The following is a 144,179-nucleotide window of genomic DNA, read 5'->3' on the forward strand; positions in this document are numbered from 1 at the left end:
CGCAGAACTATCCAACATACTTTCTAGTGACTTTATTTGTCCCTCTTGCGGGTGCGAGGTTTAGAATAGGCCCGAGGTATTCATGCCTGTCGTAAGAGGCGATTATAAGGAGTCTCACACGTTTCGGACTTAATATGAAGGTCCACTAAACTGTTTGACATCCATACTTCCAAATTTTTCCGACGAGCGTGGCGATTGGGAAGGACGCCTTACATGGTGCATCGTGTCCATCGTGCATTGAGATCCTTAGACCTCTTTCTCGTCGTGGCATTGCAGTCCAGTTCATTCTCCACCTCTTGGGTGAGGACACCTTCCTGGGTGCGTTTTCTTCCATCGACTATGCAGTATCGTTTTCTGCGAAGACGATGACCATGGACTTCTTTGCACCTAATATCCAGCGTGGTAGCCAGTCCGTTGTGGTGGGGCCTATAAAGGCGCATTTGCATGCAGAGCGTGAGTTTCCTCGGAAACGCGAAATATTAATTAAATAAATAATCAGTGACAAATAAATAAAGCCTATGGCACACAACTGCAGCGCTGTGTCGCTGATAAAACAAAAGCACAATTACGTTACTCTTATGTTTGATTAAGAAAGGCAGAGCTCTGGTTGAAGTGGTGCGAGAAGCACGTATTTTATTTTATTGTCTGGCACACCGCCATATTTCATGTTATAGAAGAATACTGCGAGTTGCAACCACACTAGGCACTCGATTCTGTAAAGAATTATATTTATAAAAGTAAGTAGGATTATGAACTGTAGGCTTATTCATTGAATATATCTGATTTAACTAATTGTGTAACTTTTTTATGTTAAGTAGACAATCACCTCTGTACGACGCATTGGCATGGCTGGCAAATTATTGTAATATTGAGATTTAGATTATGAGTCCGCACCTACCGCAGCAGTCTTTGGAAACGATTTAATTACGAAGTCCGATTATTCAGTTTTATTTCACGGTCAACTACGAGTAACATTGCCTTTACGAAAAAGCCATTGTCAAGCGTCTGATTCCGAATAATTAAACGTCCACGTTCCAGATAAGCAAATACAATTGCAATCACAATCACCATCATACAGATAGAATAATTAACATATTTAAAATAACATTTTTATTTATTTATTTTATTTATTTTATATTGGCGACTGCGTGTCGGACTTGTTATTTTGTCATTTGTTACATTGTTCTCTTTGTTTCATGTAAAAAATCAACTTTCTGGACCTGGACGTCAATGTATGAGAGATAACAAAATCTGAAGATATTTTCCACTTCTGAAATTTTGCGGGAAGACGCAATGAAACTTCCAGCAAAATAAGGTAAGACGCAGCATCTTTGCATTAGCAGGCTTGACCAGACGTATAATTCAGTGTATTAGCTTTTCAGTAAATTCTGTAGTGTTTCTTTTCTGCATAACAGTTTCAGTGATAAATTTCATTCTCAGTACTTTTCCCTAAACAATAACGTATGCAACAATACCAATACACGAGTGTACAATATGGCCGACTTCTGTACGATATCATGTAACATGGCCAGCAGCCATTACCAATAATCTCAAATTCAGTTTATATTTTTAAATTAACAGACAGCCATTGTTGCTACGAGCGATTCATGCTCAACTACATTTTATTTTAAAATCAGTGTCAAAAATTTTCTTGAAACATATATCACGTGTGGCATGGTAATAACTAGAAAACAATACGCAAAAATGGAACAGCAAGGACGTACTATTCAGACGCAATCCGACTCGGACGTGAGACAAGTGTTAGAAAATGACTTTACGACAGCAACCGGTAGTGACGATTCATCAAACATTGACGCAAGTGTTGACGAAAATTTTGACGATAGGCCGTCCACTACAAAAATTTCAAAATCTCAATCAGAGCCCATGTTAATGCATGACGTCACGTTTAATGACGCGGCGGGGGCAGAGACCTTGCAAACGGTAAACATTGCCGACATGTTACAAATGCTAATGAAACAAAACGCCGAAAACATGGCAACCTTAAAGGCACAATTAGAGACACAAAATGAACAGTTAAAAACACAAAATGACGCAATCAAATCTGATCTCATAGCAATCAAGATAGGTAATGACACTTTATGTAAGCGTGTGGAACTTATAGACGCCACACTGACCAAACAGATGACCGAACTCAGTACTAAATTTTCCCAGCTCAATACGAGACAAGAAAAGACTACAACTGACGTAGCACTTTTACAGACACAAGTAAAAAACCTTAATGTCACGTGTGAAGTTCTTACTGAACAAATTCAAACATATCCTTCAGTACATGACAATCTTGAAAAACGTATTACTGACGTACAGAATAAATTTGACAATGTTGAACAACACCTGACTGACATCTTACAATCAGATGCCACAGCTCATTTTCAAAATATTAATAAAGAATTTCATGATTGGGTTGAGAACAAAGACAAACATTTTGATAGATGCTTACGTGAAAATTTACCAACAATTGTGCACGACTCCGTAGCGCAATACATTACCAATAACAAACAGCTGATCAGTGACGCAGTACAATCCGTCACTGCACCCATGAGACAATTCACCGATCAACTACAGTCTGAATGTAACGAAAATATCAGTCAAAATGTACAGTTCAGAAACCAATATACATTCGAGTATGATACACACATTCCGCACACGACAAATACACAAGAACAAAACACACCACGACTACAACACATACCACGATGTGGAAACACAAACACAAGCTATTATCATGGTAAACAACAGCAACATTATCGTAATTACTCGCCAGCTGAACATACCAGTAATTACAGTGGAATAAATCCATATCACAATGCGAAGGAAGATGAAAGCTTAATGAAACACAGGCAATTTCAGATTTTTATCCCAGAAAAACGAACCATTCATCCGGTGATTTTTCTTAAATCTTTTAGTAACGCATTTCCACGCACTTGGAGTGACCGGAAAAAGATTTCATATATTGTCGGTTACATCCAAGGCGATGCAGCTGTCTGAGCATACAGTCAAGCTGACGTATGTACCACGTACAGTGAGTTTGAGCGTGCCTTTCTGAACAAATTCTGGTCGCAATCCGTCCAGGAGCGACTCAGAAGACAAATTTTAGAACCTGAAACTTTTAACAGTAAAAATGGTAACTTACGCAGATATTTTGAAAAATACTTGAACATGGGACATTTTTTAGACGAACCAGTCGCAACGCGTGATATACTCCGAGCGTTGAAGGCCAAATTGCCTTTCAACATTAAAGAAAAACTCCTACATATCCCGGATGACGATTCAGATTATTTTTTAACAGCTTTAGATTCGGTTGACATGTTACTTGATGATCAGCGCTTCGCGCGGCAAAACAGCAGCCACAATGTTTACACTAGTGGTATGCAAAACATGCAGGCTTGCCAACACAATTCTGGCGCGCCCACAGTTGGATACGCGGTACAACAAAAACAGCAAACTCACATGCCGTCTCAGTACGGAAATCAAAATCAACACGCGTATTCCAATACAAACACTAGTTACAACAGTAATAACATTTCATGCGGCAATCCATACAAAAGGCACCGCGGTAATAACTACAACGGTAACAACGGATACAAAGGTAATAACAAAAACACAAACAGAAATAGAAATAATAATAACTACGAGCCAAGACAGCATCAAGGTTGGACTCGTAACGATCAGTACTTTCATTCAAACTCTGCTTTACCACAGCAGCCACCAGGTCAAAATTGGAGCATACCTTACGACCGACAGGTAAGTTATAATGCGCAACAGCAACAACAACCGCAAAAGTTTGGAGATCATAATAGGCAATATCCGAATGTGAATATAATAGAAATGACACCTGATGCACAACCTCAATCTGTGTCAGTACCTAGTACAAATGATAATCCAACAAACTAGAAACAGTCACTACTTTGCCCCAGGTCGTGGCTGAAGAATTCTTGGGGGGCGACTTCAATGTTAATCAGTTATTTGACACCACACTTGAACAACAGAATAATGATATGCCGAGTAATTCTAAACAAAAAACTACCTGTTTTATTTATAAGATACAACCACAATAACAATATATCAGATAAACTTTTACAAGACAGTACACAATGTCGTTTAAACACAAATGAAATTGTTTTAGCATCTACTACTGGTGTAGTAGGTGGGATTCCAACTACTATTATCCTAGATACAGGTGCAGCTGTGAGCGTTTTGTCTTTTAATTTCTATAAAAAGATGTGTGAATTGGAACCTGTGCCTGAGTTTCCTGCCCAAAACTGTAAAATAACTACTGCACTAGGTAATAAGTCATGTAGGGTTACGAAGCAAGTTTTTGTAAACGTTAAAATAGGTAATGGAACCGTACAATGGCCATTCCTGGTTGTATAAAACCTTGTGACAAATTGCATATTAGGAATAGATATTATGAGCGAGAAGGACTGCATTATAGACTTCTCCAAAGGTAAATGTATTTTAAATGATAAAGGCAGTGTAATTATTATTGATTTGGACAGGAGAACTCTAAAGCATGACAAACACTGTACAGGGTACAAAGTTCAGTTAGTACTTGACAATGACATTCAAGACATGTAAACACACTCATCTGACGCAGAGCTAATGGACTTGAAAACATTGCTTGATCATAAGATACGTGAAGCTACAGCTCTCAGTGTACATGAACGTATAAAACTACAGGAAGTGTTATCCAAATATTTACAAGTTTTTACCAAACGATTAGGTGTTATCAACACGTATGTGTACAAGATTGAAGTTAAGCCTCACAAGATCTTCTACCATAAGACATGTAACGTACCGTTATCTCAACGACCTGCTGTGTGGCAAGAATTAAAACAAATGTTAGACTGGAAGGTCATTGAACCATCCACCTCACCTTATTGTAGTCCTCTACTTGTTGTCAAAAAATCAAATGGAAGCATTAGGTTAGTGTTAGACGCACGAGCTATTAATGAAATAATTTTACCGGTTCACACAAAACCTGAAAATTTAGAAGAGCAATTACAGAAATTTCTAGATGCAAAATATTTTTCCACAATAGATCTCGCTAATTCGTTTTGGCAGGTGGGTATCACTCCTGATTCTCGGAAATATACTGCATTTATGTTCGGGGGGCGAACCTATCAGTTTTGTGTTCTACCCTTCGGACTGAATGTCAGCTCTGGGGTATTCATTACAGCCCTGGATACCGTGCTTGGCGACGATTTAGTTGAGACAGTCACACACTATGTAGATTATATACTGATAGCTACACAATCTTGGAATGAACACGTTGACACTCTTCAAAGAATTTTAGAAAAATTTGCACAAACTGGAGTCACAGCCAACCTAAGAAAATCAAAATTTGGTTGCAGTGAGATAAAGTATTTAGGACATATCATTAATTCACAGGGCATACGTCCGGATCCCAGTAAATTAGATGCTATCAGAAACTTTCCTAGCCCTCGAACTGAAAAGCAGTTAAAATCATTCCTTGGGCTATGTTCATTTTTGAGACGTTTTTTGCCACAACCACTTTTGAACAGTAAACATCTGCTAAATCTACTCAGAAAGAATCAAGTTTGGATCTGGTCGGAACAGTGCCAGAATGACTTTAATACAATTAAACATGCTTTAGTGAATGCTAACATATTGAGCCATCCAGATTTCAATTTAGATTTTTGTATGACTTGTGACGCTTCACGTACTGGCTTGGGCTGTTGCTTATTTCAAGTTGTAAAGAATAAAGAGGAGGAACAGATAAGAATTATTGGGTTTGCGAGTCGCACTCTAACTGAATGTGAGCGTACATACTCCACTACTGAGTTAGAAACACTTTCCATAGTATGGGCATTCAAGAAACTCAATTATTATTTATTTGGAAAACATACAGTAATTTACACCGATCACCAGGCCCTATCAATTTTTGTTAACTTGTAAACTTGTACATCCTAGACTATCACGATGGGCAGTTACACTTCAGAACTACTCTTTTGAAATTAAGTACATAAGAGGTAAGGACAACACCATTGCAGACACTTTGTCTAGACTTCCACAAGGTATGAATGATACCAACAGTGACTTAGAAAATATAAATGACTACAGGATTCTCTTAATGCAAGACAAGCAGTATCACCAATATTATATTGATATGTGCAGAAACATGGCTGAATTACAAAAATCTGATCCTCACTGGTATAAGATAATAACATAACTGGTAGAAAAACACAATCATCCTTTGACTAAGTATTGCAAGATACACAATGATGTGTTATTTTACCGCCGACATCCAAATGCTACTAACTGGTGTGTATGCATTCCCAAAGAGTCTGAACGTAATCTAATTTGGCACACACACTTAGTTTGGGGTCATTATGGGACGAAAAAGTGTTTGGCAAAGCTCAGTACATACTGTTATTTTAGCAATATGAGAAGAAAAATTTACAGGGAACTAAAAACATGTGTCATCTGTCAAAAATCAAAACCTCAGAATTTATCCACAAAAACAGATTTACGTTCTATTTTACCTAGTAAAACTCTGGAAATTCTGTGTACTGACATCAGTGGACCGCATCCAGCAAGCTCTGGAGGCGTCAAATATATCTTAGCTTTTTACGATATATTTTCTAAACATGTAAAACTTTATGCTTTAAAATCCGCCACTGCAAATGCTATAATACGAAGATTCTCAAGTGATTACCTGACGCACGTGGGAAAACCTAAAGCAATTCTATCAGATAATGCAGCATACTACTCTGGGTACAAATGGAGAAATTTCTTGAAGGACAATAACATTAAAAGTATATTTATTTCGAGGTTTAGTCCACAATGTAACGCGACTGAGAGACTTTTCCGAGAATTAAATCGATTCATGAGGACCTATATTTCATCAAAACATACTAATTGGGTGTCCTACCTAAGTCTATTCGAAGACGTACACAATAACTTAAATATTTACGATACGAATTACACACCTAACGAGATCATGTTCAATTGCAAACAGAACGATCAGTGGATAGAACCATTACCTAAGTTGTCAGACAAGGAAATCACACCTGAACAGAAAACAAAAGAAGTATTGACTACATTGACACATCACGCACAAATACGAAACAAACATCACAGAAACATAATAAAAAGAAAACAAAAATTCGAGGTAGGAATGCTTGTACTACTTCGTACTCATCATAAATCTGTAGCACTCAAACGACGCAACGCTAAGTGGCGTCTGCTATATGAAGGACCTTATATAATTGTTAACATACCGCATCCTGGTGCGTATCTGTTACAACATCCTAGAACTAACAAAATTATTGGGCTATACGCACACCGAGATCTTAGAGCATTTCATGCTGAATAATGTCAAAGTCATACCCATCAAAATATTGCTAAGCAACTCGAAAAACTCTGTTGTTACAACACAGATAATAAGTAGTATAGAAATTTTCATTTCAGCGGTTCCAGTGACGCAGTTGAAGACAGAAGAACTCTTCTTTCAGCGCGCGCCTCCACCTGAAAGACGGAATATTAAAGTAAAATTTATGATTACGTAGCAGTGGATGACATATTAATTTTCACGGAACATTTGTTACCGAAGGTACCACTGACTTGGTGTGACACCTGACGAACTGACAGACGTCATCTGTGAAGCGATCTTTTACTTTGAGAAATAGATTAGACGCACATCTCTCAACACGAAAAGCATCTATCAGTAGTCAAGGCCACACAGACACTCTACACACACGCACAAAACGCGAGGAATCGAACATTTTCTCTCTCTTACTATTTTGAATATTTATTGAGTAGTGAAAACGCCTGGTCTTGCCTACTGATGTAATGAATGTTGTGTCTAACCTATCTTAATTTCAGATGACATCACAAAAAACATCGATAATATCCCAGCGAAACCGCTAAAGAGGATGTAAATATCTGCAATTCATGTGATCAAATGTGACACAATGTAATAACCTATAGCGATGTAATGATGATGTAAACATGTTTATGTGCAACTATATTATGTTTATGCTAAGAAAATATGTGACGTGTGTATGTATAATTACTTATTTTTTTAACTGATGTATAGTGCAACTGTTACTATGTAAAAATTTGAACAAAACGAGTGCCAAAAAGACATTGCATAGTGAACCACTGTTCACGGACATTAACGAACATTACTAACTCTGCAACTACGCGGAAACCTATGTGAAAGAAACTGTTAATGCCATTCATTATGCAGCGTATCTATGTGAACGCGATGAACGATTTCCTTGATTAATAACTACGAACATTTAGGTGAGCTATATTCAGCAAAAAACTGAAAATGTGAAGTGCATAATTCGTGCATCGTCTAGTGATATTACTACAGTACCCTACTTCAAGATGTTAACTGGATTAAATGGACACAAAGTGCCTGTCCAGAAAACAACACGACGGGTGGAAGAATTTTGGTTGGAACTTCAGGGAATGAAATGTTCTCGAAATGTGACGGACACTCTTACCTGGACTGTCCAAGGATCGACGCCAGCTATGTGCCTCCGAGGTTCTGCAACCAAGCTTCCACGGAATGTAAAAAACGAACTGCACGTGGACCAATTACTCGACGGGTCACGTCTGATCTGTAATAAGCAATGCTTTTAGTCACAACGAACTGCATCACTATGACTATAATGGAAATGAGAAATGGACACGCTTATGTATTAATCACGTTGTTATACAACGATGTTACTGTGATAAAAAAACTTTACCACGACGATACTAACCTGTAAAAAATTATTGTGCAGCGGATGAATATGAACTGTAATAAAGACACGATGTGTATAGGTCAACGCACCTGAAAAATACGGACATTTTTCTTTGAAGTATTTCAAAACAATACTATGTAACTAAGAACATTCAACAATCTAAGTTGTATTGTGTTATAACAAATATTGTAAATTTAAAACTCAGTTACCTGTCATAGAATGTAGTCTTCATATGTAATCTTGGTTGAATATTTTCTTTGTGCAACGACTGAAAAACGTGCGCACACGAACAATATGATCTGCAATACTGTGCCGCGTGATCTAACTGTACGATATAACGGCAGTGCCGCAGTTACACAGACGCTTCTGCGCATGCGCGCACTCTATCTGCCAACATTAGAACTTTTACGGCGCACCCGCGTCATTCAAATTTTGTATATAATGTGTATAATGTGTAATGTAAGTCATGTAAATAGTTGCAGATAACTTAGATTTTCTTGTGCCTTTAGGTGAATTGCTCGCCTGCAGGTGTGTCCTTTCGCCTCGCAATTCAGGGGGCAATATAAAGGCACATTTGCATGCCGAGCGTGAGTTTCCTCGGAAACGCGAAATATTAATTAAATAAATAATCAGTGACAAATAAATAAAGCCTATGGCACACAACTGCAGCGCTGTGTCGCTGATAAAACAAAAGCACAATTACGTTACTCTTATGTTTGATTAAGAAAGGCAGAGCTCTGGTTGAAGTGGTGCGAGAAGCACGTATTTTATTTTATTGTCTGGCACACCGCCATATTTCATGTTATAGAAGAATACTGTGAGTTGCAACCACACTAGGCACTCGATTCTGTAAAGAATTATATTTATAAAAGTAAGTAGGATTATGAACTGTAGGCTTATTCATTGAATATATCTGATTTAACTAACTGTGTAACTTTTTTATGTTTAGTAGACAATCACCTCTGTACGACGTATTGGCATGGCTGGCAAATTATTGTAATATTGAGATTTAGATTATGAGTCCGCACCTACCGCAGCAGTCTTTGGAAACGATTTAATTACGAAGTCCGATTATTCAGTTTTATTTCACGGTCAACTACGAGTAACATTGCCTTTACGAAAAAGCCATTGTCAAGCGTCTGATACCGAATAATTAAACGTCCACGTTCCAGATAAGCAAATACAATTGCAATCACAATCACCATCATACAGATAGAATAATCAATATCTAAATAACAATATATTTTTATTTATTTATTTTATTTATTTTATAGGCCGCCATGTACCATGTTGATTGTAGCCCCCTGACAATACAGGCATCGCTCTGCTGATGCCTGCGCCGTTAACTCACCACGTATGCCGAGGAGTAGATGCCCATCACCCTGGGGCATCGGGTCTCCCGGCAATGGCCATCCTGCAGGTGTCCCTTCCAGAGGCTTAGTGGCATCCGTGCGGAGGACCTCTGGTTGGAGTGGGTGTTATCAGGGCGGATGACATGCGATGAAGCGTAGTACGTCATCTCTAGCTGGTGGACCTCCACCAGCGGTCTCTAAGCGATCGAGGGCTAACCTCAACGCAACATAATATGACTCCAAATCGTTCCTCTCCCCGACCACACCATGGGAGGAACGCATGGATAGGAGCGAAGCTTAATCACCACTGTACCTTGTCTGTAGGGGAGTTTAAGCCTCAGATTTCTGTGGAGCATTTAGAGGATAAGTTTGGGGAGGTGGAGGGCTTGTCCAAAATGCGCTCTGGATCAGTCGTAATAAAAACAGCATCCTTGCCTAGTCACAGGCATTAGTCGCCTGTGACTAACTAGGGGATGTTTCTTTTTCCATCACGTCCCATAAGAGCTTGAATATAGTCCAGGGTGTTATATTCTATAGGGACCTACTTTTACAGTCTGATGACGAGCTGCGCGCCAATTTAGAGCGGCGAGGTGTTCACTTCGTCAGGCGCGTCAATCGGGGTACGAGGGATAATCAGGCTGCTTCTGGTGCCTTTATCTTGGCCTTCGAAGGCGACACATTACCTGAGAAGATCAAGGTGTTGGTCTACCACTATGATGTCAATCCATATATGAATCCCCGGATGCGGTGCTTTAAGTGCTGGAAAATCAATCAGATGCCTTCCCACTGTACTTCCAACTCCACATGTTGAGACTGTTGATGTCCTTCGTATCATAATACCCCATGTGCTCCGCCTCCCATCTGTGTTAACTGCAGATATCAGCATTCCCCTTGCTCGGCGGAATGTAGGATTCTACAGAAAGACGGGAAGATAATGGAATACAAGACCCTGAACCACCTGACCTACGCTGAGGCTAAGCGAAAATACGAGAGGCTCTATCCTGTGTGTATGACATCTACCTACGCCACCACTACGACAACGGTTCTACCATCTCCCGTTTCGCTGCTTACAGTTGGCTCTCAGAGCTGTCAGACTCCACCTGCTCCTTTGATGGTGGGGGGCACTTCCCTCCCTGGTGGTCGGCAGATGTCGCTGAGGCCATTAAAGAGCGACGGCGAGCTCTACAGCTACATAAGCAGCACCCTTCCCTAGAGCTCCTCATAGCCTTTAAACGGCTCCCTGATCATGTTCGCCATCTTTTAAAAGGACGGAAACAGGAGTGCTGGGAGGGGTATGTCTCGACCATTGCGTGCCATACGTCAACTTCCATAGTGTGGACCAAGATTAGACGTCGTTTCGGTACCCAGACCCCAACGGGTGTCAATGGCGTGATGTCTACCGATGCAAAAGCGATTGCCGAGCACTTTTTTGAGCACTGTGCTCGCGCCTCTGCATCAGAGAATTATCCCCCAGCCTTTCGCGTCCTTAAACGGCGGATAGGAGGGAGGAATCTCTCGTTCAGTACAAGCCACAGTGAACTCTATAACGCCCTATTTACAGAGAGGGAGCTCCTAAGCGCCCTTTCATATTGCCCCAACACAGCTCCTGGGCCGAAGGACATATTGGACAACACTCTTGCCAGGTGGCTGCGTTGTTTTCACTGCAGAGCTGGCGGCCTTATCCCGTGCTCTTGAGCACATCCGCTCATGCCCTGGCGAGTCTTTTCTACATCTACATCTACATTGATACTCCGCAAGCCACCCAACGGTGTGTGGCGGAGGGCACTTTACGTGCCACTGTCATTACCTCCCTTTCCTGTTCCAGTCGCGTATGGTTCGCGGGAAGAACGACTGTCTGAAAGCCTCCGTGCGCGCTCTAATCTCTCTAATTTTACATTCGTGATCTCCTCGGGAGGTATAAGTAGGGGGAAGCAATATATTCGATACCTCATCCAGAAACGCACCCTCTCGAAACCTGGCGAGCAAGCTACACCGCGATGCAGAGCGCCTCTCTTCCAGAGTCTGCCACTTGAGTTTATTAAACATCTCCGTAACGCTATCACGGTTACCAAATAACCCTGTGACGAAACGCGCCGCTCTTCTTTGGATCTTCTCTATCTCCTCCGTCAGACCGATCTGGTACGGATCCCACACTGATGAGCAATACTCAAGTATAGGTCGAACGAGTGTTTTGTAAGCCACCTCCTTTGTTGATGGACTACATTTTTTAAGCACTCTCCCAATGAATCTCAACCTGGTACCCGCCTTACCAACAATTAATTTTATATGATCATTCCACTTCAAATCGTTCCGCACGCATACTCCCAGATATTTTACAGAAGTAACTGCTACCAGTGTTTGTTCCGCTATCATATAATCATACAATAAAGGATCCTTCTTTCTATGTATTCGCAATACATTACATTTGGCTATGTTAAGGGTCAGTTCCCACTCCCTGCACCAAGTGCCTATCCGCTGCAGATCTTCCTGCATTTCGCTACAATTTTCTAATGCTGCAACTTCTCTGTATACTACAGCATCATCCGCGAAAAGCCGCATGGAACTTCCGACACTATCTACTAAGTCATTTATATATATTGTGAAAAGCAATGGTCCCATAACACTCCCCTGTGGCACGCCAGAGGTTACTTTAACGTCTGTAGACGTCTCTCCATTGATAACAACATGCTGTGTTCTGTTTGCTAAAAACTCTTCAATCCAGCCACACAGCTGGTCTGATATTCCGTAGGCTCTTACTTTGTTTATCAGGCGACAGTGCGGAACTGTATCGAACGCCTTCCGGAAGTCAAGAAAAATAGCATCTACCTGGGAGCCTGTATCTAATATTTTCTGGGTCTCATGAACAAATAAGGCGAGTTGGGTCTCACACGATCGCTGTTTCCGGAATCCATGTTGATTCCTACGTAGTAGATTCTGGGTTTCCAGAAATGACATGATACTGACTCACTGAGCAGCCTAAAAGCTATAGACCAGAGCTACCCTCGCCATCGTCTGGTAGCGTCCATCTAGGAGTCCATATATGCCCTGTAACTGTCCCTTCGTATATGTGGTGTTTGTGTGAACCCCAGGATACATCGGAATCCCAGGCAACGAACTTGCCGACAGGCTGGCCAAACAGGCGACGCGTTATAGCGATTCTGGAGATGGACATGTCTGAAGCTGACCTGCGTTCTGTCTTACTCCGCAGGGTTTTCCGGCTTTGGGAGATGCAATGGGATAACAGTACGCATAACAAGCAGCGTGTCATTAAGGAGACTACGAATGTGTGGAAGTCTTCCATGAGGTCCTCTCGCCGGGAATCAGTTGTCGTCTGCCGGCTCCACATTGGCCATACGTCGCTAACGCATGGTTACCTACTCCATCGCGAGGACCCACCTCTGTGTCGCTTTGGCTCCCAAATGACTGTCGTCCACTGTTCGGCGGTCTTTTAACTTTCCCAGCACCCTGCCCTTGGTGTTGGGCGATGATCCCTCAGAAGCAGCTTTACTTTTACGTTTTATCTGTGAGAGTGGGATTTATACTTCTATGTAGCTTTTAGCGCATGTCCTTTGTCACTGTGGGCCCTCCACCCTAGTGCTTTCACGGTGGAGGTTTTAATGTGTTGTATAGTGGCTGGCTTTTCCTTTTTATCTCATGGCCAGCCAGCCATGGTAACCTGCTTTCTTGTTTTAATCTCGTCTACCTGTTTCTTGCTTGCCTGTGGTTTTCTTGTCCCCTTTTGTCCATTTAAGTGTAAGTTTCCCTTCTGTTGTCTTGTGGTTATTCTTTCTTTCCGTTCTGCCTTGTGTATCTTGTTTTTTTCTGTTACCCTTGTGGTATTCTTTTACTCGGAACAAGGGACCGATGACCTCGCAGTTTGTGCCCTTCCGCCCTCTTTGAAACCAACCAACCAACCAACTTTATATATGCGAACCCATTAATACCATTACTTAATGTATCCGCAAATATTAGAGTAACATAACACAGTCCCCAAATTTACAGATAATTTCGTAATATTACTGCGTTTTTCATGACTGAGTTAGTTACTATTTTCGATTTATCCTTATTTAATGAAAACTATAAGCTATTACATATGTAGAAATTTGGCCTTTTTGCATTTTTTTACGTTCCTGCAACAAGAACTTCCCTATAGATATTTGAGCCGCCACAGATCATCCAGATATGTTCTTCAATCAAAATGTTTTGACGTAATACTTGAGCACTGGAAAACTGGTATGTTGTAGAGCAGTAAGTCCGCAACAGCCAAGATACGTTCCCTATCGTGAACTCGGCGGTTATCGAGATTACTAACTTTTGTTTTCCCTCTCAGTATAATACAAATGGACGGACTTTGCGCTGAACTGACAGACAACGTGGGTTATATTGCGTATATGGTAGCACAATTCCTAAACTCCTACTTCGTGATCAACAATTACGACGTGAAGTTTCTCATAATTCCCGTTTCTGCTACTTATCATTACTTCAGTCTTTCTTCGGTTTATTCTCAATCCATGTCCTGTACACATTATACTGTTTAATCTTTTCAAGAAAGATTCTGTAATTGTTCTCGACCTTCACTGAGGGTAGTAATGGCATCAGCAATTCTTATCATTAACACTCGTGCACATTGAATTTTAATCCTACTGTTGAATCTTTCTTTTATTTCCGTCACTGCTTCATCGATATATATATATATATATATATATATATATATATATATATATATATATATATATATATAGGCTGAACAGTATGGACAAAAGACCGCATCCCTGTGTTTCACCCTTTCCAGTCCCGGCACTTCGTTCTTGGTCTTTAAAAATCTTATTTTCTCTTGTTGGGCCTTGTACATACTGCTCATTATCAGGCTCTCCCTACATCGTATTCCCAGTTTCCTCATAATTTCGAACAAAGAGCACTATTTTTAATTATCGCACGCTTTTTCAGATCGACAAATCCTAAATCTTGATTATTCTTCAGGCGTGCTTCTAATATCAAGCGCCGAGTCAGGACTGCCTTTCTTGCCGCCTCTACCTTGCTTGTAGGCAAACTGATAATCAACTAACCGATATTCTGTTTTCTTTCTCATTCTTCTGTATATTGCTCTCGTCAGCAGATTGGATGTTTGAAATGTGCTGTAGGTAACGCCCTTATCTACTCGTGCTGTCATTAGAACAGTGTGCATGAAATTTATCCAAAAGTCTCATGACAGATTCAACACAACAACCTGAATAGTTGTTTGGTTGATATTTTTCCAGTGATTTTAGGAATCGCGATGGAATGTTACCTGTTACCTCTTCCTTATTATATCTCATGTCTTTCAAAGCACTTTTAAATTCCAAATTGATCTCTTATATCATCTATATGAACCCCTATCGCTTTGTCAACGATCAGTTAATTTCGCCCCCTCGTATAGGACTTCAGTTCTCCATTTCCTACCATTCGCTCTCCCCTCTGAGGTCAACAGTGGGATTAACATTAGACTCTTAATGGCTGGTTCAAATGGCTCTGAGCACTATGCGACTTAACTTCTGAGGTCATCAGTCGCCTAGAACTTAGAACTAATTAAACCTAACTAACCTAAGGACATCACACACCTCCTTGCCCGAGACAGGATTCGAACCTGCAACCGTAGCGGCCGCTCGGCTCCAGACTGTAGCGCCTAGAACCGCATTCCCAGTACGGCCGGCGACTCTTAATGTTTCCACACTTGATTTACACTTGTCCGAAGACAGTTTTGAATTTTTTATGTGTTCAATCAGTACGTACAACGAATAATGAGCCGGCCGAAGTGGCCGTGCGGTTAAAGGCGCTGCAGTCTGGAACCGCAAGACCGCTACGGTCGCAGGTTCGAATCCTGCCTCGGGCATGGATGTTTGTGATGTCCTTAGGTTAGTTAGGTTTAACTAGTTCTAAGTTCTAGGGAACTAATGACCTCAGCAGTTGAGTCCCATAGTGCTCAGAGCCATTTGAACGAATAATGATTTTTCAATTTCTTTACTTTTCTCCCGCAAATATTTTGGCTTTGGCACCCCCTGAACCTTCTGTTTACTTCATTGTTAAGTTGTTTATATTTGTTTATTCTTGTCTTCCCCTGAACATCTGTGTGACTAGATTTAGTCCCTTTACTCTCCAAGCCAACCAACCAACGAACCCTTAACATTTTTGTATCTGCTTCTTTCGTCGATCAGTGGACATATTTCTTTTATTACCGGGAGTTTTGGCAGTTACCTCCATTCTACCTATGTTTGTGTGTCCAGCAAATGTGATAGCTCTTATGAGAGATGTCGTCTTGAACTGCACAGCTTATAGTGGTATTTCTTATCACAGCACCCATATTTCTCCTCGACCTTCAAACGTGCTTCATCATTTCTCAGTACCTCAGCATTTCACTGCCTTCCACACTGCTTCTTCCTGACGATTCACTTAAACTTCATTTTATTTTTGACCATCGCTATATTCCACAATAATAGTGACAAATATCTGGTTCTCCCCACGCATAGATTTTAGACAGGAAAAAAAGATTTAACACCTGTTCCCAAGTGCCAACTTGCAGTGGCAGATTTGGGATGTGTTTTTCGTAGTGTTTGTTCAAAAAAAAAAAAAATGATTCAAATGGCTCTGAACACTATAGGACTTAACTTCTGAGGTCATCAGTCCCCTAGAACGTAGAACTACTTAAACCTAACTAACCTAAGGACATCACACACATCCGTACCCGAGGCAGGATTCGAAACTGCGACCGTAGCGGTCGCGCGGTCCCAGACTGTAGTGCCTAGAACCGCTCGGCCACCCCGGCCGGCGTAGTGGTTGTGTGTGCGTCTTGAAAATTCGATCTTTCGAGTCACATCGTTATTTAAATGGTTTGGGGCCGTTATACCAATCGATGGCTGTTAAAGCATTGTGGTAAAAATCATGGGATGATGTTATTTTACGAGTGACTCTCGCAGTATTTAATGTTTATTCACACAAGCTATGCCTACCAATTACTACTTCACCGATTTATTGTGTGTTCTATGATGACTATTCCTTTTTCGGTTCTGAAAGTCTAAATGCATTTCAAAATTGATCATTAGGTGATGATTTTACTAATTATACGGCATTGCTTCGGTATACCAGGGTCTAAAGATACTATCTGCTACTGCAGTACGTACCGGTATAAGCCTTGCGATATGGGACATACGAGTTGCATGTGATTATACACGTGATCGTCATAAGATACTGTTTCTGAGGAACTTACGCCATTTCCCACCCTCGCCCCCTCCATATCCATCCTTGATTTCCCCTCCTTGATTCTCTCCCCTGCTCCTCATCCCCCGCTACCGCTTAACCACTCACACCTTCAGTACACAGAAGAGGAAAAATTTCATTGTGCGCTTTTGCTGTTAAGCCGCACTCCGACAGAATCAACGCTTGAAGTTGTAACAGAGTGGATTCTTTTATCTCCAACTTGTAATATGAGAACCCGAAGTTATAGGCGAGTCAGCTATCAATAGACGTTCGCAGTGACGTGTAAGGAACTTCTGGGAAGTTACTGGGGGGGGGGGGGGGGATGAGACGTGGCTGGCGTGTCCGGTGGGTGGGTGTTCGCTGGCCGGAAGGCAGTAGAATTTGGGGGAGGGGGAGAGGGGAGGGATGGGCGGCGGCGGCGGCTTCGACGACAGGGGGAGATATCGATAGTCGATGTCGAACTTCACAAAACACTTGTTTGCCACTTTGCAGCTGCCATCTTCTTGGGAGCTCCCCACCTCCAGGCGTCCTCCACGCAGCTCACGAACTTGAAGCGGAAGAGGGATTAAAAGTCGAGATGGTGGGAGCGACAAAACAACGTTCCTACACCGTCCCCGCTGGGCTGCTAGTAAGATGGGGACGGACCCCCACCGATAAATTAGTTTCTCTACCGTGGACTCCTCATGATCGTCCTTTATTTCATACATAAAAGCCTTTTAACTACTTTGGTACAGTCCATCTTTACGTCCACCTTCATCTTCAAATCCTATACTAATGTTCTCTTTCTAAAATAGCCTATCTGTCGTTTAATAGTAGCTATGAACACTGTCTATTAACCATTCTTATGAAATTTTCTTTCACACGGGATTGGAGATCCCATTTCGCTTCAATCCTGCTGTGAACATATGACTGACTTACTCCATAGTATGTCAGAAGGAAAATTAAACAGCAGATGAATGAAATCTGGCTCCTTATCTCCTCGAGTAATCGGTGTATTGGAATATGAAACGAAACTTAGTCGTCCAAGAAGAACATTTACTGTAGTCAGGAGATTGGAATATGCAGAAATCCGGCATTTGATCGCAGGAGAAGACAGTGAAAAAGGAATGAAACACCAGATCAGGCTCTGCAAACCGTGCGATAGTCGCCCAACCGCCATATCTTCGTCAGACAACCATCATCAGATGCGGTGTCGAGGGTCATGGGAACAGCAGACACACTCCCGAAGTTTGTCGGCGTTTCGATCTCGGAACAGCTACGTGTCAATCACAAATCTCCTCAGTTAGCGTCACCAGGCTGGGTGCACTCTAGTCTAGTCCTCCCACCTAGGAAATATCCATGATAGTACAGGGAATCGAATTCGCGTTCCCCGCATGAGGGTCTGACGCCTTGAACACCCGGCTGTTGAAGTGGACGAGAAGACAGTGATCACGTTTTGTTAATTTGTGTACAAAAAATCTAGATCGTCTTTAACGCAACTGCAATGGAAAGTTTCGGCAGAATTAGGCTATTTCAGATTTTCAACTAAAGAACTTGACTGTTAAAACCAATCACCTTAACTGACGCCATTGGTAGTACAGTCAAAGGTTTTAACGGATAATCTAAAGATAGAGCGATTTTGACGAAACTGCTCATAGCTTTTACATAGAACATGATCTAGATTATTGTGTACGTTAAGAATTGCAGTATATATGTAGCACTTAACTCAGGAAACAAACCGCTGCTGTCGGGATTTAACGAGTAGTAACTCTGAAGATGCATGTAAATAAATCGTCGTTATTATTATTCAGATTTGTTTCAATCAGGAACAGCGCGTTCAACGACCGCATTAATGAGATACATGATAGGAGGAAGGGAAGCATCGACCGTACATTTTTAATGTGTTTATTGCAGATCGATTTCAGCTACTGTGCAGCTACGTGAATGCAAGAGCTTAGTGAGAATCAGATATGTAAACATAAATGAATCCCATATCGCAATTTACATGCTTGTATGAGTTTACAGACTGTTAGATCGAAATCATGACGACTTATCGTAAATATAATAGCACATGATTCTATTTGACATTACAGATAACAAACATTAGTTGAACTAAGGTCGCTGCTTGCTTTTCCATGTGGTTGTCCTCGTCATGTAACGTAAGTAGTAACTGTAGCCCTCTTCATTAATGTCATTGTATTCAACATTTTTTATGTTATTAAAAAGGTAAAATGTATGAAAATATATAAAATAACAATGGTCTCTCTAACTGCTAAAATAGATCCCATAATTAGCTTAAATCTAGAGGAAAAATCAACTTATAGGCAAAGCAAATTAAAATACGAGGGCAGTTCAATAATTAATGCAACACTTTTTTTTTTCTGAAACAGGGGTTGTTTTATTCAGCATTGAAATACACCAGGTTATTCCCCAATCTTTTAGCTACACAACACTATTTTTCAACGTAATCTCCATTCAATGCTACGGCCTTACGCAACCTTGAAATGAGGGCCTGTATGCCTGCACGAAACCATTCCACTGGTCGATGTCGGAGCCAACGTCGTACTGCATCAATAACTTCTTCATCATCCGCGTCGTGCCTCCCACGATTGCGTCCTTCATTGGGCCAAACATATGGAAATCCGACGGTGCGAGATCGGGGCTGTAGGGTGCATGAGGAAGAACAGTCCACTGAAGTTTTGTGAGCTCCTCTCGGGTGCGAAGACTTGTGTGAGGTCTTGCGTTGTCATGAAGAAGGAGAAGTTCGTTCAGATTTTTGTGCCTACGAACAGTCTGAAGTCGTTTCTTCAATTTCTGAAGAGTAGCACAATACACTTCAGAGTTGAACGTTTGACCATGGGGAAGGACATCGAACAGAATAACCCCTTCAGCGTCCCAGAAGACTGTAACCATGACTTTACCGGCTGAGGGTATGGCTTTAAACTTTTTCTTGGTAGGGGAGTGGGTGTGGCGCCACTCCATTGATTGCCGTTTTGTTTCAGGTTCGAAGTGATGAACCCATGTTTCACCGCCTGTAACAATCTTTGACAAGAAATTGTCACCCTCAGCCACATGACGAGCAAGCAGTTCTGCACAGATGGTTCTCCTTTGCTCTTTATGGTGTTCGGTTAGACAACGAGGGACCCAGCGGGAACAAACCTTTGAATATCCCAACTGGTGAACAATTGTGACAGCACTGCCAACAGAGATGTCAAGTTGAGCACTGAGTTGTTTGATGGTGATCCGTCGATCATCTCGAACGAGTGTGTTCGCACGCTCCGCCACTGCAGGAGTCACAGCTGTGCACGGCCGGCAGACAGTCTTGCTTGACCTTGCGGCGATGATGACACACGCTTTGCCCAACGACTCACCGTGCTTTTGTCCACTGCCAGAACACCGTAGACATTCTGCAAGTGCCTATGAATATCTGAGATTCCCTGGTTTTCCGCCAAAAGAAACTCGATCACTGCCCGTTGTTTGCAACGCACATCCGTTACAGACGCCATTTTAACAGCTCCGTACAGCGCTGCCACCTGTCGGAAGTCAATGAAACTATACGAGACGAAGCGGGAATGTTTGAAAATATTCCACAAGAAATTTCCGGTTTTTTCAACCAAAATTGGCCGAGAAAAAAAAGTGTTGCATTACTTATTGAACTGCATGGTACTAATAAGATTTCCCATATTGAAAATAAAAAAAAAAAAAAATTCTAATGTTAAAAACCCCATTATACATTATGCATTTACATCGCAAGTTGAGTGCATAAATACCGCGTCCAAATTGGCTTACATTATAAAAGTTACTTATAAGGCTACGAGTACGAGTATAAACCAGAGCTACTACCTCAAGGAAAATGCAATGGACAGGATGGATTATGAAACCTTATCTCTAGTTTTTGGTTTTTACAGAAACTTATGTATTCTGGTCTGATGATAACATTAATGCAGACACATGAACTGTCAATGAGAAAACGGCTTGTTCTTACTTAACGAGCCATCACCTATCACTACACAGAGCCGCATTTACGACGCATTGTGTGTCCCTCTGTGGACATTTGAAAGCCTTATTTTTTTTATTTGTGAGATAGCTTTCGAAAGTCTTAGAAAACTGCGTTCTTCTCATTACCATCTGCCCATTGAGAAAGGTGTCATGGGGAGACAACAAAATATTTCCGTCTCTTCAAGGAAATCCAGAAATCTGCCCTTATCGCCTCTGAGCAGCAGCTTCAGTTGTAGGGACTGATGATGAGGACCACGCCCAGTGTCAGAAAGACGGGCAGCAAAATTAGGTTTTTCGACTCTATACCTCCTCTCTAATGGCCCGTGCTCACGAAACCCTACGTGAAGCCTTCTTCTAGGTGGTCGTATATAACAGGCATTGCAAATGAGACATTGTGATCGGTATGCTCCAGATTCATGGAAGAAATTAGTTTTATATGTATCATTTGCCAACCAGTACCAAGTTTACTTTGTTTTTTAAAAAAGAGATCTATTTTTTGCTAACAGATGCTCTGTTAGTGTTAATGGCACCAAAATATGGCAAAGTAATCAACTTATTGTAGCTATCATTAACATTATTAGTCACAAAATTTGTCATTTTCTGTTCTTTTGTTCTGCAGTGCTAGATTTCGTATTTTATCGCTAGTTGCACACTTCCCAAGCGTCTGTGACTGCGTGATATAATGCCTGATAATTTGTGGATATCGAAGTAAGGTGACTTTTTGTAGTTTGTACGTAAATACAGGGTGTATCAAGAACGTTCATCAGATTTTAAAAAATCGTAACTATTATGTTATCTGAACCACGTGAGTGAACAACATAGTATTTTACATGGTTCACGCTAGGTAGGAGCAGTGTGCGCCCACTTCAGTTCTAGTAAAAATGGTGTGGCGCGGTGCCACTCAGTAATAAATGTTCAGCGTGATTTCCGTACTACGTATGGTGTGGATCCTCCTACAGCACAGAGTGTTAGACGATGGCATGAACAATTCTGAGAAACAGGTTGTTTATGTAAAGGCTAATCGCCGGGCCGTCCTTGAGTGTCTGACACAGACGTGGAACGTATCCATCATAGTTTCACAAGGAGTCCGCAGAAATCCGATCACCGTGATGCTCGACTGCTCAACATACCCCCGATGTCCATCTGGCGTGCATTGCGTCGACGTTTACATATGAAAAAATACAAAATTCAGCTACTGCAAGCTCTTCGTGAAGGTGACAAATAACAACTTGTGGAGTTCTTTGCGAGATGGAGGATGACAGTTTTCTTCCACTCTTAGTGTTCAGTGACGAGGCAACATTCCATTTAAACGGAATGGCGAACCGTCACATTGGGAGAATAAGGGGAACGGAACAATACGAAGTTGTACAATATGAGAGGGACTCCCCAAAATTTAATGTGCTTTGTGCAGTTTCACGGGTAAGGTGTATTGTCCAATTTTCTTTGCCGGGAACACTGTTGCAGGAAGCACATATCTCAACATGCTTGAGAACTTCCTTTTCCCACAGTAGGAGACTGATTCGAACGACTTCGTTTACCAGCGGGATGTGGCATCGTCAGAATGGCACCTGGAAGTGCGGGAATTTGTAAATCAAACGATTACTGAACGATGGATCGGTCGCACTGGGCCAAATGATTCAACCTTACATTAGTATTTTCCTCAGTCATTGCAACCAAAAAGATAAAGTTAATTACGTTAAATATTTTGATACTTAAAACTCCATTATAAAAACCTATAAGGTGCTTCCCGTTGAGATAGAATGATGACATTCGGCAAGAAGCACAATTTAACGAGGCAATGGAAGGAAAAATCATTTAGAAAATTGTAAATTTAAATTATTTACTTTTTCAGTTATTGTCCGACTTCCGGCTCAAAATTAAGACATACTCTATAGCCTTGGAATTCTCGGGACCGATATCATGCCAGTATCAATGTCGATAAAACACAAAAATCATCGAGATACACGATTCCTGGGATGATGAACGCCTTTAAAAAAAATAATTAAAAAAACCTTAAACTCCTCCCAAACAGGCCATGAAGGCCCAACGGTATAGACCGGCCGCCGTGTCATCCTCAGCTCACACGCATCACTGGATGCGTATACGGAGGGGAATGTGGTCAGCACACCGCTCTCCCTGCCGTATGTCAGTGTCCGAGACCGGAGCCGCTACTTCTCAATCAAGTAGCTCCTCAGTTTGCCCCACAAGGGCGTGACTGCTACTCGTACCGGGCCGATATTTTTTCTTTTTTTGCTGAATCCTGGCCCTGCTCGCAAGGTTTGATGTTAATAGTTAAGTGGATTTGAAGGTAACCTTTATTACTGGCGAAGACGGTATTCCAAATAAAAAATAGCAACTAACGCAAACCAAGTTTTTCTAGATTCTAATAACAGAGCTTTTCTAGAAAATCAATGCCTTCAATTATGAGATTCCCTTTCTTCTCCTGTTACCATCTTCAACATTCATATGCTTGCATACGTCACTCTGGCCATTAACATTTTTTTTATTACTGTTGTGATTTTTTAATATGACATTGCACTCTGTCAAAATGTCCTCAGAGTGCCCTTGGTTATTTCTGTTTGACAGGGGTATACATTCATCAAATATTATCGTTATTTCTCACTGGCAGATTACTTCAAACAATGCTTCTCCTTCTCCACTATACCGATCCGAATTCTTCTCGTCGTCATCGACAAACTTTAATTTCTCCTCCCTTCTGCCGTATGATGTGGACTGGAGATTAGGAGGTGGTCCATATGGTTCAATCTAGTGCTTTATTCCGCGTGTGCTTTATTCCGCGTATAGCTCCATTCGTCAATCGATCCGCTCTGTTTTTACGTGCTTCCTCTGCGACTTTGAAAAATGTCTTACATTTGTCTCCTCCTTCATCCTAAATCAACACAACACACTTTCTTAAATATTTTTAAGTAGGCGATAATGTGCATAGAAAAGTTATTTTGCCTTCTGATCAGGCGGCAGTTGGCATCGTGTCATCATTTGCCGTAGTATGCGATATCCAGAGAAGAATATCGGCGAATTGGGAGGATACGGAGCTCAGTGCATGATGACGACCCGTCTTGTGCATACTTCAAAGTGTTGGCGAGTATTGGAACTCTAGGCGCCAGGTATTAATTCCAAAGCATTAAATGTACGCTTTCATGTCTACGTAAAATGTTTTGCGCTACTGTTTTGTGTATTGAAGGTTATCTATACGACCTTTTATAACTTGCGATAGGGGGAGATGCTGTTAGCGACATCCGTTTGCCGGTATCGTTGTAATGTGATACAGTGGTCTCAACCATCGTTTCTGTAACTCCTACTGTTACTGATTTTCATCTTATTTCTTCACCTTTTGTCTTCAGAAAACTTTCATTTTCCCCTCGCTTCAGTAATTATTTTAATTTAATATATGTACTGGAAGTAACATCTCCTCCCCATCACAAAACCTTTTATTATTTCGAGCTTTTAAAGTCATGTAGAGTTAGTCTATTTATCTGTGTCCACAGGCGCTGCTGAACGCTCACCTTACGAGATTGTGACGGATGATGTGTGTCCCATCCATGGCACCTGCTACAACCAACATTATTTGATTGGTGGAAATATAAGATCACGCAGTTAGTGAATGAAAAAAAATTAAATAATGTTATTTGGACCTATGATAGGATTCATATAGTCAGACAGAGCCAGAAAATGTGTATTGAAAATATGGGTTTCAGTCAACTTACAGTTGGTACACTACATTACCACATGTGTAAACATGTACAGCATAGTGTGTCCCGCCACTTACCGTTACCCCGTACAGCTATCCAAGCATATGCATATGAATAAGCTGGTATAACAGGGCTTACACCAGGAAGACAAAAAGCATGGCACGCCTCCTAATATCATACCGGAACTCCTTTCGCTCTGTCCGCAGCTCGTAGTCGTGCGGTAGCGTTCTCGCTTCCCGCGCCCGGCTTCCCGGGTTCGATTCCCGGCGGGGTCGGGGATTTTCTCAGCCTCGCGATGACTGGGTGTTGTGTGATGTTCTTAGGTTAGTTAGGTTTAAGTAGTTCTAAGTTCTAGGGGACTGATGACCATAGATGATAAGTCCCATAGTGCTCAGAGCCATTTGAACCATCCTTTCGCTCTGCGTGTGCAGCAACTCGACGTGGTATGAACTCAACAGGTCGTTGGAAGTCAACTGCAGAAATATTGAACCACAATTGCGAAAGTGTTGCCGGTGCAGGATTTTATGGATGAACTGACCTCTCGATTATGTTCCATAAATGTTCGATGGACTCTGTCTGGCGATCTTGATGGCCAAAGTATTCGCTCTAACTGGTACGTGGTACTTACTGGAATTAAGGAAAACGTGGAAGGTAAGACCCACCAATACAATTTTCTTTTCACACAACCTGTTTATTTAACAATATGTAAACTGTGTTTTACAGATAATCGAAGCATTTAATGGTTCAAATGGCTCTGAGCACTATGGGACTCAACATCTGTGGTCATCAGTCCCCTAGAACTTAGAACTACTTAACCCTAACTAACCTAAGGACATCACACACATCCATGCCCGAGGCAGGATTCGAACCTGCGACCGTAGCAGTCGCGCGGTTCCGGACTGAGCGCCTAGAACCGCTAGACCACCGCGGCCGGCGAAGCATTTAATCATACAATTTTCTTTAACACAATGAACTAAATTGAAAAATCCTTTTGACATTAAACCTTAACTTGAATAAGCTTTTAATGTTTGCAAAAGAAATGTGAAGTGCTGTCGGGCAAAACAGCAAACAATATAACAATGATTACAAGACGGCTGGACCTGCAGCCCGCCCGTTATCGGGTGAGACAGTGGTGTTTACCATCGCGCTGGACACAGTCTGTCTTATTAAATGCCGTTCTGCAACACATGAAACTAAATAAGCACCATTGATCACAAGAGTGATGCAACTACCCAAAACAAATGACTTAACTTTTAATTTGAAATCTGTATAACGAAACGTTCGGGGTTAAGATGCGCACTTGCGCCTAAAGGTTAAACAGATTAGCACAAAATATGACAATGATAAGGCTTACTTCAAAGTAACCAACCTTTTAATTTCAATCGGCACCAAAGGTGCGACTGGATCCCAACCCGTCCCTTCGGACAATTTCATTTTGACTAAAGCCCTGGTGACAGCTGACTGTTAATATTTTCAAAATTAAATTGATTGTCTGTTATTAAGACTGCTCTGAAGGAGCGTCATAAAACATTAGTTGTGAACACTTATTAGAAGAGAGCTCACTCGGTGGAACCACAAAATCCACCAAAAAGGAAAGCCAATATAATAGCATGACAAATTTTCAAACAGCAACTAGTGTCTTAGCACAATGCTACTGCCTATATTTACGACTAAAGAGCCGACCGAGAAAACTTTGAGAGTCGTGTGCAGACCAGAAAATAATAAGTAGGACATGTAGACAATGAAACAAATCACCATTAGGATTACAGATTGTTACTTCCCTTTATCAGCAAGCAGTTCCGTGAATACACGGTGCGTCGCTGCGGATGTATTGTATTGTATTGTATGTTAACCGGGGGCCTGCTCCGTCCCGACCGCAGCCGCAGTGGTCCACGACGGCTACCGCAGTCCACTTCACCCCTCCGCCGCCGCACACCGAACCCAGGGTTATTGTGCGGTTAAGCCTCCGGTGGACAGCCCCCCCCCCCCCCCCCCCCCCCCAGGGAGCGTGTCACACCAGACGAGTGTAACTCCTATGTTTGCGTGGTAGAGTAATGGTGGTGTACGTGTATGTGGAGAACTTGTTTGCGCAGCAATCAAAAAATGGCTCAAATGGCTCTGAGCACTATGGGACTTAATATATGAGGTCATCAGTCCCGTCCCCTAGAACTACTGAAACCTAACTAACCTAAGGACATCACACACATCCATGCACGAGGCAGGATTCGAACCTGCGACCGTAGCGGTCGCGCAGTTCCAGACTGAAGCGCCTAGAACAGCTCGACCACAACGGCCGGCGCGCAACAGTCACCGACATAGAGTAGCTGAGGCGGAATAAGGGGAAACAGCCTGCATTCGCGGTGGCAGATGGAAAACCGCCTAAAAACCACCCACAGATCGGCCGGCTCAGCGGACCTCGACACAAGTCCACCGGGCGGATTAGTGCTGGGGACCAGGCGCTCCTTCCCGCCCGGAAAGCCGTGCGTTAGACAGCACGGCCAACCGGGCGGGCGTCGCAACGGTTACAGAGTGGTGTCGGTGAAAGCCAGGTAGATGAGCGCAGCCAGGCGACGTGCGGTCGTCCGACGCGAATGCTGCCAACCAACCGACTGGATGTCAGCCTGCTGCTTGTAGTCGACACTGACCCCGGTTGAGTAGTCCGGTATCTGCGGTCTGCGCAAGCCCTCCTTGCACAGCTCGTGGCTTCGGCCGCTCGGACCTCGTGACCACCTCTTGTAGCGACGCTACCGAAAACTCCCAGACTTCGTGTCTCCCCCTCGGGCCAGCGAACCTCGTATATATATATACATGGATGCATCCCACAGATACCAACTCTTCAATGGGGCCGAAGAGAGGTAGTCGATACTACACCTGAGGCTGTGGTGCCATATAGAAAAGTCTACTAACTCAACCGCTCACTAACTGTCCAGAATGTTTTTCGAACCAACCGCCAACAATCGTGGCCCGGTTACATGGCGCATTTTCATTGAGACGTGAAATCCATGAATGGTTGCAAATTGTCTCCAAGTTGCCGAACATAAACATTTCCAGTCAATGGTCAGTTCAGCTGAACCAGAGAAGCCGGTCCATTCCATGTGAACATAGTCCACATCATTACAGAGTCACAAACAGCTTCCACAGTGCCTTGTTAACAACTTGGATCCGTGCCTTTGTGGAGTTGGCGCCATACTCGAAACCTACCATCGGCTTTTACCAACTGAAATCTGGACTCATCTGACCACCCCACGCTTTTACATTCATCTAGGGCCCAAACGACATGACATGGTCACGAGCCCAGGAGAGAGGCTGCAGGCGGCGTCGTGCTGTTCCCCTGCCATAGCCCACTAACGCCGTATATTGCCACACTCTTTTAATGAGTAACCGATACGTTCATCACAAGTTCTTCTTTGATTTCTGCTGCTGCTGCATGTTAGCACTGACAACGCCGCTGCTCTCGGTCGTTAATTGAAGGCCGTCGGTCACAGCGTTGTCCGTGGTGAGAAGTGATGCCAAAAATTTTGTACTCCCGGCACACTCTTGCCGCTGTGGATCTCGTAATATTTAATTTCCTAACGATCTGCGATGTGGGATGTGCCATGCTTCTAGTTCCAACTACTATTCCGCGTTCAAAATCGGTTAACTTCAGTCATGCGACCATAACCATGTCGGATATCTTTGAACGTGCGTACCGCTATCATATGACTTTTTTCCCCTCAGTGTATGTCCTCACCATAAAAGCTGCATCCAACCGTAGTGTAAAGATAAACAGCTTTACTCCGAATAAACGTTATAACTTGTGTAAGTGAATAACTGTAAAGTAAGAACACAGCACCAAAATTGAGGCCTTCCCTTCCATAGGGGACATCAAGCTAATAGCGTCTGAGACAGCCCTAGCCATCGTATTGGCAAAGAAGAAAGTACGGGTTTGACACTAAATCATGAAGCCACTCATTGGCGAAGAGATCCCGCAGGGATGTTCCAAATACCCCCAGACAGTTTATATGGTATTAAGACCGGTTGATTCAGGGGGCTAGTCGAAGAGGGATAGCGTAGCTGAGTGTTCTTCGGACAAGGAACGTATGTGTGAAGCCCTTTGAACGCAGCTACTGTCATCTAGGAAAGTACAGAAGACGTACGGTCAGCTAGGGTGTTGAAATAAACGCCCTGGTTGATGCTCACGATACAGTGAGTTAGTCCTTGTCACGAAAGACGTCACGGAACCACGTGCGGCCTGAACCATACACTCCATACGCCGCGGGCTGAACGGCTCATTGGATGTGCATTCCCTGAGAGGACCAATTCCGTTTCGGTGTTACACCTGACTGTCATGGCATTTTTTACGACTACTGTTGTTGGCCGCGTTAAATGGCCGCGTTAAATGGTACATTAATCGTTGTAAAAAATTGCTTTGAGCACTATGGGACTTAACTACTGAGGTCATCAGTCCCCTAGAAGGCGCCAATCCTGAGAAAGATTTGTGAACGATCAGCTGGGAACAGACCCTTGGGGAGTTCTTTACAAAATCGTCCGAGAAAAAATTAGATCGCCCCTGATGCTGTCTACGCTACGTGCTGGGGATGGTGACACGACCAAGAATTGGGAAGAAACAGCAAGATTGCTGTTGGACACATTACTGCCAGGTGACATCGAGGACCAGGACTCGCACGAGCAGCGGGAAATACGCCAGGCGCTCTCGATTCCGTCTCTTAACAATACAAACGTGTGCCCTTTCTCAGCAGAGGAGGTAGAAGCAACCATCTACACCTTTGCAAGGAAGAAGGCGCCTGGTCCTGACGGGATCCCTGTGGAGATCTTACAGGGACTCGTACACTTGGTCGCCCCGGCACTAAGTCGTATTTACAACATCTGTTTACAAAGGGGCTATTATCCACTAAAGTGGAAAACTGCAGAAGTTGTAATTATCAGGAAAGGCCCTGATAAAGATCCAACAGTGCCGAAATCCTATCGGCCTATCTGTCTGCTGGATGTAATGGGCAAAGCATTTGAGAAGTTGCTGGCTGACCGTCTCCAGAGTCATCGAACTCTGCATGGTATGAGTGATAGGCAGTTCGGATTCCGAAAGGGTCGCTCCACCCAGGATGCGATCAATGAGGTTTGCCGAATTGTTCACTCTGCGACATCAAAGTATGTCCTTGGCATAATGATAGACATCTCAGGGGCCTTCGACAACCTGTGGTGGCCGGCACTCTTCTCTCGCCTAAGAGAGATTGGGTGTCCGCAGCTGCTATATGGCTGTCTGGAGGCCTACTGTGATGGAAGGACTGCTAAGATAACGGCTCCTGGAGCCGTCGTATCTAAAAGAGTATCCCGTGGTTGTCCCCAGGGATCGGTGTGTGGTCCCATTTTCTGGGATATTAACATGGAACCTTTGTTGAACGTCCTGCAGCGAGAGACTGCAGTTCTGGGAGTCGTTGCTTATGCGGATGATCTCGCAATTCTAGTAGAAGGTGACACTCGCAATGTGATCGAAGACCGATCACGACTGGCTATTGAACTGTTAACCAACTGGTGTAAGAAGACTAAAATGTCTGTTGCACCACAAAAATCCCTATATATGCTCTTGAAAGGCAAGTTAAATAGGGACCCAACAGTCAGAATTAATGGCCAAGCAGTGTCACGACAGAGATATGCCCGTTACCTTGGGGTATATTTAGATGAGAATTGGAGTTTCATTCAGCATATTGAGCAAATAACGACAAAGTCCTTAGCTCTGTTCAATAAGATAATATCAATTGGACAAAGAAGGTTCCATCTGCCGTCAAAGGCAATAAATATTTATCATAACAGCACATTGGCACCAATAGTAGGGCACGCATCCAGTGTGTGGGCCCACAGGTTAGCTCTGGTGCGGCCTGCCGCTGCTGTCAGGCGAATACAGAGGAACGTTCTGTTGAGATGCATTGGAGCATTCAACACAAGTCCAACAGATGCACTGTTGGTAATTATGGATCTATGTCCATTAGACCTAATAATAAGGCAGCACGCAGCCTTCTATTGGCTGCGCAAACAGAACATCGACAGGGTACAAAACATAATGGGCATTCCTCTGGTAAGCGTCAAAGCCATCCGCAAGAAAGTGCTTGACATTTGACAGGACGAATGGGATGGGTCCAGTACGGGCCGAAGAGTCCATGGGTTTATACCTACAGTGAGGGGAAGACTAAATAACAAGATAATGAAGCCCTCGTAGGGCTTAGTTCACTTCCTCACAGGACACGGTCCCTATCCCACGTACCTGCATAAAATAGGGAAAAGGCCAACACCGGAGTGTGACTGTGGTGCCCACGAAGGAACGCCAGAACACATAGTGTTCGAGTGCCCAATATATGAACAGGTTGTCTCAGGGGAGAGGCAGCTTCTGCGGACAAGAAATATTAATGAAATACTGACAGAAAGCGAATTGTTCAGCAATTTCGCAAAATTGGTTAACAAAATCTCAAGGGAGGCCCAGCGAGCCTACCTTGGGAGAGAGTAAATGCGCTTAAGATCTAATGCGCAATTGTAAATATGTATATACTACGTTTGTTTAAGTCTTGACTTAGAGTAGCTAGTAGTTGTAGTTAGATCAGCATGGTGGTGGGGGGAATAAAAGAGTAGGATAAATGGAGTGGTTTCTCTAGAAGTAGCGGCCCGCCTCCACGTGGCTAGGGACGGGCAACTCTCTGGCAGCGTTCCAGAGAGGCTAAGAGGCCGATGATTGGCATATAGCAAAGCTACTTAATAACTTGATAGTATGCATGCATTAATAATCCACTCCTGTAGTGCTAATAGCAGAGATAGTTGGTCATAATACGCCCACTCAAAAGTGTTAGAAAGTGGGTTATGCATGTTCCATAAATTTGGGAAGAATTTGGGAAGTCCCTAGAACCTAGAACTACTTAAACCTAACTAACCTAAGGACATCACACACATCCATGCCCGAGGCAGGATTTGAATCTGCGACCGTAGCGGTCACGCGGTTCCAAACTGACGCGCTCAGAACCGCACGGCCACACCGGCCGGCATTAATCGTTGTAATTGCGATGGACAGTCCGTGATGGTACGTCAACCAGGTGGACATCTTCATTTATGGTGTTGTTCTCATCACGGGCGTGTACGGACGTGTCTCGCGCGCGCTCCCGCAACTACTGTCTAATGTCGGCTCTATCGGGAACAATCACGCCAGTGAACGAAAAAGACAGTGATTAGTGATGGATAATAGTGAAGTGAAGCAGTCCTACAAAATTTTCTGTTCTTTCGACTAGAGAAATAGTGCATTTAGTGACTTCGCGGGCACATTTACAGCATGTCGGACCTCATCAAAGGTATTTCACTACAACTAACATCCACAAACACTACTAATACGATTAGAAACGCTTGTCATTACTAACATTACTAACCGCAGTGCTGTGAAAGTGTTATAAATAATATGAAAGGAAAGTTACCGTGTGACTAATCATCAAAGTAACATATGGTAGGATTTTTCTCCGTAATTAGACTGTAAATATTTACCAAACTCACGATAACATGTTAGAACGGTGGAAGGTAGCTTCCAAAAGTGTCTCGAATCAAAAACTCTGATATTAACGGAATTAGACTAAAAAGGAAGACTAACATATGGTCGCAAATCTCGAAGAAAAGACTAGCTTAATCTGAAGAAGACCAGTGTGAACAATACCCATACAGTGAAGGGAAACGGCATAATTCTGAATTATAGACATATTATAGGTAAAAGTCATACACTGTCGAAAGTGAGGAAAATTGATTACGAGAAACGTAAAACGAAACGCCGAGTGACGGAACGCAAAGTCCCGAGAGTAGGTCACAGTGCGCCAGCTGACACGCACTACGCGTGAGTTTCGCAAGTAGGCCAAATTGCACTGGCCGCAGCGAACCGGCGTTGCTAAGAGCGACTCGTGTTTTCGCACCCAACCGCGGGAGTCAGCAGCTTACGCGAGCTCACAGTCCCCACCTGGTCCCGCGAACCATGTCGCCGGCTTACGTGCGGAGCTGACCGCGGCGCTCAGTGTCGATCGGACATCGCCGGCGAAGCCACCCAGCCTACAGTCGGCCTCGTTCTGTGGCGTATCGCTTTTGGGACTTACGTGTCGCAATGTGGTGCTGTACACGCAACAATCACCAAATAAAGGTCAATCTTTAAGAACTATAACACAGATCCGCAATCCTGGATCGAGCACGCCAACTAAGTGGTGCTAACACCACACCCAAGTCCACGAAAGGGACGCTTAATAGAGCGCAGAGCAGCACCAGTAGCAAAGTATCGCCTATAGGCATGGCGTCTGGTGCCCACGAATATGCCGTCATGTCACCAAGCCAGAAGAACGCAGCAATTGACGAGTTATTAAATGACATTGGGGTGGAGTTAAAGGCCAAACATGTATCGAGTAGCGTACTGAATACAGTAAGGAATAAAATATTCCCTTTGGCATTCCACCTCACGTCAGCAGAAGCAAAGGTCGAGCTGCTGCAAGAGCAGAACAAAGATCTACTGCGCGAACTTCAACACTCAGCTGACCCAGTAAAGGACCTTAGAATTGAGTCTCTCACAGAACAGGTCAACAAACTCGAGGAAGACAATACAAAACTCGCTGAAAGAAATCAAGACCACAGAGACCAAATTAGCGCACTGACAGGAAAGGTTACTGAACAGGCACAGCAACAAGCCGAGACACTATCATACGCTGCGGCACTCTCCACCGTACCCAAAGAACATAAATGCATTGAGGTGGCAAAAGCCAAGCAGGCAACCACTCTCTTCATAAAGTCTACCAACAACGAAGACACGAAGACAATAAAACAAACGTTGACAAAAAACATCAACCCAACACGAGATAACCTACACATTGAGTCAATAAGAAACAAGAAGACAGCTGTGAATGTTGAAGCAGCAACACAGGAGGACTGTAGGAAAATAGTAGAAAAGACGAAAGGTATTGAGAATATCGCGTGTGAGGGGCCCAGAAAGCGGCAACCTTTGGTGGTAGTCTATCGAGTAACAGACACTACCTCGGATAGAGAATTTCTTGAGTGTCTATACGACCAAAATCTCAGTGACCGTTTCACAAAAGACGAATTCGACAAAGACGTGAAAATCAGATTCCGCACAGGGTCCAAATGAAAGGGATACAACCATCTAGTGTTGGAAGTCACACCCAGAATTTATTGGTACCTCACCAAAAAAGGAATGGTGTACATAGACTTCCAATCCCTATTTGTCAAAGACTTTACGTCAGTGAGCCAGTGTTACAAGTGATGTGACCTTGGCCATACAACCAAAGCCTGCGCAGGCACAGGTACGACCTGTTCAAGGTGTGGTAAAAAGGGCCACAAACGCGCGGACTGTCGAGCATCAGAGCCCATCGATTGCATTCCCTGCAGGAACAGAAACCGAATTTGCAATAAGAGCAGGGGTGGCGTCTGGCAGACCTACAAACAGCTGCTTGATAGACTAATTGGCAGTATTGACCATGGCAGGGCTTCACAACATACGTGCTCGCGGAGCAAGCTGTGAGCAGCAAGGCGCGAGCACGGAGCAGTGAGCACGCTACCCCCACTACCGGACCAGAGCAGAGAGTGGGGAAAGTCACGTCGGGCACACAACAGCTGCCGCCAGTCAATGTAAATCCGCGGCCACTTGCAGGGATCTCACTCACGAATTATTACTGCGACAAATGAAACAAATAAAGGAGAATGTACACGTGCCACATAATTTTATTATGCCTCTACATTCGCATTAATTTGTGAACTGTTACACAATAGAAGGTGTCACTGAAGTGTGGGATTCTCGGTTATCTTGTACTTTTTGCCCTTTACAATTGCGTCTATGTTCGGAGTAATTGTTCTTGTGCATTTTAGGCGCAGCGTGCAGTTTAAATTTCGATCAGACAATGTGTTTCTCAGGTGCGTCTTGTACATTTCATTGCAGAGAACAGTTGTTCACAAACATACGTGGAACCGAACATTGATATTATTGTAGCCGCCCATTTGTGCAAACGAGGAAATCTATCCTGAGGGAAGTGTCTGTAGAATTCCAAAATGTTTTTCTTGTTCTGAAATTTGTCTCTGTATTCTCTGTCACACTGCAGGTCAATAATTTCTTGCTGCAGCTCAGGACGAATCTCTTAAATATTCGCTGAATATGGAGAGAACAGATCAAAATCACTGTCTAGTGCTGTCAGATCTTGAAAGCGCTGATCAACTGAACTATCTGAATAACGTTCACAGTCTTTGTGAACATCTTGCATGGATGATAATTTAGGAAAATGAGCTAGGTTTCCTGTTTCCAGCTGACTCACCCAAAGTGTCAATTTCATTTTAAAAGCTCGTATTCGATCTATGAAATGAGTAATTAGCAGATTTTTAACTTGTAGTAAAATGTTCAAAGCATCCAGATGGCTAGTTAAATCTGCTAAGAACGGGAGATCACATTCAAACGTGCGCGCGCATTTCCCCTCCCTCCCCACTCCGCGACCTTGCACCTGCTCGCAAGCACGTGCCTGAGCAGACTCGAGTACTCGCGCTCAAAATCGGCCAGTTGTTAAGCCCTGGACTATGGCAACTGAACACCCCCCTGAGTCAACCAACATGCTCCATAAATCAACCCCTGAGAAAACAAGATCATACAAGTCACCATCCACCAGGCACCGAAACCATCTACGTGCAATACTCTAGCTTAAGAGGCCAAAACTATTACCTGACGACTATCCCAACAATTGTCACATTCCAGGCTTGATACACAATACAAACCTGGAGGACAGCCATCGTGGAATCACTGAATACATAGACGACCTAACACTCACAGGACAAATGTCACCAGAAGCCGCCAAACTAATCAAAAGACAAATAATGTACTGGATGACATTCCGGACGACCCTTATGAACAAGATAGAGGAACTCGAAGACGAACTACTGAGAATAGACGTGATAACCCCAATCCTGATACCGACAGACCAGAAAACCACACCACACATGACCAACGAAAGCAACTGCACAAAACAGCGTTGCTAACGACTCAAGATCACCCATCCACTCCAGCACAACGATGCACATACGACACTACAAAATGCGATGGACGCATCAAACCAATCAAATTCATACAAGGTGAGACCCTGAACCCAACGGTGCTAAACACAACCGTAACGCAAGCCAGCACAACTGGAGCCCAAACGGAAAACACGGACAAATCAGACACCCCAGACTGTAATCAGATCAAACGCAAAATAACTCTCTCTGACTCACTGACAGAGGAAGAAGACGACGTCTATTCCTGCCCTTACGCCAGAGATTGTAGTGTTCATAACAATGATATTCAAAACCGTAGTACCGACCTTTAACAGGCCACAGCGCTGGCAGACACCACGAATGCCACACAAAAAGCCGCAGGAACCACCGCAACAAAAATCTGCGGAGGGTCTGGCAATAGAGGCGGCAATGCGCATAACGTACCAAAAGCTGTTATGTCTGGCACAGGTAGCGTAGACGAGCAGTCAAGTGGGAACCAAATCACGTCAAATCAATGCAGAATGGAGGCACAACCAACCAACACATCCGATACACATCAAGACTGCACAAACACACACACAAAAACGAATCATCACAGCCTTTAGGAAACTAAAACCGCATAGAAAACCCAAACAGCCTGAGAGAGTCAAGAAAGTGAAAGTGTGGACGACCAGTCGCGGCAATCGCAGGCTGCCTTAAAACCTAGTGATAGAAAAGTGCATAGCCCTGATGGTACCAACACCTTCTCAGCCCCCCAACCAACAACCTCAATGCCGACGCCCAAGGGAACCCCCACAACAACCAACGAGGACGCCAATCCAGCGCCCCCCGCAGAGGTGCACAGCAACGCCACTACACCATCACACGTCACGGCTACAGAGACGCCAACACACGCCATCGACACCGCTAGTTTTAGTTACGACAAGCTAGATATAATTGTAAAATTAAGTGGACTAGAAAAAAGAGACATCTTAGAGACGGCACAGCGGATGCTCAACCGCACCCTACACCCGTACGGCTATTCTGTTTGCTGCCGTACATCGGAGCAAACCGATAGACTGAATCTCAAAACGGAGAATATTCCAACAGATCCGGTCAGCCCAATAGACCTGCTCATGCAGGTGAGCGCCCGCAGAGAGGAACCATTCGATATGGACAAGCTTTACAAGGATCTCGTAAGGGCTCATGGGAGAACATACTTCGATTACAGTCAAACTGGCAGCAAGTGCTACGCCACCGTTAAACACCCAAACTGCTAATAGCACAGCTTCATGCTATGCGGAGTATACTTGTAAATTCGGAACTCCCACGGGCCTACGTGAACTAAAAGGTGACATTCTGTGCATACAGGAGCCCTACACTAGGCAAGGGCATATTCCCAACTTTCCTCCAAGTGCGGTGACAGTTGCGGAGGGGACAGGCTGCATGGCATCTGTCATAATTTTAAACAAAGGAATACATCCAGTCAAAATTACAGAACTCTGTTCCGAGCACCTAGTTACAGTTGAAGTCACACACAAGGGGGATACTTGGATCATCGCGCCGCTGTACGCCCAATTCTGTCATTGCATCAGACCATACGCAGACCTCATTAGAGATGTTGCGCAATGCGCTGGCAACAAGAAACTTCTCGTCTGTACAGACATAAATCCCAGATCAACCCTGTGACATTCAGACAGAACTGATGACAGAGGTAGAATAATAAATGACATCATCCAAGAAAACAGACTACACGTACTCAACAAGGAAGGACATCACCCGACTCACATCGGACACAACGGTCATTCATCAAACATAGACATCACCCTCGTTAATAATGCCGCCATCAACCACGTACGAGACTGGACCGTACATGACCAGATCACTGCTAGCGACCACAACATCATCACACTGACCTTAAGTGGTACACCAAACGTCAACACAGAAACACAACCAAAAAGACTATTATTTGACAAAACAGACTGGGACAGGGTCCGACTAAAAAAACATGAGCACATACAGCAAGACATCACCGGCAGTGTTGATTACAGAGCACACATGCTGACAGATATCATCACACACACACAGAACACCTGCATACCCACAGAAAGAATGACAAAACGCCAAAACATTCCCTGGACTGTGCAATTAACACGACTCAGACAAGACTCAAAACGTAAACGTAAGCTTTACCAACGATAAATTTCGGATAGAGAAAGACAATTACGACTACACCACTACCGGCTTGCCAAGGACAAATATAAACTTGAGCTGAATAAGACCAGGAAAGACCATTGGAATAGCCATGTAGCAGCAGAAACACAACTAAACATTTGGGGGGAACCATACAAAATTGTGATAGAGAAAATTAAGAGCCCACTGGTTCTGGGGACGCTGCGACAGGAGGATGGTGAGATGACTAAGGGCTGGAGACGTACAGCGGCGTTCCTGCTGAGCAAACTCCTGCCTGACGACATCGCAATCACAGACACACCACAACATGCAGCACTGAGACGCGAAGTAGACACAGTATACACCACACCAACCGTCACCTGTCCTTTTGCGCAGGAAGAAGTGGCGTCAGCGATCTCAGAACTCAAAAACAAAAAGACGGCTGGACCGGATGGTATCCACTCTGAGGTACTGAAACAAATTCCACTGCAGATCACCCCGTTTCTCACAACGTTGTTAAACGATGCATTAAGGCTGGGAGGTGTGCCTGCAGTGTGGAATACCTCGAAGGCCATTATCATCAAAAAGGCACCAGACAAAGACCCATCAGACCCCAAGTCATACAGACCAACTTGCCTTATCAATACACTCGGTAAAGTACAAGAAAAACTACTCTGCAAAAGACTACAAGCACACCGAACACTACGGGGACTGACACCACACCAATACGGTTTCAGGGAAGTGAAGTCTATAGACGACGCCAGTAACAGAGCACTCCAAATAGTACACGACACACCCTCCAAATACACACTTGCAATTATGATAGACATCTCAGGTGCCTTCGACAACCTCTGGTGGCCGGCCGTGTTCAAGAGGCTCAGACGCCTGCAGATACCGGAGTCTCTGTATAATAGTTTCATGGACTATTGCAGAGACAGAACGGTCGTTTGGCAAATGGACAACCAGGAAGTGATTATTCGAATTACAAAAGGCTGTCCACAAGGGTCGATCTGCGGCCCAATCTTCTGGGACCCGCTCCTACAGTTCCTAGAGGAGCACATCTTGACAGATGGAGTTGTCGCTTATGCTGATGATCTAATCGTCGTAGTTTCAGCAAACAACCGTGCCCAGCTAGAAGAAAGAGGCAATGAAACACTTCAAACAATAACCTGATGGCGCACAGATAATAAATTAAAGATAGCAGGAAACAAAACAACTTATACATTGCTAAAGGGAATCCCGCGCAGGAACCCAATAGTCAAAATCGGGGACACAAACATAAAAAAACTAGCAGTCACACGCTGTCTAGGAGTATACATTGATGAACGATTGAACTTCCATGAACACATGCGAATATGCACACACAAAGCAGAAAAGATACTTCACAAACTGGCTAGGCTAAATTCGGAACAATTCAGATTACCCCTGTCAGTCACACGAATATACCATTGTACTCTCTTCGAGTCAGTACTATGCGCTTTGCTGCCAGTACGTTGGCCCACAGATTAAATCTCTCAACCAACAGAGCCATTGTACGTCGAGGGCCAAAGAAGTGTTCTACTTCTAATAACAGGGGCGTAGCAGCAATGTACTGGCTTAGGATGGGGAGAATAGACCAGGTTCGGCAGATCACTGGTGTACCGATTGAGACAACACGCCAACTCTGAGCATAGCGAGTGGATACCTGGCAGAGCGAGTGGGCCAACAGCGATAAGGGCCACCGTGTATACAACTTCTTCCCTGACATCCGGGATAGACTAAAATTAAAACATATCGATCCCAGCCGCGGTATGGTACATTTCATCACAGGACATGGCCCTTATCCCACGCACCTGTACCGCGTGAGACTGCAGCAGACTAATAGATGAACATGCGGGGAAGACGGTTTCCCTGAACATACTGTCTTCTTCTGCTGACAACGCACGAACACAAGGCACATAGTACACATAAATATTCTGAACACACAGAACGAACTACATGCCATAATACTCGACCCGGGAAGGTGGACTGAACTCAGCATACTAACTGACGAAATCTCGAAGATCCAACAAATAGAATACTTGCGCAACAGACCCTGCCGAAGGCAAGTCGGTCCAAACAGACATCATGATGCCTAGAGGGACACAGATATGATTAGCACCACGAGTGATGAAGAAAAAACAGAAACAGACCAGGACACCAACACAGATATTGAAGCGTCCAGCGCGGATGATCCATAGTGTCAACCAAGTCCACTTCAAAGAACAGTCTGGAACAACCGACAAGAGGTGCACAGGTCACACACAATCCTAAAAACAAATTGCACCTTATATGTAAATAGTTAACAGTACCTCCACGTCTAATAAGAGCTTAAAGCTAGGTATCTCTTCAAGGGACCTACGCCTTCCGTTAAGAGGCAGCGCACAGTATGGATGGAAGGATCTTAATTGTGGTCCTTCTCTTTTGAGCCCAACCCGATGGATACCTATGGTAGATCGGGGAAAACCACCGATCAGGCTGTGTTGCTGGCGCAGCCGTAAGGTGCTAACTGCCACACCACGTACCATTTGAAGTCTCATTGGCTCAGCATGAATTGTTTGTACAACCAACCTACACAGCCTATACCTCTAATAACTTCTGATCTGAAGCTTAAAGTTAGGCACCTCTTCAAGGGACCTACGCCTCCTGGTATGAGGCGGTGCACGGCCTGGATGGAAGGATCTTAATTGTGGTTCCTCTCTTTTGAGCCCAACCCGACGGATACCTATGGTAGATCTGGGAAAACCACCGTTCAGGTCGTGTTGTCTGCGGGGCCGGGAGGTGCTTGCGCCTGATGTACTCTACTAGGAGCCTTGTAGGCTCAACACAAACCGTTAGCGTCATTACCTTTATTACTATTACCACAAGAACACCTTCATTAGCAACTTTGAGCCAAGTACAAAATCAGTTACCTCTCTATTGTCTATCGTAAATAGTTTAGCACGCTGGACATGGAGGTCTTAGTCTTAGTTTCTAACTTTAACGTACCCTAATCTCTTCTAGTTAAGTTAGTTTTCAGGATGGTAGATGTTAAAGGCATGGTGAGCGATGGCCAGCGTCTTGTGGGTCATTCCAAGACCCGGGCCGCCGCCCACAACCAGGTGCCGGGCAGTATTATACCTATCTCTTCTCTATTCAGTTCTCTTCCTTCTCTTCCTAATTCCGTTTTGTTTATTAATATCTCACTTGATTTTGTATTAGTTATAAGATTTTCTAATGCTGCACAAGAAAAAAAGATATCAAATGGATGTAAACAAATAGAGCCCGCCTCCTCGTGGCGGGACACGGGCAACGGTGTGAGTGGGGACGGGAACCGGTGTGGTGTTACTTTCAGTCACTCCGGACCCCGGACCCAGTCACAGCGGCTAAGTGGCAACATCCGACCCACCATAAGAAATTAGACGGTCGGTCACAAAAATAAGCAGCTAGTGAAAAGAAAGTGAAAGTCCGTGGCCACACCCGAAAATTACTGACCATGTCTGCCATTCACACGTCTCTTCACGACAGCTTACATTACTGCAATGATTCCATACAACCGACTGGCCCATACACACTTTTTCACTGTGGTAACGTACTTGTGCGGTGAAAGGTCTCATTCCCGACTGGTAGCAGATCTAAACCAACTACAGGCTTCCACACCGACCTGTGTGCTTTTCTAAAGGAGTTGTAAATTTCCTGTCAGTTTAAGAAATGATATTACTTATGAAATTGAATCCTTATATGCCCTGTTCTGAAAATTATGCCCTCTTATATACAATGTTTTTATCGATTGTATTGTTAACGCCAGAATTTTGTGTCACCACAGTATAAGACAATGCTCGAGATTTCAAGAAATGGCTGTTGAGCCTATATGAGAGAACTGAGAAAATACTTACTATTATATTGTGACTTATTATTACTTTGTGAATCAACAATATGTTTTATTATTTTTATAACCAGTTTGCTACAAAGAGTAATCATATAACAGAAGATAACACCACTAAAAGGATGTATCGGCTCTCTATTGTCTGTGAAATGTTCCTTCTTCTGTTCTTCTTCCCTATGATGTATGAAGAGGATGAGATCGAAGATAAACCGAGGTCTGTTCCTTTAAATACTGTAAAAGGTCGTCATAAGTGATCAAAAGAGAGATATAACTTACAACTGACTTAATGGAATTTCAGTGTACGGACTTTTATTTGTAACTAGATAACCAACTATGAATGATTTAAGTTTTGTATCCGCAGCAATTCAGACTGTGCTTTGTCTGCCGCCATTACTTGAGCGTATGGAGCGCCAATTGCAAACTGTAGAAATAATCAGACACTAATTCTTTCGATCGTTATTACAAAATTTGAACTCTGAGGAATTTATTATTTATTATTTTTATTTATTATTTTTCTATCTTAACAGTGAAATTAAAATTAAATACAACAATCTTAGACTTTTAGTAAATGAAATAATTTTGTGGTTGGTGCATAAGATCAATTTTTCTCAGTATAATTTATCAGTGACCTTAAAGAAAAATATTTACAATGCCGGTGTTGTTATGAGTTGTTGTGGTGTGGTATATTAATTATTTGGTGCATACATATTAATGTCAAATAAAGAATTAAGGGAACTCTTTGTAGTCGGGCTCAGCAGCACATAAATAAGAATGTCACAGTTAATTTATTTCTTTCAAATAATAATTTATTCTTGCTGCTACATTTTCATACATTTTGCAATAGTACGTACACACAACCACAGCAACATTAAATAGAATTACAAATACCTGTTACAAAATGAATCTAGATACGCAGTCTGAATGGCAAGATGATGTAGAAAATTACTTTGTCAGGAGCTACCACATATAGTGGGTAAGTGAAAATTGAATCTGAGTGTACGTGAGCAACCTTATCATTCATCTACTCAAGCGCAAAGCACTTAAACGACGTATTTTGTCGTCAGTTGTAGCGCAATGACTCTGTGAGTCCCGAAATGATACAATGCCACTCAAATAAAGTGCAACGCACATGTAATAAAAGATCTAGATCAAGATCTACCTCTCAGTTGCAAATCACTTAAAGTAAGGGTATGTACTGTTCGAGGAGACTGATATTACCTTTGATATGAATTACAATAAGAAACAACAGTAAATGTTACCAACTATTGAAGGCACATTGTTTGTTTCACATAGAACCAACATAAACGGACTACAGGGTGCTAGTTACATTAATTATTTCAAATAGAACATTGAGTGGGAAGGAAAACAGAGTAACAAGAACATTTCAATAAAAACTCATATAACTATGTTGAAAAAGGTAGGAAAATGTAGTAGTAGAAATATCTTCTAGTGCAGAACAAGCATGCGTGCCACACAGAGTTCCTGTACGTGAGTAACGCAACCAAATAACTTTCAATATCCAAAATGAGATTTTCACTCTGCAGCGGAGTATGCGCTGATATGAAACTTCCTGGCAGATTAAAACTGTGTGCCCGACCGAGACTCGAACTCGGGACCTTTGCCTTTCGCGGGCAAGTGCTCTACCATCTGAGCTACCGAAGCTCGACTCACACCCGGCCCTCACAGCTTTACTTCTGCCAGTATCTCGTCTCCTACCTTCCAAACTTTACAGAAGCTCTCCTGGGCGTGAGTCGTGCTTCGGTAGCTCAGATGGTAGAGCACTTGCCCGCGAAAGGCGAAGGTCCCGAGTTCGAGTCTCGGTCGGGCACACAGTTTTAATCTGCCAGGAAGTTTCATATCAGCGCACACTCCGCTGCAGAGTGAAAATCTCGTTCTGGAAACATCCCCCAGGCTGTGGCTAAGCCATGTCTCCGCAGTATCCTTTCTTTCAGGAGTGCTAGTTCTGCAAGGTTCGCAGGAGAGCTTCTGTAAAGTTTGGAAGGTAGGAGACGAGATACTGGCAGAAGTAAAGCTGTGAGGGCCGGGCGTGAGTCGTTCTTCGGTAGCTCAGATGGTAGTGCGGCTCTCGCAGCCGAGCGAAGCAGACGTGTTTTGGTGTGTGCTCTCCGCTGACAGAGAGGGCCCGCGCGCCTTGTTTACTTCCTTCGGCCGACACTAACGTGACGCCGTAGCGCTACAAGACCATGGCAAACCAATACAGAAGATCAACATTGAAATTCACATTTCGGAACGACTTTACCCGACCAAAGGCGCTCGAAGTCGAACGCTTTTTAAAAGAGGAAGCCAAGATCCCGGCTGCCGACATTGTCGGAATTCACTTCTCGATCGTCAGTAGCACGGTCTATGTAAAGCTCATAAACGAAACTACATGCGACAAGGTGCTTCGTGAGATGAAACAAGAACTCCGCTTCTGCCACACAGATGGCAATGTTGGCAACGTCGAGGTCGGCCATGCCGCAATGGGACTGCGGACTATACGCATATTCGAACTTCCATTTGAACTCCAGGCGGCAGAAGTTGTAGCGACGCTCCGCCCCTACCGCACGGTACACGAACACGTGGCTGAAAAATGGACCCAGTTTAAGACGTATCCAGTACTCAATGGAGTACGCCAAGTGCGCATAGATCTCCTACGACACGTGCCATCCTATCTACAGATAGGAGGATGCCGGGCCATAGTTATTTTTGACGGCCAGCCGAAGACGTGTTCCGGATGCGGCAAGGAAGGTCACCTTCGTTCCGAGTGCCTCCAGCGTCGGATCACGCAACTCCCACCGAAGGACGTTGCACCACCAGCGACGAAGACTATTCTACGCGTGACTTACGCGGCGGCGCTCACGACGTTCTCCACACAACAGACACAGCCGACCGTTTCAGCGGTACAGGAATCACTTTCCACGGACAAAAACCTAGATGATCCGCCGACCTGGCCAGTGGTGGAAAATAATACTACGACTCTGGAGCTACCGAACGCGACAGACATTGACGACAGCAAGATTACAGTTGATTCCCTTATTGTACCGACCGAAGCGTTTGTTCCGGCGGAGCGTGAGTCAGTGCCGTCTTCCGACAATGAAGGCCATGTACGGAAACAGCGATCACCGGAACGCCGAAAGCGCCGTCGTCGGACCGTGTCGGAACACAGCGGTTCGCATTCGGCCGGGGAAGAACATCTGACCACTCAAGAAGCCAGCCGCGAAGCTGAGGCTGTTTCCACTGACTCCAACTTTGCAGAACAGACAGAAAAACATGCAGCTTTTGACCATCAGCCCATTGACAGAAACAGTGAGCAGCGGGAAGGCACCAGTGCAGGCAGCGAAGTCGCCTGGTCCCTTACTATCAAACATTCCGAGGCTATGGAACATGAACAGACATCAGCGCCCGCTTTGTGGGCCGAGGACGTCGAGACACAAGATCCCGATCTGCGGCCAGCTGAGGCGCCGCCGGATCATGCAGCATAAGCAGCACAAGAAGGACCGCGTTCGGCGGGGGGTGACATCACTTCCGATGTTCGCTTCTCTCCAACTTCAACATGGATAACCTCGCCCAAACAACGCGTTGCCAGGCTTACCGCCTGGCGACAATGAATATCAACATGGTCAGTTCTCCTGTCAAGATCCAACTTTTGAAAGAAACCATACGAGCCATGGGAGTTGACTTTGCATTCCTACAAGAAGTGAAATCGACTGCACTCCCGCACTTTTAAGGTTACGCCACACATGTGACGCCCAGTAGCCCTGCAGACACCGGAGTGGCAATATTAGTGCGTGAAGCTATTGAAGTTACCGACGTCACGTTTCTTCCCTCCGCGCGAGGAATAGCATTAACGGCACTCAACACCCGATTCATTAATGTTTACGCGCCGTCGGGTACCACAAGACGTCACGACCGCGCCAGATTCTACTCCACAGATGTCGCTCCCCTTTTCCTTGGACGATACGACCACAGCGTCTTCGCCGGCGATTTTAATTGTGTACTTCACCCCAAGGACCAAATCCCACATTACATGCCTTGTCCGGAACTGGGTGCAATGATCCAAGAACCTCACTTGTGCGACACGTGGGAAAAAGTCCACGGTAACCGCTCTGACCACACTCATCTTACCAGTCATTCGGCCAGCCGACTTGACCGCATATATGTGTCACAAGATCTCACACAAGGTGTGGTGGACGCCGAACTATGGCCTCAAGCCTATTCCGATCACAGTGCCTATACCTGCACTATACACCTCCCCCCCCCCCCCCCCCCAACAAGTCTGGCGCAGCAATGGCTTTTGGAAGCTCAACATAACTCATCGCCAGGACCTGGATTGCCGTCGGCAAGTTGCAGCAACGTGAACTGACTGTGAACGCCGCCACCCACGATACACCTCGGCCCTGGAGTGGTGGCTCCTCTGTGCCAAACCAGCCATCCGTAGGACACTTATGCAATATGGCAAGGACGTGACTGCGTGGCATCGACAGACCCTCGATTTTTACTACGCGGCACTCAGGGACCTCAACGCCTTACCCCCTTCCCCGGAGAGACAACATGACCAAAGCAGAATCAAGGCTCACATACTATCGTTGACGAAGCGCCGACTAGAAGGTGCAGTAGTCCGCTCGCGACGTCACGACCGAACGGTTGCAGAGGAACCCACTATGCACCACGTTGTGGCGGATAAGCGCCGACAACGCCAACATTTAATCACACAACTCAGGACACACGACGGTCGCTTATGTACGACCCAAGCAACCATAGTAAAGGCGGTGGAGGATCATTTTCGTCATCTTTACAAGGAAAGAACCGTCGATGACGAGGCCACTACTGAAGTGTTGCAGCAGGTAACACGTACTATCGACGAGGCTACCGTGACTGCACTAACAGAGGAAATCTCACTCGAAGAAGTCGAAGACGCCGTGGACAAAGGTGCGGCTAATAAGTCTCCTGGACCTGATGGATTGCCCATCGAATTCTACCGGACTTTTCGTGACCGTATGATGCCTCGCTGGGTTATAATGTTCCGCAAACTTATGTGTCCAGACTGTGTTGTGCCGCCAGCGTTTGTAGAAGGTCTTCTCATACCGGTACACAAGCCAGGTGGAGGGCTATCGCTTAACGACTATCGGCCGCTTACAATGCTGAACGCCGATTACAAGATTTTCACCAGGATTATGGCGAGCCGTATTAAGACGACTTTGCCGATGATCCTCGCTCCAGAACAGACGTCGCATGGGGGAGAAGCCAACATACACATGGCCACCGGTGACTGCAGGGACTTAATAGCGATCGCTTCTGCGTGCCGTCTGAGAGCGGCGATCGTCTCCGTCGATTTCAACCGCGCCTTTGATAGAGTGCACCACAACTTCCTCCTACGAGTGATGGACTGTATGGGATTCCCCCTGGGCCTCATCGACACCCTACGGCGTCTTTGGACCGCAGCCAGCACACACGTCCAGGTCAATGGAAGGACGGTAGGACCAGTACCCATTAAGAGGTCTCTACGACAGGATTGTCCCCTTTCTACCGACCTTTATGCAATCGCACTCGAGCCACTCCTAGGGGGCCTTAACCACCGCCTATCTGGCATCACGCTGCGGGACCGTCACCTTCCGCTATAGGACATACGCTGACGACCTGCTACTGCTGGTTCGTTCCAATGACGAAAGCGTACTAACCTGGATTGAGCGATACGGACAGGCCGCAGGCAGTCTTCTGAACATCAACAAGTCGGCGGCGTTGGATATTGGGCGTGGTCGCGGACTGGAAGCCCTCGCTCCCCTCCCACCAGTTTCTGATCTGCGATATTTGGGAATCACGTTCAAAAAAGATGTACGTAAGACATATGCAGCAAACTACCGACGGTTATTACAGATTATACGCGCAATGGTGCGACAGAACCTGCTCCGGGACTTGAATCAGCTACAACGTGTTAAATACCTGAACCTCTACGTGGCATCAAAACTCAACCACGTGGCACAGGTCCTCCCACTACCGCTGCAGATAGGTCGCCGCCTTCAGGCGGCCTTCAGTTACTACGTTTCCGCAGGTCATATCTTTAAAGTACGATACGACACTCTTACCCTCCCAGTGTACAGAGGGGGGCTGGGATTGGTCAACGTCAGGGTGAGAGCAGCTGCCCTTTACATGGGCACCATGAGGAATTGATAGAAAAGTCAATATACCTCTCTCACGGGTCGTTTACTACAGGTTCTGATGCCAGTCTCTAACGTCCCGCCGGTGTCGGTTGCGCACGTCGCACCACAGCTCTCCCATGTATCGACCTTCATTCTTGATTACAACTATGTCAGCTCGAACCTCTCCGCCACACGTCCACCAAAGGCGAAAGATTTTTATACCAACCTTCTGCAGGCTGTTCCCCATAACGTGGTGGAAAACAAGTACCCTACCGTTCACTGGTCAAGAGTGTGGAAAACGATACACCACAACATTCTGTCATCCACGGTGCGTTCGAAGTGGTATCAGATCGCCAACAAAAAATATGCCACACGACAGCGACTTCACACTGTTGGACTGGCAGACTCCCCTTATTGGCCAGATTGTCACCTTTTGGATACCGATGAACACCGTTTTACTTGCGCATCATCGTCCGGAGTTTGTCGACAAACACAGAAGATATTGGCTTGTTACTTCCGGGTCACACCTGATATGACTGATCCTGAGACCCTACTCTGTCCCGATAAACTTACTTTCCGGCTGCAAAATATCATGCGCTTACATGGTTCAAAGGACTTACCGTCGCCTACATCTTTAGCGACGAAGAGAAAGAGCAGCTTCATTTCTGGTGGTTCCTGCAAAATGCTCACAATGCCCTCGAACGCACACCGAAATACCGTACGCTCTTCGCAAATTATTTACGCAGCGTTTTCGTTAACCCCCCACTCAGCTGGGGAGTGCCAAGCTGCGGTTAATGCTCTGTGCCGCATCACACTAACGGCTGAACGTTCTGCCTTGTCAGCCATGAGCGAAGGAAGAGACAAGCTGCTGCAAGGATGCTGTTTTCCTTGAGGCACTAGCGAAGCAGAATGCCTCCGTTGCAGATGCCTTTGGAGATATCAGATAACGATGGCGACGCTCCAAGTGGAACCAGTTACATTATTGAAGAACCTTTTAGTTGGAATTACATCAGTGATTTATATTTTTATCTTTTGATTACTCTTTTATGCCACATCTGTTGTTGTAACGCTTACTTCTAACACTTAGTTACTAGAATTCTCATTAGTACACGTTCCCTGAATGTAATCATGTAAAAAAAGAAAGTGCCAAACGATAGCCCTAACCTTGATTTCCCATATTTTCCCTGGTATATAGGCAGCTCTCTGGGGTGGGTTTACTCAGGAGCCAACGCCTGAAGTGGATCAGATTTTTTGTTATAAGATGAAAAGTGGCGGTGGCACTTAGGTGTTTTTTTTAGTTCCACTTTCCTAAGGGGCTTTTAAGGGAAAAAATAAAATAAAAAAAAATAATAAAAAAGGGTACTGATAAAAAAGGGGCAGCGTCTAAAAAAAAAGAAAAAACGATGGTAGAACACTTGCCCACGAAAGGCAAATGTCCCGAGTTCGAGTCTCGGTCGGGCACACAGTTTTAATCTGCCAGGAGGTTTCATATCAGCGCACACTCCGCTGCAGAGTGAAAATCTCATTCTGGAAACATCCCCCAGGCTGTGTTTAAGCCATGTCTCCGCCGTATCCTTTCCTTCAGGAGTGCTAGTTCTGCAAGGTTCGCAGGAGAGCTTCTGTAAAGTTTGGAAGGTAGGAGACGAGATACTGGCAGAAGTAAAGCTGTGAGGGCCGGGCTTGAGTCGTGCTTCGGTAGCTCAGATGGTAGAGCACTTGCCAGCGAAAGGCAAAGGTCCCGAGTTCGAGTCTCGGTCGGGCACACAGTGTTAATCTGCCAGGAAGTTTCAACTTTCAATATAATTCCTAGGACATTTAAAGTAATTCACCAATAGAGAGAGCGACTAGACTGACTGTACGACGGTCTACGCGAATCAATAGCAAGCAGATTCTGTACCGAGTCATGAAATGATCTCGCTTCACAAAGACACGAGAAACCGATGTCGACATGAAGGATAGATGTCCATCTCATGAAAGTTACAGGAAATGTGCGATAACGACATAAACATGAACCATTTGTTCTCTGTGAGACTTTAACTAAATGACGAAGTAAGTATGCATTCCCTGCACGCAGTTTAGCAATATTTCACATCGTCGACCAGTGACGAGTAACCTACGGCAATCTACCACTAAAACGTCCTTTGTGTAAACGGCCGACCATAAGAATGCTTTCATTGAATCTCAAGCACCAGCCTACAGCGGCAGAGAACAACCTCATTGGCCCGCTCACCTGGAAACCAAAAACCTACTTCTCCTGTATTTCAGTGACTAACTAAAGCTGCTGAAACTGCGATCGATAGTAGGTTCTTTGCGGCGAGACTGTAAGGGCTGGTACGTTGAGTAATTGAAATATACACTTTTGGAAATGGATAAAAGAACACATTGACACCGGTGTGTCAGACCCACCATACTTGCGCCGGACACTGCGAGAGGGCTGTACAAGCAATGATCACACGCACGGCACAGCGGACACACCAGGAACCGCGGTGTTGGCCGTCGAATGGCGCTAGCTGCGCAGCATTTGTGCACCGCCGCCGTCAGTGTCAGCCAGTTTGCCGTGGCATACGGAGCTCCATCGCAGTCTTTAACACTGGTAGCATGCCGCGACAGCGTGGACGTGAACCGTATGTGCAGTTGACGGACTTTGAGCAAGGGCGTATAGTGGGCATGCGGGAGGCCGGGTGGACGTACCGCCGAATTGCTCAACACGTGGGGCGTGAGGTCTCCACAGTACATCGATGTTGTCGCCAGTGGTCGGCGGAAGGTGCACGTGCCCGTCGACCTGGGACCGGACCGCAGCGACGCACGGATGCACGCCAAGACCGTAGGATCCTACGCAGTGCCGTAGGGGACCGCACCGCCACTTCCCAGCAAATTAGGAACACTGTTGCTCCTGGGGTATCGGCGAGGACCATTCGCAACCGTCTCCATGAAGCTGGGCTACGGTCCCGCACACCGTTAGGCCGTCTTCCACTCACGCCCCAACATCGTGCAGCCCGCCTCCAGTGGTGTCGCGACAGGCGTGAATGGAGGGACGAATGGAGACGTGTCGTCTTCAGCGATGAGAGTCGCTTCTGCCTTGGTGCCAATGATGGTCTTATGCGTGTTTGGCGCCGTGCAGGTGAGCGCCACAATCAGGACTGCATACGACCGAGGCACACAGGGCCAACACCCGGCATCATGGTGTGGGGAGCGATCTCCTACACTGGCCGTACACCACTGGTGATCGTCGAGGGGACACTGAATAGTGCACGGTACATCCAAATCGTCATCGAACCCATCGTTCTACCATTCCTAGACCGGCAAGGGAACTTGCTGTTCCAACAGGACAATGCACGTCCGCATGTATCCCGTGCCACCCAACGTGCTCTAGAAGGTGTAAGTCAACTTCCCTGGCCAGCAAGATCTCCGGATCTGTCCCCCATTGAGCATGTTTGGGACTGGATGAAGCGTCGTCTCACGCGGTCTGCACGTCCAGCACGAACGCTGGTCCAACTGAGGCGCCAGGTGGAAATGGCATGGCAAGCCGTTCCACAGGACTACATCCAGCATCTTTACGATCGTCTCCATGGGAGAATAGCAGCCTGCATTGCTGCGAAAGGTGGATATACACTGTACTAGTGCCGACATTGTGCATGCTCTGTTGCCTGTGTCTATGTGCCTGTGGTTCTGTCAGTGTGATCATGTGATGTATCTGACCCCAGGAATGTGTCAATAAAGTTTCCTGGGACAATGAATTCACGGTGTTCTTATTTCAATTTCCAGGAGTGTAGAAATAGTAAATTGAAATTTGAAAATTGAAGAGTTACAAACAACTTTCATGGTGATTGTTAATTTGTTCGCGAGCACATGGTAGGATGTAAACGAGTTTAGGCGCTGATTGAGAGCATTCATCCAAGAGCCGCTCTGTGCTATGGTACCGATATCCGGCAGTCAGTCTGAAGATATCGAACGTGTCAACCATCACTACAGCCATCCTTTCCAAACCGTATCCACAAGTAGTGCAGACTCGCCTAACACCTTTGACTGTCTACCAATCAGTAGCGGGAAGAGGGTTTTAATTTATTTGGACGTATAGAAAACAAGATAAGATTACTTTTATTGGAGGTGGACCACGTGTCTGGCCGAGACAATTCTTGACTACGAAGGCGGAAATTGTATGCGGAGTACCGTAAGAGTAATGAAAGCCATCATCGATTTCATCATAGTGACCAGTGGAAGAAGATAAATACTTCAGCTTCGTAATTTTCGTTATCGACTAACTTATTATTCCACTTTAGGATTCTAATCCTATTCTTCATTGTTATTTGAAATGTTCATACAGTAACATTATAAAATACGCCTACTTCATCTCTCCAATAGTGAATTAACAACTATATTATTCACTATGTGATCAAAAGTATCCGGACACCGTTTTTATATTATGTGAATTGTGCTGCCACCTACTGCCAGGTACTCCATATCAGTGACCTCAGTGGTCATTAGACATCGTGAGAAAGCAGAATGGGGCGCTCCGCGGAACTCACAGACTTCAAACGAGGTCAGGTGACTGGGTGTCACTTACGTCATACATCTGTAAGCGAGATTTAAACACTCCTAAAGTTCAATAGGTTCACTGTTTCCGATGTGATAGTGAAGTGGAAACGTGAAGGGACACGTACAGCACCAAAGCATACAGACAGACCTCGTCTGTTGACTGTCACAGACCACCGACAGTTGAAGAGGTAGTAATGTGTAATGGGCCAAAATCTATCCAGACCATCACACAGGAATTCCAAACTGAATTAGGACCCACTGCCATTTCTATGACAGTTAGGCGGGAGGTGAGAAAATTTCATGGCCGAGTAGGTGCTCATAAGCTACACATCACGCAGGTAAATGCCACCGTCGCCTCGCTTGCTGTAAGGAGCATAAGCATTGGGCGATTGAACAGTGGAAAAGCGTTGTGTGGAGTGACGAATCACGGTACACAATTTGGCGATCCGGTGGCAGGTATGGTGAATGCACTTTGAACGTTATCTGCCAGCGTGTGTAGTGCCAACAGTAAAATTCGGAGGCGATGGTGTTATGGTGTGGTCGTGTTTTTCATAGAGGGGGCTTGCACCCCTTGTTGTTTAGGCTGGCGCTATGACAACACATGTTTCAAGCAACTTCTTCCTTCCCACTGTTAAAGAGCAATTCGGTGATGGCGATTGCATCTTTCAGCACTATCGAGCACATATTCATAATGCACGGCGGAGTGGTTAACGACAATAAGATCCCTGTAATGGACTGACCTGCACAGAGTCCTGACCTGAATCCTATAGAACCGCTTTAATATGTTTTGGAACGCCGAGTTCGTGCCAGGCCTCACCGACCGACATCGATACGTCTCATCAATGCAGCACTCCGCGAAGAATGGGCTGGCATTCCCCAAGAAACCTCCGAGCACCAGATTGAACGTATGCCTGCGAGAGTGGGAGCTGTCAAGGCGAAGGGTGGGGCAACATCATATTGAATTCCAGCATTAGCGATGGAGGCCCCCACGAACTTGTAAGTAATTTTAAGCCAGGTGTCCGGATGCTTTTGATCACATAGTGTAGCTATTAGCTAGTCCTTCAGATTATACAAAGACTACATGATTCATTTGTTTAGTAGTGGTCACCAGTACTACATTTAGCAATAGTCAGTACTCACTGAACTGACAAGTCGTATTCATAAAAGTTTTTATTCAGCATAACATGTTTTTGCTGAATATGATAGCTGTATGAGGAAACTCACAGCAAAGAGTGTATCTCTTTAGTTGTGTGTTTCTATTTAAACTGCTCAACATCATGTCCATGATCGAAGTTGCTCTAGTTCAGTGATTCCCAAAATTTCTTCAGATCTGAACGGAGAACAAACAGGCGTATTTTTAATGATGAAGTATACTTAATATATAATTTCCGTTATGACAAACAAAACACGTTCCTTTGCAGTTATTTTCTTAATCCAAGAAGTGAGACAATGAAACGGTTAGTAGTGCTATCACCAACAGTTGCTTCTTCTTTGGTTGGATGAAAAAATAACGCACCTCGTGTTACGATCTACATTCTTTGATTTTCTCCCGTTTGTTTTCATTGCTATCAGACTTGATGGTCCAGTTGCATACCTTCAAGAAGTCGTGAACTGAAATATAATAAACAAAAATTTAAAAAACTGTAGACACACAAAACTAAGTTCACCAGATTCGCAGAAAAGTGGTGCACACCCGACTTCCCTCGTTTAGGTTAACTGACAACTGTGGTGACAAGAAGAATGTGCCGAAAGGCATTTAAAACAAAAATAAATTGGCCACCTTATTAAAAGAGACCGATAAGTATTACTGGATAAACACTAGGAACGAAGGAGATATTTTTGCCTCACCCATCGTCCGGCGTCCTAAGGTCATACAAAACGGTGGCGCAGGATTTCGTTCAGGTGCATGAATTTTGCTCGTGAAATTTGCAGTGGCACGTCTACAGATTTACTGTCCCACTACGATGCTCACAACTGTCCCCGTAAGGCAAGCAAAACTTCTAGGTCAGTAACGTATTTGTACTTACTCCATGTAACGCGGCGTTCTTCGAAGCACTGCCTTTTATTCCCTCCATCAGTTTAGTGCCCACACATGGTGTGTTTCTCCTTCATCTCTAGAGCACGGTGTACACGGTCACTAAAGCGAAAAAACTCTTTGTGTGGCACACATCGTTATTTCAAATGTTACATAGGAACAGTTCAGTCTGATTTACCAGATTACTACGTCGAAAAGATTAGCCACTAGACGGGAAGGTTGGAAAAAACGCTGTTTCCATCAACGGTTGTATTTCGCTCTCATTAACATTTTTAGCTCCTGAAACCATTTTATTCATTTTTTTTTCTTTTTAAATACCAGTACCTCTCGCGTGAAAGCACCGATGCTGTTGCGAAACAGATATTCTAAGCGGTACCCTGAGGTACTTCTAAGAATGTAGTGTAATGCAGCAGTCACTTACAACGTTCAAAGTAACATTTCGTGTCGTGTGCTTGCTCAAGGACTGTGCGGCTGATCCCGGCGGAGGTTCGAATCCTCCCTCGGGCATGGGTGTTTGTGTTTGTCCTTGGTATAATTTAGATTAAGTAGTGTGTAGCTTAGGGACTGATGAGCTTAGCAGTTAAGTCCCATAAGATTTCACACACATTTGATCATTTTTTCGTGTGCTTGCTGCATGATTTTAGGAGATTTGTGTATACAAATTTTTCTTACATAATTTACTTGACGTTTTTGCTTAGGGCTTACATTTTAGAAATGGTTAACAGTGAAAGTAATTATATCTAAAATTACAGTTAAGTAAATTTGAGTTTTCACCACAGCGTTTAGAATTGTTTCCGACAGGAGGCCACTGGGCTGGATCTAATTTCATAATTTATACTGTAACTGGATATAATTTTAGTAAATTTGGGACCTCTTTCTTGCTTGTTTTTTACAACTATAATTAGTTTTTGGCGTTATAAGTTCATGGAAGTTTCCAGTCATCACACATGATCTAAATATCTTTTACGATAAGGAATTCCGAGTGACTTGGTTCAGAGAAATGTGAGGAAGGGTCTTATCCTGGGGATGCTCCTGTGAATGTTCTCCATCAGGCAAGTATATCAACTCTATTGCCAGGTCCTGACCTACTCCCTGATATGCAGTTCCTGACGATTTTGATGACGAGGGCGAAGATGAGACTGCCGTGATAACCCAATAATAAGTTTGGCTTAATTCCAACAAATTAGTAGCTATTCGAAATTTCTCTTAAGAGCTCGAACCAAATACTGATGTAAGCTGAGAACCTCCTCTGGAAGTGTTTCAGAGCTTGTTTCTCAGGAAATGATGGGAGGTTGATAACGCTGTGCTTCAGTGGTTCTGAAGTGAAACATCCTCCATTAAACAATCGATGGTTTAATTTCTAACAATTTCTTGTTGTATTTGTTGTTTATGATAACAATAAAAGTTAATTTTGAGAATACTTTAAAAATTTTATGTTTTCTTACTGTTGGCTATCAAAGGGTTACAGGTGATTGGGAAATAAAATCGTCCACTACGCTGCCGTTGAATGCAGACTATGTTCTACGACGGCGATCTGACACAGAACGGGCTAGCTCACGTGCTGACCGCTCTTACGTGTTCCGACTGCCACGTCGGTCTCTGCTGTGTTGTTCAAACACAAAAGTAATCTAAGATAAACGCTACGTCTCGCGCGCGCACAGCCACGTGATGAGACTACGGCATCGTGTTTCGGCGGACGGATCAAACAATGAACTTAAACTGAGATGTGCACAGCAAGTGTAACTGTTTTAATCTGATTGAGACTGCAGTTGTTCTCCGTAGTTCAACAACGTCTAGTAACAGCACATGTTGAGTGGAGAAACACCCAAGAGAGTCCAAAGTGTCGGTGGAATTCATTCAGATGCTATAGCATAACGATTATCCTTAATTAAACTGTCCTCCGAAAACATCTGACGCTTCAGTAAAAAATGCTAACAGTATTTATGGTGTCAGTTTAGTGGGACTTTGATGCCTACGTATTCCATGGAAACAACCTCGAACTGTGGAATGAACAAGTTGGCTGGCGATGGATGGAGATATTTAGGTCACTGCTTGTGCACATGGTATGTGTGTACGACAATTTCTTTACCAAATGAAGAAATGAATGTCCTTCCTAAACATAAATCATATATCCATAGCAAAAATAAAATTTAGGGGTTGATCATACGGTATCCTTAAAAGAAATTTCTCGAATGGCTACGCCATTATGGAAATTCCCGTTGTTGAAATGAACTGTATTTTAAACTACTCAAAAAACTTTTTAAATTTAGTGTCTTAACACATTCACAAAATCGCCATAATCTTACTCGTGCACTGGCATACCTCATGCTGAATTGACACTCTAACGCCGTCTCGATAGGTTTAAAACTTTGAAAACATCAACGATTCACGATAACAGAACTACCTTCATCGTTATCTTCGTAATCGCTTGAAAACGCTACCCCATTACACTACTTTACAAGTCTAATGATGTCACTGTCACCGTTCACCGAACAATAAAAACATTCATTCCCACTAGGATATTCATGCCTTCTTGGAAAATTTCAATAAACATCGTGAAAAACCTGCGAAAGGATTTCATATTCGTTCATCTCCTTCCGTTTTCTGAGCCGACAATCTCTAAAAGCATCTTAAACTTCAAGAACAAAATCGTAACTATCTGAAATATCAAAATAAAATCAAATATGCTACCTCCACTGCTTACGTAAGAAGAACTGAAATGTGTGACAGGTGTTGAAAATAAAGTGAAAACAATCATTCAACCCGTTATCCTGGATGCTTTTCATTGGACTTCGAGAACTTTGTGGGCTTTTTATCACTGCCTGACACCTACGTGGAACGCTCTGTAGAAGTCTGCGGAGTTTACCGTGTGGTATCCATTCCATTCTTCAATGAGACCTCATGTTACGTCTTGTCTGTGATGGAACAGTAGGACAACGAACACGTCTGTCAAGTATGTCCCACATATGCACGATGGGGCTTAGGTCGGAACTCACTGTCAGCTACTCCATTAAATCAATGTCTAGGCTTCGCAAGTCATCCCTGTTACCGCTCGCTGTACGGGCCCAAGAATTATTACAACATATTAAGGATCACCACTGTATGCAGCACACACTACATGTTGCTACAGGATTTGTTCAATGCAATGCCTGGCGATAAGGCGACCACGGATAACGTCAAGATAAAAATGGCTGTTGACACTGAACACTCACCATAACACCAAACAGCCGTAGAAATCTCGCAATTACGTGCAAAACATGTGGCAGGTACCCTCAACATGGGTAGTTGCACGCGAATGCGACTAATACCATGCGTCAGGGAATGTCTGGACCCACCTCTGAATAACACGTTTTCCAGTGAGGTAGTTACCAGCTGACATAGGAACGGCAGAACTGAAGGCGAACTGCAAGATATTGTCGTGTCAAGCGGAATGCTCGACAGGACATCTGGGTAATAATGTCCTTTGTCATAATCCGTTAATTAAATTCTGATCGGACGCAGAGGCACCGGTGGCGTTTTTGATATCGCCTTGCAGTGTTCCGGCGCAATGCGAACGACGCCGCAACATAGAAACGGCCCAGCGAAGTTGAAACATATCGGCGACCTTTTCCAACCCGCCTTGTGTACTGACCTGTTTGATCGCGCGCGTTCACAGTCTATGGACGGCACATGAAAGGCATTGGCATTTGCAACGACAGGACCGAATGGCCATCTGTTTTGGATCAAATGGGCCGCCAATTACAACTTGTACTGCATCAAGACGTCGCACTGCTCGTGCCTAGTTAAATAAAGCCTCCATAAATGACAACTGCTGTGTGGATACCTGTCCAGGAAACACTGGAACAGCGGTACTCACTTCCTTCCGAGGATTCACCTTCCACTGTAATGCACCACACAGCCGATAGATGGCGAGTCATCTTAATTCTTGCTTACATTGAAAACCATGCAATAAGACCATAGATACAGACTGTATGGAAACAGATTGAACATACCGGAAGTTCCAAAACCTTGCGATTCCCCACCGAGTTCTATGCTTATATGGATCAGTTTCCGCCTATTAATGACAGTGGTTGGCGATTGGACACGTTATTATAATGGGTGAACACTCGCTTCCAGTAAGACCTTAATGCTGATTTCACTAATCACTCTGAGCACTGCAGAGCTAAGCTCTTACCACACAGTCCTTAATTTTGAACAATGGGAACCGATATAGTAACTTGACGAACAAACAAGAGGGAGGAGAGTACACAACATAAGTCATAACCACGTTGAAATAGCGACATACACTGCATATGGAGAATATGCACCACAGGAAAATATACTTTCATCAATACAGAATAGACCTATTCCAAACTTGAGACACATTTATGTAAACTAAGAATGAAATGTTGAGTGAAATGATCCTGTTGAGCACTGAAGATACGAGGCGTGTTTTTTAAGTAAGTACCGTTTTGAAATTAAAAAAATACGTGCTAAGATATCTCAATAATTTTATTTTTACATGAAATATTGTACCATAATCAACGCACTGATGCCATTACAGTTTGATTTTTCCTTGTTTACGTTGTGTACTGAGTGTTTAAGATGTCTCCGATAATCGTGAGTCCCGCCGACTGTGAAGTAGGGGCTGTTATAAGATTTCTTAGTGTTAAAAGGCTAAAAGCGATCGATATTCATCGTGAGATCCGTGCAGTTTACGGAGAAAACACTATGAATGATGGAATGGGAAGAAAGTGGGTGAAAGTATTTAAAGATGGCCGTACAAATGTGCATGGTGAACAACGGAGCGGGCGTCCTGCGGTCGTTAATGAAAGTTTGGTGCTAGAAGTGGATAACAAGGTGAGAGAAAACAGACGCTTTACGGTTTCCTCCTTGCGGGATGACTTTCCTAATATTTCTCGTAGCGTTTTGTATGGCTGTGTGACCGAGTACTTGAATTACCGAAAACTGTGCGCACTTTGGGTACCGAAAATGTTGATGGATGTGCACAAAACCAAATGTTTAGACAGTATATTGACTTTCCTTGAGCGGTACCACAACGACGGTGATGATTTCTTAAGACAAATCGTTACGGGCGATGAAACAAGAGTGGCCTACGTCAAACGAGAGTCAAAGCAACAATCCATAGAAGTTGAGCGAGGGCATCGTTTTGCTGCAAGACAATGCCCGTCTGCATGTGGCGAATCAGACCAAAGATCTCATCACATCTCTTCGATAGGAAACTCTAGATCATCCTCCGTACAGCACCGATCTTGCGCTCAGTGGCTACCATCTGTTCCTGCACTTGAAGAAACACCGGGGCGGTCGGCGTCTTCAAGTCGATGACGAAGTCAAAATAGTGGTGATCCAGTGGTTAACAAGTCAGGCAGCAGACTTCTATGGGGAGGGTATTTAAAAACTGGTATTATGACTGGTGCCTCAATATTGACGGAAATTATGTAGAAAAGTAGATTAAGGTACAGGCTTTCATGTATAAATAAAATTATTGAGATATCTTAGCACGTCTTTTTTTAATTTCAAAACGGTACTTACTTAAAAAACACGCCTATTGTGGTGGTGTTATTTGTAAAAAAAATGGCTCTGAGCACTATGGGACTCAACTGCTGAGGTCATTAGTCCCCTAGAACTTAGAACTAGTTAAACCTAACTAACCTAAGGACATCACAAACATACATGTCCGAGGCAGGATTCGAACCTGCGACCGTAGCGGTCTTGCGGTTCCAGACTGCAGCGCCTTTAACCGCACGGCCACTTCGGCCGGCCCGTTATTTGTAATTTTTGTAACTAATAAACATCTTTCTTTACACAGAACTGACTGCTGACTGAAAATGAGTTTTTACACTGATATTTCCTGATAATTTTCAACGTGAAGAATTTATGAACTGATAGTACTTCAATGTAACTTAACAAAAACACTTTACTGCCCTTTTGTGGAAACATAAATTTAATTTGTCACACGAATCAGTAAAATTGTGGCATCCGAACACCATAAAAATAATCTTTTTTTTTTTTTGTAGTAATGAAAATGTGCACAATACCATTTGTCCTATTCTCCTGCAACTGCTTTTATTATGCTTGTCAGTGTAATAAAATAGCTGTTACTTTATGCAGAATTTGATGCTTTGCTTACTATGGCAATAATAATTTTAAGAACTTTATATATAGGCCTACGTATAAGCAGCTGATTATCTGAAAATGTATATTAACTATCACAGTATGTGAGAAGGACACACTTAATATCTACTGAAATAACGACACTGTGATAAAGCTTGTTACTTTTAAACACTTAACTTGTATTGTTTAACTTTTACAAGAGGACGACGAATCATGGCTTTCAAAATATGTCCGTCAATATGAGATATAGAATATACTGAATTTCGCCATTCAAAGAAATACTTCAGTCCTTGTGGTGTTGAGCAACGTATTGCAGCCTCTGACGAGATTTTGCTACCGATGGATGGTTTAGCAGCTTTTAAACGGTGGCTTCCAAGTCATAATTCCCATCGTAATCCTTGGCCAGTACAGTGGGTAGGGCTGCAGCGTAATGTCTGCTTTCTTCACAGCAAACAACGATTTTCCACTGACCCTCGTAATAATATTGCCACTTTTGCTTGGTTGAGAGATAGCTGCTTAAGACAGTAGAATCATGTGTAGCAATAATTTCCTGTCCATCCGAGGCCGTTTGACAATGATTGTGCTCCCTTTAATCACCACACAATACAGTACGTGGGCATCGCACAACACGCTACTTCACAACCCTTCCGACTCACAAAAGGTACTGTTCTGGAACTTCCTTTCGTAGCGTGTCTCCCGCCTTACCCTTCCATGGCGAAGTCCGTTTATATTTTAACTTATGCCTAAATGCATGACTCGTTACAGCTTTAATAACTATGGGTCATAATTTCTTTAAAACTAAGAACTACTTAAAAAAATACGGGGATTAATACAAAAAATTGTTTACAGAAAAACATTTAAGACACAGTTACAGATTATTGGTTGTGTAGTTCACAGGTTGGTGCAAGCACCTTACAGCGACGAGCTGCTTTACTTTACCCTGCTGCTGTTATATGGCATATGTACCCTCCGTGATCTATCATCTCACTGCTTGCTTTAGATAGGTTTCTACGGCTGCCCTGCTACTGATCGTTATTTGAACTTATGACAGAGAATAACGAAATAACTGCTATGAAATGAAATGGAGCAGTTCCTACACTGTGTGGGAAACAGCGTGTGGGAAACATGGGCTATCTCTAGATCCGTCCATTACAGACATTGCGCAAAACACAGGTAAACTCAGTGTCCATCTGAAATGTCTTCACTCGGAGGAAGGCTACGGCAAACCACATCCACTAGGAACTTGCCTCCAACAGAAATGTGGGTTTCCAGCAACAATACCAGCGCATACACTGACGAAGGAAAAATTATGTTCACTGTCCACCACGACGCTGAATGCTATTTGGTAGCATACCTTACGGGTATACCTTACGGTTTGCATAATTTCCATCGATTGTCCGTTGTTCTCTTTTGCCTTATGATAATATAGGACTTCAAAGGACCCAATATACAGCACAGAAACCTGTCCGTCGTGGAGAGATCGCCATGTACGCGTTTGGAGGTAGCGCCCTGACAACACAGCGATCACACGGCTGATGCCTGGGCTGCAAATACCCCATGTAGGTCCAGGAGTAGATGCATGTCTTCTTGAGGCATCAGGGCTACCAGCAATGACCATTGTGCCAGGTGGCCTTTGCTGTGTCTGGGTGGCGCTTGTGCGGAGAGCCCCAGATCAGAGTGGGTAGCATGAGGGTGGATGACCTGCAATGAAGGGAACCAAGTCATCTTTTGCTGGATACCAAATAGACCCAGCAGTCTCTAAGAAAGGGAAGGTTAACTACAATACTGACAGGTATGACCCTAAATTTTTCCCCTCCCTACCAACACCATGGGAGGAACGTAGGGCTGCAGTATGAAGAGAGCCATATTACCTTTTTATTTAGTGTGCAGCAGAACTGATGGGAACTACTTTCTGGATACGAAGCCTCTGTTCTTTGTTGAGCAATTGGGGAAGTGACGGCACTGTCCAAAATGCGCAATGGGTCGGTTATGATTCAGACAACATCCCCAATGCAGTCCCCCACGTTACTCGCCTGTGACAAGCTGGGTGATATTCCTGTTTCGATCACTCCCCATATAAGTTTCAACACGATCCAGAGAACTATTTTTCATCAAGTCCTCCTTTTGCAGTCCGAGAACGAGAGACTTCCCAATATGGAACAACAGGGTGTTCATTTCATGTGGCCCGTCTGCAGGGGGCTTAAAGACCATACAGTTGCCACCGGAGCCTTAATCTTGGCCTCTGAGGGTTATTCTTTACCTGAAAAGGTCAAGATGATGGTATACCAATGTGTCATTAAACCACACGTCCCTTGTCCTATGTGGTGCTTTATGTGCTGGAAACTTGGGCACATGTACTCCTGGTGAAATTCCAGTGCCACATGTGGAGGCTGCAGACGTTAGCTGCATCCTAATACTACATGTGCACCTCCTCCCGCCTGTGTCAACTGTGGAGAGCATCACTGCCCCTGGTTATTGGACAACACAGTACTTCAAAAGAAGAGGAAAATTATGAAGTACAAGACCATAGACAGGATGTCTTACCCTGAGGCTAAACTGTAATACGAATGGTGGAACCCAGCTTGAACGCTATCTTCTTATGCTGCCGCTATAATGCCATTGCCCTCTAAGCTGCCGCAACATCCCTCTTCTCAGCTTTATCCAGTAGGCCTCCTGGGCTGCCTGCTTTCATTTCCTGTCTTGCTGGCTGGGGGCACATCTTCTTCTGTTGATCCGAAAGCTCCTAATTTGGGAGCATCTCCCTCTCCTCAAATGCTGGTGACATAGTTCTTATCCCCCAAGTCAGAGAAGCAACAGCCTCCGCCAGCTCCTCTCATTTCCAAGAGATCTCTTGCGATTCTATATTCCACGGACTCCCCTCCCGGTCAAGTGGACACCAGCCAGTTGCTGAAGGAGCCACTAAATTCTGGTCGAAGGGCTTCTCGGTCTTCCTCTGTCCCTGAAAAGACTTCCACGAAGACTTCCCAGCAGTAGCCTATGGAGTGGTGATAGTGCAAATAATCAAAGAAGTAGGAAACAGGAAGGTCTGGTAGTGACTGAGCCATCACTTCTCCACAGTTTGCGCCTGAGGGCGAGGTGGAGATTCTAGCGTCCCCTGAGGACCTAGATCTCACCATCGCCTCGGATGCAATGAAACTGGATACGAACACTGAACCAGTGGCGGTAGGTGATACTGAGGCATAATTTTCCTCCTTGGTCCCTTCATGCCTTCCTAGAAGGCAGAAAGCGTAGTCCTCCAGTGAAACTGTAGCGGTTTTTTCTCTCATCTGGCTGAGTTACGTCAACTCATAATTGCTACATCTGCTTTATGCATTGCACTTCAGGAAACCTGGTTTCCTGCAAAGTGCATCAAATGGTTCAAATGGCTATGAGCACTATGGGACTTAACCTCTATGGTCATCAGTCCCCTAGAACTTAGAACTACTTAAACCTAACTAACCTAAGGACAGCACACAACACCCAGTCATCACGAGGCAGAGAAAATCCCTGACCCCGCCAGGAATCGAACCCGGGAACCCGGGCGTAGGCAAAGTGGATCCCCGCCATTCGTGTCTATTGGGAATACTACAAAAATCGTATGTGACAGACTGTCTGGTGGAGTTTGTATCTATGTCCTTATCTCAGTCTACAAAGAACCTGTGCTCCTTCAAACACCTTTCGAAGCTGTGGCTCTCAGGGTGAGGACAAGGCAGGAAATTACCATCTGCAACATCTACTTCCCTCCAGATGCTGAAGTACAGCTCCTTATATTGGCTGCTCTAATTTCCCAACTCCCCCCAGCTTTTCTACTTCTGGGTGATTTTAACGGCCATAACCCGATGTGGCATTGGACCAAGATTCCTGGACATAGTAAAGATGTTGAGGACTCAACTCCACCTTTGCATCCTAAACACAGGTACCCCACAAATTTCAGTGTGGCACATGGCAAATACTTGGCAACTGATCTCTCGGTTTGCAGTCCTGGCCTTCTCCCCTCAATGCACTGGTGAGATATCAGTGACTTGTGTGGTAGTGATCACTTTCCACTCTTCTTGTCCCTCCCCCTGCTTCATTCATCTGGACGCTTTTAAAATGGGGTTTCACAAAGGCAGACCACGACGCTGTCACGTCCACTGCCACCACTGAATCTCCATTGCATGTAAACATCGGTGAGGTTATCTACACCATCACAAATACCATTGCTGCCGTATCTAAATCGGCAATCTCTTGTTCCTCATGTCCCCCTCCTCCCCCCCCCCCCCCCCCCAAACGGAAGTATGTGCCTTGGTGGTTGCCGGAAATTACTGCAGCCAGTGGAGACTGTAGGTGGGTCCTTCAATGTCGTAACTGCTGCCTCACTATGGAGAGCCTCATTGCCCACAGACGGCTCCATGCCCAGGTCCGCCTACTCATCAAATGACGGTATGAGCAGTGTTGAGAATGCTACGACTCCTCCTCTAGAACACTAACTTCTCCTTCCTAGGTTTGGACGAAGCTCCAGTGTCCTTACAGCTATCAGACCCCTCCCAGTTTATGTGGAATTTCTACACCTGGAGCTGTATCTTCCGATCAAGATGTAACTGCAGAGTGTCTTGGTGAGCATTATGCACTCACCTCTGCGTCTGAGAATTACTGCCCTGCCTATCGTTTCCTCAAACAGCAGGTGGAACGACAACACCTATCTTTTGCTGCACACCACACTGAGATATATAATGCTCCATTCAGTGAACAGGAGTTTCTCAGTGCCCTTGCCGACTGTCCTGACACATCCCATGGTCCAGACCTCATCCATTCCCAAGTGCTTAAACATCTGTCAGCGGATTACCAGCGCCACCTTCTTGTCGTCTTCAAGTGCATCCCGTCGCAATGGCGTAAGCCTTCTAAGAACCCGCTATATGTGAAAAGATATCGTCCTATCACCCTCACCAACGTTCTATGCTAGCTGCTCAAATGTATGGGGAACAAAATTTTTTGATGGTTCCTTGAGTCACGAGGCCTTTTAGCTCTGTTCCAGGGTAGTTTTCGCCAAGGGCTCTCCACCATCGACAACTTGGTCCACGTGGAGTCTGCTATTCGACCGGCATTTTCCTAGTGACAGCACATTATTGCTGTCTTTTTTGACCTGAAGAAGGCCTGTGATACCACTTTGCAACACTACATCTGAACTACTCTGCAAGAATGGTATCTCTGGGGCACATTCTCAATATTTTTACGGAACTTCTTGTCACTCCCCACTTTCAGAGTGCGCCTCAGTGCTTCCCACAGCTCATCCCATATACAAGAGAATGGGGTGCCACAGGGCTCTGTTCTGAGTGTCACACTTTTTTCAATTTCCGTCAATGGTCTCGCAATAGCAGTAGGGTCCTGAGTATCTCCCCTCCTACATGCTGACAACTTTTGTAATTCCTTCTCCTCCTCTTCTATTGGTGTGGGTGAGTACTTGCTGCAGGGTGCCATACAGAAGGCACGTCCATGGGCCCTCTCTCATAGCTTTCAGTTTTAAGCCGCTAAGACTTGCATCATGCCCTTATGTCGTCGTCGTTCTGCCTAAAGTCCCATATTGACTATGGGAGCATGGTGTATGATTCAACATCGCCCTCCACACTCTGTCTAATGGATTCAGCAGAGACAGAGGGTGATGCTGAACCATACGCCAGGCTCCCACAGTCAATATAGGTCTCTATGAGGGCTTTGTAAAGCTGCAGCAGTGTAGGACGATGAGCACACCAGTCGGTGTGACTCAGGCATCTAATAATATTAAGATGAGGCCACCACTTGTCCTTAAGCTGATGAAGATGGAGAAGCCAAGATACCTGGGCTTTGAAGACCAGTCCCAAAATCTGGTAAATCTCCACGTTGGCCATCGAGGTAAAGTTCAGAATAGGGTGGACAGTACGACGACGACAGAAGCGCATGATGCAAGCCTTGGCCGAACTCCATAGTGATGGACAAGACCCTATGCACCAACGAGGAGCTCAGCTAACGACAGGAGCTTTCACGAATGAGCCCAGTTAACAACCTCCTCGTGGAAAGAGACATTCCGTCATTGCAGCTCTGATGGTAGCCGCTGCTCGCAAATTATAGTGCCCACATTCATAATTGCCTCGGCAATCAAATTACCATCTCCGATAACCTAACATGGCGAGCCATCTCCCATAACGACGGCCCATAACGGGGAATTGCCTTGCCGTTCATGTCTGGTAACTTCTTATGGGACACAACGTCATCCCTCTACCACATCTCCTGCAGGTCCATGTACGTACACCTCCATCGTCCATACCTCGACCAAAGGTTTGTCTGGACTTATCGCAAGGCACAAAAAGCTCAGTTTCATATGAGGCTGTCTACTGACAATTCTTCTCTCTAATTGGCGAGTTCCAGGGCTCAGAAATAGTCTATACAAATAGATCAATGGTTGACGGTCTTATTGGTTTCTCTTACGCTCACGCTGGACATACTGAGCAACGGTTCTTGCCGGGTGGCTGAATTTTTTTGACTGCAGAGATGGTAGAAATCTGTCGCGTTCTTGATCATTACCGCTCCTGCGCTGGTGAGTTCTTAGTCAACTATGGCAAATCCATAACAGCCTACAGGTTCTCGACCAGTGCTTCTCTCTACAACCTTTGGTAATTGCTATCCACGAGACTGTTTATGCCCTCAGCAACATTGGACGTTAAGTGACCTCTATTTGGACCTCAGGACAAGTCAGCATACGGCAATGAATTTTATGACAGCCTGGCCGAAAAGGCTAGTGGTAAATCAGCCCTGGAGGTTGGCTTGCCGGAGACTGATCTCCGATCGGTCTTCCGCAATAAAGTTTTCGCGATTTGGGATACTGAATGGCACACCCTCAGTACACCAAATAAACTCCATGTTATCAAGGAGACAACGAATGTGTGGCGGCCGTCGATGAGAACCACTCGCAGAGACTCTGTTGTCCTTTGCTGGTTCCACGTAAGCCATACTAGGCTGACAGATGGTCACCTCCTCCGTCGAGAGGACCCGCCTCAGTGTCGTTGTGGCTCCCATATGACTGTCGTCCTCATTTTGTTGGAGTGCCCAATTTTAGGCGCTGTGTGGCGAATGTTTAACATTTCCAGCATCCTACCTACAACGTTGGTGACAATGCCTCAACGTCTCATTTAGTTTTACGTTTCATTTGTAAGGGGTTTCTTTATGACACAATCTAAGGGTGGGGGTCTGGCTTTCTCACCCAGGCTTCCACCCTCCCTCTTCGTCAGTCTTTCTTTGTATTTTGATTGCCTTGGTGAACATCTTTTCCGTGTATATGTTCATCTCGTCTTGTCTTTTACCCTTGAGATTTCAGTGTGTTGCAGATTGCCTGGCTCATCTTGTTTTCTATTCTTGTGAGCAACCAGCTCAGGCCATCTGCTATATGATTTTAATACCGTCCTCTATTTTTCCTTTTAATATGCGTTTCCTCCTTTTGGTTCGCTTCTTTCGTTTTCTCTTTTGGTGTGGTTCCCTATTAGATTTACGCCCTTCTAATTTCCCCAACTGCTCTTGGGAATTGTTTGTATGAGGAAAAGGGGACTGATGACCCCTGTAGTTTGGTCCCTTTATACCCCAGACCAACCAACCAACAACCTGAGTCCATGCCACACTGAATCGCTACTGACCTGCGTTCTAAAGGTGGAACAACGTGCTGCTAAGTATGTGGTCTTCATTTTTTGGTATATCAGTTCATTTGAATGTAGAGGACTGGCGTAGCCAGTGTCTTAATTACTACTGCAATATGTAACGTAAAATACATTTGATAATAGAGTATATGCAAGTTACTGAGAAACTACAACTATTTTGGCACTTTTTTGTGAATGAATAAGGCCTACGCCAAACATCAATTACTCCAGAACACTACAGCATAAGTTTTTATAGAACGAAGGTCAATATTCATTATGATTTTTGTTTATTAATCTTTCTCTGAAATTAGCAGTTCAGTTGGATGATGTGTCTTGCGTGAAAGATAAGAGCAAGCGAAAATTTTGACCTTTTGCATGTTAGGAGCAAAAATGAACCCACGAAATATCCGAACGAAAATATTAAATTTTTTACTTAACATTCCAACGACAGAAAAGTGAACATTACATCTTTGACCTCACACTTTAAGGAGAAAAGGACGCACTTGGAAGATATCTGCCCTAACAATCGGTTCTTCAAGAAGTTTTGGGCCATAACTCTGGTAGTAAGCAGTTATCTTCTGAACGTTCGGTGTTTAAACATGAGCATGTACTGATTGTTAGTCACTCGCTCAGCCTCGTTCGAGGCGCCTAATGTCTGACCGCTAAGTTTTGGATAGTGGAGTGACAAGAGCCCTCCTACTAATGGGATGATGAAAGCGAGGTTTGCACAGTCATTCTCATTTTTGACCCAGTATGGTGGTGCCGAAATAAAACATTCAGGATTCTCTGAATGAGGAGCACACCTTAAATCTTAAAACTTGCACGACTTAGTTACTAAAATTCCTCAAAACGTGTACGTCGCGATCGGCGTGGCACACTAAAGCACCCCAAGTTTTACAGAAGACAAGAAACAAATATTAAAATTTTTACCGTTACAAGCAATGAGTCCATACTAAATTTAGTTTGTCCTTCAGAAAGTATAGTGTCGTGTAGGAAATTGTGTGAGTGAAAGGTGGCTGGACAGTGTTCAATTTAAACACTCCAAGATGACACAATTCAGATAGTTAGTGCTCTGTTGGCCATAATAAAAAATTTGGTCTAACACAACAGGACACACGATAAAATAATCTTTGAATTTCACCTACTTTCCAATGAAGACGGCTACGTTCAGCAGGCCGCCCTCTCAGAAGTCACTAGTTCTGCTTTCTTCCAGTTGGGCATCTTTCAACTCCTCCGCTGTGCAGACGCTCCGCTATGATAGCGTCAGAGGCCGCCATGCCATGCACACACGGAGCTGCAGGACAGCCGCGCTGGGACATAAACAGCCAGTGTGCCCTGCATCGACCAGAGCTGAACAAGACTTATCTGTCACTGTCCCCTGGCTCCAAGTAGATGTTGCCTGTTCGCATCCCCATGCACCAGATCACACCTCATTGTGACAGCACGCCGTTCCAAGCCTCATTGTGACACTTTGAGTGGCTATTTTTCTGTTGCTGGTATACTTTGTTGTAGTGGAAGGCAACAGCAGTGCTGGTTCCAACAACCAATCACATGGGAGTATTACTGCGCCATGAATCGTTAATTCCTGGCAAAATATTAAACTATTCTCACAGGTACGTTATACAGGCCGTCCCACTCGAAAGAGGCCCCGCAAACATGTGTGGTAGTTCCGCTGAAATTGCACCGTGTAATTTGCGACGTTTGGTTTGGCAATACTGCACTCTGCAACATCGTTTGACGCAACGGAGTATTTCCACCCGCCGTTGCGCCTGAAACTCTGTGTTCAATGTTTAGTGACAACGTACAGTTCTTTTGAACCAAGAGCGCTTGTTTCTTGTGATACAATATTTAATTAAAGTTTCCATTAAGACGTGAGAGCGAATGTTTGTTGAACGGTTGGTGACAGCGTATATCACCTAAATGTTGCATACAAAAGCTAGGGAACAAGATGGAGAGCAGTGGAACGGTGTAAGATCTTCACGCGAGGGACAGCTGCCGCTATCGGAATGAAAAGTGACTGAGGTGAAACAGCGATTGTCTGCAAAGTCTGCTCAACGTTTACTCCAGAATTTTTGATCGTCGCGGAACACATGTCACGGAGCTGCTGAGAAGGCTGTTATGTATCCATGCAGGTTTATATTTGTTCAGGAACTAAATAGCGGTGACAAACGTGTTACATTTTTCTATTGGTTTCAGCATTTTATTGCTCAGTGGCCATGACTTTGCAGTACATATAGCTCAATGATGAGGCGTGGTTCCCCCTCTCTGGCTACGTAAACTATGAGAAAAAATGACTGTGATGTAAGGAAAATCCATATGCACTGGTGTCGCAGCACCTGCAGTCACAAAAAATTGGTGTGTTCTCTTCAGTATCACAGCATCGCATTGTCGGAGCAATTTTTTTCGAGTCTACTGTGACAAGTGCAGTTTCGGGAGTTTGTGAACCACTTGGACGATGAAGAACTTATTCTTGAATGGTATTAACAGGATGGCGGCACGTGTCATACGTCTCGAGTCACCATGGCTGACGTCAAACCATTTTTCCCCAGTACAGTGATTTCGAAAGGACTGTGGCACCAAAGGTCAACTGATTTAACACCGCCTGCCCTTTCTTCTGGGATAGCTTAAAAGGCAAGATTTACAGGAACAAATCACACGACGATTTACGAGAGAACATCACCTGTGAAATCAAGGCAGTGATACCAGAAATTCTGTAACAACATTCTAGAATCTGCAGCGTCGTGTTACACTGCGTTTATAAGCCAAGGGTGGTCACATCCAGCACTTTCATGATTTACCTTTATTTTCCGGTGAACAAGATACGAGGTATTCGTTTCCAATTCCTTTCCTGTTTTCATGCAAAGCGTTAAAGTGCAATTTAAGGAAATTTATGTTTGTGAGGCCTCTTTTAATCGGGACGCCCCATACATCTTTCTGTCGTCATTATGACCTGTGTTTTAATACTACATTTTCCTGACCATGTATCTCAAGAGCAACTGCATTAGCCACACCAACAGGTTACTGTGTAACGCCGCATTTATACTAACAGATGAGAACTATGTGCCACGGAAGAGGCTCCATAGGACACAAAATCCAGTCAGGAGCTCTCCCCATCCATGATTGTTCAAAGTCTGACTACAACTGTTGAAGAATGCTATGAGAGAAGGCTAAGGCATTCGCCTACAGGACTATGTGATACACAAAATCACTGTCATTTGTATTACATGGCGTGACCAATACACTATTTAAACACAGTTCGCCTGTGATGTGATATGGGCAAGCAGATGGGTACATGTGATTGGGCATTAGGTTCCTGTGTACTACAATGATGAGGGACAGCACTGCCAGAAGCCCAGTTATATGTCATGTTAATATTTCATTGACACTAGCACGCCTCCACTTGCTAGAACGTTGCACTGTGGACTGGAGACATGCACCGCTCAATGTGGTTCTCAACTCACTCGTTACTTCACATCATCATGTACTATCGTGCGCAGCCACTCACAGGTCATGGCATTTTTCTTCGCTGCTTTGAGTGTATAATTGTTTAGTTCATGCATTTGTGCTAACCTCTATGTCTTGTGCCATTCGTGCAGGTGGAAAGGTCTACAGTAGACATTCAGAGGAAACTTTGCAAGGGATGACGCAGGGGCTGTGGAAACAATGCTTACCCTCGCTCTATTTGGTGTCGAGATACCAGTAGTCTGTATTATCAGCCGCCCGAATATATTAACATCTTAGCACCCTTCACGGCCTGCCCTGCTGTCTTTTGTTTACTGTTTATAATATGCCAATAACTTTTATTTAAAGCAAGTGCCAAAGGAAAGAACTCTAGCACTACATGCGTGGAGACATCACTTCTTCATTGTAAGCTATAAGTTGATAAGAAACCCAAGTTGATAAGAACCCCTACCACCGAATGTGTTTCAAGAGGATAAAACAAAAAGTGTATTGGACGAAAGAATAGTATATTCATTCATTAACAAAAGTTTTACTCGATGAAACATTAATAAAACTGATCATAAATAAAATATGGCTTTTATTACATTCACCCCGTACACGAGAATCTCAATAAACGTTAACCAAATACAGCGGACATAAACACACAAACACACGGAGGACATCAACCACTAGAAAACACTGACGTCAATCCAATTAGTAATGCTCATTGCACCGCTTATCATGCCAGATTGCATTTTAACCCGTTACCGAACACCACAACCCAAACAAGCCGTATCTGATGGCTGAGCGCAGCTTAAGATAGAAGTTGTGCTGAAGAATTCTTGCGTAACAGCCTCACTTCTGATTTAAATTATCTTAAACCGAAATAGGTGGTGCACCACTTCTAAGATTAAATACGTGGCCCCGTGAAGCCCCAGCGATTGCACATCTTTTTTTTTCTTTCTTGGATCTTGAATACACAGTAACCTGCAGTGAAACAGCACGCTGGCATACCGCGTGTTACCACCTCAATATTACTTAGAATCATGCGGGACACCTCGACACCTCCCTCTCACCCTCACCCTAACCCTCATTGCATCGCGGACATGTGGCCAGACGGAAACTCTTCGAAAATGTAGCGAAACTGGATAGCTGTTTGCACACACACTGGTAAGATATATATGTCACCACATTTCCATGTAAGGGTACAAAGCAACTCTGGCGGCACTTACCGCAGTTATCCGACTAAAAATAAAACAAACAGCAACTTTTCTTAACTTCGACAAGCCGGCCAAGACGCAACAAGTGACTCGACAACGACAGAACAGCTAACAGGGCCACACTCGCCACACCACTTCGTATCAGACTCAAGAAGCACAGATCTTCTTCCACGTCGATAGTTGATGCACAAAACTAGTAGCGCCCAGCAGTTCTGTAGTGCCGAATGTCCAGCAGTTTACGCATTTCTCATCTTTGGTGGCCGGCAACACAATCAGACTACCTTACTCTCCCGATCCCGATTCAGCATCAAAGTGCACACTCGGAAACACAGTGAAACTAAAGGCTTGACTAATCGGATCGGACCGATAACCTCGCTCTATGCTCCCATCGTCCAACAAACCCACCAACCAACGGAACATAATGTAGTAAATGCATCTGTGTGTATCACCCAATATTACTATAGAAGGGGTTCCTGGACAATTGCGACCTATTGCTACAGCGACGTTAAGAGCTATCACCACAAACATTAAACCATCAGTCAACTGAAACATTAAAACCAGCAACCTTCCTTCGACACGTAATGTCCGCTTCTGCATTATCAGTACTGCAGGTAAAATAAAATAAATCCTTTACACGCTTAATTAAAATAACTAGATGGGACCCGCAGTTCACCATTGTCGGCCAACAATGTGTTCCCTAAATAAAAACGTTTAACACTTTACGAAGCCGTACTACCGTACATCACATCGGTGTCTCCCAAACAGGAGATGTTACGATAAGTAATTTCCAGAGCCAACTGCCGCTGTATGCTCGCTCCAAGTACTCCGCGATTCTCACAGAAGGCGGTCTGCCGACAACGTAGAGGCGAGCTGCAGGTCAGCACCAACCAAGTTCACTGTCGGACGACCGGGAGCGCGAATTCAAACTGCTGGAACGATGAACATCCGGTACAACGCAACGCTTTTCGAGAACCGAGCATATCATCTTAATGGGCACAGTGTTGGACGAAGTGATCTCCGCTCACTCCTTTCACCAGTCAATGTTGGCCACATTACGACACTGCTTACACACCTTCGTCACATCTTCGTCGATTACAAGTACTTTATGTTTGTTTGCTGGGGACCAGGTCACCCACAATGAGAAACTTTCATTGGAGCTTCCTTCAACAACACCCTCGCAATGTAGTCGAACAAAGTTACACGGCAATACAGTGTCAGAGACTCTGGAGAGCGCTTCACTTTCGTCCCTCCCCACCGAGTTGCGCGCACTGGTTATGTAGTGGTGAACAGCAAATTCCAGAACCGTCATGGACTGCACTCTATTCACCTGGTCAACACACCAATATGCCACTATTGCGTAATCGCCGACTCCGACGAGCATCGTTTGGTTTGTGGTGTGACTATCGAGTGTTGGTGTCGCTTCTCATGAAGAAAAATCGTATCTTTTATCGCGTAAGACCCAACAAAAGCTGGCGACCTCTCTTCCCCGATAAAATATACGTTCCCATCTCCTGGACAAACGCCATCAACTGGAGAAGGAGATGGCAACGTATTACCTGTATCGCGAAACACTTCTGGTACATACAGCAAGAGCAACATATGTTCCTGCGGCGACACTTAAAATATAGAGCACTTTTAGCCAATTACATGTAATCTTTATTCCAGAGCCTCCGGCTAGCTGAGGTGTTCCAGGTGCGAGAAGTGAAGTGAGAAGATAGGTCACGGTTCAGGAACTTATGTTCATGTCTAATATACAAAAAGGACTACGTACCATTTAACTTTTAAGTTAGCAAGAGGCTAACGTGGATACACCCCAACATGGGCGTTGCAGGGGCCAGTGTTTTTTATATATTTTTTTCTTTTTTTAAGTGAATGCATAATTCGTTAAATGATGACAATGCTGGGAGCCATTTCCGTTTAGATGTGTTAAACAGCATCTTCAGTTTCTTTATATTATGTTTTGCACCTGTAAACCGTTAACAGAAAATCATTCCTTAGATCAAATCACCAGGAACTGGAGGGGAGGAGACATTCTGGCCAGGCCTAGGATTGCGACCCCCTGTCCACTCTGCGTCTGTCAGCTCAAGACCTGACCCATTAAAGTTCTAGTATATAAAAAGTGGTGTTTGACTAGAAACCGAAACATTCTCGGTACAGGTTCGAACCTAGCCACTGCTTGAATTTTTAATAAAAATCATCTCCAATGACAACCGAAGACTTCCGGCACAATGTAACAAATTACATAAGCCGAGACAAGTGGCAACAAGCTGAATTAAAACAGACGCTAATGTTACATTTTTGGAATGTAGAAAGGTCTTGATCGCTAAGTTATTTATCAAGCGTTATACGTTTTAGATCTTCATCGTCAGACTGAAGATGTGCAAATAAGTATAGAAAAAAAACTATACCCAAAATATACATAATAACATAAGAGTGCATCATAATATTGCATATACAGAAATTTCAATTAGTGTCGTACTTACATTTAAATCAAATTTTAGTACAAAGCTCATGAAGGAAAATTTTAAAAGTCCCTTTGTCTGTTCGAAGAGAACCAGTGCCAAGCTCAGTGTGTTGACTAAATTATCAAGGAAGTAACAGAAGGGCAGTAAGTGGCGACAGCATTAACCATAGAAAGGAAGTCAAACAGTAACTTTACAATCAACTATGCATTGCGATTAACTACATGTCAGAATCTCGTGAACAAATTGATGATCACGAAGTAGATGACGTTAAGGAATTCTGCTATATAGGCACAAAAATATCCCGTGACGTATGGAACAATGACGAATATAAACACGTTGCGCTGGTAAAAAGGGCGTTTCTGGTCGAGAGAAATCTACTAGCATCGAACATAGGCCTTAATACGAGGAAGATTTTTCAGATAATGTACGTTTGCTGCATAGAATTGCATGGTAGTGAAGTATGGTCTGTGGAGAAACAAGAACAGAAGGGATTCAGTGGTTCCAAATGTAGTGCTAAATAAGAGTGTTCTAAAGAAAGTAAGAAAGTGAAATGCGGTGGCAAAGAAGGATGTTCAAAAGAAGGTAAGTAATGAGGATACTCTCCTCAGAATCGAAGTGGAAAGAAATATATGGAAAACACTGACACGCGAGAGGGACGTGATGGTATGACATCTGTTACGACGTCAGGGAATAACTTGTATGCTGTAGAGGGTAAAAACTGTGGAGGAAGACAGAGATTGAAATACACTCCTGGAAATTGAAATAAGAACACCGTGAATTCATTTTCCCAGGAAGGGGAAACTTTATTGACACATTCCTGGGGTCAGATACATCACATGACCACAGTGACAGAACCACAGGCACATAGACACAGGCAACAGAGCATGCACAATGTCGGCTCTAGTACAGTGTATATCCACCTTTCGCAGCAATGCACGCTGCTATTCTCCCATGGAGACGATCGTAGAGATGCTGGATGTAGTCCTGTGGAACGGCTTGCCATGCCATTTCCACCCGGCGCCTCAGTTGGACCAGCGTTCGTGCTGGACGTGCAGACCGCGTGAGACGACGCTTCATCCAGTCCCAAACATGCTCAATGGGGGACAGATCCGGAGATCTTGCTGGCCAGGGTAGTTGACTTACACCTTCTAGAGCACGTTGGGTGGCACGGGATACATGCGGACGTGCATTGTCCTGTTGGAACAGCAAGTTCCCTTGCCGGTCTAGGAATGGTAGAACGATGGGTTCGATGACGGTTTGGATGTACCGTGCACTATTCAGTGTCCCCTCGACGATCACCAGTGGTGTACGGCCAGTGTAGGAGATCGCTCCCCACACCATGATGCCGGGTGTTGGCCCTGTGTGCCTCGGTCGTATGCAGTCCTGATTGTGGCGCTCACCTGCACGGCGCCAAACACGCATACGACCATCATTGGCACCAAGGCAGAAGCGACTCTCATCGCTGAAGACGACACGTCTCCATTCGTCCCTCCATTCACTCCTGTCGCGACACCACTGGAGGCGGGCTGCACGATGTTGGGGCGTGAGCGGAAGACGGCCTAACGGTGTGCGGGACCGTAGCCCAGCTTCATGGAGACGGTTGCGAATGGTCCTCGCCGATACCCCAGGAGCAACAGTGTCCCTAATTTGCTGGGAAGTGGCGGTGCGGTCCCCTACGGCACTGCGTAGGATCCTACGGTCTTGGCGTGCATCCGTGCGTCGCTGCGGTCCGGTCCCAGGTCGACGGGCACGTGCACCTTCCGCCGGCCACTGGCGACAACATCGATGTACTGTGGAGACCTCACGCCCCACGTGTTGAGCAATTCGGCGGTACGTCCACCCGGCCTTCCGCATGCCCACTATACGCCCTCGCTCAAAGTCCGTCAACTGCACGTACGGTTCACGTCCACGCTGTCGCGACATGCTACCAGTGTTAAAGACTGCGATGGAGCTCCGTATGCCACGGCAAACTGGCTGACACAGACGGCGGCGGTGCACAAATGCTGCGCAGCTAGTGCCATTCGATGGCCAACACCGCGGTTCCTGGTGTGCCCGCTGTGCCGTGCGTGTGATCATTGCTTGTACAGCCCTCTCGCAGTGTCCGGAGCAAGTATGGTGGGTCTGACACACCGGTGTCAATGTGTTCTTTTTTCCATTTCCAGGAGTGTACATCCGGCAAGTAAGTGAGGACGTAGGCCGCTAGTACTACTCTGAGATAAAAGGATAGGCACAGGAGATCAATTCGTAACGGACCATATCAATCTTGTCAGATGACCGATAGCTAAAAAGAAATAAGGGGGGGGGGGGGGGGGGTTGGGTTAGAATCAAGTGATAATTTAGCCGTTTTACTTGTAGAAGGCTTTTATTGAGGCTGCATTTGATTATGATATAGGACTGCAGCTACAGTGAACAGAAAGGCACATTGAAGTCAACTGAAATTATGACACTATCTCCGGTAAAAACACTGTAAAATTTACACTTCACTGAACTAGAAATTATTTATTTTCTTTTTTCGTCAGTTTCACGGTTGTAAATAATTTTAGACACTCTATATTTTATTTTAATGGCATCAGCATTAGACATCATATAATAATAATGTCACTTATGCGATTTCAGCCTGTGTTCTTGTGGTCTAGTCGACGTGCCACCGCCAAGATTCGTGTCGATCACAGAACCCTCCCCGCCTTATGTGCAATCGCACTTCTTTATGGCAAGTTAATCAGGGGAGAAACACCTCCAGCATTCTACAGATATTCTTATACCAACAAGCATTTCAGCATCCAATCCATAGGTAGACTGGAGCAGATTTATGCGAAATATTTATCAAATGTTCCTACTGTCAGATGTCCAATCTATTTGGTTGTATGTAATCTACTAGAAGGTTCAACTCATAAAGTGTCACTTACAGCATACCTCGATGTCCAATCTACTTCTTTATGGCAAGTTAATTAGGGGAGAAACACCTCCAGCATTCTACAGATTTTCTTATACCAACAAGCATTTCAGCATCCAACCCATAGGCAGACTGGAGCAGATTTATGCGAAATATTTATCAAAAGTTCCTGCTGTCAGATGTCCAATCTATTTGGTTGTATGTAATCTACTAGAAGGTTCAACTCATGAAGTGTCACTTACAGCATACCTCGATGTCCAATCTACTTGGTTGTATGTAATCTACTAGAAGGTTCCACTCATAAAGTGTCAGTTACAGCATACCTCGCTCAAAGATGCTTTCGTTCATATCAAAATACAGTTTGGTCGTTAACAGAGAAGAATTTAGCTTTATTATCAGAAGGAGCACTACCACCAGCGACTCTAACGTCGTTTTCCAAGCGGATGGGCGTATACTATCTGTGACAAAACTCTGGTCATATGCTTAATAGGTGGCTCATTTCCCATGCTATTCAATTGCCACAAAAATTATCAGCAATAGCAACACTAGATATGTGATAAGGTGGGGCTCGTAATATCTTAAGCGGTTCCAAAATATTTTAATCATCTCTCCCTGTTTTGGCTGGCGAGGTATACACGTTGGAATTTAACGAGGGACGACGGCTGACACTAGCAACCTGCATTTATGTAGAACAGTTGTGCCAGGCCACACGTCAATCTGCAGCTGTTTGCGAGCTCATAGCCCACTCGTGAAAATCAGCTAAAGTGACTGTTGCCACCACTTCGGATTTTCCAGTGCCTCCTAAGGCAGAGATCGGTAAGAAATCAGGCACTGCCTCCACTGCTGCTGCGGTAGCTCCTTCAAAGCCCTTCCAACCCAAAAAAGTGAATGGGAAGCTTCCACCACAGGCAAAACAGGCGTTAAATCATTAGATAATGAGGGCGTCATTCGACTTGATGGCTCTGCAGCTTCTGCTTCGAAGCCAATGGACTGCGAAGTCTGCACGAGGCAACCATCTTGCCCCAAGGCTGAAACTCCACCCATTATGGGCAGCCCGCCCCAGCAGAAAGATGGAGTGAAGGTACAAACCTCGTTATAGATAGCTCCCATACTATAGTGGAACATGAATAGGTTCAGGACTCATGTGGAGGGACTAAAACTCTTGGCGCAATCACAGACCCTGAGCTTGTGTTTTCCAGCAAAACATTTTAACACCACTGATCTCCATATGCTACCAGGCTATGTTCTGCACAGAAAGGATGACATGACTGGAGACAGAGCCAAAGGAAGCATCGCTATGTTTGTCAATAACAGACACAACTGTGTGCATGGTTACTGACCTACAAGCGGTAGCTGTTGCCAATCATGTGGTTCAAAAGATCAGTATCTGCCTCTCGCATGGAGAAATAGATTCTGAGGCTTTTCCAGACCCTATTGAACAACTCCCCCATCCTTTTCTCCCATTGGGTGATTTCACTGTCCATAATGTATTATGGGGCCCAAACTACACTTGGCACAGCGGTCAAATCTTGGAGAGCATAACACAGGAGCTGTGCGTCCTCAAGATGGGCAACCAAACTAATTTCTGGGCTGTTACTGGGTGATCCTCAGGCATCGACCTCTCTTTCTGCTCTCCAGCCGTTGTAGATTCAGCACAGTGGGAACCAACTGATGACCTTCAGTGGGCATTTCCCCACTGTGGATACCTCTACTGCATGCACAGAAGCCACAGAGAAGCGTGATCAGCGAGTCTAACTGGGTGCTGATCAGCCAGCTAGCTATGCTTGAACACGACCATAGTGGTGAATGGACCACATGACACTAGTGATCCATCACGCTGTTGACATAACCATTCCAGTCTTCCGGTCGACTTAGGAGGCGACCTGTACCTTCGTCGGCACATGAGTACCGTTCAGCAGTCTGGGACGGGCATGCAGCTCTTAAAGCGTTTAAATGCCACCCAACGTCTTAGGAACTCGTTAAGATTTATGGCCGTCGGTTTTGACTCCAGATTGTCGTGGTTGCCAAACCTGAGAGATCTGAAAGCCAGAACCCGGAATTCACTGAACATCACAAAGTGCTTTACACACAGATGTTGGAGAGCATAAAGAGCGTGTCTGCTCCAGTTTTATAAGGTTTCGTGCGTCCCCGCCTAAAGTATGGGTTTATGGTGTATTGACTGACGAGCCCTTTTTATTTTGAGATCGTTGATGCTGTCGACCATTAGGGGACTCGGCTGTCCATGGATGCTTATAAGTCCAGTCCCATAACCAGTCTGTGTGCTGAGGCTAGGTAACTGCCACTCACCATCCGGCGGCAGATTCTCATGATGCGTCAGCTTTGTAAGTTCCTCGGGTTCACGTGCATTCCACGCTGATGCTCGTCCGCTTCTCGAATGTCTTTTCTACAACCGCTCAGTAGCGACAACGCCGTATGGGATCCATGTGAGGAATATGCCGGAGTCACTCAGTGTGATGCATGCACAACACCAATTCCAGCGTTTTAACCATTTGCCGTCTTCGTTACTGCAGAGGTGAAGGGTAGTGTTAGGTTTAGTTTAATATAGGAGAGATATCGCTCCCGCTTCTGTTTTAATTGCGTTGTTTTCTGACATTTCATAGGAGCATCACAACTATGTATTTGTCTTTACGAATGGGGTTTAAGCAGGGGAATTCTGTTAGTTACTATGTTGTTTTCCCAGATCATGTCCTCAAGGTCCCAATGCCTCAATATTTTGCTGCCTTCGATGCAGATTTATATGCAATCTTTGAGGCCCTGGAGCAGATGTGGTGTGCGTCTAGTTTTAACTTTCGTCTATGTTCCGATTCTCTAAGGCACTTCACTCTCTCCAAAGCTTTTTTGGGTGGTCATCAGTATTCTGACTGGTTTGATGCGGCCCGCCACGAACTCCTTTCTTCTGCCAACCTTTTCACCCCAGAGTACCAATTGCAGCCTACGTCCTTATTGCTAGATGTACCCCAATCCCTGTCTCCCTCAGCAGTTTTTTCCCTCTACAGCTCCCTCTAGTACCGTAGAAGTCATTTCCTGATGTCTTAATAGATATCTATCATTACTTTCGTCTTTCTTCGATTTACTGTCAATCCATATTCTATACTCATCAGATTGTTTATTCCATTCAACAGATCACTTAATTCGTCTTCACTTTCACTCAGGACAGCAATGCCATCAACTACTCGTATAACTGATATCACTTCACGTAGAATTTTACTTACACCTCTGAACTTTTTTTATTTCCATCATTGCTTCTTCGATGTACAGATTGAACATCAGCGGCGAAAGACTACATCCCTGTCTTACACTCTTTTTAATTCGAGCGCTTCGTTCTTGATCGTCGACGCTTATCATTCCCTCTTGGCTCTTATAAATAGCCAACTGCAGTAGTACAAGTATATATGCCAAATAGCTCTGCAGATGACAAAGAAATTCAAGAAATGTATGATGAGATAAAAGAAATTATTCAGATAATGAAGGGAGACGAAAATTTAATAGTCATAGGTGATTGGAATTCGATAGTAGGAAAAGGAAGAGAAGGAAACTTAGTAAGTGAATATGGATTGGGAGTAAGAAATGAAAGAGGAAGCCGCCTGGTAGAATTTTGCACAGAGCATATCTTAATCATAGCTAACACTTGGTTCAAGAATCATGAAAGAAGGTTGTAAACATGGAAGAAGCCTGGAGATACTAGAAGGTTTCAGATAGATTATATAATGGTAAGACAGAGACTTAGAAACCAGGTTTTAAATTGTAAGACATTTCCAGGGGCAGATGTGGACTCTGACCACAATCTATTGGTTATGAACTGAAGATTAAAACAGAAGAAACTGCAAGAAAGTGGGATTTTAAGGAGATGGGACCTGGGTAAACTGACTAAACCAGAGGTTGTACAGTGTTTCAGGGACAGCATAAGGGAACAAGTGACAGGAATGGGGGAAAGAAATACAGTAGAAGAAGAATGGGTGGCTTTGAGGGATGAAGTAGTGACGGCAGCAGAGGATCAAGTAGGTAAAAGGACGAGGCCTAGTAGAAATTCTTGTGTAACAGAAGAAATATTGAATTTAATTGATGAAAGGAGAAAATATAAAAATGCAGTAAATGAAGCAGGCAAAAAGGAATACAAACGTTTAAAAAATAAGACCGACAGGAAGTGCAAAATGACTAATCAGGGGTGGCTAGAGGACAAATGTAAGCATGTAGAGGCTTATCTCACTATGGGTAAGATAGATACTGCCTACAGGAAAATTAAAGAGACCTTTGGAGGAAAGGGAACCACCTGTATGAACATCAAGAGCTCAGATGGAAATCAGTTCTAGGCAAAGAAGGGAAAGCAGAAAGGTGGAAAGAGTATATAGAGGGTCTATACAAGGGCGATGTACTTGAGGACAACATTATGGAAATGGAAGAGCATGTAGATGAAGATGAAATAGGAGGTACTGTGTGAAGAGTTTGACAGAGCACTGAAAGACCTGAGTCGAAACAAGGCCACGGGGGTTGTCACTGTTGTGTCTAGACAAGACAGCCTAGACACAATGAGAGGAAGCCGACAGGCACGCGCTAAGCCAAAGCAGGGTGCGTGAGGTCTGAAACAGGATACGTAATGAATGCTATAAAGAAAAGTACGTAGCTTCTGGAATACTTAACTTTAATCCATCCTTTTGGTACATCTGGAGATTGTGGCGATACAAGTGAGACTCTTTAGATACATGCAATGTTACTAATGGCGCCTTGCTAGGTCGTAGCCATTGCCTTAGCTGAAGGCTATTCTAACTATCTGCTCTGCAAAGGAGCGAGGCTTCGTCAGTGTAGTCGCTAGCTACGTCGTCCGTACAACTGGGGCGAGTGCTAGTCCGTATCTCGAGACCTGCCTTGTGGTGGCGCTCGGTCTGCGATCACACAGTGGCGACACGCGGGTCCGACATGTACTAATGGACCGCGGCCGATTTAAAGCTACCACCTAGCAAGTGTGGTGTCTGGCGGTGACACCACATTCCTCCCCCGCAAATCGCCGAACGGTCGTGTTATAAGGCTTCCGCCCGCCGTGGGGAGGACCCCATGTCGACGTATGCGATGAGGTGGGGAGCCTAACAACAGGCGAGGCCGTGCCATTCGGTCCGAGGGGATCAAGGAAACGCCTGAAAACCTATTCCAGGGTGCACGTCAACATGCGGTGTATGCGCCCGTAAAGAGACAGGAGGGGCCGAAGGGTCGAACTCCATTGCGTCGGGGTATCCGACGCGCGATGACGTCATGTGGTCCAGAGCGGGCAAGAGTTCCATGGCGGAGGACAGCTGGTCACGGGAAGCGATCTGCGGCGGTTGACCCAGGGAGGCGCTTGGCGGCTGCAGCGAGGCGTCCACTGCGGGCGGCGCCGGTTGGAGGACAGGCGGCGGCGGCGGAGGCGGCGGCGGCGGCGGCGGCGCGTCGCCATGGGGAAAAATGGAAGGCATCGTCGGTAACACCTGGGGATGAGGCGAGCCAGTAGATGGGTCCCCAGGGCGCTGACCGGACGGCACCGTCGCTGAAAGCAGACGGGGGGCGGCAGAACCCGTGCGACGACAGAGGCGCAGCTGATGGAGATGCCGACGCACCTCACCAGAGGCCCCCAAAACCAAATACATCGCGCGGCCGAGGCAGCGAAGAATGCGCCCTGCGAGCCAACGCCGTGAACCGCGAAAGTTGCGATAGAATACAACGTCGCCTGGAGCAAAAGCAGGAGTCTGGCGCTGCACAGGAACCTGATGCGGCGGGTGCAGCAAAGACATCAAGGTTCGACGAGGACGACCGTGGAGCAACTCAGCCGGCGAGCGACCATCTCGGGGCTGAGAGCGATACGATGACAAAAAGAGCAACAACGCGTCCTCCCGAGAATGCGACTCTTTCAACTTCAACATCTGTGACTTGAAAGTCCGGACCAATCGTTCGGCGGCACCGTTTGACTGAGGCGAAAACGGCGCGGATGTCTGATGTTGAATACAATTGGCCTGGAAGAATGACTGAAATTCTGCGGACATGAATTGTGGGCCATTGTCGGAAACAATAGTCTGCGGGAGACCTTCAATGCAAAAGATAGCAGACATCGCTTGGATGGTGGCAGTTGACGTCGTGGAAGACATCCGGACAACAAAAGGAAAATAACTGAAGGCATCCACCAGAACCAACCATCGAGCATTCCAGAATGGACCAGCAAAATCTATGTGCAAGCGTTGCCAAGGGGAAGTGGCTTTTGGCCATGCAAAGATTTTCTGCGGCAGTGCGGATTGTTGTTCGGCACACGCCAGTACAGTGCTGACGAGCAAGTTGTTTCGTTCGCACTATACCCCAATGTCCTTGGTGGAGAAGCCGTAAAACAGAGGACTGTAACGAACGTGGGACCACGACTCTGGACTGATCATTATCAGAACGCAACAACAAAACACCACGTCGAACAAAAAGTCTCTCCTTGTGAGCAAAAAATCGGCGAACAAACGGATCCTCGATCCGAGACTCTGACAAAGGCCATTGCGTAGCAACAATACGCAAAACGGTAGCAAGGACCGGGTCAGCAGCTGTGGCTGTAGCTACACGACGAAAATCATTCGGAAACGATTCGACCACTTCATCGGTTTCCGAATCAATGAACATGCAAGCAAGTTCGGAAGAATTGAATGCTCTATCCTCAGCAACAGGCAAACGGGACAACGCATCGGCGTTTCCGTGCTTAGCAGTGGACCGATACAAGATATCATAGCGGTACTGCTAGAGGAAAATAGACCAGCGAATGAATTTCTGCGCTGTACGCGGAGGTACAGGCTTGTTCGGATGAAAAAGCGACGCCAAAGGTTTGTGGTCTGTGATGATGGTAAAGTGACGACCATACAAGAAATCATGGAACTTAGTAACACCAAACACGAGAGCCAAAGCTTCTTTCTCTATCTGTGAATAATTTCCTTGAGCAGACGAGAGCAATTAGGACGCAAAGGCAATAGGGCGATCATGCGACCCATCTTTGTGCGCAATCACAGCACCGATCTACCATCAACAAAAGGGGTTTCTGGGGATCGAATGGCGTAAGGCAAGTGTTTGAAAGCAACGCCGATTTCAACTGGCGAAAGGCGCGTTAGCATTCCGTCGTCCAGACGAACGGAACACCCTTACGGCGTAAGCTATGAAGCGGAGCTGAAATGGAAGAGGCATTGCACAGAAAGCGATGATAGTAGTTAATTTTACCCAACACACTCTGTAGCTGCTTCAAATTCTGCGGCGAAGGCAAGTCTTGTATGGCACGGAGGTGCTCTGGACTCGGATGTATGCCTTGGGCATTGATTACATGTCCCAGGTATGGTAAGTCACGAGCAAAAAACACACATTTGTCCTTCCGCAAGCGAAGAACATTTTGTCGCAATACCTGAAATAATGTTCGTAGGTGTGCTAAATGCTCGTCTGCTGTCTTTCCGGAGATCACAATATCGTCCAGATACTTCGCAGCAGTAGGGACCGACGCACAAACAGTTTGTAAATATTGCTGAAACAATGCAGGGGCGGATGCAAACCCGAATGGCAGTCTTTTGAATCGGTACAAACCAAGATGCGTGTTAACCACCAAGACGCGCTGGGATTCGGCGTCCACTGGGATTTGCAAGTACGCATCTGCTATGTCCAACTTCGAAAAATATTTACCCGGGCACAGTTTATCAAAAAGATCTTCCAGACGGGGTAAGGGAAAAGTTGCAATCACGAGTTGTGGATTCACTGTTGCCTTGAAGTCCACACAAAGTCTCAGTTTTCCGGAAGGTTTTGGCAAAATTACTAAGGGTGAGGCCAAGAGAGAAGCTTGCACACGTTCAATTACACCTTGTGATTCTAAATCGTGTAATGTTCTTGCGACCTCATCACGCAATGCGTGAGGAACTTTGCGCGCTCTGAAAAATTTTGGTTGCGCATTGACTTTCAGTTCCAAATGTGCTTCATAGTTCTGAGCGCAACCTAAGCCCGGTGCAAAAATGTCTGCAAATTCTTCACACAGACAAGAAACACTGTCTGAAGGCACAGTCTGATTCACTGATAGGACCTGATTTACTATAGACATGTTAAACAACTGAAATTAATCTAAACCAAACAAGTTCACTGCAGTAGAAGAACGAAGAACGTAAAATGACACAAGTTTTGTTTGTCCCTTGTATGTTGCAAGAAGAGTGCACTGTCCTAACACAGGGATATGCTGTCCTGAATAACTATGTAACTTAACATTCGCGGCACGCAACGGAGGTTTGCCCAGTTGTTTGTACGTGTCGTGATTGATCAATGAAACTGCAGCTCCGGAATCGAGCTGGAATGGTATGACCTTGCCATTAAAGTCCAAATCTACAAAAAGTTTATTGTCCTGCTGACGACAAGAGCGACTGTCTCGTGCAATTTGAACTGATACAGGTACAGCATCACTTGCTAATTGACGTGATTTCCGGCGACGTCGACGCACACTTTGTGTGGGACAAACACAGTCACTGTTAGAGACAGTGGCACTGGACGAAGTGGAAATAACTACATGAATGTCCATGGGCGAAGGTGCACGAGCCTGAGTATTCTTGGTTCGATTCCGGCGCGAAGCAAAGGGCCTGGAATGATTAAGAGTGTCTGGTCTGAGCTTTTTCTGGCAAACACTTTGAACATGTCCTTTCTTATTACAGAAAAAGCAAATAGCTTGGCGTGACGGGCAATTTTCACGCGAATGTCAAGTAGCACACCGCGGGCATGATTTCACAGCATTTGTATGCTTGCGCGGCACATCTGGTTTAGAGCGTGGCGACAGTTGCGTGGACGTGCGCGAGGGCAGTTTACCGGACCGTGCAGTGCGCCCGGCCCGGTTAATGTTACACACGGCTGGCGAAGTGGCAAATGATTCCTGTGCAAAGTCAAGTGTGTCTTGTCTATCCAATATGTCTATCACCTGTTGAAGGGAGGGATTAACTAGTTTCAAAATCTGTTTCCATATACGAACATCAGAAATGTTCTGTGCAATTGCATCACGTACCATAGTATCTGAATAAGGGAGTCCACATTCACACTCTAAAGCACAATCCCGTGTAAGGCCTTGCAATGTGGCAACCCACTCCCTATTAGTCTGACCGGCCGTACGTTTTGTACGAAAGAACGTATACCTTTTTGCAACGACATTTACTGTTTCTTCGAAATAGGCGTCCAATGCCGAAAAAATTTCTTCGTAGGACAGAGTTGCTACGCCGCGTCGGGGAAATAATTTCACTATCACATGGTACGTTTGCACCCCTACACACGACAATAAGTGAGGCTGCCGCTCGTTACCTTGATTTCTGTAGGAAGCAAGATGAAATCCAAACTGGCGTGACCACTCCGTCCATGTTTCCTTAGTTGGTTCGTAGGGACGAAATGGGGGTGCAACTGCATGTTGTGGCTGCGGTAGCGGTGAAGCGGCGACGGCCGCATCGGTTTGCAGTGCACGTTGACCCTGGACGAGCTGTCCAAGGGCATCCAATAACGCTTGCGTCTGCTGATTCTACAAGCGATAAAATTCGGAAAGTACATCTGGCGAAGCCATGACACAAGTAAATGTAAGCAACTAGAAAGAACAAGACCCTTTCTTGACTCGTCGCCAAACATTGTTGTGTCTAGACAAGACAGCCTAGACACAATGAGAGGAAGCCGACAGGCACGCGCTAAGCCAAAGCAGGGTGCGTGAGGTCTGAAACAGGATACGTAATGAATGCTGTAAAGAAAAGTACGTAGCTTCTGGAATACTCAACTTTAATCCATCCTTTTGGTACATCTGGAGATTGTGGCGATACAAGTGAGACTCTTTAGATACATGCAATGTTACTAATGGCGCCTTGCTAGGTCGTAGCCATTGACTTAGCTGAAGGCTATTCTAACTATCTGCTCTGCAAAGGAGCGAGGCTTCGTCAGTGTAGTCGCTAGCTACGTCGTCCGTACAACTGGGGCGAGTGCTAGTCCGTATCTCGAGACCTGCCTTGTGGTGGCGCTCGGTCTGTGATCACACAGTGGCGACACGCGGGTCCGACATGTACTAATGGACCGCGGCCGATTTAAAGCTATCACCTAGCAAGTGTGGTGTCTGGCGGTGACACCACAGTCACCATTCCATTAGAACTACTGACAGACTTGGGAGAGCGAGTCCTGACAAAACGCTACCATCTGGTGAGCAAAATGTATGAGCCAGGCGATATACCTTCAGACATCAAGAAGAATATAATTATTCCAATCCCAATGAAAGCAGATGTTGACAGATGTGAAAATTACCGAACTATTAGTTTAATAGGCCACGGCTGCAAAATACTAGCGCGAATTCTTTACAGACGAGTGAAATAACTGGTAGAAGCCGACCTCGGGGAAGATCAGTTGGGATTCCGTAGAAATATTGAATCACGTGAGGCAATACTGACCCTACGACTTATCTTAGAAGCTAGGTTAAGAAAAGGCAAACCTACGTTCTAGCATTTGACTGGAATACTCTCTTTCAATTTGTGAAGGTGGCAGGGGTAAAATACAGGGAGCGAAAGGCTATTTACAATTTGTACAGAAACCAGTTGACAGTTATAAGAGTCGAGGGGCATGAAAGATAAGCAGTGGTTGGGAAGGGAGTGAGACAGGGTTGTAGCTTGTCCCCAATGTTATTCAATCTGTATATTGAGCAAGCAGTAAAGATACCAAAAGAGAAATTCGGAGTAGATATTAAAATCCATGGAGAAGAAATAAAAATTTTAAGGTTCGCCGATGACATTATAATTCTGTCAGAGACAGCAAATGTCTTGGAAGAGCAGTTGAACGGAATGGAGGGTATAAGATGAACATCAATAAAAGCAAAAGGAGGATAATGCAATGTAGTTCAATTAAGTCGGGTGGTGCTGAGGGAATTACATAAGAGAGTGAGACACTTAAAGTAGTAAAGGAGTTCTGCTATTTGGGGAGCAAAATTACTGATGATGGTCGGAGAGGACGTTAAATGCCGAGGAAAGCGTTTCTGAAGAAGGGAAATTTGTTAACATCGAGGGTAGATTTAAGTATCAGGAAGTCATTTATGAAAGTATTTGTATGGGGTGTAGCCATGTATGGGAGTGAAACATGGACGATAAATAGTTTGGACAAGAAGAGAATACAAGCTTTCGAAATGTGGTGCAAAAGACGAATACTGAAGATTAGACGGGTAGATCACATAAGTAATGAAGAGGTATTGATTAGAATTGGGGAGAAGAGGAGTTTGTGGCACTACTTGACTAGAAGAAGGGATCGGTTGGTAGGACATTTTCTGAGGCATCAAGGGATCACCAATTTAGCATTGGAGGGCAGCGTGGAGGGTAAAAATCGTAGAGGTGACCAAGAGATGAATAAGCAGATTCTGAAGGATGTAGGCTGCAGTAAGTACTGGGAGATGAAGCAACTTGCACAGGATAGAGTAGCATGGAGAGCTGAATCAAACCAGTCCCAGGACTGAAAACCTCAACAACAACCCGTCTCTCTCTACACCCTACTCCTATTTTTCTCAGGATTTCGAATATCTTGCATCGAACGCTTTTTCCAGATCGACCTATCCTATGAACGAGTCTTGATTTTTCTTTAGTCTTGCTTCCATTTACAACAGCAACGTCAAAATTGCCTCTTTAGTGCCTTGCCCTTCCCTAAATCCAAACTGATTGTCGTCTAGCACAACTTCAATTTCCTTTTCATTTCTTCTGTATATTACTCTTGTCATCAACTTCAATGCATGAGCTGTTTAACTGATTTTGCGACAATTGTCGCACTTGTCAGATTTTGCAGTCTTTGAAACTGTGTGGATGATACTTTTCCGAATGTCAGATGGTATGTCGCCAGACTCATGCATTCCACTCACCAAAGTGAATAGTCGTTCTGTTGCCCCTTCCCCCAACGATTTTAGAAATACTGATGGAATGTTATCTACCCCTTCTGCCTTATTTGATCTTAAGTGCTCCAAAGCTTTCTTAAATTCTGATTCTAATACTGGATGCCCCATCTCTTCTAAATCGACCTCTGTTTCTTCCTCTGTCACATCAGACAAATCTTCCCCGTCATAGAGCACTTCAGTGTACTCTTTCTACATATAAACTCTCTCCTCTGCGTTTAATAGTGGAATTTCCATTGCATTCTTTACGTTATCATCGTTCGTTTTAATCTCACTAATGGTTGTTTTGACTTTCCTATTTGCTGAGTCAGTCCTCCTGACAACCATTTCCTTTTCGATTTGTTCACATTTCTCGTGAAGACATTTCGTCTTAGTTTCCCTGCGCTTCCCATTTACTTCATTCCTCAGCGATTTGCATTTCTGTGTTTCTGAATTTCCCTAAACATCTTTGTACTTCCTTCTTTCATCGATCAACTGTAGTATTTCTTCTGTTATCCGTGGTTACACAGTAGTTATCTTCTTTGTACCTATGGTTTTATTTCCAACTTCCGTAATGGGCCTTTTTTAGAGATTTCCATTCCTCTTCAACTGTACTGCATTTTGCCCTTTTGAGAGCTGTCCATTCCTCTTCAGCTGTACTGCCTACTGAGGTATTCCTTATTGCTGTATCTATAGCCTTAGAGAACTTCAAGAATGTCACGTCATCTCTTAGTACTTTTGTTCAAATGGCTCTGAGCACTATGGGACTCAACTTCTGAGGTCATCAGTCCCCTAGAACTTAGAACTACTTAAACCTAACTAACCTAAGGACATCACACACATCCATGCCCGAGGCAGGATTCGAACCTGCGACCGTAGTGGTTCCTGATCCTTGGTACTCCTTACAATCCAGTATCTGAATTCGGAATCACTGTCTGACCATGATGCAATGTAATTGTAATCTTCCTGTATTACCCAGGCTTATCCAAGTATACCTCCCCCTCTTGTGATTCTTGAACAGCCTGTTCAGAACAACTGCAAAGAGAAATCAATAGACTCAAAATTTAAGCTATTACTAGCTTAAATTTATCACAGAATTTCATTACTATTTCTCGCCTCTTATTCCTTAGCTCATTTTCCCCTACTCTATACTACTGCATCCCAGTTCCCCATGACAATTCTATTTTCATCTCCCTCTATGTACGGTATTACCAATTCAATATCCTCATATACCTTTACTATCTCTTCACCTTCAGCCTGTGACGTCGGCATGTATACCTGGACCATCGTTATCGATGTTGGTGATTCTGACAAGTACACAACACTCCTATCACTGGGCGTTCACTAACACACTCTTTGCCCTACCTTTCAGTTCATAATGTATCCAACTCCTGTTATATCATTTTATGCTGGTGTTAATATTACGCTATACTCATCTGACCAAAAATCCTTTCTTCTTTCCGTTTCACTTCACTGACTCCTACTATATCTAGATTAAGACTTTGCATTTCCCTTTCCGATTTTCTAGCTTCCCTACCACGTTCAAGACTCTGACTCGTAGAATGTTATACTTTCGTTGATTATTCAATCTTTTTCTCATTGTCACTCCCCCCACCTCCTCCCCTTGGGAGTCCCCTCCCGGAGATACGGTTGGGGAAGTATCCCGGAAGCTTTTGGTATTGGAGGGATCGTGATGACACTTTTTCAGTTACAGGCCACATTTCCTGTGGATACACGTTATGTTTCTTTAAAACGGTGGTTTACATAGACTTCTGCATCCTCATGCCGTCGATCATTGCTGACTCTTTCGCCTTTAGGGGCTGTTGCTCACCAGAAGGGGAAGAGAGTGCCCCAAACTCTGTCCGCTCTTCTGCCCGCTTTAACAAGGCCGTTGGCAGAATGAGGGTGACTACCGATGCCGGAAGTCGACGTTTTGGTTATTAATCAAAAGCACGACGCCTAGACCACAGTTCCAGCGATTTTACCCAGCAAATAAATTCAAGAATATCCAGGATGCCCTCTACCAATTACAATGACTATGGGAGAGGTGTAGTTGTGCTGTGTACCGAGGTACATGGGAATTGCGGGGAACAGAATGGTGGCTCTAACAGCCAAGGAGGCATGTCGTGCGCATCTATTTCCGTGTGCCATCCCCTGCATGCTACCTCTTCGCTGTTGAGTTCCAAAGTATTCTTTCGGTAGTAGGATGAGTGGTTTGACGAGACAGACAATATCTGCGCCTAGTAAAGTGCAGAACGCGCCCCTAGCGTACCTCTTTCCAGCCACGTCGTTGGGATGAGGTCTCAGTCACTAGTCTTTGTATAGGCTGCTGCCCTATGATTCATTACATCTTGCTCCTGTGACAGGATCTTCCAATATGAGGCACTTCTGGCTTACGGATCACTGACTGCCACGTATTATTGGACTGCTTTATTTTCCGACCACCGGGCCGCAGCAGATTTGCTGATGGGTCTGCCCTCTACTGTAAGTAACGTCCAAACGAATGTGGTTCGACTTTGAAAGTTTTGAGGATTTTGCAACATTTTCCCAAATTTTAAATGTGTTCACCCATTTTTTTAAGTAGTCAGTTAGTGACATATGCTTGTGTTTTTTCTTTACCTCCTTTGTCGTTTTACATGTGTTTCAATCTCATGTACAGTTACTTCTACTCTTTCTTCGTTGTTTTAGAGCACGTGAGCTAAAGCGACTCAGCAGTCATTTAGAGTGCATGAGATTTTATCCAAATTCATCTGTTTTAACGTGTGTTAGGGAGCTGAAAACCTCGCCGGCGAGGGCCTGTAACCTCCAACCACAAACACACACACACACACACACACACACACACACAAACACACACAAGAATTTTGAGTCTATTGATTTCTCTTTGCAGTTGTACTGAAAAGGTAAGAAGATTTGTTCATCTGAGAAAGCCAAGAGAAGGGCTCGACAGCCCTCACAGAATATTCTGCAAGCGTCACGGATTTAATCCATTAGCATAGTCCTACGCAACTGTGTGTACCCAATTCCGACAAGCTTTTGTATTGACTTGGAAACTGACACTCTTCGTTCCGACATAGAAACTCATAGGGGGCGACGACTCCAATACTTCTCACTAGTAGATGAGTAGGTTGGCTGGAGCAGAAGGTGTTCTTACAGAACAAGGAATGTGCTTTTAAATATAGCTATCGAAATACAACAATTATTGGGCTAGAAAACTGGAAACTGTTTGTTTCTTAAATCATACGTCAGTCCAGTGTAACGGGTAGTAATAAATTGTGTCTATAATTGTCACAGCTATAATACATGCTCCTTCATAGATACACGGTACCAATACTAAAACAACTTTTAACTAGAACTAATCACTAGAGTTGTCTCTTTGGTTACAAAATCTTAAAATATAAGGGAAAGCTTATCAATACTTCCGATCGAATACGATGAATAAGAAGTAGAAACTTACTATCCATATTCTACTAAAATCCTTCTGGATTTATGATCGCGTTTTATGTAATAAATTACCAACGTTCCAGGTGCTGTTGCAGGCAGCATTTATCAGGGTGACTACTCACTCGTTAATTACTAGTACTGAAGGTATTTGGATACATTTCCACATTACACCATCTTCTGTTTTTTTCAGTGTTCGCAGTCAAAACCCTTCCTGCTGGATAATTTCAGAACGTAGTTAAAAATAGAATTTTCTAAACCCGCTAATTGTTATAGTGTCTGCTCTGAATATCGTAGATGTACATGTCGAAAAATATGCATTGTTTACCATGTTTTTCTTTTAAACGGCGTTCTATGGACATTAAAGTAGTTAGTCATCAATTGCAGAATAAATTTGTTAAATTATGACACCTTGGAACGTGGCAATAAAATATTCGCATACGAGGACATCAAATAATCTTTATTACAATGGGAAGTCTCCAAGTGCCACCTTTATAGCCTTTCCGCCTTGTTGGGTAATTTCGCTCGACGCCATTAGCAAGCGCATCCGCGGAGCACTAGTGGTTGTTGGAACAAAGTTCCATCTGAAAACATGTCAGGATTCGTAGGTTTCCAAAGCCAGTGTCATTTTGAATAAAATATTTTTCGGTATCACGTCGCATTGCGGCGGCGCGGTTCTTTCCGTCCCTTTACGACGGACCTGCACCTATCTGTGAACATTGTCTCAGCAAATCATCAGTAGGAAAGCCGAGTGAAACCTACTGTACTTCGACGTGAACCAGGCTGCAATTTGATTCACTAATCTACGTTTCGGGAGAAAGTTTTCACACAAATGAAAGATTGGAAATTTTGTCCTCATTTAATATATTCTGAAACGTAGGTGAACGAGTATCACTGCCAAGCCCGTGCTAGTCTTAACACAGTCACTCATAATCCCTTTTACTCAATTGCATTTCCCGAAAAATTAATAGCTACAAAAATACTGATTGTTTTTGACTGATAATGCTCGCCAAATATTAAGTCTGTCGGTACCAAATGCAGTCACAGTTTTTAGCCACCGACCTGCTCAATACGCCACGCGGAATATATGTCTTTTTTCGTCACAAAATTCACTTAAAATTCCCAAAATTTCTACACGCCCATCGGAATAATTACGCCGTCACTTTACCACGCTTTTGATGTATGTAACACTGTTAGATCGGGCAACTTATCGTTTGCTTCGGAACTACTACTACACACGTCCGAACTGTTTCATGGCTAGGCTGCCCCTCTCTCTAGAATACTCTTTCTTTTCCAGCAGAGAAAGGCGCGCGAAGAAAATTGTTTTACCATTGGTCAGTTTACGCAACAGCCAATAGCAAAACAACACTCTCCCGCGTCAGTCCGCGCTTTTCATCAATAACCAATCGCAAAATACACTCCTGGAAATTGAAATAAGAACACCGTGAATTCATTGTCCCAGGAAGGGGAAACTTTATTGACACATTCCTGGGGTCAGATACATCACATGATCACACTGACAGAACCACAGGCACATAGACACAGGCAACAGAGCATGCACAATGTCGGCACTAGTACAGTGTATATCCACCTTTCGCAGCAATGCAGGCTGCTATTCTCCCATGGAGACGATCGTAGAGATGCTGGATGTAGTCCTGTGGAACGGCTTGCCATGCCATTTCCACCTGGCGCCTCAGTTGGACCAGCGTTCGTGCTGGACGTGCAGACCGCGTGAGACGACGCTTCATTCAGTCCCAAACATGCTCAATGGGGGACAGATCCGGAGATCTTGCTGGCCAGGGTACTTGACATACACCTTCTAGAGCACGTTGGGTGGCACGGGATACATGCGGACGTGCATTGTCCTGTTGGAACAGCAAGTTCCCTTGCCGGTCTAGGAATGGTAGAACGATGGGTTCGATGACGGTTTGGATGTACCGTGCACTATTCAGTGTCCCCTCGACGATCACCAGTGGTGTACGGCCAGTGTAGGAGATCGCTCCCCACACCATGATGCCGGGTGTTGGCCCTGTGTGCCTCGGTCGTATGCAGTCCTGATTGTGGCGCTCACCTGCACGGCGCCAAACACGCGTACGACCATCATTGGCACCAAGGCAGAAGCGACTCTCATCGCTGAAGACGACACGTCTCCATTCGTCCCTCCATTCACGCCTGTCGCGACACCACTGGAGGCGGGCTGCACGACGTTGGGGCGTGAGCGGAAGACGGTCTAACGGTGTGCGGGACCGTAGCCCAGCTTCATGGAGACGGTTGCGAATGGTCCTCGCCGATACCCCAGGAGCAACAGTGTCCCTAATTTGCTGGGAAGTGGCGGTGCGGTCCCCTACGGCACTGCGTAGGATCCTACGGTCTTGGCGTGCATCCGTGCGTCGCTGCGGTCCGGTCCCAGGTCGACGGGCACGTGCACCTTCCGCCGACCACTGGCGACAACATCGATGTACTGTGGAGACCTCACGCCCCACGTGTTGAGCAATTCGGCGGTACGTCCACCCGGCCTCCCGCGTGCCCACTATACGCCCTCCCTCAAAGTCCGTCAACTGCACATACGGTTCACGTCCACACTGTCGCGGCATGCTACCAGTGTTAAAGACTGCGATGGAGCTCCGTATGCCACGGCAAACTGGCTGACACTGACGGCGGCGGTGCACAAATGCTGCGCAGCTAGCGCCATTCGACGGCCAACACCGCGGTTCCTGGTGTGTCCGCTGTGCCGTGCGTGTGATCATTGCTTGTACAGCCCTCTCGCAGTGTCCGGAGCAAGTTTGGTGGGTCTGACACACCGGTGTCAATGTGTTCTTTTTTCCATTTCCAGGAGTGTAGTAAACCATACGACTGCACTTTTTACCGACTTAATTATCTAATATTCTGAAGTTTTGCTTGACCATAAAGTTATTTACTATTGTTGTTTATACCTTAATTAACTTTCTCTTTACCATAAACTTACTTTACAAATCTATTCTACAAAAATCCCCTTTGTCCATATCCATACTTCTTCGAAATGTTCCCACACTAAATCCTACTACATAACTCGTTAAACAATTATCTTCATATTAAGCTTAAACCACACTCACGCATCATTCATACTGCTAAAACACATTTATAACATTTTACATACAAAAAAGACATAATAACACTTTATGAAAATACTAGATCAGTTTATGAAAAACATTCTATTACTTTAGTGCACTCTAGTGGGCACAATCGAAACTAAAATCACAGTCCCTCTATCCAATACTGTCCTCTATCGGCTGATAATAAACTACGTGCGCGTCCTGTCTCGCGTCACCATCTGTCCCTATCCAGCTCTGAGACACATCTACCACCTAACCACCTCCAAGGCAGGATCGTTATACGGCTCTAAGCCTCAGCGTCATTACAAAACACTAAAGTAACTGAATTTCCGAAGTTTCGCCCGACTTCAACACCGCTGAGAAGTTGGTCGAAAAGTCGGAAACTGAGTTACTTTAGTGTTTTGTAATGACGCCGCGTAATACCCAGAACTATTTTGTTGAAATCAAAGAAATATTCGATGGGCTACATGACGGTAGACGCAAGCAGTGGTTGCTGACGTTTAGGTGTGCACTGTCTTCGCTAGACATGACGTATCATTTTCGTGTTAGGTAAGCTATCCTTCTTGATGAACAAACTAATTTTCTCTGTATTCAGCAAGTGAAATCACCTGTTCAATCCGTAAATGCCAATCCTATCCAGAAGATGGCGTCACTTCACTGCGTAATCGAACAGAGAGGCGCGGTGGTGAAGTAAAACTATTTGCGAGTAATATCAGACCTTAATGACTAATTCAGCACTAGATTTCGAGACTCCATGAACTATAAACCAAGTTTCATTTCTCTTTTCTATGTAAGCATATACCAAGTCTACAACGATTATCAGACGTATTATGTCGAATTTCCTTGTGACCGAAAGCTGAAGAACATTTAAATGTGTATCGATATTAGGATTTTGTCGCAAGCATTCCTCAGGGGAAAACGTCCCAGCTTTAATAGGCATTTGGTTTGTTTCGCATCACTTATTGGCAGCGAATATCTACAGGCAGGCAAGTGTTTTCTAAAGTGAACATGTTAAGTGCGTAACAGGATCTCGAATAAATGGCACCCATCTGTGGAGTTCACTTAAGACTTCCAAAGTCAACATGAAACCGGAAATCGAGTCTCTCATAGTCAGGTAAAATTTAATGCAGTTAAATGAAACAGTACTTTTTTTCTTCTATTCGTATACTGAAACAGAATTCAACTGTAAATTAAAACTGTTCATTCTGACTAGACCACGAATTACTCATTTTATCACACCTCCCCAGTCTCTCTATTTCGTAACTTTAAAATCGCAGCCATCAACATGAGCGCCAATGTAAACGGTCGTAACCCTTTGTCAGGTAATGTTGGACACTTGTAGTCCAGTACTGGGGTGAAAAATATGCTACTGCGGGCACTGGCGCTCGTCACTGCCCACACTGGTTGACCCGGGCGCTGTCAGCCTTCCCCTCCACAGCCCTGCTAACATGGCTTTTTCGTTAAAAAATGCATGCGCAGAAGACATGTATGTTATTTTCATGTCGTTAGTGTTTCGGTTTCGAAATCTCTTTGACGTTCGAGGTAATATAAAATCAGTCACAAGAAATGGCTAAGGGTAAGTTGAGATCCCCGAAACGAAAATTGGTCTAACCCCTACGCTTCAACGCCCAATTAGATCACGAACCGTCCCTCAGTGTCTGCTGTGTAATGCTATTTTATCGGCGTGGGAGAAGTAGACTACGAAACAATATTTTCAACTCCTTCATGAGGAAATCGTAATTACTTTGGATTCTAAGGAAAGAAAGACAAAACTCTTCGAAAAGACGACGGAGAGAAAAATGAAAGTTCATACAGATATGTCATTTCTTGAAATGTTACTATTATTTACAAAGAATTACGGGGTTTCACCACTGATTTTGCATCTTCATAGCAACGTATTTACAGGAAGAGAACCATGTAATGCAAAGTAGTGGTGTACTGAAAGTGAGCTATGGAATAACTCATAAAGTAGCCAAAACAGTGCGTCCGTTCAGCCGCAGAGGATTTGTTAAGGAGTGTTTTGTTTCTGCCTCAACAGTCTTGTATCTGGCGTCTTTTCCGATTTTCTAAGCACTTCCACTTTCACGGAGAACAGTTTGCGGACGCATCGGTGAAAGTGGAAACGCAACTGAAATATTGGACTAAAGATTTAGGTTATTTGTTCTTTGGATCTGGATGATAGCACGGATGTAAGGGATGTTGATGAGCTTGTTGTATTTGTGAGACGTATTTACGTTGAGTTCAATTTGATTGAGGACGTGCTCGATGTAGAACCGATTTACTATACAACTACGGCAAATGTATTATTTTCTTGTGTAGAAAATATTATTCACATAAGTAATCCTTGTTGTGAAAAACTTTCATTGGCTGGAACAGATGGAGTTCTTCCAATGCCTTAATAAGGAACGAGCTGAAAGATATTGGTATCCAGCAGGAAATACCAGCGACACACTGTGTCGTACATTGCATTAATCTGCTGGCAACACGTGCTATAGTAAATGGCCTCAAAACGTTTTTGTATAAACCGTTAATTAACTGAGATCACAATATCTAGGACATATGATAGTTTAAATTCTTCCCGGCAGAGCTTGAGTGTGATACAGCGATGTGCAGTATATTTGGGAAGTACGCTAGTTGATTCAAGATTTTGTTTCAGAACGTTTATTCAACTTGCTTAAATACATAAAATTATTCATAGACATGAAATGAACCTCTGTAAAAGTGTTTGATGACATGCAGTGGATATCATATCTTGGATTTCTAACCGAACTTACAAAGCACATGATTGTCTTGAGTATAACTTTGCAGTGTAGACATAAATTAATTACCAATGATTTTTGACACAGGCGCTGGATTTTAAAAGGAAATTGCTGTAGACGTTACAGTAACTTTCAGGAAGATCATTTTCGTACTCTTACAATTTTTGTAATAGTTATAAGCGAAATATGTCATGTACAGGAGACAAAGCTCCCGCTTTGTTACAAACCTCTGATTGGAGTTTTAGTAACTTAAATCGATTCCAGCTTAATTATAGTGACTTTCAACTCCTTTTGCAGTGAACTGTGAAAGTGCACGTCTTGAAATACAGTTGGAGCTGTTTGATTTTCATTGTAGTTATGTGCTTACAGAGAGATTTCGCACTGCAGAAAATATGGGAATGTTTTACAAGAAGTCCCCTCGAGAACAGGTGCTCGAGTCTGCAGTATATTCTGAAACTCATACAACCGTGGAAGTGTTTGATCAACAAGGAAATTAACAAAAATGAAAGCTTAGGAGTTATCGTCCAGATATTTGTCTGAGTGGATCAATGTGTTTAATACCAGTACTTTCACTCCAAACACCGAGATGCCAATAAAAAAAGTTTAAAGACCATATGGAGTGATGAAAGTATATATTTTGTTACTTTCACAGGTGCAGGTTGTCTCACTAAAATCGGTTCGTTCAAGCACAAGATTCAAGTTAAATTGAACTAATTACACCGAAGAGCCAAAGGAGCTGGCACATGTGCTTAATATCATGAAGGGCCCCTGCGAGCATGAAGAAATGCCACACGGTTACGTGACGTGGCATGGACTCTATTGACGTCTGAAGTAGTGCTGAAGTGAACTAATACCATGAATCCAGCGGAGCTTGCCATAAATCCGAAGATAACGAGGGTGTGGAGATCTGTTTTGAACAGCACGTTGCAATGCATCCAAGATATGTTCAACAACTTTCATGTCTGGGGAGTCTAGTGGCATGTCGAAGTGTTTAAAATCGGAAGAGTATTCCTGGAGCCAATCTGTAGCAATTCTAGACGTGTGGGTTGTCGCACTGTGCTGCTGGAATAGCCCAAGTCCGTCGGAATGCACAATGGGCAGGAACGAATGGAGGTGATCAGACAAAATGATTACGTACGTGTCACATGTCAGAGTTGTTTCAAGACGTATCAGATGTCCCCTATCACTCCTACTTCACACGCCTCACACCATTACAGAGCCTCCACTACCTTGAACAGTCCAGTGCTGACATGCATGCTCAATGGAATCATGTGGTTGTGTCCATACCCGTACACGTACATCCGCTCAATACAATTTGAAATCCCCCTGCGGGTCCAGGGGTAAGAATAGAACCGCAGTAGTCCTGCCTGTCGTAAAAGGGGACTAAAAGGAGTCTCCAACGTTTCGGCTTTTCTGCAATGGTCCCCTCTCAGGTTTGACCTCAACCTTTTCCAAATTTCTGGCGATAGCGGGTGCCAGTTGCAGAAGGGCGCCTTATGTGGTGTATCTTTGTTTGTTAATCGTACACCAATATCTTGCATGCTACTTATTGTCGTGTAGCTGTCTTTATAACCAAGGTCTTATGGGTTGCCTACTTCTCGTCTCCTGAGCCACCACATCCTTCGCACCCACAAGAATTCTGGGCCATTTTCGCAACCAGAATCCCGCGTGGTAGCCAGACCGTCGTGATGGGGTTGTCATGTACCCTCTTGATGATAGCCCCCTGACAACACAGGTATTGTACTGGTGATGCCAGAGTTGAGACCTCCCTGCATATGCCAAGGAGTAGGTGCCCATCCTTTCTGGGGCACCAGGACTCCCGGAATTGGCCACCCCACCAGGTGGCCCTTGCTGAGGCTGGGTGGCTCCTGTGGGCAGAGCCCCTGGTCTGAGGGGGTGACATGAGGGCAGATGACCTGCAGTGAAACGGGTTAAACTGAATCAAGTTGATGGTCGCTCGGTCCCAGCAGTCTCAAAACCAGTAAGGAATGATTTTCATGCTGCCACCTATGATTCCTGATCATTCCCCTCCCTGGCCATAGCTTGGGAGAACCATAGGGCGACCAGGTCTTGCAAGCCATACTCGTCTCAGTATCTAGTTTGCAGCAGGACTGATGAAGCTTCCTTTCAGGCAACGAAGCCCCAATTTCTTGTGGACCATCTTGAAGATAGGTTTGCATTGTCAAAATGCGCAGCAGGCCGGTTTTGATCCGAAAGGCCTCCCCAGCCCCGCCGCGGGCGTTGTTCGCCTGGGTGACATCCCTGTCTCGATTATGCCCCATAAAAGCCTTAACATAAACCAGGGTATTACTTTCAATCGAGACCTCCTTTTGCAGTCGGATGAGGACGTATGTGCAAACTTAGAGCGACAGGGTGTCAACTTCCTCTAGCCCATGCAAAGGGGATCCAAAGACAACAGGGTTGCTACTGGTGCCTTCATGTTGGCGTTTGAGGGTGACTCTTTACCTAGGAAGGTCAAGATGATCGTTTACCATTGTAAAGTGAAATCATACATTCCTCCTCCTATGTGGTACTTCAAGTGCTGGAAGTTTGGCCACATGTCATCTCACTACCTCCAGCCCCACATGAGGGATTGAGGTCGTCCTCTGCAGCTGGGCACTCCATGTGTGCCTCCTACCACTTGTGTCAACTGTGGAAAGCACCAATGCCCTCCTCGCCTGACTGCTCTGTTCTCCATAAGGAGAAGCGAATAATGGAAATAGAAACTTTAGACAGGCTCACCAGTGAAGATGCAAAGAGGAAATAAGCACAATTTCATCCAGTTCCAATGACTACATCACATGCTTCTCTGCGACTTCATTGCCCCCATTGGCGATGGCTCTTCCCCCGTGCCCATGATGAGGGACACAGCTTCTTCTGGTGCTCTCAAGGTACCTCCTTTTGGAGACTAAGCCCCCAAATTGATGGGGATATCAGACCCCACAACCCTGCCAGAGGTATGCCAGCCTCCTCCGGCTTCCCTCACATGGAAAGGGTCCCTTGGAAATTTACATTCTAAAGCGTCCTCCAGTACGAAAGCTGCCTTCAGTCACTGGCTCAAGGAGCCACGAGCTCCAGATCGAAGAGCTTCCCACTCTTCGTCAGTCCCTGGCTCTCCTTCTGAGACTCCCTTCCCGGTTGTTCCAAAGGAGCAGCGGTAGGAGGGGAAGAAAAAGAACAACAAGAAGAAACAGCTGGGTCCGAAAGAATAGGTTCAGTTTGCCCCTGTGCCACCTGTTACTATGAACTCGGCGTCTGAGGACGATTTGCAGATTTTGTCGTCCCCGGACGACCTCAATCTCGCCTCAACCTCAGGCACTATGGTTCTCCATTCTGACTCTCCTTCAGTGGTGGTAGCTGACCCAGCGGCGTAATCTGCCTCCCCTGATCCCTCACGCCTTCTTTGGTAGTGGGAAATGTCATTTTCCAGCGGGTTTCTTCCATCGCCTTCCTGAGCTCCAACAACTTATAAGCCTTCATCCTTTCTTTTGCATTGCTATCCAGGAAACTTGCCTTCTAGTGATGGGAATCCCCACCCTCTGTGGCTGTCAAGGTTATTATAAGAATCGGACAGATTATCAAAGGCTCTGTGTCTATGTCCTCAACTCTCTTTACAGCGAGTGTGTACCTCTTCAAACACCTTTAGTCTCTACCTTCCACCGGATGGTGATGTACCACAGCACGTATTGGCTGTGCTGCTAGCCCAACTGCCGCCACCCTTTCTGTTACTGGATGACTTTAACGCCCATAACCCTTTTGTGAGGTGGGTTGGTAACAACAGGCTGAGGCACTGCCGTTGAGCAAGTGTTGGCACAGTTCAGCCTTTCTCTCTGAAATACTTGTGCCTCTACACACTTCACGGGATAGATAAGGATGGTTCTCTTTATTAGGAATGGTAATACAAAGTAATATCTCCTTGTGCAACAATATATTTAGTTAACACACCAGACATTTTGCACCAAACAATTAACTTATCATCTGCATTAATCCTCCTGCGATTCCTTGTGTAGAGTGAAAATGGTTTGTCTGTAGTAACAACACATGTTCCATAATCCCTGCTGAGTACAACTCCAACTGCAAAAGTGCGATAAGAAATAATGTCTCTCTCATTGTAGGCCTCCAATCCTTGTAAGGGTTTATCAGTACCTCTCAAAATAGCAATTGTTAACCATGAATTGCCACTAACTACTTCTGTTGTAGTACAAGAAAATTGAATCTTGCAACCAACAAAAGTAATAGGTCCTTGTAGTAACTCCTGTTGACCAGTCTCATTTGGTGTAATTGAAAAAGTATCAACTGTCTTGTACACTGGCAATCTGCTCCTCCCCATGTATCTTCTGCGTCAGTACGGCATGGCTGTCTGCTCGCTGCGGCTGCCTCGAGTCGAATGAGCCTGCAGCTGCCTCAGTACCGGATGCTGCTACTGATAAGACGTCACCGCGGCAGTTATCAGCGCCGTTGCGCAACCGGAATTGAGTTTTTCTGCAACACGGTCCTTTCCTTGTACCATCTGTCCAATGGAGTGTGCATGACGGCTTGTGCGGTAGTGACCACTTTCCGATCTTTCTGTCACTTCCACATCGTCGCTCATTTGGGCGCCTAACCAGATGGGCCTTGAATAAGGCTGACTGGGACTTGTTGAGCTCCATTGCCACTATTTAGCCTCTTTCTCATGACGCTATTGATGTGGTAGTTCATAGAATAAAAATCGTCATGATTTCTGCAGTTCAGTCTGCAGCTTCCTATTCTTCTGTGTCCCTTTGGCGCAGGACTGTGCGTTGGTGGTCACCAGAGATCGCTGAGGCGTTTAGAGATCGCAGGAGGGACCTTCAACGTCATAAGCAGCACCCATCATTTGAACACCCCATTACTTTTAACTGGCTCCGTGCCGGAGCCCAATGCCTTATTAGGCAGCGGATGCTGGAGTGCTGGGAAAGTTATCTCTCCATCATTGGACCACGGTTAGGTGACTCTATGGATATCAGACCCCCATCAGTGTACCTGGGGTTTCTCTGAATGGAGCAGTCTGTACTGATGCCGACACGACTGCAAACTGCTTAGAAGAGCATTATGCTCAGACTTACCCTTCTCCTCACCACGATGCATGGGTGGGGTCTTCGGGGCCCGCTCCAGACTTTTATTCAAAATTTTCTGTTGCTTCATTCCTTACACATACAAGTTGGTTCGTTCGAATGGCTCTAAGCACTATGCGACTTAACTTCTGAGGTCATCAGTCGCCTAGAACTAACAACTAATTAAACCTAACTAACCTAAGGACATCACACACATCCATGCCCGAGGCAGGATTCGAGCCTGCGACCGTAGTGGTTCCCTGGCTCCAGACTGTAGCCCCTAGAACCGCACGGCCACTTCGGCCGGCCATACAAGTTGGTCCCTCCCATAGTTCCTCCCAAGTCCAGGAGAATAAGGTTCCGCAAGTCTCTGTCTGGAGTGTCTGCCTCTTTTTAGTTGCTATCAATGGGAACGTCTGCATAAGCTTCTTTGTACGCTGATGACTTTTATCTGTACTACAGCTCCACTGGAATTGCAGTTGCTGAACGCCACCAGCAGGCACGGTCTTTGGCCGTAATACGCGGCTTCCAGCTTTCGGCAGCCAAGACTTGTGTCAAGCATTTCTGCCGGCATCGCACTGTTCACTCTCAGCCATGGCTTTATCTTGACAGCGAACCTCTTCCTGTGGTTGTGACGCATCGGTTTTTGGGATTGCTTTTTGATACCCAGTTGACTTGGCTCCCTCATATTCGGCAGCTTAAACAGACGTGCTGGTGGCACCATCTGGGGTGCCGATCGGTCTACCCTTCTATGATTGTATCAGGCATTGATTCAGACCCGTCTCGGTTATGGGAGCCTGGCTAATGGTTCAGCAACGCTTTCTGCGCTGCGGTTGCTTGACCCTATCCTTCACTGCGGGTTCTGACTTGCAACTGGAGCTTTCCGCAAAAGCCCAGCAAGCAGCATACTTGTGGAGGCTGGCGTCCCTCCATCGTGGATCCGGCGCCAACGACTACTGGCCACTTATGCTGCACATGTTTGTAGCTTGCCTGGGCATCCAAATTGCTGTTTCCTGTTCCCCAACTCGGTCGTCCATCTTTCAGAATGGCGACAGAGGCAGGGTGTACGATTGAGGTTCACGTCCTGTCTCTTCTCTCTGGACTTTTGTTTTTCCCTCTCCCATCTCTTTCCCGGGCCCACATACGTATACTCCCGTGGTGTGTGCCTCGCGCACGCCTTCAGCAGAATTTTGTAACAAGTTTCGAGAGACTCAGTCCCTCCTGAGGCACTTCACCGACACTTTCTTTCCATCCTTGCCGTGTTTCACGTCCCTGACGTAGTTCATACCGTCGGTTAGATGGTTGGTGATCAAGTTGGTTATGATTTTACTCTTGGGGATCAATCTGAACAACGCTCCTTGCCGGATGGCTGCAGTGTTTTCACTGCAGAGCTGCTAGCCATCTCTCGCGCCCTAGAGTATATCCTCTCGTGTTCAGTTGAGTCCTTCGTTATCTGTAGTGACTCCCTGAGCAATTTATGGGCTATCGATCACAGTTTTTCTCACTCTCGTGTGGTCATGGCTATCCAGGGGTCCAGCCATACTATTGCTCGTTGTGGCCGCTCTGTGGTTTTCGCGTTGACCCCGAGTCATGTTGGCATCCCGGGTAATGAACGTGTTGACAGGCTGGCGAAACAGGCTGTCAGTAAACCGGCCCTGGAGTTTGGCCTTTCGGTATGTGATTTCTAGTCAATATTGCGGCGGAAAGTCCTTGGTACCTGGGGTGATGAATGGCGCAACCTTCCTTCACCCAACAAATTTCGGGTCATGGAGGTGACTACAGGTTTGTTGCGCTCCTCCTTGAGAGCCTCTCGCAAGGACTCAGATGTTCCCAGCTGGCTATGCACTGGCCACACCTGGCTTATGCACGGTCATTTGTTGCACAGCGAGAACCCACCTCTGCGTCGCTGTGGATCAGCATTGACAGTGGTCCACATCTTGCTGGCCTGTTCACTTTCAACTGTGCTCAAGCAGACATTTGCCTGATACGCTCCCTGCACTTTCAACGAATGACGCTGCAACGGCAGGCTTAGTTTTGAGTTTTATTCTCGCAGCGGGCTTTTATCGCACGATATGAGTATTTCTCTCTTTTTGTGTTGAGCCTGGCCTTTGGCCTACTGTTTTATGATCGGGATATTTAGTGTGTCTATTGGTGGTTGGCTTGTCCTTCTTTTTGTTTCTATGGTCGGCCAATCACTGTAACATTCTGTGTGCCTTTAATTTCTCTTTTCTGGTCTTTGTCTATGTCTTTCTTGTTCTGTGACGTCTCTTATCATCAGTGCTGCTTGTTTTCGCTCCTTGTGGTTGTTTCATGACCTTCAACCCCCACAAACCAACCAACCATCACTGTCAGTATAAAAAATGGCTCTGAGCACTATGGGACTTAACATCTGAGGTCATCAGTCCCCTAGAACTTAGAACTACTTAAACCTAACTAACCTAAGCACATCACACACATCCACGCCCGAGGCAGGATTCGAACCTGCAACCGTAGCAGTCACGCGGTTCCGGACTGAAGCGCCTAGAACCGCAAGGCCACCGCGGCCGGCACTGTCAGTATAGGGAAAAGCGATTGTAATTAAAATTTTTCAGATACATTCTTCGTATTCTCCCAACCCCCATTATAGTTAAAATCCTTTTACAAAGTTTTACAAAGTTTCGGTTGCCAAATTACCATATTCAGATGTGAGAACAGACAAACCAAAAGAAAAAACACCGTCCCAACAGGCCTCGAAAGCCCATCGGTACCGACCAGCCCCAGTGTCATCCTCAGGCCTTAGACATCATAGGATGCGGATATGGAGAGGCATGTGGTCAGCACACCGCTCTCCCGGTCGGTGACAGTTTTCGTGACCTGTGCCGCTACATTTCAGTGAAGTGGTACTTCAGTTGGCCTCATAAGGGTTGATTTCACCCCGCTTTTAACAGCAGTCAGCAGACGCAGACTATGAGCCTTCCAAGTGCTAGCCAAGACCGACAGTGGTTAACTTCAGTGATCTGGCAGAAACCAGTGGTACCACTGGGGAAAAGCAGACCGGTGGTCCTTAAGTAACTGGGTTACGTAAAAAATGCTTTTGGCAAACTTTTCTGAATTTTACTTGGAATTAACATACCACAGGCAATCGTAGTACTATAAATGCACATCCAGTGTACAACACCGCTACATCGTCCATAGCATTCTTATTTCAAATTTCCAGGTTTATAATATATTATTATTATTATTATTATAATTACTATTGATATTAGTGTTAGTATTATACGGCAACTATTTTATTATTATCTATTTGCCAGAACATAGGAGGAAAAGGCATGTGATAGCGATATGCACATATACAGATATCTGTAGAATCGTGAGCCCTTGCAGAGCATTGGTGGGGCTGTCACCTGTACTCAGGCGATTCATGGGAAAAAGTTTCCGACGTGATTACGGTCCCACTATGGGTATTAAGAGACTGTGAACGCTGAATGATAGTTGGCCCTAGAGGCATGGGACATTCCATTTTGGAAATCATTAGGGAATTCAACAGTTCGAGCTCCACAGTGTCAAAAGAGTGCTAAAAATGCCAAATTTCAGGTATTATCTCTCATCATCGACAAAGCAGTGGCCGCTGGCCTACATTTAATGATTGGTAGCAGCGGCATTATCGTTCGATTGTCAGTGCTAACAGACAAGCAGCAGCACTGTGTGAGATAACCGCAAAAATCAATGTGGGACGTATCCGTTAAGACAGTGTGGCAAAATGGCTGTAGTAACAGTCTACCGACGCAGGTGCCTTGTTAATAGCAGAGCCTAACCTGCAGCGTCTCTCCTGGGCTCGTGACCATATCAGCTGGCTCGTGACCATATCAGCTGGACCGTAGACCAGTAGAAAACCGTGGCCTGGTCAGATGAGTTCCGATTTCAGTTGCTAAGAGCTGATTTTAAGGTCAGAGTGTGGTACAGTACCCGTGAAGCGCTGGACCCACAATCAACTAGGCAGTGGGCAAGTTTGTGGTAGCTCAATAATTGTGTGGACTTAATTGAAATGTCCATTCGTGCACAAAATCATGCGCCGCTGACACTTTAGCAGTTATGAACGGCTATAGAGGCAGCACGGCTCTGTATTACTGCACTAGGGTTCCACCGACTTGTTGTTGAACAAATGCCACATCCAGTTGTTGCACTAGGCCAAGTAAAACGAGGTACGATCACTGTTGTCTCCTCAGTGTGTATTTCACCTAACGTTGGTTTTAGGATGTACAGTTGTGCTCAAAGGTATCCGAACGACGTACACTCCTGGAAATTGAAATAAGAACACCGTGAATTCATTGTCCCAGGAAGGGGAAACTTTATTGACACATTCCTGGGGTCAGATACATCACATGATCACACTGACAGAACCACAGGCACATAGACACAGGCAACAGAGCATGCACAATGTCGGCACTAGTACAGTGTGTATCCACCTTTCGCGGCAATGCAGGCTGCTATTCTCCCATGGAGACGATCGTAGAGATGCTGGATGTAGTCCTGTGGAACGGCTTGCTATGCCATTTCCACCTGGCGCCTCAGTTGGACCAGCGTTCGTGCTGGACGTGCAGACCGCGTGAGACGACGCTTCATCCAGTCCCAAACATGCTCAGTGGGGGACAGATCCGGAGATCTTGCTGGCCAGGGTAGTTGACTTACACCTTCTAGAGCACGTTGGGTGGCACGGGATACATGCGGACGTGCATTGTCCTGTTGGAACAGCAAGTTTCCTTGCCGGTCTAGGAATGGTAGAACGATGGGTTCGATGACGGTTTGGATGTACCGTGCACTATTCAGTGTCCCCTCGACGATCACCAGTGGTGTACGGCCAGTGTAGGAGATCGCTCCCCACACCATGATGGCGGGTGTTGGCCCTGTGTGCCTCGGTCGTATGCAGTCCTGATTGTGGCGCTCACCTGCACGGCGCCAAACACGCATACGACCATCACTGGCACCAAGGCAGAAGCGACTCTCATCGCTGAAGACGACACGTCTCCATTCGTCCCTCCATTCACTCCTGTCGCGACACCACTGGAGGCGGGCTGCACGATGTTGGGGCGTGAGCGGAAGACGGCCTAACGGTGTGCGGGACCGTAGCCCAGCTTCATGGAGACGGTTGCGAATGGTCCTCGCCGATACCCCAGGAGCAACAGTGTCCCTAATTTGCTGGGAAGTGGCGGTGCGGTCCCCTACGGCACTGCGTAGGATCCTACGGTCTTGGCGTGCATCCGTGCGTCGCTGCGGTCCGGTCCCAGGTCGACGGGCACGTGCACCTTCCGCCGGCCACTGGCGACAACATCGATGTACTGTGGAGACCTCACGCCCCACGTGTTGAGCAATTCGGCGGTACGTCCACCCGGCCTCCCGCATGCCCACTATACGCCCTCGCTCAAAGTCCGTCAACTGCACGTACGGTTCACGTCCACGCTGTCGCGGCATGCTACCAGTGTTAAAGACTGCGATGGAGCTCCGTATGCCACGGCAAACGGGCTGACACTGACGGCGGCGGTGCACAAATGCTGCGCAGCTAGCGCCATTCGACGGCCAACACCGCGGTTCCTGGTGTGTCCGCTGTGCCGTGCGTGTGATCATTGCTTGTACAGCCCTCTCGCAGTGTCCGGCGCAAGTATGGTGGGTCTGACACACCGGTGTCAATGTGTTCTTTTTTCCATTTCCAGTAGTGTAGATTGCATTTCGCCTGATTCGCATGCAATCGGCATAACGCAGCTGTCTAGCTAGTTCTCTAATCGCTCCTTGATACAGTCGTTTGACTATTGAAAATGGTTCCAACAAGTCACCACTAGAAAACACTGCTCTGTATCGCAGAAACTCAAGATGTAACGTAATACCACGATGCTACAAATTACAGGGAACACCTTATCACAGATAAGAATAACCTTAAGGCTTGTAAGTTCACATTTATCGCAATAAATGACATTCGTGAAATGTTACCACTCTCATTATTACGTCAGATAGGTAATGCACGTAGTAAGTTCGTCGCATTCATGACTTCCTCTTCAAAGTAACATACCGTACTTATTATTTAACACAAAATGACATTAAAATTTATGTTATTCACGAGCCGCTAGTTGAGAATATGTATGAACTTCAAATGACACGATGAACCGTCTTGTTCCGCATTTGGATTCAAACCCAGGTCATGCAGACTAAGCAAAGATTTCGTGACTGACGGAAAGTAACAGTCATTCCTGATTAGGCATACGGAGAGTTATATACCTCGATTTAAGACAGTATCAGTTAGCAAATATCAACTTTAATTTGCATAACGCAAACATATTTAACAGATGCGAATTCCTTTCCAGCATCTATTGCCCCGTTAACGAACTACGAGAGATGTTAAATATTGCTTCTTCACAAGTAACTTACTTGGAATGCCGTGAGGTAAAGCTTTGTGTCAGACACGAATTCGAACCCAGAACCTAATCGGATTGATATCGAAGCACAGTCAACTGTGACATATCGGATTTTTGCGGCAGTAGCTAGATGTTTTAACTGAAATGACGAGACGAAACATTAATTTTTTCCTTCCCAGGACTCCAACCCGGAAGCTATCGCTGTTATATTCTAGAGAAAACGAACGTTAAATATGGGTTTGTTGCACCAGCAGCGACATGCAAGCATGTTTGAACTAGAAATAATATGACGAAGATTTCAGTGCTCACTGGGAATAGAGCCCCACACATATCGTTGTTGCCTACACACAAAGAGACGTCAGCTTCCGAATTTTTCTCCACCGGCTGCTCGGAATAACATCTTGAACTTACAGTCATCTCGCAAATAGTTATGTGTCTCACTGGGAGTTAGAAACGTCAGATATCGTTAGTGTTGAGAACGAATGAAAATACATTAAAAATCAAAATTATTATCCACCTGCAGATAGGTGTTCTCATGCTAGAGCTGGATAATACATAATTTAATCTTTTAGTGCCGGGCCAGGATTCGATCCCATTCACGCGTAATATGTGGAGATGTTGAGGAATCTGCAGTTTTGAACAAACAACAAATTGTAGCCGAGCTGTATTGTCATGAAGGGATCAATTCCCCGTTAAGGGCGGTCTGAGTTGTATTCCCAGTTCAGAACCAATTTTATCGACTTACAGAAGTTCAGATAATAGATGAAATAATTGTCCTGTGACCATACATAGCGTTTGTTTCGTCACCAGAAGTAAATAACAAATATAAGAAAGGTTACTGGTGACAGAGTTTCTACATGTCGCCACTCCAGACTTTATTGTGGTTCAACCTACCGTCTACATGGTAGAGAAGGCATATCATCTTTAATGTGAATTTTCAGACCACAATGTCATTATATCTTCTTCACTTGGTGTAGCCAGAAGAGAATGGCATCTGTCTAACTCTATCTAAAATCATGGACAGAAGTGGGAATCGAACACAGACCATAGGTATTACAACCTACCATCAGTCCAACAGACCACGTAATCCTCTTCTCTGAGACTCATTTTTCTATCGTAACGCCGTTGCGCCACACTGGATGAGAATTCTGACACACAGGCTCCCTGTAGTAATTTGCAGCATGTTCAGTAAATTCATTTCCTTGGTTGACCGAATCACCATGAACTAGCTGCCTCGGCTACCCAGTGCATACATTCGACTCTATTTTATAATGACCGAAATAAAATCACGTAATTGCCACCTACACAGAACTGCCAACAGTGTTAGATACAGAGGTTTAAATAGGAAGTGTTCCTTTCCACTTGAGCTATTATATTGCACAATCTGTTTGTAGAAAACGTCGTTCAGTCCAAAAAAAAAAAGCTGTAACCGTGTGTCTCTCGGAAGTCAAGACCTGGCCATATGCATTATCTCACAGTGCTATGGAATCCAAAAGATCTGGAGGAATAGTTGTTGAGCATTGGGACTGTTGTAGCAACGTGTCAGATAGTAGCGTAGATAAGTTGTCGCGAGTTCAAATACATTCAGTGCTACATTTTTTACAACTCAGTTCAGCTGTGTGCTGAAGTTATCAATCTAATGGAACTTTGAACATAATTCCCTTCACATCCCAATCCCAAATTAGTCGAATGTGGAAAAAGGGCTAACTACTGTGACATTTTGTTCTTTTTAGGTTTAATAGACAGCCAGCCAGCAGATGCACCTCGAAGATGTGTAGGGAGAGCGCATCGTGCCATAATATGGCAGAAAGGTATTTTTTACATTAACTGTCGTGTGGTAATGAGATTTTATTCTTCTTCAAACTTTGTTTGACAGATTTAACTCAGAACAAGTTTTCTACATGCATGTAATCAATAAACTGCATGTGCATTGTCAGACTGTCATAGGTAACATCAGCGAATTCTCATATATCTTTGATGATTTATTTCTCTCTCATCTTTTCTATTCTTTTAACAATACTAAAGGAAAACTTACGAAAACTGTGCACTGTGTTATAAGAAATGAAATAAAACTAACCACGATAACCTTACGACGAAAGTCTGTTTTAATAAAACCGAGAATCTGTACACAAGCGTGTCTCTATCGACACGAATTAGAAAAATAGTACTCACTTAGATTTTGATTGGGTCTGTGTTTAATTGGTGTGTTGTGTGATACTCAAGAGGTATGCAAATGTGGCATTTCATAAATATAGTTACGTATTCCTAGAAACCCAAAATTCGCTTGTCAGCAGCGGAAAGAGGCGTTACCTGTTGTGCAGCATTGTAGGGTTTTCACCATTGCACTTTGAGCCGAAAGTATTTTCTTGCGATTTCCTTACTGATGTTTGATCCGATTGCCTGTAGCTCTTTCACAGAAGGGATAAAAACGTTACAGGCAGTGAGACTGAACTGCGAACTGTAATAGACGCGTTTTCACAGGTCAGCACGTTACCACAGAGCTGGCGTAGAGATATGTGTCTGAGCTTCCTCTTACGAGGCCAATAGTGCCTAGAACTCATAAAACGGCTATTTTAAGGTCGAGATTAAATGCGATTCCCACCTGCAACGACTTTCCTGGGCTGAAAATCGTAAATTTACAATCTTTTGTTACACCTCAAGTGATAATAACTCAGATTATTCAATCGAAATGACAGGTAAAATCAAGTGAACTTTGAGGCTTAATTCCGTGCACACCAGGAAGTAACTGGTCGATCACAGAGTTGCCGAACATACGTTTCCTTGTTGCCAAATCTCAGTTACCGTACCAGCAGGAAGAAGACGAACCGATGTGATCCTACAGCGGGCTGGGAAGTGACCATAGCTGTTGTCTCCAAGTCGCGGCTGCTACGGCCTGGAATACGTAATGCATCTGATTCGCATTTCTATAACTAGGTTTGGGGACTGGAGCGTAGTTACTAATAATACTGAGAACTGACTGCCAACTAAGCATCATAAATCAGTAACCCTCATTGTTGTTTTTATGTTTCTTTCGTAAGTGTACTCAAAACTGAGAGACTCATTCACAGGCGTTTTCGTGACTCGCCGATAGTCGAGCACAACAAACAAATAAAAATAAATAAAGAATGTGTATGTGTGTGTGTGTGTGTGTGTGTGTGTGTGTTACTCTGAGCTCGAATTTATGGCCAGCGACTAAGTGTAAGGTCAATGTTTCGGATGCTAGTTTTGCAACTGTGAAATACTTTCCTACATTATAGAAGCGAATATTAAATTTGAACTAATATTGCAAAAATTTTGTACTTGGATACCATAGATGAAAATCTTTCTGTTTATTTCAAAGGGAAACAATAGATTTTCTAAAACATTGTCTGTCATACACAACTTGAAACAGGTGATGTTGACCAAATCATCTGGCAGAACTGACAGCGACGTATATCAGAAGGCAGTAAAATCTCTTGGCTTTTGTTTTGTCAGTACTCGATAGCCATTTCTAGGCGCAAGTAAATGAAGAAAGGCACCGCGTTTTTGTTATCAAGTAACGTCTTCGTCAGTTACTTTAGTTTTAATGTAATCGAGGTGTAATTGCTGATGTTTGATACTAACATGAAAAGGATTCCGTAGACAGGGAAAGAACCTCTTCTTGGGAAACTACTCTATAGTGACTAAATGGCATTAAATGATCATCAAGCACTTGTGTGCCAGCAGCGGTATGAATAAAATGATAGTAATAATGATAGTAATAATCGAATTATCAGGCAACTTCACACTTCACAGTGGATTTTCTCGAACTAAGAAATTTGCTGAATTTGTGAAAAATCTAAATGGCTTCACATCCAGCCTATGATGCCTAGAAGAGTCTTTACATCCTGCTGACATGACACTAGCATAATCTCTGCGTCAGAAGCTTACTTCTACTTAACCATTTAATAGACTCGCATTTTTTTCCACCGTGACTAATTTTGTAAGCTAAGCACATCATCCGTTACAGCACACCCCTGGGGCTGGGAAATGTGGCCACAATGGTCTGGTGGAACGAACTATCACAGGTGCAATGCGTGGGTTCAGGCATTTACTTTTAAGAGGCACAGACAGATTTATTTTAACTCTGGTAACCTCAACAGAAAGACGTTACAATCCAGAATCTGCATTAAACATCACCTTCCCTCATTACCAGCTGGGCAGAGCCGGTTGACGTTGGGAACTGACATAGCGAAAGTAATGGTAAGCAGAAATACAGTCGCCAGTATGCTTACTTACATTAGAAAATTTTATTTTATTTGATGAACCGATACCCATTTAAAGTGACAGTTCACTTATTTTACTTGTACTTGATTGAACTAGAGACGTTGAAAAATTTGGTGCTGGACTGTGATTCGAATTCGTATCTCCTCTTTCGTGGATCTGAATCTCTCGGAACAGTATAGTTCAATCATTTCGTTCCTTTTCCCAAGACTGCAATCTTCTATAGGTCTGAACCCTGATCCAATACAAAAATATTCATAATATCATTTCAAGCTCTATCAAGTGCGCACCAACCTGCTAGTGAAAATTAACGCACATTTTTAATGTCTGTTCATGTGTTGACAACAATCGCAACAGGTGTCGTTATTTCTGGTCAAACACGTACACATCTTACTGTTGGTGAGTAAGCAACTGGTACTTAAGCTATATTCGTGGATGCACGGTAGGTGTGCAGTTCGATTGTCGCTTAGGCATAAAAGTTTGTATCCTTATTTTAGATTCAGGCACCCAGCGGCTCGTAAGAAAAACCGATACGTAACATTTGATTTTTCTTAGTTAACAATCCGATTACGTGTTGGGTTCGTATCTCCGTCACAGAACTTCACATCATGCACTCCATCTTCAAATGCATGCACACTTTGTTACTTCAGAATGGAGGTATATCAGACATATTTTGTGGTTAGCTAACAGGGACGAAAGGGTCTTTATAGGAGACACGGTTTATTACAAAAATTGTCGTCTTTCATTTTCAAGTTTAGATTTGGTTACTGGTATTGGCAAAAATTTCGGTAATTCATGACTCATCATGGTTAGTCATCAATATGATGTGATTAGATTAGATTAGATTACATTGGATTAATTCTTGTTCCATAGATCATGAATACGACATTTCGTAATGATGTGGAACATGTCATTTTAATGAAAGATTTCTTTACATACCATTATTCAATTTCTTTACAACAATTTATTACACTCTCTCTCATTCTTTTTTATTTCACTCTCTCTCTCTCTCTCCCCTCTCTCTCTCTCTCACTCTCTCTCTCTCTCTCTCTCTCTCTCTCATACACACACACACACACACACACACACACACACACACACACACACACACACACACACATACACATTCCTTTTTTATTTTTATTTGTTTGTTGTGCTCGACTATCGGCGAAGGACGAAAACGCCTGTGAATGAGTTTCTTAGTTTTGAGTACACTTACGAAAGAAACATAAAAACAACTATGAGAGTTACTGATTTATGATGCATAGTTGGCAGTCAGTTCTCAGTATTATTAGTAACTACGCTCCAGTCCCCAAACCTAGTTATAGAAATGCGAATCAGACGCATTACGTATTCCAGGCCGTAGCAGCCGCGACTTGGAGACAACAGCTATGGTCACTCCCAGCCCGCTGTAGGATCACATCGGTTCGTCTTCTTCCTGCTGGTACGGTAACTGAGATTTGGCAACAAGGAAACGTATGTTTGGCAACTCTGTGATCGACGAGTTACTTCCTGGTGTGTACGGAATTAAGCTTCAAAGTTCACTTGATTTTACCTGTCATTTCCATGGAATAATCTGAGTTCTTAACACATGAGGTGTAACAAAAGATTGTAAATTTTCGATTTTCAGCCCAGGAAAGTCGTTGCAGGTGGGAATCGCATTTAATCTCGACCTTAAAATAGCCGTTTTTTGCGGTCTAGGCACTATTGACCTCATAAGAGGAAGCTCAGACACATACCTTTTCGCCAGCTCTGTGGTAACGTGCTGCCCTTTGAAAAAGCGTTTATTACGGTTCGCAGTTCCAGTCTCACTGATTGTAACGTTTTTATCCCTTCTGTGAAAGAGCTACAGGCAATCGGATCAAACATCATTAAAGAAATCGCAAGAAAATACTTTCGGCTCAAAGCGCAATGGTGAAAACCCTACAATGCTGCACAACAGGTAACGCCTCTTTCCGCTGCTGACAAGCGAATTTTGGGCTTCTAGGAATACGTAACTATATTTATGAAATGCCACATTTGCATACCTCTTGAGTATCACACAGCACACCAATTAAACACAGACCCAATCAAAATCTAAGTGAGTACTATTTTTCTAATTCGTGTCGATAGATACACGCTTGTGTACAGATTCTTGGTTTTATTAAAACACCCTTTCGTCGTAAGGTTATCGTGGTTAGTTTTATTTCATTTTTATAATACAGTGCACAATTTTCGTAATGTTTCCTTTAGTATTGTTAAAAGAATAGAAAAGGTGAGAGAGAAATAAATCATCAACGATATATGAGAATTCGCTGATGTTACCTATGACAGTCTGACAATGCACATGCAGTTTATTGATTACATGCATGTAGAAAACTTGCTCTGAGTTAAAGCTGTCAAACAAAGTTTGAAGAAGAATAAAGTGCCACTACTACACGACAGCTTTTCTGACATATTATGGCACGATGCGCTCTCCCTACACAAGACCGAGATGTATCTGCTGCCTGGCTGTCTATTAAACCTAAATAGAACAGAATGACACAGTAGTTAGCCCTTTTCCCACATGCGACTACTTAGGGTTGAGAAGTGAAGGGAATTATGTTCAAAGAGCCATTAGATTGATAACTTCAGCAGACGGCAGAATTGCGTTTTAAAAGATGCAGTACTGAATGTATTCGAACTCGCGACTTCTTATCTACACTAGTAACTGACACGTAGTTACAACAGCTCCAGAGCTCGACAATTATTCTTCCAGAACTTTTGGATTCCACAGCACTGTGAGATTATTCATATGGCTAGTTCTTGACTTCTGAGAGACAAACAGTTACTGCTTTTCTTTTGGACTGAACGATGTTTTCTACAAACAGATAGCGCATTAGAATAGCTCAAGTGGAAAGAAACATTTCCTATTTAAACTTCTGTATTATACACTGTTGGTAGTTCTGTGTAGGTGGCAGTTACGTGATTTTATTTCGGTCATTACAAAATAGAGTCGAATGTATGCACTGGGTAGCCGAGGCAGCTAGTTCATGGTGATTCGGTTAACCAAGGCTATGAATTTACTGAACATGCTGCAAATTACTACAGGGAGCCTGTGTGTCAGAATTCTCATCCAGTGTGGCGCAACGGCGTTACGATAGAAAAATGAGTCTCAGAGAAGAGGATTACGTGGTCTGTTGGACTGATGATATGTTGTTATACCTATGGTCTGGGTTCGATTCCCACTTCTGCCCTTGATTTTAGATAGGGAGAAACAGATTCCATTCTCTTCCAGGTATAACAAGTGTAGATGATATAATGGCATTGTGGTCTGAAAATTCACATTAAAGATCATATTCCTTCTCTACCAAGTAGACGGTAGGCTGAACCACAATAAAGTCTGGAGTGGCGTCATGTAGAAACTCTATCCCCAGTATCCTTTCTTATACTTGTTATTTATTTCTAGTGACGAAACAAACGCTACGTATGGTCACAGGACACCCATTCCATCCTTTGTCTGAACTTCTGTAAGTCGATAAAATTGGTTCTGAACTGGGAATGCAACTCAGACCGCCCTTAACGCAGAATTTGATGGCTGGCTCTGAGCACTATGGGACTTAAGTTCTGAGGTCATCAGCCGCCTAGAAGTTAGAACTAATTAAACCTAACTAACCTAAGGACATCACACACATCCATGCCCAAAGCAGGATTCGAACGTGCGACAGCAGCGGTCGTTCGGTTCCAGACTGTAGCGCCTAGAACCGCACGGCCACTCCGGCCGGGGCGCAATTTGACCCCTTCGCGACAATACAGCTCGGCTACAATTTGTTGTTTGTTCAAAGCTGCAGATTCCTCAACATCTCCACTTATTACGCGTGAATGGGATCAAATCCTGGCCCGGCACTAAAGATGCTGGTGGACAATACACTCCTGGAAATTGAAATAAGAACACCGTGAATTCATTGTCCCAGGAAGGGGAAACTTTATTGACACATTCCTGGGGTCAGATACATCACATGATCACACTGACAGAACCACAGGCACATAGACACAGGCAACAGAGCATGCACAATGTCGGCACTAGTACAGTGTGTATCCACCTTTCGCGGCAATGCAGGCTGCTATTCTCCCATGGAGACGATCGTAGAGATGCTGGATGTAGTCCTGTGGAACGGCTTGCCATGCCATTTCCACCTGGCGCCTCAGTTGGACCAGCGTTCGTGCTGGACGTGCAGACCGCGTGAGACGACGCTTCATCCAGTCCCAAACATGCTCAATGGGGGACAGATCCGGAGATCTTGCTGGCCAGGGTAGTTGACTTACACCTTCTAGAGCTCGTTGGGTGGCACGGGATACATGCGGACGTGCATTGTCCTGTTGGAACAGCAAGTTCCTTTGCCGGTCTAGGAATGGTAGAACGATGGGTTCGATGACGGTTTGGATGTACCGTGCACTATTCAGTGTCCCCTCGACGATCACCAGTGGTGTACGGCCAGTGTAGGAGATCGCTCCCCACACCATGATGCCGGGTGTTGGCCCTGTGTGCCTCGGTCGTATACAGTTCTGATTGTGGCGCTCACCTGCACGGCGCCAAACACGCATACGACCATCATTGGCACCAAGGCAGAAGCGACTTTCATCGCTGAAGACGACACGTCTCCATTCGTCCCTCCACTCACGCCTGTCGCGACACCACTGGAGGCGGGCTGCACGATGTTGGGGCGTGAGCGGAAGACGGCCTAACGGTGTGCGGGACCGTAGCCCAGCTTCATGGAGACGGTTGCGAATGGTCCTCGCCGATACCCCAGGAGCAACAGTGTCCCTAATTTGCTGGGAAGTGGCGGTGCGGTCCCCTACGGCACTGCGTAGGATCCTACGGTCTTGGCGTGCATCCGTGCGTCGCTGCGGTCCGGTCCCTGGTCGACGGGCACGTGCACCTTCCGGCGACAACATCGATGTACTGTGGTGACGTCACGCCCCACGTGTTGAGCAATTCGGCGGTACGTCCACCCGGTCTCCCGCATGCCCACTATACGCCCTCGCTCAAAGTCCGTCAACTGCACATACGGTGCACGTCCACGCTGTCGCGGCATGCTACCAGTGTTAAAGACTGCGATGGAGCTCCGTATGCCACGGCAAACTGGCTGACACTGACGGCGGCGGTGCACAAATGCTGCGCAGCTAGCGCCATTCGACGGCCAACACCGCGGTTCCTGGGGTGTCCGCTGTGCCGTGCGTGTGATCATTGCTTGTACAGCCCTCTCGCAGTGTCCGGAGCAAGTATGGTGGGTCTGACACACCGGTGTCAATGTGCTCTTTTTTCCATTTCCAGGAGTGCATTTTTGATTTCCATTCGTTGTCAACACTAACGATATCTGACGTTTTTAACTCCCAGTGAGACGCAGAACTATTTGCGAGATGACAGTAAGTTCAAGATGTTATTCCGACCAGCTGGCCAAGAAAAATTCGGTAGCTGACGTCTCTTTGTGAGTAGTCAACAGCGATATGTGTGCTGCTCTATTTCCAGTGAGCGCTGAACTCTTCGTCGTATTATTTCTTGTTCAAACATGCTCGCATGTCGCTGCTGGTGCAAGAAACCCATATTTAACGTTCGTTTTCTCTAGAATATAACAGCGATAGGTTCCGGGTTGGAGTCCTGGGAAGCAAAAAATTTATGTTGTGTCTCGTCATTTCAGTTAAAACATCTAGCTACTGCCGCGAAAATCCGATATGTCACAGTTGACTGTGCTTCGACATCAATCCGATTGGGCTCTGGGTTCGAATCCGTGTCGAACAGAAAGCTTTACCTCACGGCATTCCAAGTAAGTTACTTGTGAAGAAGTAATATTTAACATCTCTCGCAGTTCGTTAACAGGGACAATAGATGCTGGATAGGAATTCGCGTCTGTTAAGTATGTTTGCGTTATGCAATTTAAAGTGGATATTTGCTAACTGATACTGTCTAAAATCGAGGTATATCATTCCCTGTATGCCTAATCAGAAGTTTGTTCACGTCAGTTACGAAATCTTTGCTTAGTCTGCATGACCTGGATTAGAATCCATATGCGGAACCAGATGGTTCGTCATGTCATTTGAAGTTCATACAAATTCGCAACTAGCTGCTCGTGAATAACTTAAATTTTAATGTCATTTTGTGTTAAATAATAAGTACGGTATGTTACTTTGAAGAGGAAATCATGAATACGACGAACTTACTACGTGCATTACCTATCTGGCGTAATAATGAGAGTGGTAACAGTTTAGGTGTGTCATTTATTGCAATAAATGTGAGCTTAGAAGCCTTAAGGACAGTCGTATATGTGGTAAGGTGTTCCCTGATATTTGCAGTATCGAGTTATTGCGATAGTGGTGACTTGTTGGAACCATTTTCAATAGTCAAACGACTGTACCAAGGTGCGATTAGAGGTCCTGCTGGACAGCTGCGTTATGCCGGTTGCATGCAAATCAGGCGAAATGCAATTCAGGTCGTTCGGATACTTTTGAGCAAGACTGTACATAAAAGATTTCCCGTAAGGGTTTAAAATGAGAATGCCATGGACGATGCAACGTTGATGTACCCTACTAGTGCACTTATAATATTACATGTGGTTTGCTAATTCATAGCCGAATTTATAGAAATATATCAGTAACAATTTTTATGTAACTTCGTGGGTCAAGGCTGTTTTCGTTTTGGGTTACCTGCCCTCATATTTGCAGATGATAGTTACGCAGGTCATCATATTGTACAAATTTTTTGATGTTAAAAGCGGGTAAGACAATGTATAGAAGATTTTAGAATTTTTAAAAAGGTTTGTAGAAAGTTGTTTGGCACCACGCATCAGTCGACTTCGTTGCATTTATACTCCGAGGTTTGATTGTTCCTTTTACGGGTGTACTTTTTTACTTTAATCTTTACATCTCTTACCTGCCATCCTTGTTCTACGCAGATTATTATACAACATCCTTTTCAGGAATAGCTATAGATGGAAGACTGGTAGGTGCAGAGTCTAAATGTCGTGGAGTGTACTAAACGACCCGACTGCCGGCCAGAGACATCTCTGACCCCTCAAGCTCCTGGAGTGGCCAGCAGTGCACAAATGACAAGGATCCGATGAATTTATCGCTGAGTCGTAGTGGCGTTCGTGAAAAACTCTGTTGGTGATCGTCTGTCGCAAGGAAGTGCGCATCGAGGAGGAATCACCTGCCAGGCGCAGCGTACGCCGCCCTTTCTCCTCCGCGCGTCATCGCACGTCACGGCCCGAGGAGCAGCCCCGGTATATCAGTACAGCAGGGGGCGGGGGTTGGCAGGCGTTGGCGTCGTCGTCGTCAAGGACACAGCCCAGCGCGGCCACAGAGCGGCGGCATGCGTCATTCAACTTTACGGCCGCGGCGGCCGGCGCGCTCCCCAGACAATCTCCAGCAGCCTGCCGTCGAGCGTGGCAGGGGCGAGGGTAGGCAGCCCACATGGCGGCCACGCTGCGCGGGCTCGTCGCCCCGCCAGTCTGCGCCCCATTAACGACGCGCAGGAGGAGCGCCGCTCGTTTGGGCTGATACAGCGCCTCACAAAAATACATGGCGGGGAAAGGGGCCGCAATATAAAACTGAATGCTGCGGCAGGGAAAGTCTTGGGAACGAAAACAAAAAGACACTGCGAGTGTTCCACCGAAATAGCTCACAACATAGCACAAAATTAAAATTAGAATGACCGTCATAAGTCCACGGGGATAACCACCCCTCCGAATAGCTGTACACGTTAAAGCACTGCTCCCGGGATTTGGAGGTACACTGACCCCGTATCGAATCCTCCAGGCAAATTAACGGTGAGGTTCGGTGCGTCTGCTAGATCCCACATCTCACAAGGTGAATAGCGTGTTGGTACCCAAGTTCAACCAGACTTCCACGATTGGGAAATGTTTAGAAACTTTCGTCCGCTTTTTTATAAATAACGTTTCGTCCAGACAGTTAGGCTACACGTATTCTCGCCCGGGGCAACGGAGTGGAATGTTGCTTTTTGAATAAATAATAGAATATGCCCGAATCGTTTAATTGTGGCTAAAATACATTTAGAATAAATTCTCTCTGTGTATATACTTCAGTAAAGGAAGGAAAAAAGGTCACGATTTAAAGTAGGAAACGTACTTTTTTGCTGTTCCGATAAAGAATGTTCCAGACAAATGTTTATGCATCGGAACTGTAAAGCAAGTTTAAGGCAGTCGCCATAGTTAGTTATTGGATTACATAAAAGCAAGAGCTGTGAGCTCTCTCTCTCTCTCTCTCTCTCTCCCTCTTTCTCTCTCTCTCTCTCTCTCTGTCTCGTTTGTTTTTCGTAGCTGCTTCGCAAAATGTAAGTGTCACTCTCGTATCTGTAACTTTTAGCTAAATAATTACGCCAATGTAAGTACAACAGCCGTGTTACAATTAAGAACCTGCTTCCCTAGTCCATTAATATCCATCCCAATTTCTTATGTTGAATTTTAGAATTTATTCAGGCTGCAAAGAATCAGAGTTGCCGGCAAATGGTTTGGTGGCCACAGCCGAATACTGTAAGTGTTAATGCCAAAGACAATAGTGGACGTAACTGGTATTCAGTGATCAGCACAGCATGAGGTTAAGGAGCATAGTTGAATGGTGTTGATACACAGTAGTGCAATGGCAGTGTTAAACGAAGCTAACATTGCATTATATCTACAACAGCACCTCCCGAAATTGAAATTCCATCAAACAGGAACTGAAGGAATTTCGCATAGTGATAGAGAAGGTACGGATTAAATATTAGCGTTCCTGCTAGATGAGTCAGTGGAATGTGTAATGTCATATAAACTCGACTGTGCGGACAATGTACATTAGAAGTACAAGTAAAAGTGATATTGATACAGATGTCGAGCCGTGTAGATCCTCATCGTTGTCGGACAGGGAGCAACAAATCCCGCCTCCAGTGAAATGTGGTAAAGAATAATCGTTGTACAAGGAGCAGGCATCGAACATAGGTACGTATATGGAAGATCAGTCACAGCAAAGTGAAAACAAGTATGAACCGATTTCGAATTAATGCATAGCAGTATGACCGTGTACTGCTTAAGAAAAGTTGCGAATGTTCAAGGGAGGACAAGGGTCACTTGTTACTAAAGCTGGTGTTTGTGCGTTTCAAGGATGTTTTACACAATTTACAGTATATTCTGCACATCAAATTGCGAGCGACGTAGATTACAGTAATTTCGAGGAAAACAGTGGATGGTTGCACAAGATCGAACAGTGCGACAGAACTGGGAGATGCAATATAACGAAATTTCAAGCGACTACTTGACGATGCACAGCAAACCACTTAATCGGCCCGAATATATGTGGGTGATATAAATAGACTTATCACATTGTTCAATAAGGATTTTGTTTTCAACTCCGACAAGTCGGGGTTTCAAGAGAAAATGTGTGTGAAAGAAACCCTGGAAATTAGAGATGCGAAAAGAGTTGTATCAACATCGTCTAACATCAATGCCCTAACTCATTCTTATACCAATATGTCGACATCCAATCTTGATGGTATATTGGCTGAAAATTATTTATTGTGCAGCAAGACGATGGAGATGCTGTGCACATTGCGATTCTTTCTCGTGTGTGTGATCTTGCAAGGGCAATAGAGAATATTTACGTCACTGCAACCAAGATTAAGAAAATGGCAGTTAGAGGACTACATCTGTGGTATGAATACTGCTTTTGGCCAACACGTGGCCAAAATAATCTCCTTTAACTTGATTCCTGATCTGCGTGTTAAAATCATACTCCTCTAGAGCAAACTATCGGTTCAGAAAAGTGTGTGACACTGCAGTTCATACGACCTAGAACCAATGGGCAAATTCGGCCTCAGGATGTTTGTTTTTTTACTGTGCCTGTAAAACATACACTCAAACGCCAAAAAAATTTGTATAGTCATGCGTATTGAAATGCAGATATATGTAAACAGGCAGAATAAGGCGCTACGGTTGGCAACGCCTGTGTAATACAAGTGTCTGACACAGTTGTTAGATTCATTATTTCTACAACAATGGCACGTTATCAAGATTTAAGTGCGTTTGAACGTGGTGTTATAGTCAGTGCACGAGCGATAGGACACAGCACCCCCGAGATAGCGATGAAGTGGGGACTTTCCCTTACGACTATTTCACGAATGTACCGTGAATATCAGGAATCCGGTAAAACATGAAATCATCAACATCGCTGCGGCCGGAAAAGGATCTTGCAAGAACGGGACCGACGACGACTGAAGCAAATCGTTCAGCGTGACAGAAGTGCAACACTTCCGCAAATTGCTGCAGATATCAATCCTGGGCCATCAACAAGTGTCAGAGTGCGAACCATCATCGATATGGGCCTCAGGAGCCGAAGGCCCACTCACATACCCTTTATGACTGCACGACACAAAGCTTCAAGCCTCTCCGGGGCCCGTCGACACTGACACTGGACTGTTGATATCTGGAAACATGCTGCGTAGTCGGACGAGTCTCGTTTCAAGTTGTATCAAGTGGATGGAAGTGTCAGCAAGGGTCTTTTCAAACTGGCGGAGGCTCTGTAATGGGGTGGGGAGTGTGCATCTGGAGTGATAGAGGACCCCTTATACGTCTAGATACGACTCTGACCGGTGACACGTACTTAAGCATCCTGTCTCATCACCTGCATCCATTCATGTCCGTTGTGCATTGCGACGGATTTGGACAATCCCAGCAGGACAACGCGACACCCCACAAGTCCAGAACTGTTACAGAGTGGCTGCAGGAACACTCGTCGGAATTTAAACACTTCCGCTGGTCACCAAACTCTCTAGAATTGAACATTATTAAGCATATCTGGGGTGCCTGGCAAAGTCCTGTTCAGGAGAGATCTCCACCCCTTCTTGCTCTTACGGATTTATGGACAGACCTGCAGGATTCACAGTGTCAGTTCCATCCAGTACTATTTCAGACTTTAGTCGAGTCCATGCTACGTTCTATTATGGCACTTTTGCGTGCTCGAGGGGGCCCTACCCGGTGTTAGACAGTTGTACCACTTTCTTTGGCTTTTCAGTGTATTATCGTACTATCTGCACCTACCCCTTAAATAATAGTCAGTTTTACGGTTGTCTGCTCTACAGACTGTTTCGCATTCGCTTGTATGCCATCGAATTCCATTTCCCATCAACTCTTACATAGCGTGATTCTATAGGCCTTGTTTAAGTGTAGTACCTACGTGAACGTATTGGGTGGTTTAAAACTCCCAAGGAGTTCATCTTAGATATTGATGGTGCTACGTTCGTGATCACTGTGGCAGCCCATTTCTCATTCAGTGCTCATGGCGCAAGGTAATGATTTGTTTCTAATATCTCTTTAATTTTGTGAAGTGTAACAAATACATCCCATAGAGGGTCGATCTCAGCACCTTCTGAACACTCACTTTTTGTCACCCTCCTGGTGCACACAATGAGTCATTAGCAGTTAATATTCTTCCTGTTGTAATTGTTAACACAACACTTTCAAATTGGCTTGCAACGTCAGACTCGAGGGTTCTTGTAAAACACCTCCCTTTCAGTTCTTGATCGCTTTCGGAGGAAGCAATATGTGGACCCTTGCGAAAATTTGATGTAGCGTTTAGACGCAATAATTTATCAGAGTTGCCTTGGATGACATTCTTGTACCTGCTTGTGTTAATCCCGTGGAATCCTAAGATATTGTGGATGATTCTATTGTGTTTTTTGTGGTGTTATAGAAATTATTATCATCCAGAAACTTTGCCATGAAGAATGATAGTAGATTGACTCACAGAATCTTTCTGCTGTTTTTTTTAATTCTTGATTCTATAACTGGAAAAATCAAGTAGCATCCCGTAACTTAATTTTTAATAGCTTTGAATTCTTTCCCATTTGTCACATCGTTATGCACTTTTTATTGCGTGCACGTCTGAGCCTACAGTCAGCACAGAATAAATCAATCGGAACAACGTCTACTGGACATTTTTAGAAAAGGGGAGGCAAACATGTTGCTTCCAGTTGTGTTAGGGACGATTAGCGTGGAAAGTATTTACTGAAGTCCACAGCATTGGTTGATTCTGTAACAACTTTGTTTTCGTGGGAACTGTCATATTCAGGAAACCACCGTGTAGTACTTGAGGATTACAATTCGCCTCTTTTGGGAATTATGCTTGACGAACCATCATGAATGCTATACACCATCCAAGCATTTGTCCGGAGCTATTTAGAGAAATCACGGATAACCCAAGTCTGGACGGCTGGACGCCGATTTGAGCATCGTCCTCCAGTATGCGAATCCAGTGTGTTGACCATTGCGCCATCTCACTGTCACATCTCTACAAGTACTTCTGCACCAATCGTACCCACGTAACAAGGCATAAAAACAGAGATCGTAGAATGATCCCAACCGACATGGACCGTAGAGGAATGTTGTTACCGCAGTCAACGACAATGGCCTTCAAAGCTGAGAGGAATTGCTACTGTTGGTGAATACAATTCCATCTCAACTAGCCCTTAATAGGAAAAACTATTCTCATTACTTAACAGGTAATATGTGTCAGACACACACGGCAACTTAATAAATGTGGCTTTTCTGGCCAAGAGGTACCTTAGTATACCAGTGAAAAAATGTTCCTGTCGGAGCACAAAAAATGCGCATGTGTTCCTCTTTATTTAAAAGGCTCTGACTGATAAGTGGGATACCGTCTGCGTCATTCTACGTCCCTCATAACCTTAAAAGATTTTCTAATAAATTTTGGCATGGGAAAATATAAGTGCTTTTTTTTTGACATTCAAGTAATCTCAGACTTCTACAAGCTCTCATAAGAGTAACTCACGTACATGCACAAGCCCATCGTTGTAAGTCAGTCATACGCATCCACTCACAGTGGCCTTTTCTCACTCACTGCTTTATCCCAACGCATTATTATTTCTTTGCGTCTCTAGGTCATCGTCTCTCGTGTCGCAGACATAGTCTCCTCCGACTGCCATTGTCTCCTTCGTGCTCTCTGTTATTGCTAATACCTCATACCTTCCTTCCTACTGTTGCAATCTCCTCCCACTGTCATTATCTCTTTCTTCTTCGTTGTTATTCTCATATATATCTTGTGTCTCATTATCACTGGCTGCCACCCACTTCCACTTTCCCTTTCTATTTCTCTTTATTCCTCCTGTCATCACCCCCGCCTGTTGCTCCAATAGAGAGAGTTTTCCGGCGGTTCTCTTCTTTTCTATGCTGTAGCAGGACACGTAACTTATATAAAATGAAATGTATAGGTCCATAAAATTTGGATAGTTCACGTATGTGAAATTCGAATAACGTAAAACTAATTTTGCACCTCAGACCGGACTTCACGCGAAAAAAAATTAATAATAATAATAATTATTATTATTGTTGCTTGTTATTCAGTGGGGTTCCCAGATGACAGTTGCGACATTTTACAGACTATTTCCCAGTGATATGTCACTTTATAATCTACATATTCACCCCACGGCAGATTTTACATGCGCATTTTACGTGTACAGGTAGGGTAACTCTGTACTCGGAAACGGATAAAGATACGAAGACAGTTTCCAATGATGTTAGAGATCGAGAGCTTACGAACACACCGTAAAAATTACAGCCATTTGCTGTGCACAGCCATCTTTGACTCCTCGGCGGGGTTTTGGTCCGCGATTTGGTACTCTGGTGACGGCGAAAATATAGTAGAAGAAGCCTTTTAGCGCGGTTTTCTGAGAAACCACCCGTTAAATAATACTGCCTCACTGAGTTCCGTCAGTCCCACAGCAGACTACATCAAATACAAAAGGATTCAACCGATCTGCTCCGTTTTCCTAGCAGTTGAAAATGTGTATTATTCATATTTCTACCCGTTACTGTAGGATAGTGACACTAAGATGATCCTTGTGTTGGGTATATAAATGGTCCCTAGCGCTAGGGCCATCCAAAACTCTTGATCCTTCCTTTTTATCACCAACAGAACCCGAGGTACGAGCACCGGAACATCCCATTTTCATGCACGGCATTTTGGAACATAGTTGTTACACATGCTGTCGCATGCATACTTATTGGAATAATAAACAAAGTGAACTATTGGTCAGTTCACCTCCCCATCAAGCAATATTTCAGTATGTGACACTTTGATGAACACTCTTGTAATGAAACTTTACAAAAATAAGAGAACTGTCTAAAGAAAATATTAATGCAGGGATAAGTTTCAAATTATCCAATATTTTAGTTAATTAGTCCATTAAACACTTAACACAGAGTTTTCTGTATTCCAGGCATACAGGTCTATCACAACTCACACACTTACTTGCAGTATTTCTGCTGTTTCTGATAAGGTTAAAGGCTGCACTTCCTCTTTTATTTCATATGGATTAGCAGTTTGGCAGTTAGTTTTCTGATGTACTTTAATCCTATTTCTGTACTGTTCCAGTTTAACGTTTGTCCATTTCCCAATTAGTTATAAGATTTCATCATCTAACAACAAAGAAGAAATATCATTCGTCTTAAGATTATCACCGAAATTTTTAACAACACCTGTTATATGAGGTATTTCCCATTATATTACCATGTGATAGTCGTTTAGACTCATATGGTTCTTTTAATTCCAAATAAAATCCATATTTCGCTTTTTAAACAAAAGGAACTGAAATATCGTTATTTGGTTGGTCATATATGCAGGAAAAGTCAACACTTGCAGCAGAGGCTCCTCCATCAGAGAAAAACATAGAGGTTGCTTTTCCATTAGACAACGATTGACCACAGTCGGAATAGTCATAAAAATAATTTTCTGCAGCCATTTTCTGTCCGTTTACTTCTTCCTGGATCCTATCTAGTGTTTCTTCAAAATTTGTATCATCCCCTCTCTTCACTTCAGCTCCTCTTCTTTTTCTTGACGCAGATGTAACGTGCTCCGTTTTTCTCACCTGTATAGTATACTGGAAAAATTCTAGGACACGGAACTTAAAAGACGGTCTAAAAGAACAGGCAATTTGTTGCATTTAGTTCTACTCACAATAAATAAAAGTATCACTTCTGGAATTACATGTCTAATAGACACGAAATAAAACTTGCTTTACCGGAAATACGTGGTGCACAGACATCACAACAGTTGAGAAAACAACTATTACTTCACGTGTAACCACCACCACCAAAAATTACTCACAAAAGAGTGACAAGGTGTACTAAGATAGATACGCATTCCCGCCAATAGCAGAAACACTAAAACAAAAATATATGCGTATCGCTCAAGCACAAACAAGTTTCTGGACGAACATTGTCAAGCAAAATGAATTCGATGGGCTTATGGAATCGCTTCTTGATCAAGGCGGCAAGTGGAGCACATTCAGCTGGGCCTCTTCAGTAAGCCAAAAAACACCGGGATGAGACGTTCCGGAACTTGGGCTACACGTTCAAGTTACCGTGAATGCTTATTTCCACATTATCGGTCACCAAACGATGTCCCTTCTTTCACATTTTCATGACTACACCTTGGACGCCCCCGTGTTTCAAGTTTAGAATATTCGTGTTCACAGGGCTGTCCACAGAAGCTCTTGGTTTGTCGAACATTCAGGCACTCTATACCACCTCGACAAGCCTAAATTATTCAACAGAAAATAGCTAGAACAAAGGGTGGAACGTAGCAATAAACTTCCTCGCAATTTGGTACCTCTACAATGTCTAATAACGCATGAGTAGATGAGTGGCTTTAGCAAACTTAGCACAATTAATTGAGATTATTACCAGAGATAGAGGCCGTATAACACTATATTAACGTGATTTTCCCTGGTTAAATTTTAGTTGGCTTCTTTTCAAGTTTGAGTCCGAATGGTCTGTGGAAGAACAACAGTCAGAACCCTAAATCAGGGCTGCACGTTAACCCTAAATAAGGGTTGCACGTTCATTGATTTTTCCTCCAAAGATACTTCATGAAGCGTTAGTAGGAGGATGAAACATCTTGGTCAGTCCTTCTCTAAATACGTACCCTTTAGGAATTCTACCTGTAAACCACACCGAAATGTGCAACAATTTTCATTTAACATCGGTCACTGGTGTTGGATGAGGATATCAGTAATTCTAACGTGCTGTTTGAAAGCACCCATGATGAAACGCGCTGCTATTTTATTATTTTCTCCATTTACTCTATGAACACTAGTTTGTGACGATCTTAGACTAAGTAGCAGTTTTAAGCTAACGGTCGAACGAGAGTTTTGAAAGCTTATTTATTTGTGGGTAACTTCATTCCCTGACGGCTCTTATATGAATCTCAGTATGGCATCTGCTTTTCCTACGATTAGACTTATGTAGTTGTTCCCCTTTCAGTCGCTCCAAATGGGTACTCAAATATATTTAACCGGTCTGATTGTTTCTAGCTTCTGATAAGCATTCGTATATTCTAACAATATCGACTATCCGTCTATTTATGCGTTACACGAGGTATCTGTTTATGTTGAGGGTCAACTTTCAACCCCTTCCTCAATCGTCGATCCACTTCCAGAATTTGTTTTCATGCCGACGGGATGCTAAATATTTGAAATGCTCCCAGAAAAAGATTACCAAAAAATGCATAAAACACTCCAGCAGACTGTAACTATGTAATTATGATGCCAAATTTAATGATTATAGACGATGTACGTTGTAAAACCTGACATTTGAAATTATATGATAAAAAATACAATACATAGGGAGGCAGTACATCTGTACCACGAAAAGGACGTCGTAAGTCAATCACTTTTTCATATGCTTTCGTCCCTTATTTGTGTTGCTCAGCACTGGAACTTTTTGTTGATCTTGGATTTTGGTTCGTTATATGCTATACTACAATACAAATTTCTTGCTCCTTGACCACAAAACTGTTAAAGTTCTACAAAGTTTGCATAATTTTCATAAGGTATTGGCAGAAGCTCTTCAAATATACTACCAAAATTAGTGATTTGCCAAACAGTTGTGATTTACCTTTCAAAAGTTCCATATTACGATAAATTAACCATAATACGCTCGATGAGGCCGTAAGAATTTGTCATAATCGTGCGGCTGATACGCAGGCTCGGCGTATACTTGTATAAGGGGCATTTAAATGAAACCGGGTCACTAGCGTAAAGTAGCGGTAACGATTTTACTAGCTCAAAAATGTAGTGTACACAGTAAACATACTCAAAAGTTGTCGCCAGAACTGTTGGCACATTTATCCCACTGCAACACTAGCCAGTCGGTTTCATCCTTGAAGAAGCTAATAGGCTGCTGTCGGATCCAGGTCTGGACCCAGTCACACACTTAATTGTCATTGCGAATCGATGTCTGCAGATGGCCTGGTTTAGAGGTCCACGGTCATTTTGTGGTTGTCCAAGACTAAAGCATTCATTTCCGCAACCATTTCCGGTGCGATGACACTATGAACCTGTCTAGGATGAGTATCGCCTTGCAGTGACTCGCGCCCCTCAAGGAATCGTTTGGCCATTCCACAACAGTTGTAGGACTCAGACTGTACTCCCCGTACACAGCCTTCATCCGTCGATACATTTCACGGCCTCCAACTCCCTCTACCGCCAAAAATCGAATCACTCCTCGTTGTTTAGGATTTTCGACTGCATATTCGGTAGTGGACGTGAACTTCGTCGTGATATCACAGAGGGGCTATGCAACATCAAACAGTGCGCACGCGTCAGTCTCTCTACCAATAGATGGCGCCACCATACCCGCAGTTACGTGATGCCACTTTACGTGTAACGCAAAGGTGGACGCACTGACCAGATTTCATTTGAATTAACCTCTTTAGACCACCAGAATGTTCCAAACCTACTGCCGTCCAGACCCTATTGTAAGTAAAACTGTATTTGAACAACCTATCTTCCTTTATAGCCAGAGCTTCTCTGAAAGCTCGTGTCTTCTTTTAAGAAAACTTCGGTTTCTGACATGCTGTTAAAAGGGTCGTTTTCTCTCGTATACTTTCTTGTACTGCAAAAATGACTTTGTAAGACCTTGGATTCACCCTTGCAGTTTCAGAAGCATGCCTCCCGGTCGTTCGGTAACTCTCTAATAACTTTCTTTTTTATCAAACCAAAGTTTTTATCACTTTCCATGTAGGAGTGTTCTCTAATTCGAGATATTATTTTGACACTGTCTAATCCTTTAATGGTAAGAACGAGGTAGTGATCGTATACAAAGACAGCATAGCTCTTATTCTGCCCTGAACACGAATCAGAGAATATTACAAGAACTAGAACTTTTGGATGAAGGATTTCACTCGCATAATACCGCAAAAAATTAATAACCTCATTCACCTCTTTATTCCCTAAATTTTCAGTGTAAGAATAAAATATTGCATCATTGTTAGACATCTGTTGAATGCTGCAGCAGTAAAACGATAATTCCATGTAAACCAATGAAGACCTTTTGGCAAACAGGAATTTCACTCCTGGTCTTATTTCGTTTGGTTCTTACAATGTATCGTGGAGGGTAATTTGTGGCACAGAAATCGTCATTCCTAGGGATACTATGAGCAATTAAGGTCACTGAAATTAAGCTGGCTACATAGAAAGATTTGTCATTCCACTACCTAGCAAATTAAAATTCTTGGAAAGCTGTTCTCTTTCGTGGTGGTTTAAATTGTTTTAAACACTCAAATAATGAGCAATTGCAGTCACTCACGAGACATAGCCGTAAGGTCAATACAAACATTAGCCATTCTGTCATAACCTTTTCTCTTTTTAGCTGACTGATTAACAGATGGCTTCTCACCTTCATCATTTGATGAGCCACAAATTTTAAAGATTCTGAGAGGACCATGCTTCTATTGCACTTCATACTAAACGCTGTTACTGTATAGAAATAAAACAGAGAAATAAGCTCAATCGATCACGTTTGTAGTCGTAACCTGACTGAGGTGACATGTATTGGAAAGAGGTGAACAAACCTTGGACATACTCTACTGTTCCAGACCGACGTTGAACGTTCTTTGCGTTACCATAAGAAGCCAAACCCTTTGTATCTCGGTGGATTTTCTGTTATTTGAAAGTTATTTTAACTGCGTTGTAGTACCCTGCTCATCAGAATTTGCCACAAACTTATTTTTTACATAAAAGGACTTACCACGTTTATCCCCGAGTAGTCTTCATATGTGATTTATAGGCTTTCGCTAGAAGTGCACTTCTTTTTTTTATGATATCTGCACAGAAACAGGAACCAAACTTGACGCCCCTAACAAAAAGTTTGTCTCCATATTTGCATGTACTATTTTGAAGAGCAGTTTACACTCATCCATCTGCGGAACGTTGACGTTTAAGTTATGCTGTCTGTAATTACTGGGCGTGGTGGTTCCTTGACACACACACACACACACACACACACACACACACACTTTCTTTTCGACAGCCGGTTTTATCCCTTGGGTCAGCTAATTATGACTGGGGATGTAAAGTTAAATCTTCCAAGATTATGTATTTTCTAGTGTGCAAGAAAGTTTCTCTTTGATGAGGAGATATCTTGAGCTACAATGACCTTTTAGATCCCCTTCACAAATATATCGAACATGTTATTATTCACGTGGATGGAGTAACGGATTGTTTGACGCATTAACAGTACGGGTACGTCGGTTGTGCATTATTTCATCATATAGTGGAGGTCAGTTGTAATTATATTCCTAAAGCAATGCATTAATTTGAATCTAAACACCTCGGCAGATACCACGGTACCATTCTTCTGAAGCAGTACATACCTCTTGTTTACTTACTTTTACAGAATAACCTCACTAGTTGGCTGCTGAAAGCCCCGCACCTGCTTCATGAGGCAGCACGTGAATAGAATTACTTTGTAGTAAATTCACGCCGGTTCCTCTAATAGTATGTTCCCGAGTGAGAGAGAAAATACGTCGAATACTTTGGTGGCAACTTTTGTAATTGCCTAAAGCATTCTAAAGCATTTAGAGGATGGGAGTATGAAAGTGCCGCAATTAGTTCCAACAAAAGGAGAGGTAAATTACACAGAGCGTTGTTTTCCTCGCTGTAAATTCTAACGGATTCTCATCATGTAGCTTTACCCAGTACACCATTCTCAAAGTCTGTTATATTTAACAGAAAATTAAGATATTTACGTTTCACACATTTACTAACAACTCGTCAAAGTGTAACACGTAATTGGTCTTATACACTAGCACAAATCGTAGGCTTAGCGCCCCGTAATAATATTTAGGGCAGTGGCGATCAGATGGTGTAAAGTGTACATGACAGCATGCTTGGAACTCGTGAGTAGTTTGTCGCATAGCGCAGACGAATCGGAGTACCATCGTCTGTAGATTAAAGCCAAATAGTACTCTTTCCGGTGGTAATGCGCATCACAACGTTACATTACAGATTGAGGGGTGATGTGAAAGGTATGATATGGACGGCGAAGAAATTTAAAAAGCATTCGGCCTACTTCAAGTGTAGGGAATGATGAAAATCAACGACGTAGCATATTTTGACATATACAGAATGTTCCAGATGCACCTCACTAACCTTACAGCTTGGTGTATCAATATGATCCTCAAAACGGAGCTAACAGAGAGCTACACGATTCAAATAGCAGAGGTTATCCACGCCTTTCCACATCTCGAGTACTATACCTTTATTCGCATCCACCTAATCTAACGTGAAATCCCTCGAATTAACCCACTAAAGCACAGTAACTTGATAACCGAGTGTAACAAATAATTCTAGATTAGATTAAAATAACCTGTCACAATAATTACACTCATCACCAAGATATAGACTTGTAAAATTCTGTTCGTAACCCATTATCGTGTCCCTTAAGGTCATGCACTTCGTGTCGCATTCCATTGGTGACTATTCAATGATCCTTCCAGTCCCATAATCTCGTTTCTGTACCTATGTGCGTCCTATAGAGCAACTAAGTCCATGAAACAGCTCAACTTCGAAGACACTTTTAACAGAACATGCAGGAATTAGACAATTTACTGTCTTTGGACTGAGATGACGTGAAGATGCGAAAACGAGAATCTGTAATACAGGACATTAATTGTGATACCGAAAGAAATGGTTCTAGCCCCGTCAAAAGTTACATTGAATATTTTCTTTTTTATTTCTTGATGGTAAATAGTTTCGGACACCTATGTCCATTTTCAAACCATCGATTTCTTAAGTGCGACAATACAGGTGACAGCCTACCTACAGAAACTGCCCCTGCAGTGATGATCAAAGCGGCGCCATTACAGTTCAGTGCCCCAAAAATCAGCCGCCAAAGTGAATGTTCGGCACGGCTAACAGAGCATTAGGACCCTGTCCAGCCAGTTGGCAATGTTTGAACGCTGAGGCAGAGTGCAGAAATGAGTGCGTCACCTTACAGTGGTAATCTACCAAACAGCTGACGCACCATTACCAAAAGGTCTTCTTGCCGTCTTCGAAATCAACTTCACCTTACTATCAGTCTGCTAACCAGGGAAAGGAATAACAAGATATTTCACCAGGATAGCCCATGAAGTTAAATAACTCCGCGGAGGAAATGGATGAACGTGTATGGAAGTTTGTTAAATTAGGAAGACAGGAAAGCTGCTAAACACTCTTACATTCATAGTGAGGTATAGTAAAGGCACTACCCCCAGATTTTCACTATTAAGAAGAGCAGTGATCGGCCGCTAGTGAGGAGGTTCATTCAATTTTCTAGTAGATTTCTGTCACCAGTAAAAATGTATTTTTCTTTCGTTTGAAACATTCGTCGTTGCTTTCGACAGTTTCTTCGAAACTGATGTGTGTTGCCACGCGAGCATTGGTCGAACTAGTGTCACAAGAGCGTCGGTACGGTGTAAATCTGAGAATTTGTGGTTTCTTTAGTGTTCCATGACATTAGGTTACTTACATCGCTGTGCTTTATTTCATATTACGAGGAGGGAAAAAAATGGCTGTGGTCATCAGTCCCCTAGAACTTAGAACTACTTAAACCTAACTAATCTAAGGACAACACACACATCCATGCCCGTGGCAGTATTCGAACCTGCGACCGTAGCGGTCGCGCGGTTCCAGACTGAAGCGCCTAGAACCGCTCAGCCACACCAGGCGGCATGAGGAGGGAGCTGGAAGATACTACTGTGGTCGTTTTGGAAAAACGCAAACTTTTGCTTATGCTCTGTATTATACCCATTAAGTAATTTATCTGTGTCCAGCTTCCCAGATGGTGAAGCGTAGCAAATCAGTCAAGAGATGTGCTACATGCTGTGCCAGGCTCGGTCGCCGAAAGATAACATCTCTTCTGCTGAAAGGGAAGCTATTCTTCTATTGGATAAGTCGAAGATGTGGTAGTCCGATCAACACATGAGAGGAATTCCACAGTCCTCTTTGCAGTGATGGTCTGTGCCAGGCAAATGGGTGCCTTACCAAGTGAACAAGTTTAAAAAAAAGATATAAAATGACCGTACTGAAGCGATGAAAATGAAGATTCTTCCACTGTCGACAAAGAGTTCGCTGTCCAAACACTGATATTGGCTTTCCGCTGAAATTACAAGGGTTGTGCAGAAAGTGAGTTCCGATCGGTTACGAAATAGAAACTACAGTGAAAACCAGAATCGTTTTATTTGCAACAGTTAGGTACACCTTCCACCTACTTCTCTACATAGTCGCCGCTCCAATTTAGAGTTTTGTCGTAGTGTTGTATCAACTTTCCAATATTCTCGTCATAGAAAGCAGCCGCCTGTATTTTTGGCCAGTTATCTGCGCTGGTCTGCAGCTCGTTGTATGTGGAAAAATTTTGTCGTCATAGCCAGCGGTTCTTGTGAGCTTTCTGGACAACCCTCGTATATGAGTTGCCAAAAATACTCAAGGAAAGGGGTTCTATTACACCCCTCTGTCCGTAATTTGGGTGCACTCAGTCACAACGCGGTGCATTATGTACCTGTTGTTCTTCGTTCCTTCGTCGGTATAACATCTACATGTAAATATATACTCCGCTAGCCACCAAGCGGTGTGTGGAGGAATGCACAATTTGCGTCAAAGTCATATTCCCCAATCCCCCTCTGTTCCACTCCCAGATCGCTCGAGGGGAAAACGACTGTCTGAACGCCTCAGTACGAGCTCTAATTTCCCTTATCTTTGAATGGTGATCACTGCACAATGTGAATGTTGGTGGTAATAAAGATGCTCTACATCTTCGGCGAAGATCGTATTTCGGAATTTAGCGAACAGCCCCTTCCGTTTAGCGTGCCGTCTATCTGCAAGTTGCCCCACTTCAAACTTTTTATGAGATCTGTAACGCTCTCGCAATGGCTAAATGTACCAGTCACGAATCTTGCTACTCTTCTTTGGATCTTCTCAATTTCTTGAGTCAGATCCGACTGGTAATGGTCGCATACAGACGAACAATACTCTAAGACTGGACGAACTGACGTATTGCAAGCTATTTCCTTTGTTGAAGGACTGCATTGCTTCCGGATTCCATCAATAAACCGCAATCTAGAGTTTGCCTTACCCGTCACTTGTGTGAACTGATCATTCCATTGGAGATTATTTCGAATAGTCACACCCAGATTCTTGACGGATGCTACCGCTTCCAAAGGCTGGGTATTCACTTAGTACCCGCACATTAATGGGGATTTTCGCCTTGTTATTCGCAGTAGGTTACACTTACTAGTAATGATGTATAACTGCCAGACAATACAACACGCATTTATTTTCTGCAAATCCTCAATGATTTGTTCACAACTTTCGTGCGATACTACTTCCCTGTAGACTACAGCATCATCGGCAAACAGTCTAATGCCACTGTCAATACTATCGACCAGATCGTTTATGTATATCGTACAAAGCGGACCTTTTACGCTGCCCTGGGGCACACCAGGTGTTACTCTTGCTTCTGTTGAAGTCACCCCGTTCAGGACGAAATACTGCTCCTGTCTGTTAGAAAACTTTCTTTCCAACTGCATATGTCATCGGATAAAATATAAGCGCGCAGTTTTTGGAGCAAGCGATAGTGCGGAACTAAGTCGAACGCCGCACGGGATTAGCCGAGCGGTCTTAGGCGCTGCAGTCATGGGCTGTACGGCTGGTCCCGGAGGAGGTTCGAGAGGCCTCCCTCGGGCCTCGGGCATGGGTGTATTTGTTTGACCTTAGGATAATTTAGGTTTTTTTTTTGGTCATCAGTTTACTGACTGGTTTGATGCGGCCCGCCACGAATTCCTTTCCTGTGCTAACCTCTTCATCTCAGAGTAGCACTTGCAACCTACGTCCTCAATTATTTGCTTGACGTATTCCAATCTCTGTCTTCCTCTACAGTTTTTGCCCTCTACAGCTCCCTCTAGTACCATGGAAGTCATTCCCTCATGTCTTAGCAGATGTCCTATCATCCTGTCCCTTCTCCTTATCAGTGTTTTCCACATATTCCTTTCCTCTCCGATTCTGCATAGAACCTCCTCATTTCGTACCTTATCAGTCCACCTAATTTTCAACATTCGTCTGTAGCAGCACATCTCAAATGCTTCGATTCTCTTCTGTTCCGGTTTTCCCACAGTCCATGTTTCGCTACCATACAATGCTGTACTCTAGACGTACATCCTCAGAAATTTCTTCCTCAAGATAAGGCCGGTATTTGATATTAGTAGACTTTTCTTGGCCAGAAATGCCTTTTTTGCCATAGCGAGTCTGCATTTGATGTCCTCCTTGCTCCGCACGTCATTGGTTATTTTACTGCCTAGGTAGCAGAATTCCTTAACTTCATTGACTTCGTGACCATCAATCCTGATGTTAAGTTTCTCGCTGTTCTCATTTCTACTACTTCTCATAACCTTCGTCTTTCTCCGATTTACTCTCAAACCATACTGTGTACTCATTAGACTGTTCACTCCGTACTCATTAGACTGTTCATTCCGTTCAGCAGATCATTTAATTCTTCTTCACTTTCACTCAGGATGGCAATGTCATCAGTGAATCGTATCATTAATATCCTTCCACCTTGTATTTTAATTCCAGTCCTGAACCTTTCTTTTATTTCCATAATTGCTTCCTGATGTACAGATTGAAGAATAGGGGCGAAAGGCTACAGCCTTGTCTTACACCCTTCTTTATACGAACACTTCGTTCTTGGTCGTCTAATTTATATTGTCGAACGCTTTTTCCAGGTCGACAAATCCTATGAAAGTGTCTTGATTTTTCTTTAGCCTTGCTTCCACTATTAGCCGTAACGTCAGAATTGCCTCTCTCGTCCCTATGCTTTTCCTAAAGCCAATCTGATCGTCACCTAGCGCATTCTAAATTTCCTTTTCCATTCTTCTGTATATTATTCTTGTAAGCAGCTTCGATACATGATTAAGCTGATTGTGCGATAATTCTCGCACTTGTCAGCTCTTGCCGCCTTCGGAATTGTGTGCATGATGCTTTTCCGAAAGTCAGATGGTATATCGTCAGACTCATATATTCTACACACCTACGTGAATAGTCGTTTTGTTGCCACTTCCCCCAATGATTTTAGAAATTCTGATGGAACGTTATCTATCCCTTCTGCCTTATTTGACCGTAAGTCCTCCAAAGCTCTTTTAAAATCCGATTCTAATACTGGATCTCCTATCTCTTCTAAATCGACTCCTGTTTCTTCTTCTATCACATCAGACAAATCTTCACCCTCATAGAGGCTTTCAATGTATTCTTTCCACCTATCTGCTCTCTCCTCTGCATTTAACAGTGGAATTCCCGTTGCACTCTTAATGATACCACCGTTGCTTTTAATGTCACCAAAGATTGTTTTGACTTTCCTGTATGCTGAGTCTGTCCTTCCGACAATCTTATGTTTTTCGATGTCTTCATATTTTTCCTGCAGCCATTTCGTCTTAGCTTCCCTGCACTTCCTATTTATTTCATTCCTCAGCGACTTGTATTTCTGTATTCCTGATTCTGCCAGAACATGTTTGTACTTCCTCCTTTCATCAATCAACTGAAGTATTTCTTCTGTTACCCATGGTTTCTTCGCAGCTACCTTCTTTGTACTTATGTTTTCCTTCCCAACTTCTGTGATGGCCCATTTTAGAGATGTCCATTCCTCTTCAGCTGTACTGCCTACTGCGCTATTCCTTATTGTTGTATCTATAGCGTTAGAGAACTTCAAACGTATCTCGTCATTCCTTAGTACTTCCGTATCCTACTGCTTTGCGGATTGATTCTTCCTGACTAATGTCTTGAACTTCAGCCCACTCTTCATCACTACTATATTGTGATCTGAGTCTATATCTGCTCCTGGGTACGCCTTACAATCCAGTATCTGATTTCGGAATCTCTGTCTGACCATGATGTAATCTAATTGAAATCTTCCCGTATATCCCGGCCTTTTCCAAGTATACCTCCTCCTCTTGTGATTCTTGAACAGGGTATTCGCTATTACTAGCTGAAACTTGTTACTGAACTCAATTAGTCTTTCTCCTCTTTCATTCCTTGTCCCAAGCCCATATTCTCCTGTAACCTTTTCTTCTACTCCTTCCCCTACAACTGCATTCCAGTCGCCCATGACTATTAGATTTTCGTCCCCCTTTACATACTTCATTACCCTTTCAATATCCTCATACACTTTCTCTATCTGTTCATCTTCAGCTTGCGACGTCGGCATGTATACCTGAACTATCGTTGTCGGTGTTGGTCTGCTGTCGATTCTGATTAGAACAACCCGGTCACTGAAGTGTTCACAGTAACACAACCTCTGCCCTACCTTCCTATTCATAACGAATCCCACACCTGTTATACCATTTTCTGCTGCTGTTGATATTACCCGATACTCATCGGACCAGAAATCCTTGTCGTCCTTCCACTTCACTTCACTGACCCCTACTATATCTAGATTGAGCCTTTGCATTTCCCTTTTCAGATTTCCTAGTTTCCCTACCACGTTGAAGCTTCTGACATTCCACACCCCGGCTCGTAGAACGTTATCCTTTCGTTGATTATTCAATCTTTTTCTCATGGTAACCTCCCCCTTGGCAGTCCCCTCCCGGAGATCCGAATGGGGGACTATTCCGGAATCTTTTGCCAATGGAGAGATCATGGTTACACTTCTTCAAATGCAGGCCACATGTCCTGTGGATACACGTTACGTGTCTTTAATGCAGTGTTTTCCATTGCCTTCTGCATCCTCATATCGTTGATCGTTGCTGATTCTTCCTCCTTTAGGGGCAACCTCCCACCGCTAGGACAAGAGAGTGCCCTGAACCTCTATCCGCTCCTCCTCCCTCTTTGACAAGACCGTTGGCAGAATGAGGCTGACTTCTTATGCCGAAAGTCTTCGGCCGCCAATGCTGATTATTTATGAAAATTTAGGCAGTAGCGGGGATCGAACCCGGGACTGAAAACGTTTTGATTATGAATCAGAGATGCTACCCCTAGACCACGGGTAGGTTAAGTAGTGTGTAAGCTTAGGGACTGATGATCTTAGCAGTTAAGTCCCATAAGATCTCACACACATTTGAACATTTTTTTGAGTCCAACGCTTATCGATAGTCGAGAAATATGGCATCAACCTGGGAGCCAGTATCCAGAGCCTGTTGTATATCACGCACAGAGAGGGCCAGCTGTGTCTCGCATGACCGCTGTTTCCTAAAACCATGTCGGTTCCAGCAGATGAGCTTCTCAGAGTCTAGAAACGTCACTATGTCTGAACACAAAATATGTTCCATGATTCTACAACAAATGTATATCAGTGAAATTGGCCGATAATTATGTGCATCCGATTTTCTACCATTTTTATAGTTTGCTATGACTGCGACCTTCTTCCAGTGCCGTGGAACTTTCCGTGGTTTCCATTTCGCGACCGATCGGAACTCACTTTCTAATTTCACCGGAAAGCCAATATCAGCGTTTGGACACCGAACTCTGTGCCTACAGTGAAGAAATCATCATTTTCATCGCTTCAGTGTGGTCGTTTTATATCACTTTTTGAACCTGATCACTAGGCCGCGCGTGGTGGCCGAGCGGTTCTAGGCGCTTCAGTCCGGAATCATGCGGTTGTTACGGTTGCAGGTTCGAATCCTGCCACGGACATTGCCGTGTGTGATGTCCTTAGGTTTAAGTAATTCTAAGTCGAGGGGACTGATGACCTACGATATTAAGTCCCATAGTGCGTAGAGCCATTTGAACCGTTTTGAATCTGATCACTAGGTAGAGCGCCCATTTGCCTAACACAGACCATCACTGCAACTGTTTTTCAATCCCGCATACACTAAACATTATGTCAGACAACCTTGCGTTTGTTCGATGATTGAAAGGGGGGATGGTGAACTACATCTCCAACTCAGTTAAATTCATCAGACGAGTAAAAGCATTACACTTAGGTCCTGTGGATATGATTGTAAGCTTTAATGTCCTCCAGTTTACGCGTATTCCACTCGAAGAATCTTTGAGTTTGAACAGTGAAACGTTAGAATTAAAAATCTTAGGACATTGTCCTCAAGTGTGTACTTAACTGAACAACAAGCTGTACGAAATAATTCACACAGCCCCTACCACCCATCGTTACTAACTGTTTTTGGAGGATTTTGAGAGTAGAACACTGAAGAAAGCAGCTTAAAGTCGACATATTTCTGGAGATACGTTGACGATGTCTCATTAGTTCCCGCAAATGCATCTTACACACTTTATAGCTTCTTGGATCGTTGTAATGATCTTCGCCTTAGAATTATGTTTTCAATGGAAGTAGATACATAAAATGTCTGATGCGGAAAATGGAAAATATAAGATTTATCGTATGTATTTCAATAGAACGGATTCTCTGAGAAGCAGTTGCGTCATACCTTGGAAATTGCACCATCTCCGGAACTACAACTATATGAACGTTTATCAGTGGCTTT

The sequence above is a fragment of the Schistocerca americana genome, chromosome 5 (genome assembly GCF_021461395.2).
Source record: "Schistocerca americana isolate TAMUIC-IGC-003095 chromosome 5, iqSchAmer2.1, whole genome shotgun sequence".
NCBI classification, from domain to species: Eukaryota; Metazoa; Arthropoda; class Insecta; order Orthoptera; family Acrididae; genus Schistocerca; species Schistocerca americana.